Source organism: Sturnira hondurensis, unplaced genomic scaffold (genome assembly GCF_014824575.4).
Source record: "Sturnira hondurensis isolate 20B ecotype Veracruz unplaced genomic scaffold, ASM1482457v3 Scaffold0005563, whole genome shotgun sequence".
Lineage (NCBI taxonomy): Eukaryota > Metazoa > Chordata > Mammalia > Chiroptera > Phyllostomidae > Sturnira > Sturnira hondurensis.
In genome coordinates this window covers 1,663,915-1,792,821 of record NW_028078194.1, presented here as the reverse complement: position 1 = coordinate 1,792,821, position 128,907 = coordinate 1,663,915, and the positions used below count along the sequence as shown (strand labels likewise).

General features: G+C 42.4%; 2 protein-coding genes and 1 non-coding gene across 3 annotated transcripts; 1 reads left to right on the top strand and 2 right to left on the bottom strand.

Annotated features, from left to right (window-relative positions):
* The first annotated feature begins 32,115 nt into the window (after window positions 1–32,115).
* On the top strand, window positions 32,116–101,624 carry SLC16A12 (solute carrier family 16 member 12). The gene is made up of 7 exons (XM_037047308.1): window positions 32,116–32,633; window positions 85,580–85,831; window positions 89,504–89,607; window positions 92,627–92,770; window positions 94,343–94,922; window positions 96,947–97,206; window positions 100,027–101,624. Exons 2-7 carry the CDS (start codon window positions 85,722–85,724, stop codon window positions 100,287–100,289), a joined length of 1,461 nt encoding a protein of 486 aa, XP_036903203.1. The 5' UTR covers window positions 32,116–32,633; window positions 85,580–85,721; the 3' UTR covers window positions 100,290–101,624.
* On the bottom strand, window positions 86,717–86,820 carry LOC118988037 (U6 spliceosomal RNA). Its single transcript, XR_005066700.1, has one exon. It is a non-coding gene; the product is annotated as a U6 spliceosomal RNA (small nuclear RNA).
* Window positions 101,625–109,939: 8,315 nt separating the features above from the next.
* Window positions 109,940–124,370, bottom strand: IFIT5 (interferon induced protein with tetratricopeptide repeats 5). The gene is made up of 2 exons (XM_037047307.1): window positions 124,139–124,370; window positions 109,940–114,734 (listed from the first exon to the last, which is right to left on the bottom strand). The coding sequence occupies exons 1-2, from the start codon at window positions 124,141–124,143 to the stop codon at window positions 113,291–113,293; spliced, it is 1,449 nt and encodes a 482-aa protein (XP_036903202.1). The 5' UTR covers window positions 124,144–124,370; the 3' UTR covers window positions 109,940–113,290.
* Between the last annotated feature and the right edge of the window lie 4,537 nt (window positions 124,371–128,907).

Genomic DNA, 128,907 nt, shown 5'->3' with positions numbered 1-128,907 from the left:
TACAACTCCAGAGGAGTTAATCTCCATCATCCAAGTGATAGGTTGCAAAACTATGCTAAAAGGCTTGCCCAAAGCAAGGTTACCAAGTATGAGAAGTGGAAAATACACTTTTCACTATTATTCTAATTTTTAAATTACTGTATGAATGCTGAGCCACTGTTTAGTGAATAGCAACTAGGAAGGTGCCGAATTATGAGCCTGCTTTGAACTCTCTGAGGTTCTGACCTGGTGCTGGGTGAAGACAGAGAGCTTGGAATAGATACGGCCTCTGACACTCTTCCAAACCTGAGCCTCTGAAGCTCTAATAGTTAAGCGTTGAGCCTGCCCTTTACAAAGTGCCCCATGGGAATAAGTGGCATTTACACAAAAGAGAATTCATAACAATGACAGCCCTGATGGGTTAAGACTTCCATGTGCTTGGCACTCTGTGTACATAAGTAACCTTCTTTAATCTGCCAGGCAGTAAACCAGGCGGGGATTCCTGTCTTTGTCTGACAGGAGAAAAGGCTGAGGCTTGGAGAGAGAGGTAAAGGAACATGCTCCTGATCACCTACCTGAAATCCAGACACCTGAAGTGGCCCTCTGGGGAAAGTCGGAGCTTCTTCGGGTCCATCTGATCCACATGTTTGCTTCCACCACCCAAAAGGGATTGTGTAGAGAGGCAATATCTGCCTGGTTGACTGTCACTCCTAGTACTCATCTCATTGAAATTTCTTCATGCCCAGGCTTAAGCTTTCACACTGGCTGGTCTGAACTCCTAGCTCTAGTGCCTTCCCTCTTTGTTATCCTGGTAAATGTTAACATTCCCCCATCTGGCCTTTCCTCTTTTTACCTTCCTCATCTTCCACCACACTCTGCACAAACACTGATGCTAGACTTGTGCATTCCAGAGTAGTCATAAACAACAAACAGTTGTTTAAATTGATTGGCTAAAACCTGTGTTTTGGTTAAAATAATATTTCATCTTGTCCAGGAAAAAAACACTGGAGTCTATGAAACGCTGACCTGTCACTGCAAAGATACATGTGGAAATTATGTTTGAAAATTAGAATAATTATTGACTTCTGTATCAATTTTCTCTATTATGATTTGAGATAAATACTTTCTATTCTACTCAATAACTTCTGTGTCTTAGTTGTGATGTTACTTTGTAAATTGTATCATTCTTATGAAACCAGTTAATTTTGATTTTTTGCTTTTACTAATCTTTCATTTATTAAATTTTGGGAGAGAGATATTTGGAAATTGTGGAATTTGGCTTTCAGTGTTTCTCATATTTAAAAGTTTCAGTGGTGATGCAATTTTAATTTCATCAAGTAAAGCTCTTCTTAACAGCTAATTAAATTTTAAATGACCTATCATTTTGCTTGATTACAGCTTATATCATATTTTAGAAAAGTTTATCTTCTAAATCTATTGGTTAAAAAGGAATTTTTTTATTGAGTTATTTTGATGTCTGTTCAATTTGTTGTGCCTAGAAATGATGTAGAGCAAAGTTGTTCTTTTAAAAAAATGGAATTCTGTGTTCTCAGTAGCCAAGCCCAGTGCAAGTGCCTAAGTAATTGTAGCATTCCAGATGTCAGATGGCTTTAATGGACAAAGATGCTCACAATCCAGGTGTATTTTTTTAAAAAATAATTTTTATATTGACATACAGTGTTATATTCTTTTTGAGTATATAACATGGCAATTAGATAACTAGATCCCATATGAAATTTAACACAGATTATCTTTTTAAAAATAGTTCATTTTTAATTGTAATTTTTTCAATAATACAGGATATCTTAAAGTGTGGTGTAGGCTAACATGCCTCAGAATAAGTTTAAAATGGCTATGTTTGGACCCAGACCTCCAGAACCAGAATTTCTGGGAGTGGGATCCCAGAAGGCCTTTCACAATAGGCCCAGGTGATCCTTACACACTTATATTTGAGAACCACTGTCTTAAAGTCATATTACGATCAGCATTAAAACAATATCAATTTCTCAAAAATTTAAGACTGGAGCTACCATACTGCTCAGCAGTCCCTCTTCTGGGTATCTTGTTGAAAAATATGAAAACATTTATTCGTAAAGATATGTACCCCTATGTTCACTGCGGCATTATTCATAGTAGCCAAGACCCGATTATTGGGTAAAGGAGATGTGGAACATATACACAGTGGAATAAATTTCAGCTATCTAACAAAGGATGAAATACTACCATTTAAGACAACATGGATGGACCTTGAGAGTATCATGTAAAAAAAAAGGACAACAACTACATGATTTCACTCCTATGAGGGATATAAAACAGAGCAGCACATGAGCAAGCAATAACACACGAACTCATAGACAGAGAGAGATAACACTTGCAGTGGTTACCTCAGGGGAAGGGGTGGGGTGGTGGTGGAAGGAAGTGAGTGATGAAGGACACGAGACTTAGGTGATGGGCACACATGCAATATACGGGTGATGCACTATAGAGGTGTACACTTAAAAAAAAATCCATACTTAACATAAACCTTCCTGATTCTCTGGTAGTCATACTCATGTGCAGGCAAGTAGCCCTGTTTTATGATCAACTACTCATTAGACGAATTCTGTCTTTATGGTCAAAATGATGGCACCCCTCAGAAGACATCGCTGTGTGATGACCGGCAACCCCTTCAAACAACAGACAAAGGTGTTCTCCCTCCCCTTCTGTTGACTCTGGTTTTGCCAGTCCAGTTTTGGAGTCTAGTTTTCAGTTCCTGTTCCACTTCCGTGTTTTCCTACTCCCTTCTTTGGCATAAGAAGGGAATGTTCTGAGATTAGTTTGCAGGGGACAAGGAATCTCTTATCTGGGCAGTTACTGGGCTTCAGATTGTCTGAAGGTCATCTCGGGTGAGCCGCTACCCTCTCTCCAAGTATGGAAGTGGCAAAAGATATCTTCGTAAGGTCAGCCTGCACATACTTTTGCTGTCATCTCCAATTACTCAAACACTTGGCATTTTTTAAGTGCTCTGAAAACACACTAAAAACTTTACAGACAATTTGCATGGAAACTTAAAGTTTCCATTTCGTCCAAAAGACCATTACACTGAACGCCAGAGGCAGTGTTGTGGTAGAATTATTTTGCGCTACGGAAAAGAGCAATCGTACCTTACAACCACATAGTCCTTCTTCACCAACGGGTCTTCCAAATTTCCTCTGACAACAGCAACAAAAAAAATCTATGACCAAAAAACTCAGTTTCCTAACACAGAGCAGTTAAGCTAAACACTGTTTATAGTCTCCACTCCATAAAAGGCTCACTAAATTCAATAAGTATTTATTAATCACCTCTCATGAGCCTGGCACATTGTCTAGCCCCAAATTCCATCTCTGGATTGCCAGAGCCCTCTCATTATCTTGAAAGGTGTCTTTCTGTTTTCCTCAAATTTCAAAATAAAAGTAATTGAAAGTCATTACTACTTCCTCCTCCTCTCTCTTCCCTTCCTCGTTCTTCTTCAAATAAATAGTGTTCCCATGAATTGAGGAGAGGGATTGTTATAAATTCTTCAATTCTCTGGAATGTCAAAATTCCCAAATGATTGCAAATCACTTATTCATTTAGGTACGTAGGTATTTTAGCAGTCTATTAATCTCCAGTATATCCTGAAACAATGTTGCTTTGAAAAACCTGAATTATATTAGATTAAAAATCATTAAAATAAACATTTTATTTAACTCTTACTATACGATTGCTAAAATATTTCTTTCCAGGGTCATTTAATTTATATAGACCTAGAGACATGTTTTTCCCCCACTTAATGAAGTGATAATAAAGTGAAAACATAAAGAAAAAAAACCTACTTTTTTTTGCTCTGTATATACTATGTTATTTGGAAAATATAAGGTCATGTTGAAAACTTAAGCTACATGAATCATTTCACTGCAAAGATAGCTACATCTACATCCATACAGCTGCTTCGTGGACTTACAATGTGTGCTCACAGATTGCTATATCTTATCATTAATAAACATTCACAGTATGTTAAAAACTCTACTCAAAGTAAACTTATTTTTTTAATTTTTAAAAAAGACTTTATTTCTTTATTTTTAGATACGAGAGAGGGAGGGAGAAGGAGAGGGGGAGAAACATCAGTGTGTAGACGCTGTTCCCACACCCCCTACTTAGGAACTGGCCCACAACCCAGGCAGGTGCCCAGACTGGAAATTGAACCAGTGACCCTTCCCTTCACAGGCCGGCACTCATCCACCGAGCCACACCAGCCAGGGCTCAAAGTAAACTTATTAATTGTTACATTTTGTACAATTAAGACCTTCTAGAGCTTCCCTGTAGCACTTAAACAAAGAGTCAGTCCAGGGAATACAAATCCCCAAGTGATTGTGACATTTGAACCAATCACATTACTTGGACCAAGACTCATTGTTTTTGGACTCTGCTGGCTGTCCTCACAGCTGGCCACCCACCTGGCCCCCAGAGCAGGGGTGTTTGCTAAGAGTTGGGAGGCACATCTTCTGCTTCCAAAATCAACACTGACTGCAGAGCGGTCATTGCTTTCTCTCTCCCCCCCTTTCTCTCTTATCTGTTTGCCCCCCACACCCCATTACTTTATTTTCAACAACCTTCACTTTTATGAAGGTGCTAATATGGGGAATAGGGAAGTAGACAGAGACCACTTCTTTCCAAAAAAGTTAAAGTTCGTATTTTAATCAACCAAAGGCAGGGACTATAAAGAACCTTCTAATCATGTGACCACACCACATTTTTTGTGTTTAAATTAAGTCAGGGCTATAGGGGTGATTAACAACACAAATTGACTAAGAAAGTCAACTGGCGTGATTATGAAGGGCAAACTCGTCTGGTTTTAGTAGAGAAGCAAAATAAGCATATAATTGACCTTTACATTCCATTCTACTTGAGAAGGGCTCTCTGGTCTTTTAAAAACTCTTTATTCTTCTGTTACAAATCAAACTTGGAATTATATGATTCAAAAATGTGCTTTTAACAGAATTTCATTTTGGCAGCTGGCTCAAATATTTATTTCAGAATATGAAGCAGTTGTGGCACTTGTAATGTATAACAGATGGCAGGACTACAGAGGCACTCTGCATTAACAGCAAAGTAGTCCATCTGAGTTTTCTTAGTGTCAGGGCTTTGAAGTTTGAGGGGACATAATTGACCCTCTGTGACTCTGTCCTTCGGGAAGCACAAAGAAGGTTTGGAATGCGAACTCGGAAATACCGATCCTGAAGATGTGTTCAGCTGTTCAGGAGAGCGAGTGGGAGGGGCTGGTACCCCCAGGTTTCTCGCCCCCACCCCCTTCCAGCTCAGTTATTCTGTTCTCTTGATAGGGTGTTTACCTCATTTTCTGGTTCTTTGGAGTCTTAGTGCTGGAACCAAGTCAATTTATTTTCTTCATCAGAGAAGATTCAGAGTTTAGCAGAAGAGTGTGGGGAGGCAAAACGAATGTGGTCAGCATTTGTCTCCTCACCTCAGCTATTCAAGTCCCCAAAGTCCTCTTTTTGGTAGAATGTGACCGGGTTTAGTACAGAGTCTGGCTCATAGTGGGTACTCAGATAATCTTTAACAAATGAATGTTTGGGTAACGGTTGTTCTATAATTTAGTTGTGATTTTGATGTGGTTGTGTGAGGCGAGCCATATTTAGTATAATGTTGTCTTGACCAGAAGTCCTAAAGTTAACCATTTCAAAGCAAGCAATTCAGTGGCATTTAGTATATTCACAACCTTATGCAACAGCTATCTAGTTCCAAAACATTTGCATCACTGCCCCCCCACCCAAATCCCTTGCCTATTAAGCGGTCACTCCCTAGTTTCCTCTCACCCAGCCCCTGACAGTCCCTAATGTCGTTCCCTTCTCTGTGGATTTACCTGTTCCGGATATTTCATATAAATGAAATTATACAATATGTGACCTTATGTTGTTGACTTCTTCCACTTAGCATGTTTTCAGGATTCATCAGTAATGTAGTACGTACCAGTTTTTCATTCCTCTTTAGGGCTGAATAATTATTTTGTGTATTTTATTTGCAATTAATTGTGGGTACATGACATTGGCCCAATTTTACCACTAGATGGCGTTACTTTCCCAGACATTCTGTGGTCATCGCCCACTGTAATTAGTAAAATTGTGAAATTCTATCAGTTTGAGCGCAGTTTTCGGCGCACAGTCAACTGGTGCCTAATCAGTGAGCCAGTGTGCGCACTTTGCCACCAGGGCGTGCGGTGTGTCATGGACCTGGCCGTTGTGACAGGCAACAGTGGCTTCTGGGAAAGTTGGTAGTACTTTTCAGATGGTTTCGAAATAACTGTCTCGTGTTCAAAGAATTATTTTGATACAAAACATTTTAACAGCTGTCAATTAATGATAATGTCCTTGCCAAGACTGAAATAACAAAATGAGGGATTTTTTGTAATGTCATTGTGTAATCTACATGAGACTTGCTTTGGTGTGGAAACCAGATCTGACCTATTAGGGGGCGGACCGTGGGCAAGCGTCCCTGGGCCAGCTCCATCCCCTAGAAAGGGATGATAGCCACTAACACGTTTCTTCTGGGGTTTTATGAGTATAAAATGAACTATGTTTGTGGAAGTGCATTTCAGTCTGGCAATCACTGGGCTAATTGTTCTAATTTTGAGGATTTAAAAATTGGGACTCATAGATATTTATATCCTGCATTAAAATGTCATTCTGCTTAAGGTAGTCAGTGTAATTAAGCTCAGAGCTGATCAAGAGTTTGAATAATTTCAAAAGCAATTCCATTTTGATCATCTCTCTGAGACCATTATTGAAGAGAATAGTTGGAGAACTTTGTCCATGAAAAAACTGCAGCGGTTTTAAGTGACCTCTGTACCGGACATTCCTAGTTTATTTAGTTTAGTTCGATGAAATAACTTTGGCTTCACTGAAATATTAGTATATATTAGCAAAATATATGTTAGTATGAGAAACATTTGTCCTGTATGGTATTAACAGTTCAGAGCTTCTTTGTCCCGTTAGTGTATGTACCACACAGTTTGACATACACTTAGTCTGAAGTCTGTAATGATAACCAAATACATGAGTTCCATTTCCCATATTTTTCTCTTTTTTGACTAGGAGTTTCTTTAGGGTAATAATAGTTTCAGTGTTTACTTAATTCTCATTGTCTAATAATGGCTGTCCCTCAAAAACAAAACAAAACAAGAAGTATTTATTGGATATATACATTAATAAATAAACATATTACTACTAAAATGCAGAAAATATAGGTCTAGGGTGCTTTAAGTTATGTTTTTAAATTATTGACAGCCTATTTCAAAATTATGCATTCTCCCTTAGTTGACCTTATTGCTTCAAACTGCCCAAGCAGTTAATATCTGTAAGCATCTTTTAAAAGATGAAACCAAAACAAGGTGTTGGTGTTCAAAGGTAGGTTTATCCATAATTCATGTGACCTACATTTCTCAAGTACAGATAACACTTTACATGTGTAGGAGGCCCTGGGAACTTGAAAACAGAATAGGCAGAGGTGTGGGGACACCTAGATGAAATGAGATAATTCACACAAAGCTTTCAAAACAGTACCTGGCTCCCAGCACTTCTGTGCTATTCAGGTAAAGACTTTTGCAAGCAGATGCAGCCCTGTGAGCCCATCATTTGGCAAGCTGAGTGGGGACTGGATTTCTGTCCCCAGTTGCTGTTCCCCTAAGTGGCAATCTTGCCCAGTGAACAACCTGCAAATGACTTTTGGAGGCCCGGGGTCTGTTGTCATTGAGAGATGACAAGACAGAGTGGTCCCACTGCCCCCCAGCCTGTGCCCTGGTCCCTCACTCATAAAATTAGACAATTAATATTGACCTCAGTGGTTGTTACTCAGACTAAGTAAGTTGAGGCATGTAAAACACATAGAACAGTGCATGGCACATGGACCAGTCCACAAAATGTTAGGGCTTACTACCGATATTACTCAGCCCACTTCTCCATAACAATCAAACCAAAATTGCAGGTACCTTGCTCTGACGGGCTCTAGGCATGGAATTTTGAAGGTGAGGCTGTAAAGGGAGGCTCAGCCTCTGCACAAAGCTCCTGAATGCAAATCCTCCGGCAAAGTGGTCTTGAAGAGAAGCAGGAGGAGTTAAACCCTATGAGAAACGCCTAAACTTAGGGGAGTGTGGGATTCCTCCTGGCAACTCCATGATCTTATTCACCATCTCCATTCCAATGACTTCTGTTTAGACGTTCAGTACCTATTCGTTTAGTGAATTTACGAAGTAACTGGAAATACCCACAAACCCGTGCTCTCCATCCAGCCCTGAGTGCTGACTTGTTGAGTTGCTGGTTCGTTCCGAAGTCAGGTGAGGCAGTTTTCTCAATCTGTTCTGAGATTATTATTTACGGGTACTTTTTCCAACTTCTGCAGCACTCTGAAGCATATTCTCCTGTGTTTATTGAATTTTCTATTACTTGCGCTTTATTGTCATGAACAGTTCTGTTCCCTGAATAGCAAGGAATGCACACAAGGGCTGGAGTTCTTGGAATGCATTCTGATGGCCTTTGATCTGCGGCCCACTGCTCCGCCACCGAGCTAGACCCCCACCTTCCATTCTGATGGATTTTGAATAGCAAACTTTCTTGTCCTGGACTTAAAGAAATTAAATGACTTATATTTTTAGAGTACTTTATGGTTCAAAGCAAAATTGAGTAGAAAATACAGAGAATTCCCACGCATCCCTTCCTGGCAACAGCCTCCTGCACTGTCAACACCTGGGACCAGAGTGGCACACTCGTTACAGTCGATGAGCCAACACCGACACATCATCATCAACCGAAGTCCATAGTTTACCTTGGGTTCACCTTGGTGTTGAACCATGGATTTGGGAAGACGTGTATCTACCATTAGAGTGTCACACAGCACAGGTTTTTTTGCCCTAAAATCCCCTTGTGCTCCACCTGTTCATCCCTCCCCGCCTCGGGCTTCTGGAAGCCACTGATCTTTCTACTGACATTTCTTCCAGAACGTCATGTAGTTGGAATCATACACTATGTAGCCTTTTCAGATTGGCTTCTTTCACTTAGCAATATGCATTTAAGTTTCTTTGTTTGTGGATTTTTTCTAAAAAGATTTTATTTATTTATCTTTAGAGGGTAAGGAAAGGAGAGAGGGAGAGAAATATCAATGTATGGTTGCCTCTCATGCATCCCCCACTGGGAACTGGCATGCAACCCAGGCATGTGCCCTGACTGGGAATTGAACAGCCTATGATCCTTTGGTTCATAGGCCCGGGCTCAGTCCACTGAGCTACACCAGCTAGGGCTTAAGTTTCTTCCCATTGTTTTGTCATGGCTTGATATCTCATTTGTTTTTAGTGCTAAAATTATATTCCATTGTTTGGATGTATTACTATTGACATTTATTTATCCATTCACCTATTGAAGTGCATCTTGTTTGCTTCCAAGTTTTGGCAACTGTAAATAAAGCTGCTATGAGCGTTCACGTGCAGGCCTTGTGTGTGGACGAGTTTCAATTCCTTTGGATAAATATCAAGAAACGTGATTATTGGGTTGTATTACACAAACATGTTTAGTTTTGTAAGAAACCACCAAACCCTCTCTCAAAGTGGCTGGACCATTTTGTATCCCCCCCCACACCCTCGCCGCATTCCGAGTCAGTGTTCTGATTGCAGTCACTCTGACGGCTGTGTGGCGATGTCTCACCGCTGTCTCAGTTTGCAGTTCCGCAATGATATTAATGTTGGCCATCTTTTCTTAGGCTCATCTGACATTTGTATACCTTTTTTTGGTGACATAGCTGTTCAGGTCTTTTGCCCATTTTTTAATTGGGTTCATTTTTTAAATTCAGTTTCCTCATCATTTTTTAAGTTGTGGAGACTTCTGTAAGTGCAGAAGATCATGGTGGGGGAGTGGAGAAACAGAATATTTTGTAATTTAGAAAAAACCCAAACATTTTTTTATACCTTCTGAATCTTTTGTGTGTATATATATAAATAAAGTTCTATATAATGTATATGAAAATGAGGATGACATGCAACAATAGCAGAAATGCCAGGGTTTATAGCTGTCCCCTGTAGAGCTAACATTTCTGTTGGGTCTGTGGTCTTCATTTCCTCCTCCTCGTCTTACTTCAGTTCCAGGTGGTCCCCATGAATTCCTGGCCACACCCACCACTTCTCTGCGACTGAATGATTGACAGGCGAATTTCAACCTTTTTCCCTAGAAACCACAGTGATGTCGAGCAACATAAATACAGTAAAGAAAGGTTTCCTGTAAATCTCTTACAGATAATAGTTATTCATAGAAGAGTTTGGAAAAGTATAACAAAGCAGTGCCTAATTTATGTGTCCAATTCATAACTTGGCGTAGTTTTGGATTTAGATAAATCTGAATTTAAATCCTAGCTCTGGGTGGTAAAATTTAAGTTATTTAACCAGACTATGTTCATCTCTTTTACATTTAAAGATGGTAATGATGATATCTAATCTGTAGGGTTATTGGGAGATAATGAATAATGACGGATGATGATAAACCTGATTTAGTTCATTGTCTGGCACTTTGTGGCCCTTTGTGATTGATAGCAAGTGTTATGCACCAGCACACCATTCCAGTCTGGGTTATGAGCCATTACCTATGATATTGATTCACTCAACAAACATCAGCTGTCTTAATTTTCCATCTATCAGGACCATGCAGGTGTTTACACGTTGACGCTTATTTTCTAGCAGACAAAATGGATGAACAAGTCACCAACTAGAATGCAGCAATGCACATTAGGATGGAATCGTGCATGAGGTGTCAACGTTTTCTGAGGGGATGCTCGTCGGATCAGAGTGGGGGAGGTTCTCCAGACAAGGCCATGATTACGCTTGGCTTTAAGTGTGGAGGGGAGCCAGCTTAGACAGGCAGAGGAAGCACATGCAGTCTATTTGGAGGACTGAATGTATATGGATCTGTATGGAAAGAGTAATGGTGTCTCAGGCAGTGTAGGAGATCAGTCCAAAAGGTCATTTAGCAGACATCATTGTCTGACATACAATGAACCTTTACCCTGACCCCACCTTGTTTTCTACAGCTTCCTCCCTGATTCATTCTGCTCCAACCCCCCTGGCCTTCTTGCTTGCCCTCACACACTGTATACCAGGCACATTCCCAAAGCGGGCTCTCTGCTTTGCCCAGGCTCATTGGGGTGTTCTCTCTGGAGACAGTTACAGGCATGCTCCCCTACCTCCTTCGTGCTTCTGCCTCAACACGCTTCCCCTGACCATCTTGCCAGCATGACCATTCTTCCTGTTGTGTTTCTCTCCGCAGCACTTCTCAACAACTGATGCACTAGATCGGGGTACCAGACTCATTTTCACTGGGGGCCACATCAGCCTCACAGTTGCCTTCAGAGGGCTGGAGGTAATTTTAGGACTGTGTACATGTAACTACTCCTTAACAGTTAAGCAAGAGCTCGGTGCTGCCACTGGGTAGAAACAAGGTGCCAGGTTGGATAAAAGAAAGTGGAGGGCCGGATTCAGCCCACGGGCCTTGTGTTTGCCACCTGTGCACTAGATATTTTGTTAGTTATTTGTTTGTTGTTTGTCTCTGCCACCTTGCTCCCAAAGATGGGCGCAGTGCCTGACCTGTTGTAGGCAAATCATCTGTGTTTATTTTAAATGAGTGCCTCATCAGTGTTGTTAATCAGAAGTTACTACAATGTGCCTGTTGAGTGATAGTTTTGTTTGCATTTAATGTGTACATTTGCTTTTGTTTTATAGTCATAAAAGAGCTACAGACATTCCAAGTTCATACTTAATCTTTTTCTACAGACTAAAGCAGCAAGCATTATCATTTAAAAAGTTTATGTGAGCCAAATCTGCAGACATGCTTGAAAGCAAGATTTTAAGGGATTGAGAAAATACTTCTGAGCATGGCAATTTCGCTTTTTTTGTGTGTGTGTGTGAATTGAGAATCAAACTAGAGGCTGAACACATTACATGAAATCCACCGGTGGTAGGTTGGGGAGGCAGGAGAAAGCAGAATGGGGTAATATCTAGGACTGGGTAAATATGGAGAGATCCATGCTCCTTCTACATTTGTGGGTACAAGGTGGCTGATACTTAGCATTTATAAGATAATAATGAGGAATTTCATGGTCTTGGGCTTTGGTCCTGGCCTTTATGTCTCCAAAGGGTCTGGAAACAAAAATTACTTTAACATAGCAAAGCTCTGTTCTTTTAGATGCATGAAACAATGGGTAGGACTCACTTAATACAAAGATCGACCCTTGCTAAGGAAGCTATAGGCTTGGGAGACGACCAACCACCATGACCTGCCCAGTTAGGAATTTATGATCTGACTAGCCTGTGAGGTTAATTTTGATCACTTAGCTTATCAGGCCTTCCGTGTGGCCTCCTGAGCTTGTCAGGTCTACTCTGTTGTCCCCTTTATACTCACAAGTTGACCCTGGATGTAATGATGGCAAAATCAGTGAGAACATTATTTATTTTTAGATTTTATTTATTTATTTTTAAAGATGGGAAGGGAGAGAGAAAAAGAGAGAGAGAGAAACATCAATGTGTGGCTGTGTCTTGAGGGCCCCCTACTGGGGACCTGGCCTGCAACTCAGGCCCTGACTGGGAATTGACTCATGACCCTTTGGTTTGCAGGCCAGCACTCAACCCACTGAGCCACAACAGCCAGGGCTAAAATTGGTGAGAACTTTAAAAGGGTTTAGAACTCCTGTACCTCTCACTAAGTGGTTCATTCCTCATATTTAAGAAACAGTTATAGTATCTTGGGTTGCTTCCTTTTCTTTTCTAGTTAGTAAGGAATAAGGGAGTTAAAAATCGTGGTCTATGACTTCTGGCAAGATGGCAGCATAGGTAAAGACAGCCCACTACCTCCCACAAGCACACCGAAATTACAACTAAACTACAGAAAAACCATTATTTAGAACCACCAGAAATTGAGCTGGATGGAAGTCCTATAACTATGGAATTAAAGAAGAAATCACATTGAAACTGGTAGGAGGGGCGGAGATGTGGAATGGGCTGGTCCCACACTCACACGTGGAGCATAAAAATCAGGAGGGATATTTCAGAAGCAAGAGGTCCCAGCTCCACACCAGGCTCCTCAGCCCAGGGTTCCAGTGCCAGGAAGATAAGTCCCCATAACTTCTGGGTGTACAACCTAGTGGGGATTGAGGCTGTGGAACACAGAAATATCTGGACTCCCAAGCGGNAACTACAGAAAAACCATTATTTAGAACCACCAGAAATTGAGCTGGATGGAAGTCCTATAACTATGGAATTAAAGAAGAAATCACATTGAAACTGGTAGGAGGGGCGGAGATGTGGAATGGGCTGGTCCCACACTCACACGTGGAGCATAAAAATCAGGAGGGATATTTCAGAAGCAAGAGGTCCCAGCTCCACACCAGGCTCCCCAGCCCAGGGTTCCAGTGCCAGGAAGATAAGTCCCCATAACTTCTGGGTGTACAACCTAGTGGGGATTGAGGCTGTGGAACACAGAAATATCTGGAATCCCAAGCGGTTCCTCTTAAAGGGCCCCCACACAGACTTAGTCAGACTCACTCGCTCTGAGCTCCAGCGCTGGGGCAGCAGCTCGAAAGGCCAGGAACATATGGAGAGGAACTGAGTGTCTGCCATCAGGTCAAGAACTGGGGGGCAACTTTCTCTTAGACAGAAATGCTGGCAGAGAATATTGTTCCTTTCTTAGCCCTCTCTACACAGAACCGGCAGGCAGGCTTCACATCTGAGTCTCCATCAACCTGGCTTTCATCGTTTGCCCTACCCTGGTGATTCCTTGTGGCTCTGCCCCACCTAACTTGTGGGCCTACCCAAGCTGTTTCCAGTGACTTTTACACATAAATGGCTTGTCTTGGCTCATGCTTCAGACTTTCCTACATTCTCATAAGCAGCATCTGGCCTCAACAAGTCCTGTACCTCTCACTAAGTGGCTCAAGGCCCAGCACTAGCAGCAGCTAGCTTTGCTTTAGAGCTTGGCCTTGCCTGGTCACCTGTAAGCCCAGCACAACTAGCAGCCATCTGCAGATTGCTTTGTAGCTTATGCCAGGTGGCTGACCTTGGCCTGCACCTCCTAGGAGGTTTCAGAGCCTGTTCACCCAGTGGACAGCTACAGATCATGTCGGAACACCACCACCCAACCACCTTCATAAGCAACACAACCAAGGGGTGGACTCAGCAGTCACCAGAGCCTTGCTGATGTAAGTTCTTCTTTGTGGAGTAGACCCCTGCACAGCTGATCCTTCACAGTGGTTGGAGGTTTGTGGTCAGTGATCACGGCCAGTTATTGGCACTGATCAGCCTGCGTAAATCCCTCCCATTAACATGCCAACACCAATCAGACTCAACTACAAGAGGAGGGTGCACCTAGAGTTCCCAGCTTGGGTGATAGGGGAGGCTGTGTCACTGGACCCTACAGGACACCTACTATATTAGGCCACTCTACCAAGCCAGGGAGTCGTAGCAGAAACACATGTTTCTAACACATAGAAACAAACACAGAGAGACTTTCAAAATAGGAAGACAAAGAAACATGGTCCAAATGAAAGAACAGATCAAAACTTCAGAAAAAGAGCTAAACAGAATGGAGACAATCTACTAGATGCAGAGTTCAAAACACTGGTTATAAGGATGCTCGGTGAAGTTAGGGGAAGAATAGATGAATTCAGGGAGAACTTCAACTGCATAAAAAAAGACATGGAAACCATGAAAAGAACCAGTCAGAAATGATGGATACACTAACTGAAATAAACAACAAGTTACAGAGAATCAACAGTAGAGTGGATGAAGCTGAGACTCAAATCAGTGACTTGGAATATAAGGAAGAAAAAACATCCAATCACAACAGCCAAAAGAAAAAAAATTAAAAAATGAGGATAGTGTAAGGAGCCTCTTGGACAACTTCAAGCCTGCCAACATTTGGATTATGCAGGTGCCAGAACGAGAAGAGACAGAGTACATTGCAGCCAGTCCAGGCCTGGCAGGTCCACTCTAGATTTGGGCAGATGGAAGAAAATGCATGGAGCCGTGGGGATGCTTGACAGACCCGTGTTCACCTGTGGGTGAGCCACACACCCTGCAAGTTGCGTGTCTCCTTGCATGTCTCTGTGTGGCACACTGCATTTCAGCTGCCTCCTTGTGTGGCACATGCCGTGGCACCCAGCAGGGAGTCCCTAGTTGCTTAAGGACTGGAACACAGACAAGGCTGGCAGGGTGCCAACAGATCTTATGCAACAGGGCTTCATACTGTGCATGTGAGCCCACTCAAGCCTGTGGGAACAGTTCATAGGGCCCAGTCACAAGGCTATGGGAACACGACTTATCAGGCCCATTCTCAAGGTTATGAGAAACTGCTTCCCTTAGTTACCCAGACACCTGGATGAGGAAGCCGGACTGCCTTCATTTACCCTACAGAGAGCAAGAAATTGAAAACCTATTTGAAGAAATGATGACAGAAACGTTTTCTAACTTGGAGAAGGAAACAGACATACAAGTTCAGGAAGTGCAGAGAGTCCCAAACAAGATGAACTCAAAGAGCCCCATACCAAGACACATCATAATTAAAATGCCAAAAGGTTAAATACAAAGAGAAGATCTTAAAAGTAGCAAGAGAAAAGCAGTTAGTTACCTACAAGAAAACTCCTATAAGACTCAGCTGATTTCTCAAAAGAAATCTTGCAGGCGAGAAGGGACTGGAAATAAGTATTCCGAATGATGAAAAGCAAGGCCCTACAACCAAGATTACTCTACCCAGCAAAGTGATCATTTAGAATTGAAGGACAGATAAGGAGCTTCCCAGAAGAGAAAAAGTGAAAGGAACTTATTACCACTAAACTTTTATTATATGAAATATTTAAAGGTCTTTTTTAAGAAGAGGGTTAAACTATCAACAATAGAATGGCAATAAATACCTATCTATCAATAATTGAATCTAAAAAATAAAACAAACAAACAAACAGAACAGAAACAGAATCACAAACACAGACAACATTTGATGGTACCAGATGGGAGGGGGGTCAGAGGGATGGGTGAAAAAGGATTAAGAAGTACAAATTGCTTGTTACAGAAAAGTCATGAGGATGTAAAGGGAATATAGTAGCCAAAGAACATACATGCCTGACCCACGGACATGTACAATGATGTGGGGTTTGCCTGAGGGAGTGTCTGTGTGTGTGTGGGGGGCTAGGTGGAAGGGGCAAAGGGGGAAAAACTGGGACAACTGTAACAGCATAAACAATAAAATATAATTTAAATTAAAAAATCTTAGTCTGACAACTTTCTAGCTGTGTGACCTTGTACAAAATTATTTATCTACACATTACCTGCCTATAATTTTTGAGAGGATTGAATGAGATAATGCAAAAGAAATGCTTAGCATACTTACTGCTTGGGCATATAGGATTCTCAATAAATTAATCTATGTTATGCTAGTTATCTGAGAGGCAGAGAAAAAAGCTGAATCATTTTCAAAGCACCATATTCCTCCCTCCAAAACAGTTACTGCAATTTGAAATTTCACTTGTATTTGAATGATCACATCAATGATGAGCATTTCTTTCATGAGATCTCAGAAACTGCGTGTGTTTTGCTCAATGATTCCCCCTAGCGCCTAGCAAGATGCCTGGAGCATGTGTGGATTACTTTTCAGGGCTGTCTGCGAAGACGGGTGAAGTTCCAACAGTAAACACAAGGGGGTAGTGTTTTGCTACCTATCCTCACCCCGGCTCCCTTCAGTAATGATGTTCAGAAAAGTGCAATTTCTAAACATAATCTCAATCAAAAAAGTAAACTCTTTATTCCTTTAAGACTGAAGCTTACTGTTTTTGTTTCATTACTTCCCAGACTATATACCTATCCTTCAGTAAAAATAAAAATAAGAAATAAAACTGACTGCATTTATACCTAAGACATGTTGAACAACAACTTACTTAAACCAAACCAAAACAAAACATTTTAAGCTGGCGATCCCTCTCTATTTGGTAACATATAATACAATGATATTGCAATCAAGGTGACTCTGTGCCCTTTTAAGCACTCATTTGCTCCGTTAATCATTATGAACCCTTTCCAAAGGTAATTGCTAACCCTTGAATACTTCATTCCACAAATATTTATTGAGTGCCTTTTAGATGCCAGGGGTTTATATAGGTGCAGAAGGTTTAACTGAAGACAGACAGGTTTGTGTCTTTGTGTTTAGATGGCGATATTCTGTCAGGAGAGGGAGAAAATGCCTGCTTGTGGAGGCTCAGCCCCATTGAAATACTTGTTAAAATGTTGAAGTGTATTAAGATGAAAGGGGACTTAGAAATTTCCAGTGAAAACTCAGGTGACCAAAAGGACCAGAGAGATAATACAAACAAAAAAGGCCAGGCAGGGACTGCCATTAAGTAAAGGGCAGGTGTCTAGTTAAGATTACTTGCTCCCAAACGGCTCAGGTAGAATTTTCTTCTCTCCTTTGCTAATATTTTAACAAAGATTTTATTTATTTATTTGTTTGTTTGTTTGTTTATTTATTTTTAAAGAGAGGGGAAGGGAAGGAGAAAGAGAGGGAGAGAAACATCAATGTGTGGTTGTCTCTCATGTGGCCCCCAATGGGGACGTGGCCTGCAACCCAGGCATGCGCCGTGACTGGGAATCAAACTGGTGCCCCTCTGATTCACAGCCTGTGCTCAATCCACTGACCTATACCAGCCAGTGCTCTATGATATTTTTTAAGAATATATTTTATTGATTATGCTATTACAGTTGTCTCCATTTTTCCCCCGATGGCCCTCTCCACCGGGCATACCCATTTCCTCCAGCAGTAACCCCGCCTAGTTCGTGTCCATGGGTCATGTATATAAGCTCTTTGGCTACTCCATTTCCTATACTAGTCTTAGCCTCCCCTGTCTATTTCGTATCTACCAATTAAACTTCTTAATCTCTACACCTTTTTCCCCTTCTCCCTCTTCCCCCTCCCAGCTGATAATCCTCCAAGTAATCCCCATACCTATGAATTCTGTTCCTGTTCCAGTTGTTTGCTTCGTTTGTTATGTTTAGATTCAGTTGTTGATAGTTATTAATTTGTTGCCCTTTTAATGTTCATAGTTCTGATCCTTTTCTTAAATAAGTCCTTTTAACCTTTAATGTAATAATGGCTTGGTGGTGATGAACTTCTTTAGCTTTACCTTGTCTGGGAAGCACTTTATCTGCCTTTCCATTCTAAATGATAGCTTTGCTGGTTAGAGCAATCTTGGTTGTTGGTCCTTGCTTTCATCACTTTGAATACTTCTAGCCAGTTCCCTCTTGCCTGCTAAGTTTCTTTTGAGAAGTCAGCTGATAGTCTTATGGGAACTCTTTTGTAGGTAACTCTCTGCTTTTCTTTTGCTGCTTTTGAGATTCTTTGTTTATCGTTACCCTTTGGCATTTTAATTATGATGTGTCTTGGTGTGGTCCTCTTCGGGTTCATCTTGCTTGGGATTCTCTGAAATTCCCAGATTTGCTTCTTTTGCCAGATTAGGGAAGTTTTCTTTCATTATTTTTTCATATACATATTTTATTTCTTGCTCTTCCTCTTCTCTTTCTGGGACCCCTATGATTCAGGTGTTGGTATGTTTGGAGATGTCCCAGAGGCTACTTATACTATCCTCGTTTTTTGAATTCCTTTTTTCTTCTTGCTATTCTGGCTGAATGCCTATGTCGTTCGTATGTTCCAAATTGCTGATTTGAATCTCTGCTTCATCTCCTCCATTGTTAGTTCTCTGTAGATTTTTCTTTATTTCACTTAATGTGACCTTAATTTCACCCTCGACTTTTTTTATGCCGTTGCCATACTCAGTGAGTTCTTTGAGTATCCTGATAATCAATGTTTTGAATTCTGCATCTGATAGGTTGATTGTCTCCATTTTGTTTAGTTTTTTTTTTCCTGGGTTTTTTTGGGGGATCTGTTCTTTCATTTGGGCCTTATTCCTTTCTCTCTTCAGTTCAGCAGCCTTCCCTGTGTTTGTTTCTGTGTATTAGGTAGAGCAGCTTTGACTCCCTGTCTTAGTAGCATGGTCTATTGTAAAAAAGCCACCTGTAAATTGTGTGGGGCGGAGCCTCCGGTAATCACCAAGGCAGGGCAACCCACTTCACCTGCCCTCTTTGTGGTTCTTTGTTGGGGGAGAGCTCAGAGAGGAGAAAATGCTGCTACCTGCCTTTTGGAGGTTTGTCCAGCATTTGCCCTGTTTCCAGTCACTTTGCTTACTCCTCATATGCGGCCGGAGCCCTACCAGCTGTTGCTCTGGTGCTGAATCCCAGAAGGGGTGGGTCTGCATAAGTTCTAAGTCTGTGTGGGCCCTTTAAGTGGAGTCTTCCGGAAATTTGGCAGTTTCTTCCACTACCCCAGCTCCCACTATTTTTTTTTTAAGAGAGAGAAGAAGGGCCCTGGCTGGAGTGGCTCAGTGGACTGAGCACTTGCCCTCGAACCAAAGGGTCAAAGGTTCTATTCCCAGTCAGGGCAAATGCCCAGGTTACGAGCCAGGTCCCCAGTGGGCGGTGCTTGAGAGGCAATCACATACTGATGTTTCTCTCCCTCTCATTCTCCTTCCCTCCCCCTCTCTAAGAGTAAATAAATAAAATCTTTAAAGAGAAAGAGAGAGAGAGAGAGAGAGAGACAGAGAGGAGCGGGGAAGAGAGGGAGAAAGAGGGAGAGAAACATCAGTGCATGAGAGATACATTGATTGCTTGCTTCTTGCATCCCCCAACTGGGCACCTGGTCCACAACCCAGGCATATGCCCTTGTCTGGAATCGAACTGGTGACTCTTCAGTTCATATTTGGTGCTCAACCCACTGATCCTCACCAGCCAGGGCCCCCATTGGTTTTTATAGCCAGAAGTTATGAAGATTTATCTTCCTGGTGTTGGAACCCTGGGCTGTGTGGTCTGACCTAGGGCAGGATCCCTTGCTCCCGAGGTAGCCCTCCTGATTTTTATTCACCACATGTGAATGAGACTTCCCATTCCTCTGCCTCTGTGCCACACTGCGTCTCTGCACCTCCCCCCACTGTTTCCGCATCTCCGGCCCCCCACCTGTCTGGGTGAATGTGGCTTCTTTACATCCTTGGTTGTCAGACTTCCATATCGCTCAATTTTCTGATGGTTCTAGTTGTTATTTGTTTAGAGGTCTAGCTGTAATTTTTTCTGTAGTTTACAAGGGGGTGAAGCATGTTTACCTATGCCTCCGGCTTCTTGACTAGAAGTTCTCTCTTTTTTTATAACGCAGAAAAGACCCACTCCCTCAATACAAACATTCCTTTTACTAAGTCACCAAACAGAATGAGCGGCTCTAGATGGATTCAGAGAACTGTGAGGGGTGAAGGATTAAGATTAACTACCTTTTCTCTACCTCACCCCTCCCAATTATTTTTAAGAAGCAAACCTATTCAATCCAAACAATGACAAATATGGAACAAGGCAAGACCACAACATGCACCATGACCAAAAACTATAGGAGAGGTGAGGTTGCTATTTTCTTCTTTTTTTCAAAGAATTTTCCAGGCCATTTAGAGACCTTCCTTTTCCAATTTCTTCTAAGCCTCTTGTTGGATTTCACCAGGAAAAGGGCACATAACCATCTTCAGGTGCTATCAGAAGAGAAAAGGGGGGGTTAGTCACCTCCCTCCCTCATCATTTGTGAATGTGAGAAGAATGGCTGGCACTCTCTGAGACCAGACTTTTCAAAAGAATCCAGATTTTTATTTTTCAAGATAACCAGGAATCTGGAGTTCTATGGGAAACTCTCCAATTTTAGAATCTTACTGATGACTGAGAAGTTTCAATATGCTGTGAGGGTCAATCCAGGCTCACCTGAGAGCTAACTTTCCCTCATTACTCAGTAGCTTAACCTCTAACCTAATTTAATCCTTTAATTTTATGGACTAAACAACAGACTCAGAGAAGTTAATGACTTGCCCACATCACCACATAATCCATTCTCTCTCTATTTAGTCCTAAAATATCTAAAAAATGTGGGGAAAATGTCTGACAACCAGTGAGGCAACTGTTGTGCACTTTACACTTAGCCTTGACATGAGCCAGGCCACTTGGCGATGTTGGGGCTGAAGCAGAGTGATCTACACTAATGATGGCTGCGGTCCCTGACCTGAAGAGGGGTGATGACTGCAGAGGAACGAGCGAGAAAACAAAGAGGCGCTGCCCTGGCTGCCATCGGTTCCAAACAGGCCTCGGGACGGTGCTGTGAAATGTAGCTGCAGACACGACAGTGTTTTGGAAAACAGCTGCAGGGTAACATCTCAAGAGATTCTGGGCAAGTCAGACATTCTATTACTCCATAAATCTAATAAGAGCGGTACATATGGATTTTACTATTAAGCTGAGAAACAGCGACTCACTATCACACAGGAAAACACAATAAACATGTGGGTTTGGTGAAGGAGCTCAGAGAAACGAGGGGATGGAGGACCATTCAAGTGAACCGGTTGAGCCTTCTAATTCTGAGGTCGTTTCAAATACAGCCAATGGTCGTTTCATGGCACCGAGGACAAAAATGTTTCAGCACCATTGAAGAAAGTGCTATATCTTTGGTTGTTGACTGCATGGGCTAATTCTTGTGTCAAAGTGACGTCTTGAGAGGAGAACCAAGGGCTGATGTCACCATCTGATTTTGCTGTCCTCTTCACCTCCCATTTACTGTCTCCAGATTCTGTTAGCGCAGAGTGAGTGTCTAAAGTCTCAGCTCAGCTATGTCCTCAGTTCAGCTCTTGGCACTCAAGAGGCCCCGAGTATGTGTTTGTTCAGTTGTGTTGAATTGGCTGAGCTGGAATTGAGGAATCTGAAGCAATTGGAAGGACCCGGGTGCTAGTTCTCGTCATCTGCGCCCACTCCCACCCCTCAGAGGATGGCAGTGCTCCCTCCTCTCACACGTTCGTTAGTGATGGGAAATTCCATGTTGTGCCAGAGTTGGCACGTCACCAAATCTAATTCGGTCACACTGCTGCAACCTTCTCCAGATGAGATTATCATAATGCCCTTGGCCAAAAGCCCATATTGTAAAAGTTAGATTATACAAAATTAATATGATTTTAATACAGCTATAATAAGAATTAATAATGCGTGCTGTATACTCAACTGGCATTCTCTGCCAAAGAGCTCAAACTCTTATCTCTTACTGTGATATCTTTGTACTCACAGATGGAAATGAATAAATTTCTCTTCCAAATGGGCAAAACAACCTGTTAGCTTCACAGAATGTTCCCAAGGGCCACGTGATCTAGTCTCTCTGGGCTGGAAGAAAATGCGCTTGGGAATTTTAGGTCACCAGTCACGAAAATAACTCTGGAATGGGATTTAATTTCAGAAGGCACTCACTCTCACCCCACCCAGAATGGACATTTCTAACGGCGGTATCAGGGACTTCCACACCTTGATAACGGTGGGTCATTTCAGCCAGTAAGGGAGCCCCAAATACATGCCAGGCCCCATGCTAGGTACCACAGTGGTCACCATTTCTATGCTCACTGAGCTTTTAGTTTAGAGACAAACCAAATAAAAGCAAACAAAAAAAATTAATATTGTATTAAGTGTTATGAAGGAAACAAATATGTACTAAGAGAAAAAAGAGGGAAATTTTTTTCAGAGAAAAGATATTTTTATTTATTTTTAGAGAGAGGGGAAGGGAGGGAGACAAACATCCATGTGAGAGAGAAACATCAACTGGTTGCCTTCAGTACACGCTCTGACTGGGACAGAACCGGCCACGCAGGCATGTGCCCTAACCAGGAACTGAGCCAGCAACCTTTAGGTTTTGTGGGATGCTGCTCAACCAACGGAGCCGCATCAGCCATGGTGGAAATTGAGTTTAAAGACAATGGTCTTGAAACACCTTTGGGAAGTGACATCTTTGCAAAGATGATCAATGCAGTCTTCTGCCTCCTTGGCTTGATGTGGGGAAAAGATTCAGGGTGACTAGAATTGTGCTAAGACTTGGAGAATGAGACGCCGGATGATACAGAGAAAGGCAGGGGTGTGACCCACTTATGGTCCACAGTCGGAGGAGCCCAGGTCTTCTTTTAATGTTTTGGGAACCACAGAAAGGTTTTAAGTTGTGAGGCAACGTGACCTAATTTAAGTTTTGAAAAAAAAAACACTCTTGGTGTTCCAATGAGAATGGACTGAAGGAGGCTGAGAGCAGGAAGAAGGAGATGGCTTGGAAGGAGATTGCGGGAGCGGGCGAGAGAAGGTGGCAGGCGGGCGCGGGGTGTTGACAGTGCAGCTGGAAGACATGGAGGCAGATATGGAGATGTATTTTGATGAGATGATTGACAGGAGGACTTGCTGGTGGACTGATGGGGGAGGTCAGTTTCTCCGTAACTTCCGACTCCCAGATTTCTAATTTGGTGCATGGAAGGATGAAAGCCCAATATCATAAAATCCTAAAGCAAGCTTCTCTACTTAAAAAGAGAGAAAACAAAAAGGGAAGACTGGGCTGTGTTCACCAGGGCGCCTTCGCCCTTTCCAATACCCTTGGGTCTCCCTAGAATACCTAGGTCATGTTTCTCAAATTTTAGGTCCTGAACCACTTGAAAAGTTTATTAAAATACCGGTTGCTACACATAGTGTTACTGGAGCACAGCATTTGGAGCAGGCACGGACTAGAAGGGTTAATACAGATGTATCTGGTCACTAAGGACTTAGGGCTTCTTTTATAAACTTTAAAAAAAACCAAAAAGCAATATAGCTTTTTATAAAACTGTATCTTTCTATTCTTCATACTTACTTATTGAAATCAAATATAACCAATGGCTATTATTTATAGTGCTAGAAACTTTCTGAGGGGTTCTTCCAGTGGTTGGCATGGCTTGTACTTTCTTGCTGATGTTATCAAGACATCATCTGTAACGTGAGAACTAATTAATGTGAGCGTGTGACTATGTGTCTCTGCTGAGAGAAGCGAAGACAACAGTACCCTGCATGTGCAATTCGTATAACACCTGAGATGTACTTACCACATAAATAGTACAAGCAAGGGGATCAGGCCGTTGTTCATGTACCTTGATGCTCTATTTATTTGAGCTGGCTTTCAACTCATCAAATAGTTCCTTCAATTGGCACCTTCTGAATTTATCAAAATGAATAAAAGTGAAGTAGAACCTTGCTAATAAAGCCACTAAGGTCAATACAGAGAATCAGGGAGACTAAATTAGCCCCAAATAAAGCTGGCTGATTTTTCTCTTTGCAAACAAGGTGAACCAGTTTCTACCGTGTTTCTATTGTTAACAAGTAGGCTATCCAGCCAGAACCACACATCCCTTCGAATGACTTACAGAAGCCGTCGGGTCCGGCTGTGAGCCTGTCCTGCTCATTATCACCAATTTTCTCTTGAAAGAGAAGGTCTCCCTCCTGTCTCCCTCCCACCTCTCCCCCTTCTCTGAATGGCCATCACACTTATGTGACTCATGTGGCATCCTGCTTGGCAGTCAGCTGTGCGTCTTTCTCTCTCCTCCTGGACACTGTGGGCATTCCTCAAGGTCCAGTCCATGCTTCCGCTCTGGTTTCACCTTGGCTCTCTTGCACTGAATATTTTCAAGCCATAGTTCTACCTTCTATCGTTCCCCTTGGCCTCTGACTTGAATTTCTAACAGCCTGCTGGGTATTTCACTCCCACATCAAGCTCCATGTGTCCAATGGTGAAGAGTTCACCAGCTGCTACCTCTTCACTTTTTTTCTCTGTTAATGATCACCATCCTTCTGGCTGGAGACACACATGCTCATCAGTCCCTTCTACTCCCTATCTAATCAGTCACTTTGCCCTATTGATTTTCTCTGTTCTCATCAACACGACTTATTTACTCACTGTCAAATACACCTTGCACTTTCCCACTGCCAACCTGTGGTTTTACCCACCGAGAGAGCCTTCCTATTTGCTTATTGAAATGCTCTAAGAAGTTCCAGCATCACCTATAAAAATAGCCTTCACCTAGGCAGTTTCTCTCCCAAGAATTTTATTTTCCTCTGTATTCTCCTAGCAAATGTTAATCTCCTTTATAAAAATGTTCATGCATAGTTTCTTTTTGAAACATAGGTTGCAGTGGAATCTAATGAACAAACTGAACTAACAAGGAAAATGAGGACAGACTCAGATGGAGAGCAGGATGACAGCGAGTAGGGAGGGAGGTGAGGGGTGGAGGGACTGAGCAAAAAGGAAAAAGGACTCATGGACATGGACAACAGCGTGGGGATTGCTGGGTAGCAGGGAGTATAAGGGAACTAAGTGGTAATGGGAAAAGGACAATACAATTTTTAAAAAAATTTATTTATCTTTAGAGAGGAAGGGAAGGAGAGATGGAGAAAAATATCAATGTATGGTTGCCTCTCATGCATGTGTCCCCTGCTGGGAACTGGCCTGCAACCCAGGCATGTGCCCTGACTGGGAATCGAACTGCAATTCCTTGGTTCACAGGCCTGCGCTCAATCCACTGAGCCACACCCGTCGGGGCAAAATACAATACAAGTTAAATTTAAGAAAGAAATATAGGTTGTGGTGAAGGTGTTCTTAAAATATTTTATTGTTATTCAACTTCTGTTACTTGTATGGCTATTTGTATTTCAATTAGATTATAAATTCCTTGAAGATGGGAACCTTGTCTCAAACCACCATTGCACAGTAGCGTCGTGCCTGTGCAGACAAGACACTCAAAACTACTGGTTGATCTGTTTGTACTGAATTTGTCTGATGACAGAAACGAAGGAGAGACTTGCATTATAGTTCAATTGGCAATTTCGTTGCTTATGAAATTGGCTCATTAAATACAAATAATTTCTTTTCTAATAACTTGCTCATACCATGTTTTTTTCCTCTTGAGTAATTTAAAAGAATGTAATAGTATGATAACAACTGAAAAATAAGACTTTTCATAGATGTGTTTGCAATAACTTTTCTATATACCATCATAAGGAAAGATCTGCAAGCATTGTGAATTTGTATTAATTACCTCTTGCTTAAATAACGCCACATGACAAACAACCGCAACACCTCAACGGCTACAACAGCAAACCTTTATTTTTGCACATGAGTGTGTAGATTGTCTGGTCAGTTCTGCTGATCTGAGCTGGTCTTGGTGGGCGATCTTGGCTTGGCTCCCACTGTACCTGGGACCTCAACGGGGGTGGCTGAGCTGCCTGAGCTCCGCACACGTGCTCCCTCATCTTCCAGCAGGCTATCCCAGGCTTGTTCCTGGGGTAAGGTAGGGCTCTGAGGCAGAGAGCCCCTTAAGGTCTGGACTCAGAATTGGCCCACAATTATTTTTCTCTCCAATGGACAAAATAATCATTCGACTAGCCCTGATTCAAGAAGTGGGGGAACAGGTCCCACTTCTTGATGGAAGAAGCTACAAATTTACACAGCAAAGGACACAGAAACAGAGGCGAACAGAATCCTAGCTGCTTTTGTAACCAATCTACCCAGAGTGAGACAGATGGTAGTACTGTTTTACGGCTGAGCGATACTGGGCAATTCACTTGACCTCTCTGAGCCGCCTTCCTCTATTGGAAAGTAAGCACTGTGAGAATTGAGTAAATATAGACACAGTGCCTGGGACATCACGGGAACTCCACGAACATCAATACATTCTTTACAACACTCTCTCCAGCTGTTCAGAGAGGAGAAAGAGCCTGCTCTTTCGTTATATATACCAGCTCTTAATGTTATGAAAATTAAATAACTTTATTTCAATTTAATTCGGAGAACCCATAAGCAAACCGATACTTCAGAGAAGAAGACGTAAAAGTTTGAACAATAATTTGAAAATTTTTAAATAAATTAACTGGGAAGTGAAGCCCAGTGTTATGAAAATCAGTAGGGCCCGTGCGCCGATCCGAAGGGATCGAGAGAGGGCAGGACACCACGTCTGTGGATCGCACGGTGCGAACCTCTCCCTTTCTTTTCTCACTCTCTACACCTGGCTGGGCGAATCATCAGTAATTTTTCTTTCTTTCCCATTGTCCCTCGAACATGCATGTCCATCACAGAGATTTTCTGAGAAACCGTTGGCTTGGTTTTCTGAGAAACTCGCAAGCTGCACAGCCACCCTGGCCTGGGGAGACTGCTGATTTCGGGGATCATGTATTGCACTAGGCGTGGGGTTATCATGGTCCTGCCCAGGGGTGCTGGCTTTGTTCAGAGGAAATGCTTCATAAATACTAATTGAATGACTCTGAGGAGGAAGCGCAACAGTGGAGACCGACAAACGTAACGCAGAACTAACGGCTCACCCATTCTGCAAAACTTCACTGAAGTTTCGACTCCGTCAGCATTGGGGGAATAGTATACGAGACAGAGAAGGTTTCTGCTGTCAAATACGTTGTCAGGAGAAGGCTGTTCGGATTTGATTTATTTTCAGCTAACTTTTATTTATTTTTATCCACCCCACAGTGTATAACTGCCAAATAAAATGTGAAGACACTTCCAGTGTACAATACGATGGTTTGATTTACCTGTAAAATGATTAGTACAATCTAATGAAAATATCATCACCTCACAGTCATGTATGCGTGTGTCATGAGAACTACTATGATCTACTCACTTAGCAAGTGTCAGCACACGACACAGTGTAACAACAGTCAGCACGCTGTACGTTAGGTCTCCAGAACTTACTCATCTTACAGTTAACAGTTTATGGTCTTTGGCCAGTATCTCCCCACTTCTCCCCTCAGGCAGTCCCTGGCCACCATGTTCTCCTTGCTGTTTCTGTGAGCTTGAATTTTCCAGATTCCACAAATAGGTGAGGTCATACAGTATTTGTTTTTTTCTCTCTGGCTTCTCTTAGTGTAACATTTTCCAGGTTCCTCCATGATGTTGCAAATGGAGGAAATGTTGAAAATGTTGCAAATTTTCTTCTTTTTTATGATTGACTAATATTCCATGATAAATGCCTATATATAATGATATACATGTACATATTACATGCACATACTACATCTCTTTATCCATTCACCTGTCCATGGATACTTAGGTCATTTCCATATATTGGCTATTGTGACTGACTCCGCTAACATTTAGTAGGTACTCACTACAAGTCAGCTACCGTGCTAGGTACTTCAGAAGTATATGTCTTAGTTAACCTTCACAGTGGTCTTGCAAGGAAGGTGCTGTTACTAAGCTCATTTCACAAGTTAAGAAACTTAAGTTTTGAGTTATGTAACTTGCCCAGGGTTACTCAGCGAGCAAGAGGTGGAGACGTTGGGTAACAACTGAAGACAATTCTGACTGTCACAACTAGGAGGGTACTACCGGCATCCGATGGGTAAAGACTGGGGCTGCTGCTGCTAAACACTCCACAATGCACAGGTCAGCCCCGCCACAGAGAGTTACTGGGTCCTAGAAGTCACTAGTGTGGAGGGGGAGGGTCTAAGCGAATCAGCACAGAGGCTAGGATGAGCACTATTGGTCTTATTCTGTGGATGAGAAACTCAGAGCTTAAGAGGGTTAAGAAATTTCATTAGCTCATACTGCTAAGAAATGGCAAAAGTGGGATTTTTACTGAGGTCTTCTAATTCCAGATTCAATGCCTTTCAGTTATACCATGACTCCACCAAAGAAGAAAAATGGGTTCAAATAATCCCATGGCTTCAAGTCATATTAACCTTAAACAACAGAATTTTAGCACCCTAACCGAGGCAGCAATATCAGAGAAGGGAAACTGAGAAGTTTGGGGGGAGCTAAGAGCAGACTGTAATCACAACTTTAATTCCTGAAAGGTTAGCATTTAAAGTGATGGGCAGAGGAGAGTCTCAGGGACAGTATCCACTGGGGACCCAGGGACAAGAACCGGAGTTCAGAGCGAGGTTGGAACTGGCAATGCATTGCCTTCGACAGGCAGGTGTCGGCTGCACACAGTCACGAAAAGAGGGGATCAAGGCACAGGTTAACAAGGGGAGCAAAGAAATAGTGGTTGCGTTCTGCAAAAATGTTCGTAAAATAGGAAGTGAGGTGATAAAAAAGAGGGGGACCAAGAAAGACATTAAAGAAAATGGAATCTAGACGGTGCACACAGGATGTGGTCTTGTGTGAGAAATCAGAAGAATGGGAATTTGAGATTGTTCAGAAATCTGTGTTTCTTGGTGGGCAGGGAAAAATGTCACTGCTTCCATAAGAATTAGTTGGTGCTCTAATTTGTAACTGATGGCATAAAGTGCATCTTTATAATGCTGTTCGTACAATAGTCATCCTTACAATCTTTATTAAACTCTAGGTTTTGTTTAGGTTCTATTTAGGTAAAAGCCTTGTTTCTGTCCCCAACACTCAACCTTCTGGCGGCTCCCAATCAGACGCGGACCCCCCAGTCAGACGTGGTCACTTATTTGAAGCCGAAGTTCTTATTTCTCACTGCTGAGTCTACACATACTTGTTTGAGCAAATAACAGAAACAAACAATCCCTTCATAATAAAAGTACCCTGCGGTGTCATGCTTCTGAGAAGTGCATCTGAAAATGGATTCCTCTGTACCATGGTGTGACATGGTAAATAACTGCTTGTTATTTACTGGATAGAAATGGTAGGGATTCGACTGAGTCATGTTCTACCTCCAGGCTGGTCCAGGTAGTGCCCAGCTCTGAACGGGGAAAAGAGCTGAGGGGAGGCGGTCAGAGCACAGCTACCAATGGTCCTGGAGGCACCAGAGCAGCTGACCACATCAGAAAGAGGCTATTTGACTAATAATGACGTGTGGTAGTGCCATGTCTCCCAAACTTTTTAAATGTAAAATGACTATTGAAACTAATACTGGTTGAGATTTTTTGGTGCATTTATTATGTGCACAGTATTGTGTTCAGCACATTCTATGGAGGATCCCAGTTTGACTCCCAGAAGGACTTGAATGATGGAGGTTTAAGTATCAATTCCTCTACCTGCCTTAGGGCAGGTGAGACTGACTAGGATTTAGAAAAACTGGAATATCTGGGCTCACCTTCTTGCCCAAACCCTCACCTCTAAGCACAGCTGTTCAAGAGCACTTTCCGTGTTGAGGGGAACGTTTTTTATGCCATCTAATACGGCAGGTGCTGGCCACATGTTGGCATGGAGCCCTGGAAATGTGGTTAATTCCATGGACTGGCACTGGAAAACGAACAAAAACTGAATTTTCATTAAAATTTAAATGTAAATAGCCAATTTCATAGCCCTTTTGAATGTGGCAAATACTTTTTCTAAGGATAATTAATTACAAAGAGCATTGAAAAGACACAACGTTTCCACCATTGCAGCAAATCTATTGGATAGCACTGTTTAGGAGAAATTGTGCATTTCCCCCCACCCCCTCCCTGTTGGATTTTAGGACAAGCAGAGGGCTTCCTCCTCCTCTTTCCTGCTCCTTCAACCTTCTGACTTCAGAGAAAGGCGGTTCCTTTTATCTTTCCATCCTCCCTTCAACCAAAATGCCCACCCACCCCCAGGGTATCAGCTGGTCCAAGAGCCTTGAGGAGAAACCCCAAAGGTGAATGAATAGATGCAAGTGGCCTTTCTGTATCAGGTACAGGCTAAGCATTAGCTTCCTCCTCCTCCTCAACAATCCACAATTACTCAGTCCTCAGAATATGAGAATCATTCTGCCAGAGACAGAATCAGGTAAACTAAACCTGAACCCTCTAGGAGTAAAAACCAAACATGGCACGTATGGAGATAAAACATTTTCTTCGTGCTTTGCTAGAGCCCCTGTAAGTGGTGACGTGGAAGGAAGCCTGTGACATTTCTTCCTATTCTCCAAAATGTTTTTAACAAACTGGTTGTCCTATATTAGTTTAAGTGGAAAATGCAGCTTTTTTTTTTTTTTGCTGCCCCAAACAATGTTTAACTAAGAGGAGTATTTTCCTGAATCACAGAAGTATTCAAGCCCTTAACCTAAAGACCTTCACAGATGAGAACTCAGGGCTCAACCCTGCCTCTGCATTAATAATTCCATTTTCAATGCTAATGAATTCTTTTACAAGCTGCACGTGCTCACTCCTTTGCGTGTTTTAGACACAGATTCACTAATCGTTACTTGTATGTAACTCGGAGGGGTTTTTTAATGCAAGTGCAAAATAGGACTTAAATCTAGATTTGTAAAGAGTAGGAAATTGAGGAGAGGGAAAAATAGCCAGAGGGCAAAATTAGGACGGACTGTACTTATCTATTTTTAAAAATACCCCAAGGTATTTTGTGGCCACTGCACAGTAACTTTAGGCCCCTGGTCAAATTTTTCAGAAAGCCGAACTCATTTTGACACTTTGATGGAAAACCAACTGAATCACCTGGGGGTTCTTGTTAAAATGCAAATTATGATTTAGAGGTTCCAAGACTGGGCCTGAGATTTTGCATTTCCAGCAAGCCCCCAGATAATGCCAATGCGGCTGAGTAGCAAGGATGTGGACAGGTACAGGAAGATGAGCCTGGAACCCGCTTTTCATGGGGTACCAATCGGCAGACTCAGGCAGCTCCTCGGGACAGCCAACTTAAGGCAACTTTGGGCAGCTGGACCAGCCTTAGACACTCAACAGCAGTACATTTTACTGGAGGAGCGTTAAGTACCCGGTGCCTGTACCTCATTCATTTTGTCCTTCCAGCAAACACGTGAAGTGGACATTAGTATTATTTTCATTTTACAGGGGAAGAAACGGAAGCTCAGAGACTTAAGGAACTTGTCCAAGGTCTCGGGCTTTCTTCTCTCTCCCTCTCTCCCTCTCTCTCTCTCTCTCTCTCTCTCTCTCTCTCTCTCTCTCTCTCTCTTAATTTTAGAGAGAGAGAGGGGAGAGAGGGGAGAAAGAAAGGGAGAGAAACATGGATGCAAGAGAGAAACAGGCTGCCTTCCCTACACGCTTGGGGGACAAACCCGCAACCCAGGCAGGTGCCCCTGGCTGGAATCCAACCGCAACCTTTGGGTTTGCGGGCCGGCCCGACCAAGTGAGCCACACCGGGGGAGGCGCAAGCTTTTCAGGACCTGTTGAATCCAGGTCCATCTAACTCGGAGAGACAACGCTTTTAACTACCTGAGGCCTCAGTTTCCTGTGCAGGGAAAGGGAAAGGGCTGGCTGGGAGAGTCCAGACCCACGTACTTCCAAGGGAGTCCTTAATCTTTTTTTTTTTTCTGGAAACCTTGTTTTTTGACTCTGCAGGGAAATGTTCTTTCTGAGAACCCCGGGCCACGTCTGCTCGCCTAGGTCAGGGGCACCAACGGTTGCTCCTTAGGAAGGGTCGGGCGGTGCTGGAACAAGCTGGCTCGGGCCACCGAGTGCTCCGGCATTGCATAACCGCGAGGCGTCCCTCCCCCTCACACTCCCTCCAGCCCCTTCCCCCTCGTCCGGCCGCAGCACTTGGAGCGGATCCCAGGGATAAATCCCATTCGCCCGCTTCCCAGAGTCCACGGCAGAGCTGGGGGCGCTGAACACCGAGATTTCCCCCTCTACGCTCCTCTCCCCCAGCACTGCCCGTGGGGCCCCGGCCCAGGCACCCTCCCGCGCCTCCGCCCCTTGCGCTCCCCGCCCCTCGGAAGCGCGGGTCGCTGCGCGCGGGGCTCGGGAAGGGGCCACCACCTGAGGACGCGGCACGGCGGGTACTGCTGGAGGCATGTCCACGCGCCACCGCCGGGGCTGCAGTGGCCGACGCGAGGTGAGGGCGCAGCGGTGCCAGGCTAAAGGCCTGGGGTAGGGCGAAGGGGGAGAGGGCTCTGCGCGTTCCCGGAGGGGAGCTAGTGCCCGGCCCACAGGTTGCCCTGGACGCAGTCTCCCGAGGGCGACACCGGCCCCGGGATCCCCATTGCGTGGATCAGTGATCCGCCTGGTTTTAGCCGTTTCCCGCTACCCGGCTCACCTGTGCGGAGGGCGCGGTGGCTCAGGTGACCCCAAGCATCCTTCGTGGCTGGGCGGCGAGGCTCCAGGGCTGGCCTCGGCGGGCGCTGGCGGAGGGCATTCGTTCTGCTGCCCCAGCACCCAGCAGCGGCCAGGACCCCCCCACCCCAACCCGGGTTCCTCGGAGAGCCTGCTGGGTCCGGGAGAGACACGTGCCCGCTCGCCCGTCGGTTTTGGGCTGGCGCGCCTGCAGTTTCCGGGCAGGTGGCTGGGGAAGAAGCTGCTTTGATCCCTTGCCGCGAGGTTTTCAGGCGCGGATTTCTCCGTGCAGTAGAAACCGGATTTCTTCCAGATTCTGCTTCTAGTGTAATTTTAAAAATCCTCCTTCTGCCTCAGGTGATAATGTTTATTTCGTGTGTGGTGTACTAAAAGCAGCCTTCGTAACCTTCAATGGACTGAAATTAATTTTTCAGTTGCTTGTTGTCCTCGAAGAAAACCAATGACACCTATATCGTGGACCCCAGGGGCGGAGGTGGGGTGTTGTACAAAACTATACGACAAGACACTATTCGGGTCCTGCGGCTCTTTCGTTAGCCTGCCATTCTCACAACTCAGCATTCTGAATCTCTTATAACTTCTTTTTTTTTAACGGTGAGTAATATGGGACCTGCCAGCTTACTGGTTAAACCCTTCCATTCCAAGGGGCTCTCATTAGTTCATCCTACCTGTTTCCTGGCTGAGAGCTGGGCACAGCCAGCCTAACTGGGGAGACCGTCTTCAGGCCTGCCGAGTTTAGAAACGCACCATCTCCGCGGGTGTGCGAAGTCACTAGCTTTTAAAAATCACCAAGTGCTCCTGCGTAGTTCGTACCCGCCTTCCTCCCCCAAACGTTGTGCCAAAATACGCTAATGGGACCTGACCCTCCGCAAGGTGCCCAACCTGTGTCTTTGGAAGAAATAAAGGTTGGAAATTAGGAGCAGTAATTGAGTGACTGGATGTGGTCACTTATAATCACAGGATCTTTAAAACCAAAAAGAAGTTTAGAGATCATCTCTTCAAACGTTTACATTACAGCTCAGGGAGCTAGGACTCCCGTGGGCAAGGGTCGCTGAGCTCATACCGTCCACTGGTGTGGAACCCACACCAGAATCCAGGCCACCTCCTTCCCTTTTAGTTCAGTCTTCAATTGCTAGCAGGCATTTTGAACGAAAAAGTTATATGACTAGAATCACCTAATCACATCACTTGCCTGTTCTTATCCTTTATTTATTTATTTATCTTTTTTTAAAAACTGGTGGGCTTCTGAAATAGATGAGAGAGATTGATTTAGTCCAATCCCCTTTGTGGTACGGTTTTTAGAAACAGAAACCCTTAATTTTAAATAATATTTACATTCTTCTTATATGAAGATGAATGTGCTGATACATCTCAGGGGAACTTTCCAGAAAAAGAGAATTAATAAAGGCAGGTGAACTAAATTTACCCCATTCTCTCCCTGGTCCGATCCTTAGCTCCCAGTGGTGATGGCTGGTTAGTTAAAGATGTGACTGGACTCTGGAACTGACTGTAGAAAACTGGTTTGTATGAAGACCATTTGCAGGTTGTGATTAACACCATGATCCATAAGACAGCTGAGAAAGGGATTTTAAACAAGCTTATGTAGCATTCTAGCATCGTAGTGTACATTTTTTAATGTTTTTTCCATTTAGCTCAAATGGACAGATACTAGGTGCCTTCTGGGTGCCTGGTGCTGTTCTGGACACTTGGGGTATGTCAACAATCAAAACAAAGAACTTTGATTCTGTGGGGCTCCAGTTACAGTTCACCCCTTACAGTTTTTCCAGGATTTTGTTAGGCAGATAGAAGAGAATTTTAGAATTGCCTAAAGTAGGGAGATAAACATAAATGTTCCAAAGTATCTTCCTTCTAATCCAGTGATTCTGAATTTTATCATCACTGAAGATAAACAAAGAAGCAAATTCAGATGAAGTTACAATTGACTTTGATGAACTGACATTCTACTGTACAAGAATACGATTTCCCACATTTTGTTTTTTTATATACATTCATTCAGAGTCCCGGGAATTACATTTCCTTTAGTGCAAGGTCATCACCGTGGTGACATTAAACTTAGTGAGGCGTGGGAGAACGAGTTTTCTCAGTAGCGTTAGTGGCCTGTGATAGTGCTGCAGTCTGCAACTGTATCCATTTGTGAGATGTAGCTTCTTACCTGGTAAGGAGGATGGTGTTCTGTTTTTACTTTGTCTCACTTTACATTTTGTTCTCCCTTCCCCTCCATAATAAGTTGTAACTTATTGGTAAATCTGTTACCCCGGAAGTTTTTCTTTTTAATCAGACTTTGCAGTTTCAAGTATTTTCTAACTTTCTCAATTGCTTTTTCTTTTGGAATGGCGCGGTTCTCAAGCTCAGGCATGTTTATTGTTTTTAACAAAGGCTTATCAAAACGAACTTGGCTGTTTTTCGGTAGTATACAGCCAAAAAAAAGTATTTAGTGCAGATTGTGGGACTGTTTATGCATTCCTTACCTAACCAATTGCCTTGCTTTTTAAATTGCCTATTTGGAAGCTTTGTTCTTATGAGTACCTTTCTAGTATATCTAAAAACTCACTCATGAAAGTGGTATAATAATTCAATTGAGAAAAAAAACAAATCCACACTTGAAGACATAGGGAGATATTTTTAAAAGATTTTATTTATTTTTTTTTAGAGAGATGAAAAGGGAGGGAGAAAGAAAGAGAGGGAGAGAAATGTGGATATGTGAGAATTACATTAACTGGAGGCTCCCAACCGGGGACCTTGCCTACAACCCAGGCATGTGCCCTGGGCGGGAATTGAACTGGTGACCCTTTGGTTTGCAGGCCGGCACTCAATCCACTCAGCCACACCAGCCAGGGAAAGATTTTTAGTACAATGACTGTCTCTGTCTGTCTCTAATTTGTTCTACATCAAAGGGCATCAGGAATTGTCATCTTAACTGAAAGTGATCTCTGTTAGACTCTTGGAGGAGAGTCGTGATTTCTGATGGCTGCCAGGCACCCACAGTGATTGATTTTCTTCTTTTGCCCACCACTTTGCTCTTTCAGATCCTCCCCCCCTTCTTTTACTGCACGTTGATGAGTAGAGAGAGTCGCTTCCTAGCTGTAGCCAGGTAGGAAGTTATTCACCATTAATTAATTACTTAACTAATGTGCTCATTCATTAGTTACATAGTAAACGTTTATTGAACATTTATTAAAGATAAAGATTTGTGTAAAGATTGTGCTGTGAGCCCTGGCTGGTGTGGCTTGGGATTAAGCGCTGGACTTCAAGCCAAAGGGTTCCCAGTTCAGTTCCAGTCAGTGCACAGGCCTGGGCTGTGGGCCAGATCCCCATTAGGGGACGCTCAAGAGGCAATCACACATAGATGTTTCTCTCTCTTTCTCCCTCCCTTTCTCTCTCTAAAAATAAATAAAATCTTTAAAAAATCTTTTAAAAATCTTTAAAATCTTTAAACCCCTTTTCCTGTGCTGGTGGTTGTGGGAGAGATCAGGAAACAGAATCTCCCTCTCAATCAGCCTACACCCTGGTGTGGAAGAAAAGACATTTTGTGACCAGCTATACTACCAAGTATAACCACCATGGGGTAGATACGTATGTTGGACATTAAAAGCAAGGAGAGCCCTGGCTGGTGTAGCTCAGTGGATTGAGCACGGGCCTGCGAACCACAGGATCGCAGTTCGATTCCCAGTCAGGGCACATGCCTGGGTTGCAGGCCAGTTCCCAGCAGGGGACTCATGAGAAGCAACCATACATTGATATTTCTCTCCTTCTCTCCTTCCCTTCCCCTCTAAAGATAAATAAATAAAATCTTAAAAAAGCAAGGAGAGAGAACACATGGACACTATGAGGAGTCAAGGCTCAGGGAAGAGAGGGACACGTGTCTAGAGGACACGCCTGAGCTGCTCCCAGAAAGGGGGGTAGGATGGTAGAGCTTCTACAGGGGCAGAAGGGTACCCTGTCTTCATGGGAACACATCTTTGCTTCTTTTTGAAGATGTGTGGAGGACGTCCCTGTGGGCAGCAGATGAAGCTGTGTTGGGTTGTATAACAGAAATTTAACACCTCTATACCCTCTTCTCGAATACCCTTTCGTCCTGGGTAATGCAGTACCGACCAACACTAAAACAACTCATTGGGTGAACCAACCCTTTCTTTTTCCTCTGAAACACACTGGTTTTTGCTCAGAGCACAGACCTCTGTGGTGCATACCTATCATCACAGTGACATGGTGTACTTTGCCTTTATCAGTTCAGGTGCACACCGATGGTGGTGCTTGGTCATAGTCCTGTTCATTCCAGGACTGCTACTTGCTATTGTAACTTAGTTAAATACTGTGTGAGCTGATGTAATGTGCATGGCAAACAGAGAATGCTGTTTCTGTGAAAACTAAGTTAGTTGCCAGATAGGCCCCTCAAAGTAAGCCATGTTAAAAAACAATATCAACACATGCTACAATATAAACTGTGACAACGTTATTCTAAGTGAGGGAAGGAAGGCACAAAAAGCCACATATTGTATAATTCCATTTATATGAAATGTCCACAATCAGCAAATCCATAGAGACAAACAGTAGATTAGTGGTTGTCAGCTTCAGGGGCTGTTATGGGGACAATGTGACCTGTAACACAGGTGGGGGCAAGATGTCCGGCATCAAGCTTAGGGTTCCTTTTGGTGGTCTCTTCTGCAACTGAGCAGGTGTGCTATTGATTTCACATTTTGGGTTGCCAAATAAGATTTTATTTAAATGAAGGATTTCTTGAAAAAACAAGTTTATAAATGACTAGGCCACTAGGTCTCTAAGTTTCTGCTTCCCTTTCCCTGACAAATTAGTTCTGGTAGCTCCTAATTGTTCTTTAGCTACCACTGCGCATCTGTATTGAAAAAACAGGGAAAGACTTTGGCCTCATTAACTTTATATCCTCCAAGCTTGTAGGGAGAGAAAGCAGAATGAGCAGTTAGATATTCTGGGCAAGAAATGCAGGTTGGGAGCTATCGGCAGAGAGTGTCTGTTAAGTCATGGGTGTGGAACTAATTACCAAAGGAGAGTGTTTATAGAGCGACGTGAGATGCTGGGAGATGCGTCAAAGATAAAAGCGTGAGGAAGCAGTAACTTAATTTAAAAACACAGAAGCCTTCTTAGAAAAGGTCTAATACCAGGATAATGAATAAACACATCTTATAAATAAGATACTGTCAAAAATATTTCCTTAATTGGGTGTTCCAATGATAAAAGGATTGGTCATTGTATCAAAAATTAAGCCCCACACATTTTTCTTTTTTTACTTCTTTAGGTTGACTTTTTTGATTATCTTAGACATTCAGAGAAGATAAAATATAGGCAACCATATACTGATTTTATTAGAGATGAAGGTCTACCTAAACGATGAGCAGTTTATGCATGAAAATCATCATTGTAGAATCATCTTGGCACATTCTGCTTTCTCTATAAATTTTCACATGATAAGAAACCTAATTGGCTGCAAATACAAGCTATGTGAAGGTAAAGTTTCAGTTTAGTGTTTTAGAGTTTTAATAGTTTTAAGCTGGAGAAGGGGTATTTGAATTAGGTGAAATAGAATTAATTATTTTTGAAGTCCCTAATAAAAAATACTGTGATGAAATAGTGTTAAAATAACTCAGTGAGTTTGCCCCTGTGTCAGGCTGAGTACCCAGCATGTGTTGGGCACTGCAGGGGGCTGACGGCCCCCCAGGGATAGACAGGGCTTTGACGCAGAGGCTGCAATCCCCTGGGAGACACAGGTGTGGGGACAGACCGTCACAGCGTTGTGATGAGTCCCACAGATGACTGCTTTTATAGGAGTTGAGAGCAGAGACACTCTATGCTCTGTGCTGATCAGAGTATTAGCAAATCAGGAACTCATGGGGTGAATAACCCTGGGGAGGCCTTCCGGGCAGCAGGGGTAATTGGTACAAAGTGCTGACATGGAAACATGCACTGTGGGTGGGAAGAGCTGCTTGGTTCTTCAGGGGGATTCGATGTGGCTGGCATTCAGGAGCTGGGTCATTTGGGGTCCTGTGTATCACATGAAGGTAGGAGAAGTTGGATTTTGTTTTGGCTGTTGAGAGTGGTCCTCAAAGTCTTTTAACTAGGGAAGTTGGACAGGAGTGGGGTGTGCTGATAAAATTAGCTTGTGTTTCAAACTGATAACCCTGAATGGGCTTCAAGAACCAGCCCAAGAGGTTGATAAACCAGGGGTCTGTTGAAGTGATTCAGATGGGAAATAAGGCTAATGCCTCATAATAAGATGTTTGCTTTATTTGTATTTGTTATTTTTGGTGCTTGCTGCCCTATTATATAGATGTGGTAGAGATCTTTGGTCAGCAATTTGATATTCTGTGTGAGCAATACAAAATTTGAGCATCACTGGCTGGTAGGCCTGGTCGAAGTCACAATATTAGTTGTAATTACCTGGAGAATATGTGTAGAGTGAATTGTGAAATGGGTCAACAAATTGTGGAGAATAACTAATATGTGTTCACATTCTACCCAGAGCAGCCCTTGGTCTTCGTGTTACTGGGCCCTGAGTGGGTTTGTCTAGGGCCAGCTGTAAGTGTGGGTTCTTGGCAATGTGTAGGAAAGATTTCACAACATGAGTCCTGGTGACTATGAAGGTATGTTTATTAAAGCTGGGGACAATGCAACAAGGAAGGGCTTAGCAGAGAGCAGACACAATAAGAGTGCCTTGGCGGGGCTGCCTTAGCTCACTGAGAAGTCAGAGAAAAGGAGCTTTGGGGACAGGTTCAGGGGATCAGCCCAGGACAAGCTGCCAGCTGCCCATTGCCTTAGAGTTTAGGAGAAGCGTGCCTATGAAGAACAGAGTGGGGCGTGGTGGGGAGAAGAAGGAAAATGTAATGGTGCCGGCTGCTCCTCAGAGCGAGAGCCACTGGTACAGCATGCTGGGTCCTTCGTCCTGGGGCTTTTATCTCTTTCTTTCAGACGGGAACCTCAGGGGAGGGTTTCAGTAGAACACTCCTCAGTGCTCCAGGTGAGCCCTTTCAGGGTCATGGTCTCCACTGATTTGTCAGCAACAGGGCAGGGATTCTTAGTCATTGCAGTTGGTCCTGGCCTCACCCACCTGGTTTTGCTGCTTTTCTGGGCCTGGAGCTGAAACCCAACTGAGGCCTAGATGTTATCTCCATGGAGGAGAGGCCAGCGGAGACGAGGTTACCCTGGGGGTGAGATCCTTGTTTTTCCAGTTTTGATCCCTCCAGGTACTGGGGCCTTCGAGCCTCTGACTGTGTGTATCTGACATAACTTTCTTAGCCACTGTGTTCGGCTCTCTGTCTCAGTTTCTGTATTCTACTTGCCAAGGAATTTTCCTAGCTTCTCATCATCCTGTCTCATTTGTACCTTCCTTTTTCCACCCTAATTGTCTAGCATGTGTTGATCTTTTTCACTACACCAACTGTTAGGGCAGGGACTGAGTTTAATGTACAGTGTGTCACTGGCATTGGTCCTCTGCATTGCTCCTTGGTCCCAGCAGCTGTGTCTCACTGTGGGTAGTGCCCTCTGGAGCTGTGTTTCAGCTGTCCCTGCTTAACTGGTCCCAGCAGTGGTCATGGTGTCTGACATACGGTAAGTGGTTAGTATGTTTGCTGAATGAATGAATGAATAAATGAATGACATAATAAATAACGAGAGGTCAGAAGAAGAAGGATTTAACAAATGAAGTAAGAAGCACAGGTCTGGGTGGTGGGGGACAGAAAAATAAGCAGGAGAGGGTCCTGTCATGGAAATTCCAGGAAGAAAGAGTTCAGTAATGAGAGAGAGGTCAACAGGGCCAAATGTTACAGAGAGGCCAGTTAATTAAGAATGGCAGAGTCAGGACTCATTGTGCATTATCAACCATAGCTTGAGCTGGAGCTGTGTGTAAGGGAGGCAGGAGGTAAATCCCATTCCACTGAGGTGGTCATAAGAAAAGGGATGAGGAGATAGTGTGCACAGGTCAGTAAGAGGCTGGCTGTGTGGTGGGAAGAAAGTGACTGGTGGTACCTAGAGAGGCTGAAGGGGGTTTTCTTCCCTTGTCTTTCCTTGTCTTTCCTTTTCTACCTTCCTTCCTTCCTTCCTTTCTTCCTTCCTTCCTTCCTTCCTTCTTTCAAGATGACAGACACTTGAGTAGATTTCTAAGGTAAAGAAGACCCAGTGAAAAGGTCTAGGCTCAAAGGAGGAGAAAAGAGGACAAGGGATATTTATTGGAGAAATTAAATATAAAAGGACATGTCTTTCTTAGAGAAAGGCAAACAAAGAGATGAGGATGCCTGCAGGTGGGAATAAACTGGAGCAATTGCTGAAGGAAAGAAGTTGGAGGAAAACCCATGCAACAGCCCGTTCTCTCTGCAAAATATTAACTGCCATGTTTTGGATGCTTTCTATGTTGTAAGCATTATTAAAATTACTTTTATTTGTTAACTCATGAATTTCTTGCAACAACCCTGGGAAGATGAAATTATTATTCGAATTTTCCAAATGAGACGATGGGAGCACTGAGGGATTAGGTGCCTTGCCTGTGGTTATCTAGTGAGTAGGAGGCAAAACCAGGGTGCAGAGCTGTTGGACCATCACGCCATACTACCAGAAATGGTGGGTCTGCAGAGCACTTATGATTCTGAATGACCATTGTGTGCACAAAACAGGTACCACATACAGTTGCTGAGTCACTCCAAGAACTCGGTCTGTGTAGGAAATGATAATTATGTTGCATCATTAAACTGCAAGGTTGAGAGATCGCCTCTAGCAAAACTTGTCTTACCAGTTATAGGAATGAAAATGTTTGGATGTTTGCATTGAGGGGGAATTGGAGATTGGTGAGGCGGAAGGGGTGGGGGTGCAAGAGAAAGAGCAACTGATGTGCTGGATCATGAATTCTAGCCTCTAAAGAGGAAGAAACGAGAGCAGGACCAGCCAATGAAATGGGAGAAAATGCAAGAGCAAGGGCCTAAGGGCTCAAAAGGATTGAAAACAAAGCACATTAGTATTTGAGGAGTTGGAAACATGTGGAGGATAGAAAGTTGGGATCAGAAGGGATACTTAATTCTCTCAACAACCCTAGATTTCAGAAGTGAAAGGTGGCACCAGTGATGATAGGTTGGTGGTGTGGCTTTGGGAGTACATGACAAAGAGATTGGAGGTGAATCTTATGGAACATGACAAGGTCAAGGTTGAGGCTGTGATCTGCAGAGATGTTGGGTAGATGCTGACTAGACTGTGTCTCTCATCGGCGGATGGTGCCCAGAAGCCCGAAGGATGGGTCTGGGCTTTAGATGGCTGCAACCCAAATATGTGGTGGTCTTAGGGAAAAATAGGCAAGATTAGTTGATGTCTAGTATACAATAAAAATCACTCATGCCCTGGCTGGTGTAGCTCAGTGGATTGAGCACAGGCCTGCGAACCACATGATTACGGTTCAATTCCCAGTCAGGGCACATGCCTGGGTTGCAGGCCAGTTCCCAGCAGGGGACTCACGAGAGGCAACCACACACTGATATTTCTCTCCTTCCATTCCCCTCTAAAAAGAAATAAATAAAATCTTTAAAAAATGCCTTATTTAAAAAATCACTCATTGTCTTGTCAAAGGACAGTTGAATAGCTTATGTTTTGTGCTGTAGTTTTTGAGTAAAAGCACTTGAAGTATCAGCTGGCAAAGCCACACATTTCACAAGTAACTTTGGATGCTTTAACCAAATGGTCATTATTGCCCTGGAAAGAAAGGACTGCGTGCTCTGGTAAAATCTCGCCTTCCATCCCCTCCGCTTTCTTTTCTCCGGGTAGTACACAATGCAGCACTGTCTGGCAAAGGGAGAGGCAGCTGAAGGTCATCAGGCTTCCAGATGTAGTTTGTTGTCATTTGCGGGGGTGGGGGTCACGGGAGAGGGGCCGGAAACTGCAGTGGGAATCAGTGTGGTGTCTTTGCTTCTATAGTCAGCTGTGTGATGGGAACAAGCAGTGTGCTCCCTTTGTGCAGCTGTGCACACCAGCGTCTCCTTTTCTCTCCTGCCTATTTAGGACTTTCGGAAATCAAAATGAGAGCTGACATAAGCTTAGACAGACCCCTCTGTGAAGACATGGAGCTGCTACCTTGGGCCTAGGCTGTGTGTCTAGGTCTGATATGTAAGTGGCTTGTGTAGACAATGTGTCGTTGGGGTGTAAGGCACAGAAACTCCAGCCTGGGCTGGCATCACTAGTTAGGAGAAGAATTCTTTCATGCAGTAGGAAATTCAGGAGCAGAATGTCTGGGGTGTGACTTTGTTTCTCTGTGATTCTTTGGACTCTGTCCCTGCCATAAGTTGGTTTCATTCCCAACCTGATTCTAGTCGTGGTCCTAAAATGACTGCAGTGGTTTGAAGGGTCACATAGAGATAAGAAACACCCAGTGGAAGGGGAGAAGGCATGTCTTCATGTCTCCTCTGTAGTGAGGAAACATTTCCCAAAAGTTCCCGAAAGACTTCTTCTTAAGTCATTGGCAAGGAGTGAGTCACTGCCTTTTCCAACATTCAGTCCGTGACTGGAAGGGGGAATAGGCCTGCTGTAATTCTTGATTAAGAGGGACAGGATGTTTATTTCCAAGAGAAGGCTGAGGCCATTATCATGACATTTCAGCCTTGTCAAGGGAAAAGAGCCTTGGTTAGTGGTCAAGTCCCTGACGTCAGCTATTTGCTAGCAGTATGAACTTGGAAAAATTGCCAATTTCTGTGAGTCTCTGTTTTCTGTTCAAGGATCATTGTGGGACTTGAAAACACTTTATATAAACTTTAAGGAGCTATACAAATGCTAATTATTCATTTATTAATAATAACAGTGACTATAATAATAACTGCTTCCATTTACTGAGCATTTACCGGTTCTATGCACTTCCCTTGGGCTTAAATGCGTTCTCGTTATTGCCCACTAAACACACACCAAGCACCCAGCGTACTCAAGGGACTCTACTGAATGCTCTATTTCTGGTCTCAGGTGAGCTGAGATCTGGAACAGTAAGGCTCAAGGGTAGGTAGGGACAGAGCGGATTTGGGCTCAGTTTTGTCGGAGGCAAGAGCCAGGTTAAACCAGTTGAGTCAGACCAGACCTTGGTTCAGCAACCTTGGTACTGCGTTCTGACTAAGAAAGAATTCAGAGCCAAGACTCAAACTATAAAGGAAAGTTAATTTAGAAAGTCACAGAGGTAGGAGAAGTGAGCCGCAGAAGAAATGGGCTTAGGAGACAAGATACAGAGGCAAAAGGAAGGCCCTTGGAGGCCAGGAGAAAGAGACAAGGAAACTGTGCTTGGGGAAAGGGACTGGGGAGAGAGGCTGTGTGCTCCCCGGAGAGAGCCTCCCGGGTCCTCTGTCTGGGGAGTATTTATCTGGAGGTCTCAGGGGAGGATCCCCATAGCTTTCCAGGTGTGTCCTTTCTGATTGGGTGGTGGTCTCTTCTGATTGGTTGTTGCCAGGGCTGGGGGCATTAGTCGATGCAGCTGGTCCTGACATCAGCCATGGAGTCCCTTGTCTGGTTCTGCTGCTTTTCTGGGCCTGGAGCTGAAACATGACTGAGACCTAGATGTATTTGATGTGGGTCAGAACCTCATTGTCCTGGGGGCTTACTGCCTCCTCTAAGGGGATTTAACCCACATGACTAGCAACATGCCAGGGTAGGAAATGTCAGGGAAGGGTCTGAATTGCATGGCCAGCAATATGAAAGGTTGGGGGGTCTAAACCCCACGACCAGCAATAAGCTAGGGGCGGAAAGGCTATCCTCCAGTGAGGTCCTTGTTTTCCCAGTTTTGTCATTGCTAGGTGCCTGGGACTTTCCTCCTTGGTGACCTTCTGTACCTGGCCTATAGCCTTGCTCTGCTCGTGTGCATCTAACTGCCTACCACAGTTTCACCCAGAGGTTCCATATTTTTTTGGCCTGTGTGACCAAATAGTGGCCTCTGACAATTGCCTTGTTATTTGCCTCCGATTGTCTTTAGCCAACTAGTTCAGGGCTCAGTGCACAAGGGGTTTGCAAAACACAAGTTCATGTGCACTTTCAGGACACCTGATGCTTTTCTTTCTACTCTTCCCTTATTTTCTGAAATACAATGGTTTGGCCTGTTTGGGTTTTTTTTTTGTATTTGTGCTTTTGAAATCATAGATGAATTCACAGATATTTATTACGTTCTTGTATATATTGTTTTGCTTGTGCTTCATAAATCAGTAACATTTCAAACTTTCTTTCCTTTAAAGTAGGTTAAACAATGTGGAAGTACATAATATATTTTTTTGAAATTAAGTATTCATCATTAGGTTTGTTATTAATTATTAGTATATTACAGGTACAGGCTTGGATTTTTATTGCATTGAGGTTTAATGGTCAAGAGTCCTGTCAGGCAATGAAGTCAGTAAGTAGTGGGGATTTTTTTTTTGGTGTTATAAATTGCCCTGCTTCGAACATCATTGTGAAGTGAATTTCTTCCCTATTTTGCTTTATATCCTTATGATAGTTTCCCTGAAGGAGAATGGCTAGATCAAAGGCTTTGAACTTTGTATACTTACTGGCTGGTTGGTTCATGGAAGGTTTTGAGTGGTGAAAATGACACACTTGTGCAACTGTAACAGGGAATTATAACCTACCCACCATTCTTTTGACCTTGTTTCTATGAGTGGGGCCTCTGACTAATATATAGCTTGTAGATGAACAGCATGTTTGTGTAAGAGTCCTAGGAACTAACTTCAAAAGATACAGATCCAGACCTTCAGGCGTCCCAGTTCCAGAAGATTTGCTGACCTTCAGCAGCGAAGCCAGGATGACTAAACCAGGACGATGTATATGGGACCATCACTGTCCTTATCAGAGTGAACCATGCTCACCTGTACATGGAGAACTTCTCAGACCCTCCCTTGATCTCTTTGTTCTGTTCCCTTCCATCGCCTCATAAAAACCTCGGCTTCCACTGAGATGTGGAGATGGGCTTTGAGACGTGAGGCCCCTGTCTTCCAGGAGATGGGCATTGTGATGTGAGTACCCTATCTTCCTGGTGATCTGCACCCGAAAATAGTCCACTTTCCTTTACATCAGCACATGCCTCTCAGGTACTGGCTTTTGTAGCAGCCAGCAGCTGGACCTGTGTTCAGTTACACTTGTAGTGTTACTTAGAGATTATGTTCTTTCTTTCTTTCTTTCTTTCTTTCTTTCTTTCTTTCTTTCTTTCTTTCTTTCTTTCTTTCATTATCTAGACTGTTGCTTTATTTTTTTCTTTACTTTTATCGTTAATACTATTACAGATATCCTCATTTTCTCCCCTCTGCCTGCATGCATCCAGGCCCCATTCCCCTTCCCTCTGGCCATCAGCACACTCTTGTCTGAGACTATGTGTTATGCATATTATGTTCTCTGGCTAATCCTTCCCTTTCATTTCGGCCAACCCCTACCCTTGACAGCTGTCAGTCTGATCCATGTGTCCATGCCTCTGTTTCTATTTTGTTTGTCCATGTATTTTGTTCATTAGATCACATATAAGTGAGATCATTTGGCATTTGTCTCTCTCTGACTGGCTTATTTTACTTAGTAATAATCTCCAGGTCCATCCATGCTGTCCATGTTTTTGCATTCTATGGTGTTTCATATGCCTAGGGTCATAAAATATTTCCAGAAAAGCTGAACTGTTCTGATACCATGTAACTTACATTTCCCAGGCTCCTCCCCCCACAATTGTAATAAACACAGCATTTCTGTGGCTCAGCCTATACTGAATTTTGAGGCAATCCAGCCCGCATCAATTATTCCCCATTAGTTCCCAACATCCTGGGAAGACACAAAACTTGCGCGTTTGTATTCATCTTTCTCTGATGGTGAGGGACTGCCCCAGAGGCGTCCTGTTCTGCAGGCAGATAGACTCCCTGACCACCTGTCTTTCAGACACATCTGCTTTGTGTTCACAGTTCTGTTCCTCACACTGGGGCCTCTGCTATAGTCTTAAGACAATTTTTGCATAAATGGATGGGAAAAATGAAGTGGGAGAGACACGTCTTGCTGATGAAGGATCAGTCTGGAGTATTTCTTTTGGCAGTGTGGTGGAGGTAGGAAGACGTTCATGCATGCGACTCCACTTCCCATGTACTGTTTTCAACACCCCCTAAAATACTTCTCCCCATCTCTTTCCACCCGCCACACGATGTAGTGGTGAATGCAGGCCTGGAGCAATGGACACTCAGAGGAAGGGACTGCCCCTCTTTGTAAATAGATTTGTAAAGAAACCATAGTTGTGGCCATAGTGTGTATGATATAAATCATATTTCTGTTTTGTTCTCTGCCTGTACATTTCCCCACAGCATTTTAAACACTAACACGTCAGGTATAGTAATAAGCAAAAGGAAAAGACAGGGACCACCCCTGCCGTGGAGGGGCCCATGGACAGACTGACTGCACAGTGTGACCAGGGCTGTGAGGAAGGCAGGGAGAGTGCTGTGCCAGCAGCTAAGTCATTTGGGGAGGACCCCAGCACAACCCCGTGAAGTACGTGGGAAATGGAGGCCGAGGAGGCTCTGCAACTGCCTGGGTACACAGTCAGTCAAGGGGAAAGCCTGGGTTTCAAGCCAAATCTGTTGGCATTCAAATTACGTGTTCTTCATTTAGTTTCTTTTTTCCAGACTTCAATTTTCGAACTATGTCTAAAATAATTCAGACTTTACAGAAGGGAGTAAAAGGCGTTCGGCCTCCCCCACCTTCTCCCATAACTCACGCTCACATGGCTCAGAGTGTGGTGGGTGTGCTACCAGGCTGCCTTTTCTGTGTGTTCGGAGCACCTAGGGAAGCTTTGGGTATGACCGTCTCCACCCAGACGGAACAGCTGTGAGAGCAGAGGCTGAGCTCAGGAGTGAGCTGTCCTCCTCTCTCCAGGACCTGCCCGGGTGAGGGTCATGGCATGCTGGGCTCTGGGAACCAGGACACTCCCAGGTTTAGCAGCAACAGAGTGTTCCGGCAGCCAGCCCTTTGGGGGAAGGGAGAGCTGTTTGTGCTGGTCTGGCTTACCACCTGACGCTGACCTGCCTGGGAAAGCACAGCGCAGAGCCCCTCACCATGCAGAGGTTGGGAGGAGGGCCAGGCGAGGCCCCTCGCTCATCTCTGTTTCTTTAGCACCTGCACTCGTGGGGCCCGGCTACTGTTGCATGAAAGACACGAAGATGCCTGGGCTCCACCTCTGCAGGTCCAGCCATGGACTGGCTTTAGGGAAGTTGCTTCAAAGTGAGAAGAGTCCTATCTCAGTTTCTACAAATCTAAAGTGCACAATTTTCCTCCTCATTTTAATGTTTCTGAAATAAGATGTGAATGGCATTAGATGTGTGTAATTAAGATACTAGTGTTTCTTAACTTTTTCTTTTTCTTGGAAAGCTAGTATGTCAGTGGGGTGACTTATAATTTATGTTATTTTGGGATAAGCAGTCTTTTGGAGAGTTGTTTGGAGAACAGAAAATGCCTAAAAAGGTACTTTGTGGATGGTAAAGTGCTATATGAATATAAAAGGTCAGAAAATTGCCCAGCTGCCACTGGGTGGTTATTTCCTGACTAAAAATGTAGTGACAGTCTTCTGATCAATGAAGCTAGTGTTCTACATTACCAGAATGCACATTTCTGCAATCCCACCAACAGTGAACCACTATGGAAAACAGTATGGAACTTTCTAAGAAAACTAAAAATGAACATGCCTTTTGACCCAGCAATTCCACTATTAGGAGTATATCCTAAGAACCCTGAAACACCAATCCAAAAGAACCTATGCACCCTGATGTTCATAGCAGTACAATTTACGATAGCCAAGAGATGGAAGCAACCTAGATGCCCATTGGTAAATGACTGGATCAAAAAGCTATGGTACATTTACACAAATGCTGCAGAACGGAAGAAGGAGCTCCTACCTTTTGCAACATCATGGATGGAACTGGAGAGCATTATGTTGAGCGAAATCAGCCAGGCAGTGGAAGACAAATACCATATGATATCACTGTTAACAGAAATCTAAACAACAAAACAAACAAGCAAGCAAAATATGACCAATGACACTCAAATACGGAACAGGCTGACAGGATCCAGAGAGGGGAGGGGAGAGAATCATAAAAGAAAAGGGGAGAGACTCACATGAATAAGTATTAAGGACACATGGACAATAATTAAGGTGCGGGGTGGAAATGGGAGGGAGATGAGGAGCACTGAGGGGGGCAGGGCAGGGAATATAAAACAGAAAACTACTTGAAAAAGAATTTTAAAAAAAGAATGCACATTTCTGATCTCCCCTTTCCCCAATAAGACTCAATAAGCTATTTTCATTTTTTAATTAAAAAAAATAAAACATACCTCTTAAACATTTGAATTTTCTTTAATTTTTAGAATTAGGCCTTGGCAAGAATGGCTTGCCTGTCATGGATTTAGTGGCTTCCTGGCCCTTATTGGGAATATCAGATTGGCCATAAAACTGCTGTAACGTGAACAGAATGTTCATCCAAAAGAAGTGCTGTGGTTCCAATGAAAACAGGCAATGCCACTAGTTGCTATGACATGCCTGGTAGTATGAAGGGATTAAAGCAATTACTTAGACTCTATGCCTGTCCAGGTAGAATTAATTTGGAGAGCCTCCAAATAGTGAAGGCTAGGCAATGGGCTAAAATTTCCCTTTCAGCTGGGTTCAACCAATTTGCCCTAATAACAGGTCTGAAGGAGTTTGCAATGTAGTGAAAAACAAAACATTTATTTTGGCAGGGAAGTACAGGGTGCTGGCTAAGCATATACCCAGCGGATATAAGAGCATGAAGAGAATACTGATATTCCTACAAGAATCTTACCAATTATTTTTACAAGAAAATGGTCTCACCGCATTTAAACTGGGGGTTGCGAAGTCAAACATCTTTGGGGGCTCGAGTGGGGAGTAGCTGAGTTGTGACGTAAGAGCGGGTACAGGGCCACAGCCGAGACTAGAGGACGTGGAAAGGTTCCTGCTCTCGCCCTTCGACAGATACCTAAGGTCCGTCCCTGCTGCAGGGGCCTCAGCAATGTCCCTGTCCCCCGGAGTTCACATTTGTTGAAAAACAAATAACTAAGCCCCTTGGAAAGATCTCTAAAGTAAGCAAGTCAGACACATTGGTCTGTTCCTGTGAATCAATTGCACAAATTTCAATATTGTTAGCTAATATTTCTGGGTAAGTGAGATTACCGTATTTATAAAAACAGGGAGCTTATTTTTGGCTTTCTGTTTGGTCCATTGTCTTAATTTGCCAAATCACCACAAATTATAAACTACAGTTAGCTCTGCAAGGCAACATCTGGTTTATTTCATTCCAGTTGGTATTTAATGGAAAATACAGCATTGTAGAAAATCTTATCTGCCTTTGTACTGATTGTAAGGACTTTGTACAGTTAATCAATGATGACTCAATGCGGTGTACGACGGCCACGGTCAGGGAGTCAGTCCGACAAGGGACGCAGAGCCGACCCGGAGCTGGGAGCTCCCCAGGTAGCCCTCCGCAGGGAGCAGTACTCTCGCAGGCCGGGCTTTCTGCAGTGTGACTCTGGTGAGGTCACTAGAATAACAAGCTGGGAGCTTGGACCTGGGAGACCACGTGGGAAAATGGGGGTAAGAAGCATTTGTGGCTGCCCTTATTTCCAGTTTCAACAACTGGAGCTTCGCTGGGCCTGCGAAGTGAGGCAAAACTGATAATTTTGGAGAGAGAAAACGGAGGTCTTTGGCAGGGAATAGAGCCTTCCGATTCTCACTGTCCTGTTCAGTCTTCAGTGCCCTGGTGAGTGTTTTTAGTAAATTAGTGGCTATTAAGGAGGTGAATGTTTGTGGCTCAGACTCCTGGAGCCTCCTGCATGTGCCTTGCATGTGCCAGGAGCTCCGGCCTTCTGCGTGTGAGGTGCCTCGCTGAGCCAGGAGGCCGCGCCAAGCCGGGGTCTCAGCACTCTTAACCTGAGGGGTATTCCACCGGAAGGACCGGAAGTCCTCCCAGGCCATAGGAAGGGGCTCTGGGTTGTCATAATGAGTCTGTGCTCAGCCGTCCTCTCCTCTGAGTGAGGGGTGTCTCTCTTAGCCGCTTATTCAATATTTTGAATCTTGCCCGTGGTGTCAGGTTCAGTTTGACACCGTGAGCAACGTTGCTCATGTTCATGAGCAACATTTCTAAATTTGTTTCTTCCAAAGTAGGTATACCAGTGAAGTATTTAATACATACTTGATTTAAAATAGTAATCATTATGTTTATTATTAATTATTAATATATTAAAGGATAAGTAGTTAATAAATAATTTCCATGGTGGGGAAACAGAAGTTCTCTGACTGAAGTGCAAGATTTTCAGAATATCTGTGGATGTCCATATGAGTCCAGAAGAAGGATATCAGGAAGGTGGTCTGACCTTGCAGGTCACGTGGTTGAATCATGCAGTGTTGGCGGGTGCGGGGGGAATCAGAGGCGACCTCACTGTCCAACAATAGAGGATTTGTAAAATCAATTATAGTATTTCATACAATCAAATACTTTACAGCCATTAGAATGATCAAAGCATATTTATTAGCATTCATGATATCAAATTAAGTGAAAAGAACAAATTACAGATAGCATGATTAGAGTTTTGTTTTTTAAATTATGGTAAAGTATATATAATGTAAAATTTACCATCCTAACCATTTTTAAGAGCACAGCTCTGTGACATTAACTGTATTCATAGTGTTGTATAATCACCACCACCATCTGTATCCAAACCTTTTTAAATCTTCCTGGACTGGAATTCCATACCCATTAAACAATGAGTCCCCATTCCCCCTCCCCCAGCCCCTGGCAATCACCACTCTACTCTCAGTCTCAATGAATTTGGCTACTCCAGTTACTTCATATATGTGGAATCATACAATATTTGTCCCCTTGTGCCTGGAGTATTTCACTTAGCATAATGTCTTCAAGGTTCATCCACGATGTAACATGTCAGAATTTCCCCACTTTTTAAAGGCTGCATAGTACTCCATCACCCATATACCACATTTTGTTTATTCATTCATCCAGGCACTTGAATTGCATCTACCTTTTGGCCCTTCTGAATGATGTTGCTCTGTGCAAATGTCCATTCAAATTCAGGTTTTCTCTTCTTTTGGGTATAAGCCCAGTAGTGGGATTGCTGGATCGTACGGCAGTTCTGTTCTGGGGGAACTGTCATGCTGTACCCCATAGAGGCTGCCCCGTTTTACGTTCCCCCCAGCAATGTGCAGGTGATCCAGTTTCTTCCCATCCTTGTTAACACTTGTTATTTTCTGTTTTTGTTTTTTTTTTAAATAATAGCCATTGTAATGGGTATGAAGCCTTAGTCTTGTTTTTTTAAAAGATGCATTTCCATACACATATAATACAAAAATAATTGTTCAAAGGCTTTACTCCAAATAAAACAGTGCTTATTGGGTGGCGGGATGTAGATGATTTTTCTTATTGTTTTTTGCCTTATTCTCTCTTTTTTTTCTCTGCATGAAGCAGGTGTGACATAGGTAGTTAAAAAGGTTTGAAGCTCAAAATCAAGCTGTGTCAGGTCAGAGGTGAGGGTACCTCCCATTGGCCCCAGCAGCAGCCTTCACTGGACAGGGGTGGGGGTGGGGGATTCCTGCTTGTTGATTTTGGACTCGATGCTGCCCCTGTCATGTTGCCGCCCTCCATGCCCAGGCCGTCCACAGATGTTCCGTGTTTGAGGCCCAGCTGCCTCCTGCTCCTCTGTCCAGTGGAGCAGAACCAGAGGTTCTTGGCAGTGGTGAGACTGCAGGTACTTCTATAACCAGCGTGCAGCTGTTTGGTGTCTTAGTCCGCCTTCCTCCTCCATTTCAATTTTTAGCACAATGAAATCTCCTTTTGGGGTCTGTTTTCTCAATAAGGTTACAGCTGGTCATCTTAGTTGATTACAAATGGAAGGGAAGGGCACTTTCTTCCATTTCTGTGAAGTTATGTATTCTGTAATCTTCCATAGAGTTTTAAGGCTCATAACAAGTGCCCATGTCAGCTAAAAAGCAGTCAAGATTGCATACATACCAGTTTAGAAGGAAAAAAGGGTTGTGTGGTTTTACAATAATATAACTTATTCTTGGGGGTCTTTTTTTAGTTATTATATTTGGTCATGTGTAGGCTGAAAGGGTGGGTTACAAAACATGTTTGGTTTTTTAAGAATGAAGTGAGTGGTAGCCCAGGGGACAGGTGACAAGGAGAGGCATTAGTTACCGGCCTCTTTACACATGGTTGCCTCTTTTAATCACAGATTAGTGAGTGGCCTTTTGTGGGAGCCCTTTTCCTCCGTTTGCTTTGTTTGGGCATGATGATTCTGGCTGCCTCCATTGAAGGCCAAGAATTTGAAGCAAAGTCAAAGAGACGGTGGGAACAGTCTGAGCTTGAGCTGTTAGGACTTGTGCTGATTTTATGCAGATATGAGAAAGGCCAGTAAGATCTGATGACTATATCTGGGGCCTCCTAGAGATCGAAAGAGTTGAAGCAAGGACAAATTGTTATTGGGGAGGTGCAAGAATAATTCCATTTCTTAATCACATCACATCTGGATGAGACATTGCCATTCATTTTGTCTCAACATTTCTTCCTTGTGCTCAATTTTCTCATACCAGACTTCTTGCAAGAGCAGTCGATAACTCAGGGTTTTGGCTTCCTCCCTCGCTCCCAGTCTTGCAGCATGTCATCTCGTCATCCTCTACACCCTCTTCCGAGGTCTGCCGTCCTTCCCATCATGGTCGTCCCAGTCAGGGCGGTTTGTAGTAGCCTAAATTGTATGGAGACAATTGCAGACACCACTGCAAACACCTTTCCTTCCAGTCTCTTTTCAATGTGATCTTGGGCTTGCCTTCTCCAATCTTTCTGTATGCACCCACCTGCCCCTCCCGACCCATCTGGCCCTGTGGTCATTTTCAGGTCACTGTCCGTGATTCACCTGGTCGTGTCTTTTCTTTCTTTAGGCACATCTACAGACCCACGTGCTGCAGGCACTTACTGGACCATCTCTCTGTCCCCACAGTGCGAGCTCACCTCATGTTTCACCCACTTCATCATTCTGTATCCAGGGGCAGACAGCAAGCCATTGAGAGAGGTCCTTCACAGGTTAATGGGATTTCACAGAGACCTTACAGAATCTAAGTGGGGTTGGGATAGCAACTGTAGATTAGATAGCGTTACATTCGTTGTGAGTTGTTGTGGTTTTTGGCCTGAGCAAGTTACCACCTTATTTTTAAATCCTTTTCAAATCAAGTAAGTCTGTGTTTACATAATGAGGTGAATCAGGAACCTACCACTCTTGAATGGCGTGTTTCATGTCAAGGGGAAGTAATGCAGGCAAAAGTAAAAGCCAGTTATGTCAGAAATAGGTCATTTGATATATTTATAATTTAATTAGATTTGTTAGTATACTAAGAGCATGGTGCCTTATCCTCTTTGATGCCTGATGTTTTGAATGACACAGGCCTGCTTCTGAGAACATACACTAGAGAGAAATGAACTAAGTGCTTGTCTGTTTGATGAGGTACTTATTACCAAATAGGAGCCCCTGCCTTCGACATCAGATTGTAGTTTTGATTGTGGGTAGAACACACATTTCATATCAATCTTTGATAAAGAGATAGAGAAAGCTGTCTGCTGGCTTCTTTGGATAATTGGAGGCTTAGTTGATTGGAAGTCAGAAAATCCTTGACCCTGTGCCAAATTAGTATTTATATGCATTGGGTTGGCCTCAGTCTGTGGCAACCAATGTGCTTTGGTAGCTGGAAACTTAACTGCATGCTCCTGATGGAAGGGGTATTGACTCGATTGATGCCTGGTAAATGTTCAGCCAAGATGACTGATGTTTATTTGCTTCCATAATCCCAAGGGCTCGAGACTCTTGACACATTTTTGATGGCCTTCCAGAGCACGGCTCGGAAATGCTACAAACTCCTGGGCAAGTGGCTGAATTCTGCGCAGGAGGTGTGCCCGTCAGCTGGAGAATGCATACCAGATCCAGTCCTCAGGGGTAGGAGGGCTGTTTCTGTGGGCGTCCCTGTTGGCTGAATTCCAGCCTCCAGTGGTGGTCAGGCAAGCTGTCTGCTCCCTTGGCGGCCTGGACTGAGGCAGGGCTTTCAAGGAGTTGTGAGGCTGGGTTGTGTGAGTAGCTAACCTACATAACTCAAATTAAAAGCAACATGGTGAGGATCACATTGTCTTCAATTTATAAAGCAATTAATTTTTCAGTTTCAGTGAATGTTTATTGGGGACCTCCCTCATGTTTGAGGTGCTGGGAAATCAGCAGTAAAGAAGAGAGGCTAGACTTCCTCCCATGGAGCTGACAGTTTTGTAGTGAAGACAAAAATAAACAAATAATAAATGGGACAACTTCAAATGGCCATCAGTGTGCTATGAGGAAAATGAAACATTGTAGTTTAATAGAGAGTTACTACAGGTTGGGAGGACAGGGAATATCATAACTTATTATGATGGGGAAGGGGTATCTTGGAAAGAGTCGTTTGACCTAAAGTCTGAAAGACAAGGAGCTGGCTATGTGAAAATGGCGTTGAGGGTCGTTTCAAAGGACCAGTGCAAAGGCCCTGAGGCAGAAATGAGTTTGGCATGTTTGGAGAACAGAAAGGCGGCTTGGGAAGCTGCTACCATGGTGGCGGGAAGAGTGGTAAGAGGTTGATGTCTGAGGGGGTCAGGTCATTCAAGGAGGTGAGGCGGTATTCTCAGGGCAGTGAGGAAACCATCTGAGAGTTTTAAGCAGTGGTGTGATGTGGTCCAGCCAATAGTGCAACTGTCCACCTGACTTTACATTTATAGCCCAATTAAAAAAGCCCCTCACAATGTGTCACTGTGCCTGCTGGAAGAATGTTATTGAGGAGGTTAGTCTTATACCAGTTTTCTCTCCGATTAACTGAGGGGATTATGTACTGGTTACAAGTTGTTCTGTCTGCATTCCAGCTGCAAGCTGAATTTGTAGGGACTCTGGAGCCAGCCCTCCAGGTGAGGTTTAAGGGTGTTACCTTCTGTGAGTCATTGACTCCTGCGAGCCTTCGAGCCTGAGCCTTCGTGTCCCCATCTGTAAACAGGTGCTAACAGTTTTAGCACTCCCTTAGATCGTTGATGAGGGTGTATAATGAATGGTGAGGGCACTGTGTGTTTACTATTATTATTGCTAGAAAAAACTGTCTGGCTTTAGGCCCATTGGCTTGTCTTTACCTTAGACATTGCACATTATGTAATCAGCTGGGTTTCCCTTTTAGTCCTTGTGCTGGAAATCTTAGGGCCCAGTTTCCCGCCCCACCCTCCCCCCAGGAAGTGGATCCATTTTATCTGTTCACATCCTTTGTAGTTCCATTTTACACTTTGCCTTAGTCTTTCCTTTTTAAATCCTAACCTTAAAAATAATGTTCCAGATGTTTTGAAAAGACTTCATGTATGACATACATTTGATAAAAATCAGGTAGATCATATATAATTTTGCAACTTAATTTGTTCACATAACTATATATCTGGGACAACTTCCCTTGCCTGTAATTATACTTCAGCCAATTGTATATATAAATGAAAGACCACAGCTAATGTAATCAATTCAACTAGAAATGGTACTGTTGTTTTGTTTTTTACTGGTTATAATGCTAATACTTATTTCTCATTAAATTTTCAAATAATACCAAAGAAGAGAACACAAAAATTGTACCTACTTCTAACTTTATCTTTTGTAGTTTATGTGCCTTCATACACTTTTGGGGAAATAAATACTCAGTTAATGTGCATACACAAAATACAGTTCTGACCGCAATAGGATGATGTCAGTTTATATCTTTTCAGAAAGGGCCTTCTTTAATTAAGAGTAATGTGCTCTTCAGAAAACCTCTTTTCCTCCTCCCTTCCCAGCTCACAAAGACTCAGGACCTCCTGGGGATTCAGTGCTAGGGCTCCCTGACCTCCAGCTGCAGCTGTGGAAGGAGCTTCTTCCTATCCAGCAAATAGAAGGGGGTTGTAAGCTTAGAACTGTGAGGGACCCTTGGAGCTGTGGGTCCCCCACCACGCCAGACAGCTCTGAATGCCTGGGCTCCATGCAGGTGGGCTGGACTCCATGTCGGAGCATTGCTCTGTGGCTTGTGTGACTAGACTGCTCTGAGCATTGGGGATGAAGGTGTTGGCAAGTTGGACAACTTCTGAAGGGCCAAACTTTGTCTCTTCAGGGTTGTGTAGCAAAGGGCCCACTGGTCTCTGTTCTCGTCTCACGGCTGATTCAACTGACTGTGTCACCACTGTGAGTCACTTTGCTGAGGGTCTTGACCTATATTGGGGGCCAGTCAGGTAATGCGTGGAGGCCAACTGTTGTTGCCAGGCAGGATCATCAGAATCTGCAGATTTTTATTTTATTTTTAATTTCTAAATATATTTTATTGATTCTGCTACTATAGTTGTCCCATCTTTTCCTCCTCTATATTCCCCTCTGCCATGGACACCCCCTTCCACCAGCATTCCCTGTCCCCTGCCCACTTAGTTCATGTCCATGGGTCATATATATAAGTTCTTTGGCTTCTCCATTTCCTATACTATTCTTAACCTCCCCCTGGCTATATTGTACCTACCATTTATGCTTCTTATTCCTTGTACCTTTTCCCCTATTCTCCCTTCCTCCCACTCCCTGCCAATAACCCTTCATGTGATCTCTATTTCTTTTTTAAGATTTATTTATTTATTTTTAGAGAGAGGGGAAGGGAAGGAGAAAGAGAGGGAGAAAAACATATCAGTGTGTGGTTGCCTCCCACCTGCCCCCTACTGGGGACCTGGCCCACAACCCAGGCATGTGCCCTGTCTGGGAATCAAACCAGCGATCCTTTGTTTCACAGGCTGCAGCTCAATCCATTGAGCCACACCAGCCAGGGCCATGTGATCTCCATTTCTGTGATTCTGATCCTGTTCTAGTTGTTTGCTTAGTTTGTTTTGTTTCTGTATTTTTTTAGGCTCAGTTGTTGATAGTTGTGAGTTTGTTGTCATTTTACTATTCATATTTTTATCTTTTTCTTAGATAAGTCATGTTAACATTTCACGTAATAAGGGCTTGGTGGTGATGAACTCCTTTAACTTGACTTTATCTGAGAAGTGCTTTATCTGCCCTTCCATTCTAAATGAAAGCTTTGCTAGGTAAAGAAATCTTGGACGTAGGTCCTTGGCTTTCATGACCTTGAATACTGCTTTCCACCCTCTTCTTGCCTGTAAGGTTTCTTTTGAGAGATTAGCTGACAGTCTTATGGGAACTGCTTTGTAGGTAACTGTCTCCTTTTCTCTGGCTTCTTTTAAGATTCATTCCTTATCTTTATCTTGGGCAATTTAATTATGATGTGTCTTCATGTGTTCCTCCTTGGGTCCAAGTTCTTTGGGGCTCTCTAAGCTTCCTGGAAGTCCATTTCCTTTACCAGATTGGGGAAGTTTTCCTTCATTATTTGTTCAAATACGTTTTCCATTTCTTGCTCTTGTTCTTCTTCTGGCACCCCTATGATTTGGACATTGGAGCATTTAAAGTTGTCCCAGAGGTTTGTAAGCCTCTCCTTATTTTTTATTGAATTTTTTATTTCTTCATTCTGTTTCAGTTGGATGTTTATTTCTTCCTTCCATTCCAAATCATTGATTTGAATTCCAGTTTCCTTCACTTCACTGTTGGTTCCCCGTACATTTTCCTTTATTTCACTTTTCATAGCCTTCACTTCTTCCTCTATTTTATGTCCATACCCAGTCATTTCTGTGAGCATCCTGATCACAGTGTTTTGAACTCTGTATCTGATAGGTTGGCCATCTCCTCATCACTTAGTTCTTTTTCTGGTGTTTCTTAGATCTGTTCTTTCATTTGGGCTTTATTTCTTTGTCTCAGCACACCTGTTACATTATAAGGGATAGAGCCTTCGGCATTCGCCAGGGCGGGGCCACCCATGTTGCTTTGTTGTGGCGCAGTCCAGATGAATGTTAACTCCTTCTTTAACTCCTTGGTTGTCGGACTTCCATACAGTTCGTTTTTTTTGGCAGTTCTGGTTGTTTTTCGTTTTTTAAATTGGTTGTTATCCTTTGTTTGGTTGTGGGAGGAAGCAAAATGTATCTACCGTCCCCTCTATCTTGGCCAGAAGTCCTCCTGGTTTTTACATTTTGGAAACTGTTTCTAATTGTTAAAAATTCACCCTCAAGGGTCAAAAAAACATGGGGGTGAGCCGTATGTGGCTGCTGGGTGCCAGCTGAGCAGACCCTCATGACCTAGTTGATTCCTGGCGCCCATTCTAGTGCTCTATAAACCTGTGGTTCTTGTTTTATACATGTGTTTAATCAGCTTTACACTGACGGACCAGCTTCCCTTCCAGAATCCAGACTCCAGAAGGAGTAAGGAAGAGGTGGGATCAGAGAATGGGCCTACACGTGATTGTCCTGTACCCGGTGGCTTAAGAATGTGGGTAGTTGGGGCAGGGAGCCTCTATGTGGATTGCTCCGTGCAGCTGTGAACACAACTTTCTTAAGATAGCAACTCACTCTCTTGTTGAGTTGGGAAGGAGAGAAATAAAACATGCTCCTCTAAATTTTCTTAGCCCTGAGGACTGCGTGTTCACTATTAAAGAAGTACGCATCAATCAGAAGCATTCTTTTTAAAAACCTTTTTTTGGCAACACTGAATGATCAATTGAGATCAACTTTTCTTTCATGAAGTGAGACTAATTTCCTTGTGTGACTTTGTAATAGCATGTTTTCATAAAAGTTCTAGATATTCCTTCATGTAAATATTTTATCTGACATAATGAATGGAGATTAAATAAAAATGAGTATTTTTACACATAAAAATAAAAATGTTTCTATTACAGCTGAGATTCAACATTTTATATTAGTTTCAGGTGTACAGCATCGCAGTTAGACAATTATATAGTTTACACAGTGATGCCCATGATATTTCAAGTACTCTACTGGCACCATACATAGTTATTACGATATTATTGATTACATTTCCAATGCTGTACTTTACATCCCTGTGGCTGTTTTGTAACTGCCAATTTGTACTTCTTAATCCCTTCCCCTTTTCACCCAATCCCCTAACCTTCCTTCCCTCCGGCAACCGTCAATCTATTCTCTATATCTAGGGGTTTGTCAGAAGCATTCTTTAATGCTGTTGGGGGTAGTAGTTATGTGTTATAATTTTTGTTTTAGAACATGTTTTTCTTTGAATGCATTGATCATAACTCCTAGTTTCTGGTACATTATCAAAATAATCCTATGCACAGTTCTTCTTTTATTGTATTTTGTTATTTATTTACTTTATTATTTCTTTTGTTTACTCATTCTCAGCACCACTCTTTCCTGCATGTACATTTTTTCCTTCAAATATCTTAATATCACTGATCAGGTTAAGTACAGTTCTTAAACTTCTTGCTATACTTAACTCACTAAGAAAACTTCTGCTTAGAATTGATCGTACCCCTTTACTTTTAACAGAGGTTGTCAGTCTTGCTGCTGCCTTTCTATCACTGTTGCCAGCTACCTTCACTTTACAAGGTTGGTTCAGACTGAGGGCTCTCCTGTGGCCCTTTCTGAAGGTGGAGAGTGGAACATTTCACACGGTTCAGTGAAAGCGTGTGAGGGGACTGGTCCCTTCTGCCCCTGAGCTTTGCCTATGGAGATTCTAACTAGGCTGCAGTGAGAACGCCTGGTCTGAAGAGCGAAGATGATCAATAGTTAAAAATCCGGAGGGAATAGTTACATTTTCAAAGTGTTTGCTCTTTCTTCTACATGACTCCTGCCCAGATGAAGAAATGGAACATTACTAATATTGTAGAAAGCACCCCTCTTCCTGTGTGCCTCTCTCTGATCAGAACCCCCCACCCCAACCCAACTAGGTAACCACTGTCATGTTTTTTGGTCATCCAAAAACTTCCTTGTTTTTCTCTATATGTTTGCCATGTTTGTGTACATACACAAATCATACAGTTTAAACTCTTTTCTTCTCTATATACATTTGCCACGTTTGTGTACATACATAAATCATACAGTTTAAACTGTTTATTGAACGTATGAGCATGGAGCAGTACTGTTCCTATGATGTGGGGACTTGTTTCTTTCACTCATTGTCACGCTGCTGAGATTCTTTATGAGGGTGCATGTCGCTATAATTCTCTCATTTTGATGGCTACATTCTATTGATACTCCTTTGTTCAAATTACTAATATTGATAGACACTTAGGCTTTTCCTACTTAGGGTTTTTGCAAAGGATGCCTGCATAAACACTCTCACACATGTGCTTTGCTGCATTTGTGGATGCATTTCTGTTGGTGTGTAACTTAGGAGAGGTCATGTGGAATGCTTATCTTTAACTTTATCATATAACAAATGTCAAGTGGTTTTCCAAAATAATGTTCTCAATTTATGGCACACTTCCACCAACAATGTGTGACAGTTCTCATTGTTCTGCATCCTTGCTGACACTTGGTATAGCTAATCTTATAAAATCGTGTATCAGCCTGGTGTGTGTATAGTGTTATTGTGTGTATGCTCATGTGTGTTTCAGTCTTTACTTCTTAGAGCAGTTTTAGGTGTACAAAAACTTGAGTAGAAAGTACAGAGTTTCTCCGGCCCCCATAGTTCCCCCTAGTATTAACATCTTGCATTGGTATGGTACCTTTGTCACAATTGTTGAACCACTACTGGTACGTTATTATTACAATTAACTACAGTTCTTACATTAGGGATCATGCTTCTCTCACTATGTTTTTTTAAAGATTTTTTTTTTTTTTTTTTTTTTTTTTTTTTAGAGAGGAAGGGAGGAAGAAAGAGAGGGAGAGAAACATTAATTTGTGAGAGAAGCATCCATTGGTTGCCTCTTGCACATGCCCCAGTAAGGTACTTTGCAAGTGAGGTTGAGCACCTTTCATGTATTCACTGGCCGTTGGTTTATGTTTGTGTGGACCACTTGTCCAAGTCCTTCTTCTATAGGATTGTCCTGCTAATCACATTGATATCTCCAAATATACAATCTGGAGGTTAGCAACTGGGCCTTTAGTGTTCTGGGAGCCAGATGGAGCCAGGGTTTGGGGCCAGGGTTTCACCATCTGTATGATTTTCTTTGAATGTCCTGTATTCATAGGGTGCTTCTCCCTTTTGCTCTTTCCTTAGTTATGTCTCCTGTCCCTAATAACACAGTGTGTAGCATTTCCACAGAGGAAATGCTCATGTTTTTCTAGGAAGGAAAAACTTCTAAGGACTTTCCATCAGTTCTCCTGTTTTTAACCCCATCCACTTGCTGCCTTTCGAAGTCTTTTGTTCCTCCCTCCCCAAGTCTTCCTTGGCTTTTGCCCTTAGCTTATTCCTTGTATTCCTTCCTTCATTTGTAGGCTTCAGTGACCTCTCTTTTGCTAAGTCACAAACCATCTGTTCATTCACATCCCAGCTTCTAGAGTTTGGTTCACATCTTTATCCACTGTCATTATCTCTCCCTTCTCTTTATCTTTGTGGTTTATTTCCTTTTTTTATTTCCTCATCCTAAGTAGTGCTGTAAGAAAGAACAAAGGTAAGCATGTATGTTCAATCCGCTGTATTAAATTAGAAGCGGAATGTACCACAATTTATCCAGCTTATTCCTTACTCATGGGCACTTATTCCAATGTTTGCAGTTATAAATAATGCAGACACTCCCTAATACAAATGTGTATGAGCATTTGGAGGAAAGCTACTAGATGACAAATTCCTAAATGTAGAAACATTGGGTTAGAAGTTAGGTTCATTTAATCTTTTGATAGATATTACCAAATACCACTCCAAAAAAATTGAGCAAATTAATATTCCTATCAACAACATGAAATAGAAGATGTTTTTATTAGTAAACTAGCTACATGTCCTATTTGATCTTCGGCCGATAGGTTTCTTTGTTTGATTTAAAATATGCTCTATTCAATAATCTTGGCAGACTTTCATATTAGACAATGAAAAAGTCAGTAGTAAACATTCCTGTATTACAATTCTTAAACAAAAAAGTAGTCTGTGGGTGATTAACTTACCAATAAGAATGGAGCCAAAATGATTACTTGGGTTTTATTTCTACTGTGTTTGCATGACTCGCAATCCTTTAGTTTCATGGGCTTCCAGAGTGTTTAGCATTGGAAAAACTGATGATTGATTTGGTACCAGTGTACTTGGACAAAGTTACTTTAGAGAGGACACTTCATTTGTCTGCTTTATGTTACCAACACGTTGTCCTGACTCTTGTTTCTGACATGGCTGCTGGCCCATCCGATTATCTGAGTTTGTGCAAAAAGATAAAAATGACTCATTTAGGCCTGTAAACCACCAACAGCATACATGCATGGGGTGGAGGAAAGCCACTGATAGAAAGCTTGACAGTTTGGTGTTTGCGTGCTGACTCGGCCACTTATTATTTCATGATCTTAGAAACTCATATAAGCTCTGAGCCATGCTGATAAGAATAATGATGCTTTAAAAAATATTAGTCAGGATTTTTAGGTGCAAGGGATGGAAATCAAACTCAATGTGACTAAAAGCAAAAAAAAAAAAAAATTAGTTCATTTATTTACTTAACAGAGAACCCCAAGGGTAGAATTTAGATATAGTTGAATCCAGACACTTACACAATTTCAGAAATACATAGTTCTCTACCTCTTACTCCTTTTCTCTCCTGAGTTGGTAGCATTTTGGGTCGCATCTCTGCAAGTAGAGGTACAAAGGGCCACCCGCAGCTCTGCTTCACCTTTCTATGACTTGGGAACTTCTTCCCAATGGGTCCAGCAAATGTCCCAGGGTTGACTATTTTTGTCTAGCTTGGTTGATAAGTCTCTAAATGAGTGATTATGGCTCTTATTGACTCGGCCTCTCCGGGAGTGTGTAGGTTTCCAAGGCACATGAAGTGAGACTGGGTAAGATGCCCACAGAAAAACTGAGGTATTGCTGCCTAAAGGAAGGGCCACAGATGCTGGACAGAAAACAAACTCAAGAGATAATTGTCACCCTTCTCTCTTTTCCTGTCCTAAACTGCCCTGTCTCAGGCCATGTAGGATAAAGAACAACTTCAAGGGAAGATCGTATTGGCCACTGGGAGCTACTGAACACTATTGGCCAGGGAACCTCTGCCGGGGCGAGGTGGGCCTGGCACATTCTGACCAGGACAGTAGTGGCTGTCAAAGTCATGAATTGGCAGGGCTCTTCCACACCATTTCAGGAAGTCCACTGCACAAGGCCATGAATCATCCAAATATCACCAAGCTGTATGAAATAACTGATGCAGAGGAAACAGCATTCCTTGCTGTAGAGCATGTGAGCAAAGGGGACGTGTTTGATTATCTGCAGAACCACGGCAGCGTTACTGAGAATGAGGCCCTAGGCATTTTCTGGCAGCTGGTATCGGCTGTGTGGTACTGCCACCCGGGGGGCATTGTCCACAGGGACCTGAAGCCAGAGAACACACTTTTTGACAGTGAGAATAACATCAAATTTGCAGATTTTGGCCTTAGCACCAAGTTTACCAACCATAAACTGAGGATGCCTCCCTTATGCCTCCCCAGAGCTCTTCCTGGACCCCTAAGACAGCCCCATAGTGGATATGTGGAGCCTGGGAATGGTTCTGTATAGGAGGGCCCCTGACACCCCTGCTACTCATGGGGGAGAACTTTGGGGACTACACAAGCATATACTGAGTGGCCACTGCCGCGTCCTCTCTTTCAAGTCTGTTGAGTGTGAAGAACTGTTAAGGAAATGAATGACCTTTGACCTCAGTGACATAGGACCCTTTGACCTCAGTGACATAGGACCTTTGACCCCCAGTGGCCAATACTCTAGAAGAATTAATGAGGGACCCACAGCCAAACAAGGGCCAGGAGGAGGAACTCAGGTCTCAGGAGTCACCCTGTGACAACATGGACCCCGGGTGACTGAGGTAATGATGAACCTGGGGTTTGAGCAGGATGAGATCCAGGGATCAGTAATAAACAGGAGATATGACAGAGTGATGCCCACAAACTCAATTCTGAGAACTGAAAACCTGCAAGGTGCAGGGCCACACCATCACAGTAAGATCCTTCCCTTCCCTTCCCTTCCCCAGACTTCAACAGCCACAGTCCTTCCCTAACCCAGAGAGTATAGCCATCAGGCCAGAGAGCCAGCCAGTCCCCCAGTCATCCTGGAGTCGAGGACCGCCACTCCCAGCCCCACCTCCCACTGTGGCTCTGGGGGCTCCCCCTCCACACAGGGCACCAGCGGCAGCCGCAGTAGTGAAGTCCCAGAGCGAACCAACAAGGAAAACTCCCTCCACACTGGGCAGCCTAATGGTGGGAGCCCAGCCTCTCCCTCTGGCCACGGTCAAGTCTGGCAGGGGTGGCTAGGAGGGCCTCAGATTCTCTTCAGATTCGTATGCTGTAGCCTCTCCATCAAGAAGCAGCATGGCAAATGGACCCAAGTACAGCCGCTGTCATGTTTTAAATCGTAGATGGCTAAGGCCGGGCTACCAAGACTCTGGGAAGGTCAGTCCACATACTTCCTGTATTTCAAATGCTGAAGTCGAAGGTGCTGAGCTCCAGGAGGTTGGCAACATGATGCAGGGGACCGGCCAGGGGCTGGACGCAAACAGCTGTGGGTGGGAGCAGCACAAGAAGTACATGTTGTGTGTGGGAGAGAGGACCCGGTCCAGCTGGTCCTCTTCACCCCCCGGATGATGAAGGTGTGTGAACAGCCCCGGCATTCTCTGCACAGAATTCAAATCAGGAGTCTCCTTGGCATCTTGGAGTAGGGCCTGGAGCACCCTAGGGGACAAGAGGAGAGGCCACCCTTGCCACCAGTCCACCCCCTCAGCTCCTACATGGGTGAAACTTTAGAGACTTTTTTCCTGTGGCCCTACTGCCCACCCCTGCCCTTCTTTTCTCCCATATTTGTGGGGTAGAGGGACAGTCATTAAAGTACCCGGTTCTTCCGAATCTTGGAATCAACTGGATACTCCAGGAAGATATATCCAATACTCTTGTGTTGCATCCTCCCTGCGCAGAATTGGGGCTGTGTGTCCTCCAGTCTGAGAAGCACATAGTGATGTAGGACTTGGACTTAATCAGAACAACTACTGGAGAAACGTCAAGAGAACTTTCATGGGAACTTCCAACAGCAATGAGTGTGGTTCCCAAGGGAGAAGGCTGGGAACCATTAAGTTAACAGGGGGAGGGGCACACCATACCATGCTGGGCCACACAGGAAAGTGCTGGGATCCATCAGGAGGCAGGGAGAACTGCGAGAGTTTCCTTCCTGCTGCTCCACGAGGCCAGCAGGAATCATCTCTCCGTGGCTCTTGGCTTTGCTCACCTCGATCTGTGCTGGTGGCGGTCTCAGCTGAGCTTTCTCTTTATGAAGACAAGATGGCCACCAACGGCCACAGGCCGATGCCCTCAGGACCCCAACAGAAATAGAACTTCTCCTGCCCCAGGATTCTGACATAAAGGCTGTGCCCTGGGACCCACATGGGTGTGCTGTAGTTGTACTCAGAGAGCACACATTTTGTGTTCTCATTATGAGTTAACCTAATGAGTTCGGCATTTTCGGTGCTGCTCCAGTTTCCATACCTTCGTTTGTAAAGGCTTTGTAATAGCCCACAGAGTGAACATGCCAACTGTGTACAATTTAGGAAAAATCATGGAAGAGAGAAGAGAAAATAGACACAGATATTTGGTATATGGATAGTTGCCTGTAGAGAATTTCGGTGCCTACTTCAGAAGAAAGAAACAGCTAAATACTGCCAAGAAGTAAAAGTTAGTTTAAATGTTTAAGGAGCATGGCATTCTTGGATTGTTTTTCCCATCATTTTCTCTCTGCCATTCTTCCCATGATTTGACACTTTGGTGTTGTCTTCCTATCATGAGGGGGAACTGACACAGAAAGATGAAGTCGCTGGGTCTCTCCTGCACTCTTTTTTTTTTTTTTTTTGATACTCTGAAAAAATAAGTATGGGTATGTTCAGCTATGATGAAGATATTTATTTACCAATAATTTCCAGTATTCCAATGATCTGAGCTAGGAACTGGTATAAGTTTAACTTAGTTAAGCATTTTTTGAGTGCTTAGTGTACAGCTATCAAAATGTGTAATCACTTTACTTTTTAATTTCGAAAAGTATTGAAACAAACAAATGAAGATGAAAATATTAGAAGACAGGAAATTAATATCTGTTCATATGAATATTTTAATAGGTATCAGCAGCTCTATGAACCCCAATGTACATAGCAGGAGGCTGAGATGCAGCCAACTAAGTTGTGGTCAAGGTCACACAGCTCCTAATTGTCTGAGCTGGATTTCAAAGCCGGATGTGTCTGACCCCATGCCCAGGACACTGTTCTATGTGCTTAAAAAGGTAACGCAGTGCCCATATTCATCGCACAGTTTCAGAAGCCTTAAAGAGCAGTGGTGTAACTGAGGGGTGGTGGGCAACCCTGAGGATTCTTTAGAGCGGAATAGCCTGTCAGAGAAATGTGGGTTTCTTTTTTATTTTTAACAGTTTTTGTCTCAGCTGTGTTATGTTACGGTTTAGACCCGCATCACGGCCTAGGGGCCTCCTGTCTGCCTCCTCCCCAGAGAAACGCTCTTTCAGCGCATGGTTCACACCCGGTTCAGAGCGAATGTAAACACCTCTGTGTGAAGTCCTCGGAGAGGAAATGGTGGTAGACCTTGTTTTGCAGTGTCTGAAGTTCCACTTGGTGTAACTGTTACTCTCCTGCACTATCCTGATGTGAAATATTACAACAATCCTAAGGTATTGAAATTTTCAACACCTTATCTCTTTTCTAAGGCTCCTGGAGGCAGTCTGTAACAGCAACAGCAGTAGCAATAACAGCTAACATTTACTGTATTGGAGTGCTTAATAGGGGCAAATTTTATGCTTTGTGGACTAAAATGGATGACTTTATTTTATTTTCTTAAGTTCATGAGGGTAGGAATTGAGATTTGAAAAGATCAATAAAAACACTTGTTTTCTCCCTCAGTCCAAAACCAACATAGAGGTAGAAACAAGTATCAAACAGATGATGATCAGAATGCCACCTTAAGTGCCAATAATATTGATAATTGGGGGATGGGCCTTAGAACTACCAGCCAAGCAGGAACACAGTAGTGTCCCATAAAAGAGACAGACTTAGCCAGCCACAGCTTCTCACAGCCCCCAAACAACCCCCCCCCCAACAACTCCAGGCCCACTTGCAAGGACTCCTGCCCCTATTTCATTTACAGTGTGAAATAGCTGAGAAGGATGAGCGCTCTCTAACACACAGATCTCAAGTGAAAAAAAAGTAAGAGAAAAAGTCTAAGCTGAGCTTGTACAGGTGTCACTCCCAAACCTGTGAATCAGAAAACTACCTCGCCTCCTGTGGAGAAAAGTGAGGAGGTAGAGAGAGGCCGGGGATGCCCACACTGCTGGAGCTCCTGCCACAGGGAAGCAGTGGGAAGGTCTTTGTCTCCAATTGTAGGTGCTATACATGGATCTATCCAACCGCTAAGGAAACCACTGAGACTCTAAGGAAGAACTCACGATTAGTGAGTGGTGACGAAGTCTAAACAGGGTCACTGCATATGTGGCAGAGTCAGGATTGAACCAGGCCAGCTAGGACAGGCTCTGACTTAGCTCAGGTACAAGACAATGGGAAGTGTAAAGGGGAGGACAGATGTGAGAGGGATATAAATGGCAGTGTTGAGTGCTGGACTCATTATGAAAGTTGGGAAGCTGTCAAAGAACTCAGGGTTCTAGCATGCTTAGTGGGAAAATGGAGAAATCATCAAAAAAATTGTTTGCAGGAGAGAATAGCCAGTGTGCTCTTTTGGGCCTGTGAGTATGAGACACCTTAAAGGCTGCTGGAAATCTGAGTGTGTAACTTAGGAAGAAGGTGGGAAGCAGAGGCGCAGATTTGGGAGTGGTCTATCTAAAGGTGAGAGTGCAGAAAGAGGGGGCTGGTTTCACAGTTGAGTTTTGTATCTGAGATATGCCAACAGATTTGAGTTGGTAACCTCGAGCAACCAGATCCAGTTTAAAGGCAAAGCCCAGCACTGGCTCAGAACTTTACCTCATCTTCAAACTACAGCCATAAAACAACACATGGCAAGCTTACAGGTTACACTGGTGTGCAAGACAGTTCCTATTTGCCTCTCCAAGTCCACTGTCCAGCCCATTTCTGCCCTGTTCTCTGCCCTGGGTTGTTGACATGTATGGGCTATGTGAACTGGATCGACTTGGCTTCAGACTTGATGGGACTTGAAATGTAGGAAGAGTGTGAGGCTGATGCAGTTATTGCCTTGCTTCTTCTACTGGCAGAGCCTTGTGGATCCTTGCTTTACCCAAGACTCTCTGTAGTGACTATGTAGAAAGTTCCGGTAGCTGCTCTCTCCCTTGGTGCCTCGGACCTAGAGATGGTAGTGACTTCCAACTGTTACTAGCTTTAGAAACTCTACTGACCTGATTAGATTTTGTGAACACAGTTCACAGCTTTATAAATAATGTATTTGTTGAAGTGTCTCCAATTTTCCAGTTCTTACTGGGATCTTGAATAACTAACATACTTAGTAGACCAGAAGGACATTTATGTTTGCCAAGGCACTACCCCTACCCTTGATAAACAGTGAGGTCTTCTAATCTGGGAGTCTCACACCTGGGAGGAGAAAACAGGGTTAGTACAGGGTGTGCAAATTCACAAACACATGCAGAATTGTCAGTGGCCAGAATAACATCATACACAGTTATGATTTCAAATATTTGTAAGTATCTTACTAATTCATAAAACAAAAAAATGTATTTGAAAATAGTATGGAATTCATTTTAACTTTTGGCTTTATATATTAATCAACAGATGGCATATTAAAAATATAACTACTCCTGTGTTTGGCTAACGAAGTATTTCAATATGTGTAGAGTGAGCTCACATGCAAAAGAAAAGTAAGGCAGAATTCTGGATCAAGATGATGGAATAGGCAAATGTGGGACTTGCCTCCTCCTGTGACCACATAGAAATTACAATTAAATTACGGAACAGTCAACCTGGAGAATCATCTGAGGACTAGCAAACAGAGTCCTCTAATTAAGGATGTAAAAAAGAGGCCACATGAAAACTGGTGGGAGACGTGAAACAGGCTGGTCCCACATCCGTGTGTGGCAGTTGAGAACCGTCAGCTGCAGAGGTCTCCCTGAGAAGAAAGGACCCCAAGCCCACACAGAGCTTCACAGCCTAGAGCACTAGTGCCAGGAAGAGGAGCCCTGCAACATCTGGCTGTGAAAGTCTGGGTTTTTTTCACCTGGGTAAGATGGAGGGCTTCTGGAAATCTAAGTGATCTCTGAAAGGGACAGGCACAGACTCACTGGCTTAAAAGCACTCACCCTAGGTTCTGGTGTGGGACAGAGGCTTCAGAGGCACCAGGAACACAAGGGAGAAACTCAGGGTACAGCTTCAGGGTGAGGGCCGGAGGGACAGCTGCCATTGTCCCTGTGTTGAATCCTCTTCCCACACAGCCAGTTCTGAATCTGTGTGAGTCTAGTAAACTCTACTCGCCCCACCCTTGTGACTGACTCCCCGAGCAGCTGCCTAACCCACCTGTGCACCGCCCGAGGCTCTTTCAGCAGTTGAACCTTAGGGCAGTGTGCAGGCACTTGCAGGGCTCTGGATGCTTGGTCCCAGTAGCTGAGCTGCCCCAGGCCTGGTACTGGTGGCAGCTGACCTTGGTTTGCAGTGTAGCCTCTGCCATACAAATCTAGGTCCTGCACAGGCAACAAACAACTGTAGACCACTTTGTAGCTCCTACCAGGTGGCCCTGTGTTCACGGTCATCCAAACTGGAAGAGATAGTAAAACTGTCATTTTTTGCAGATAACTTGATGCTATATATATAGTAGAGAACCCAAAAGATCCTTCAGGAAAATTATTAGAGCTGATAAATGAATTCAGTAAAGTAGCAGGGTGCAAAGTTAATATTCAGAAATCAGTTGCATTTTTATATGCCAACAATTAACTATCACAAAGAAAAACAAAGAAAACAATCCCATTTACAATTGCATCAAAAAACTAAATACTCAGGAATATATTAAACTAAAGAGACAAAAGACCTGTGCCCAAGAAATTATAAGCCACTGAAAAAATAAATTGAAGAAGATACAAATGAATGGAAGTGTATATTGTACTCATGGATAGAAAAAATTACATCATTAAAATGTCCATACTACCCAAAGTAATTTATAATTTAGTGCATTCCCTATCAAACAATGGTATATTTCACAGAACTTGAACAAATAATTTAATAATTTATATGAACTGACAAAGGACCCCGAATAGCCTCAGCAATTGTGAAAAAGAATAATAAAATTGGAGGTATCAATGCTACCAGATATCAAACTATACTACAAGGTTATAGTAATCAAAACAGGATGGCACTGGCATAAAACAGACACATATATTAATGGAACAGAATAGAAAGCCCAGAAATAAACCCATACCTATATGATCAATTAAAATATGACAGAGGAGGCAAGGATATACAGTGGAGCAAAGGCAATCCATTCAATAAATGGTAACAGGAAAATTGGACAGATACATGTGAAGAAAATGAAACTAGAACACCTTCTTACAATGTATATAAGAAAACACGCAAATTGAATTAATGACTCAAAACCATAAGAACTCCAGAAGAAAACAAATGTAGTAAAATATTCTCTTAGTAGTATTCTTTTTCTGATGTATCTCCTTGGGCAAGGGAAAACAGAAGAAAAAATAAACAAATGGAACTACATCAGACTAAAAAGTCTTGCACAGCAAAGGAAACTGTCAACAAAATGAAAGGCAACCCACTGAATGGGAGAAGATATTTGCTAGTGATACATTCAATAATGGGTTAATAATCCAAATTTTTAAAGAACTCAGGCAACTCCACCCTTCCCCCTAATAAAAAAACCTAAGAATCCAGTTAAAAAATGGGCAGAGGGTCTGAATAGACACTTCCCCAAAGAGGACATACAGGTGGGCAACAGACATATGAAAAGATGCTCAACGTCACTAATCGTCAGAGCAATCCAAATTAAAACCACACTGAGATATTAGCTCACACCTAAAAAAATGGGTATCATCAATGAATCAACAAAACAGCAAGTGTTGGCGAGGGTGCAGAGAAAAGGCAACCCTCGTGCACTCTTGGCAGAAACGCAGATCGGTGCAGCCACTGTGGAAGACAGTATGGAGGTTCCTCAAAAAACTAAAAATGGATCTGCCTTATGACCCAGCAATTCCACTTCTGTGTATATATCCAAAGAAATCCAAAACCCTAATTTGAAAAGATATATGCACCCCGTGTTCACTGCAGTATAATTTACAACAGTCAAGATACAGAAACGACCCAAGTGCCCATTAATAAATGGTTGATAAGGAAGATGTGGTTCATATACACACACTAGAATATTGCTTAGCTGTAAAAAGAATTATTAAATCTTATCATTTGTGATAACATGGATGGACCTAAAAGGTATTATGCTGTGTAAAATAAACCAGACAGAGAAAGAGAAGTACTGTATGATTTCACTTATATGTGGAATCTAAATAACAAAGTAAATGAACAAACAAAACAGAAACAGACTCATGGATGCAGAGAACAGACTAGTGGTTGCCGGAAGGCTGGGAGATTGTGAGACGGGGTGAAAAAGGTGAAGAGATCAAGCATAAATTGGCAGTTATAATATAGTGATGTGGATGTAAAGTACAGCACAGGGGATGTAGTAAATACATCGTGGTCACTGTGCATGGTGTCAGGTGGGAATTAGGGGGGGATCACTTTGTAAATCATATAGTTGTCTCATCACGATGCTAAACTAAATAACTATTAGGAAATAACCTTGAATGCTAACTGTAATTGAAATAAATAATAAGAGCTCTACAAAAATGATATTGTTGAAGGTCAACTATAACAGAAAAAAAAATTAGAAACTATTTTCAAGGCCTTTAAAGTTCACCACCCCTTTCCTTGGTCCAAAACCAGAAGGACGTGGAGAGGACTGGTTCAGACGTAACTGCTGCAACTATCAGGATACAGACAAAGATGACCACCGGGATGCTGAAAGAGTTTTTATGAAATTGTGTCTAATGTTTTCATTTGCAGGGAGAAATCGAGGTCCTCGGTCTTGCGCAAAAGAGTCTGCCACGTTCTCAGCCTTGGCAACCCCTTGTCCTTTCTGTGACCTGCTGTGTGGCTCCAGCAGTGAGCAGTGTCCACAGAGCGCAAAAACAAACATCTCTCGGGGCCTGTGGAATTTGATGGCCTGTGCAGTGTGGGGCAGACAGCGGGCTGGGTGCCAGGCTCTGTGGGTGAGCCCTCCAGCAGTCCACACTCCTTTTTGGCCACTCTGCAAACACAAGGAGAGAGGGCCAAGCTGGCAGTGAAGTTCCGTTTCTAGGTTTGGCCTGGTCTCGGGTCAGGGCCTGGCCACGTAGTGAGATATATTCACTTAGGGCGCTCTTACTCAGATACTGGGAATGCTGCTTAATCTGGTTTGACAGTGGATAAAAGGAACAAAGATAGGCTGGGTAACTTCCTGCCCCCATTTCCTCAAGATCTCCGTACCCCTTCCCGTGTGTTTTGGGAAATGTCCAGACCTTGAGTACTGGAGGAGTGCGTTCACGAAATATTTATCGCATACATCTTGTCTTTCAGGGACTCTCCTAGGTACTGGGGACAGAGTGGCAACTGGCAGCATCAGGGGTGCCCTGCCTTAGGGCACTCCCACTCTCCTGCCTGCACTCTCTCCCTCCAGTACCAGTCTCCACAACACTCCGGGACGTGCGGGGTTAACTTGAAATACCTGACTGAGGTATTTGACTCGTTACCCCTCCCATCTCCACGGCACAGCGGGCATGAGGGAGATGTTGCGGGAGATGTTGCGGTGTACACAGGCAGCGCTGTTCCTCAATAAAAGGCTCTCTCTTGACTAATGGAAAGACTCTCTGGGACAAGCGTTGCAAACCCCAGGTGTCTCCTCTGCAGCCCAGGAGCCTGGAACGTAACACGGTCTGATCTAGTAATTCCATATGCTGTGAAAGTGCAAGAGTAGAAATAGAGTTGTGCGAGGCCACGGGGTTAGACACAAAAATGTATTTGCCGAACCGCACACGTTTTTAAGCACCAGCTTTGTAGCAGACATTGTGCTAGGCTCTGAGATATTTGATTACGTGTTGTGTTTTCTTCAAAGAGGGCTACAGCGCAGGCCTGTCACTTCTTTCACATGTACTTCCAACTCAGAGAGAAAAGAATTCTGTTACCGCAGGGAATGGTAGCAGGTGGCAAGCTCCTGGCTATGAGTTGTACTGTCAACAAACTCTTAGACTCAGAAGTAAGCATTTTTCTGATGTTGCCTAGAATCAGTGGCTCTGTGGATGAGGAGCTGACAGGGTGGGAAATAATCTTGCTTTCTATTCTCTCTGCCAGTTCTGTGTATCATGAGTGGTACCTTTTTCTCCCTTTCTGTAGACCAAATACCATATAAGTCACTCTGCTGTTTATTCTAGGTCTTATGTAAAGTATTCCTGTCCCAGAGTCTCATACACAATGTAGAAACTTTGGCAGCTCCAATAGCAAAGGTCAGTGTTTCCGTTTAGTGCCCAAAGGTCCCTGAAAAACATCCAAAAATTTCCGGTTGAAGTCAGTAATTATTTACTCTCCTGTTCAAGATCCATTTGAGGACTAAATAGAGAGAAGCAGAGTGTTTTAAAAAAAGCAAATCCCTAGTCTTTCTTCATTTCAGAATAATATTTTTTCATACCACAGGCATAATGTCTTGGAACAACAAAATAAATAAACCCATAACGTTAGAAGGCGTCCCCAAGACCCAGTGGAAATAACAGTGGGTCCCTAGGCCAGGAAACTGCACACCTGAGCAGAGAGAAGGGGTCTCTTCACCCTCCCTCCCCTGTTCAGTCCTTCTCGGAGTGTGTCCCCAGGAGAGAAGCCTGTAAGGCCACCTGCAGGAGCACTTGGCTCCACTGCTGTAAAGGCCGTGTAGGAAAGTGACGGAACTCTCTCACCCCCTACTTGGAAGGTTGTCCTTCAGTGTACGTGGGGATTCCAAGCACAGGCCAAGGACGTTAATCAGGGCCTGGAGTCCTGGGTTGGGGTAGAACCAGCAATAAATACACCGGGAGATATTTCAAACATATTATCTGTATTACAGGAATGTTTTAGAAATGCATTAAAAAAAAAGAGACTGGCCAATTCCACGATTTTTAAGTGAAAACAAAGAGGAGTTGTCTCCTCCTTAAAAGAGGGAGTAGGTAATTAATGAAGAGTAAAGTCAGAGTATACTGAGCATGCCCAGTCTATCCGGTAACTTACATATTGGGTAAGAGACACTTACTAATCAATCCCCTGGTTTAAAGGATGGATGTCAGTGATTCGATGCCCTGGTTTTGTAGATTAGGAAACAGTGACACAGAGAAAGTGACTTACATAGGGTCGTACAACTAAATAGTGTCACTTGTACCAGTGTTCTTGATACACACTCTTTTTTTAAAGATTTCATTTATTTATCTTTAGAGGGGAAGGGAAGGAGAGAGGGAGAGAAACATCAATGTACGGTTGCCTCCCGTGTGTCCCCTGCTGGGAACTGGCCCGAAACCCAGGCATGTGCCCCAACTGGGAATTGAACCGCGACCGTCTGGTTCGCAGGCCCGCGCTCAATCCACCGAGCCACACCAGCCAGGGCTTGATACACACTCTTGATATCTTTCTGCCACATGCCTTTGCTTCTTTTGGGGATGCCAACAAATATACAAAGTTTGGAGGTACTGCTAAAGCTGAAGGCAGTACCTTTTGAAATAGATGGATGCATGGAGGAATGACGAGTGGGAAGAGAGTTGGGAGCCTACCAATACGAGTGGTTCCAGGACCACTGTTGCCTTCTCTCTAGCTGTATATTGATGGTAAGAAATGTGTGGGATTTCTACCAGGAAAAAAATGTGTAGGCTTTCTACCAGAAGCAGGGATCACTTCAGAAAACTCTATTGAGGGCAATGTGAAAGTTTTGCCCCACACATGGAATGATTTACTGGAAGGGCATTGGCTATTAGCAAGAACTGTTTGCAAATGATTAGATTTCTAAATCTTCCTTGGTTTTTATTAGCATGTATTAAAATCATATTATCCAAAAAGACCCCAAAGAACATGCATAGTCCTGCATAAAGTGCTCAAGGAAAAAAATGTAACTTAAATTGGACATTCTTTTCTAGTTCATAAATTTTGGGTTACAATCAGGGCACAAAAGGAGAAACAGAATGCAGTATTAGAAAGAGCAAGAAGCTTTGTTAAGAACTTGGGGATACAGTGATATTGAGCATATACCCCAACTTGTACTGTTAAGAGTAACCTTAGAGGGATGTTATAATATAGCAACTCTTTTGTTTCAAAAGAATGTTTCTGAATCCAGAATGAGATACAGAATTCAGTTACATACTTTAGTGGCTGGATGTCAAAGTCAAATAAATTGGAGGCTGGTTAGTAAAATGAAGAATTGCATGATGGTAACATGCTTGCTTTACTTATGGTTTTAGGTATAATATCAACTCAAAAGAATACTTTACCGTATTTGTGATCTGTGAGGTGAATTAATCATTCACAAGGATGCTCAGGCTGTTATTCTAGGGGAACTGCAAGCTGCTGCAAAGTCTCTAGGAAATGAGGTTAGCCTGTCTGACCTGTGCATTTCTTCTGAATACATAGAAATCTGCTGAATGACCTGATTTGAAAGAAACCCTCGGGAGTTGTTTTGTGAGCAGTTATATCCCTGTGCTAATCTTGGGGGACCCCTGCTTCCTTGTGATTTGGTCACTCACAAGAATAGGTGCTTAAGCTTTGGCATTGCTCGCACGGCTTGTTGAGTTGACCCATAACAGTTTTGAAACCTGGAGGGCAGGTGGGCAGGTGCACTGGATAAATCAGCCGGAGCCGCTTGTCTCCATTTGGATCCACATGCAGCAATGGGTCCTTTCCCTTCTCTGAGCTTTAGCTTTGTCATGGTCAAGGGGGGACAGTAGTGCCCATCTCTGAGGCTTCTGAGGCTCCCGGCAACTACTCACGAGGAATTATTTATAATGGCATTGCATACCGATGCTTTCAGAGAAGTCGTGGGGATCCTCTGAGGATACTCCCTGTTCTGCAGTTTTACCCAGGGTGACCCTAGCTGACCACAAACCTTTGTTCATTTTGCTGTCACCACAGCCAGGCGTGAGGGGGTTACATTTCTTAATGGGATTTATGTCATTGCATTTTTTGAGAGATCCTCACAAATCAGTCCTTCACTTATATAACGTGGGGATGCTGAAGAGAGATTGCTCAACTAAAACAAATGGAAATGGAATAATCTGAGGACAGCAGAGGCAAAGTAAAAACTAATGGTGCTTAATATCTTTGTGAAAAAACAGAGCGTTTTATTCTTCCAGGGGCTTTTTCTCAATGTATCCTGTGTGGTTCGTCTGCCATTCATTGTGCTGTATTAATTAAGTGCCTCGATGTGGTCATACAAAGAGAGTGTTGTGCTCAGACTTATGCTGCAGAAGTAGACCTGGAGTATCTCATAAAATTATATGTAAAGGGGATTGAATACAATTTTGAAAATGAATCATAAGTTAATTATACCAGCCTAGGAATATTCCTTTTGGCATATTCTGTGTATTCTTTGTGACTGTTACAAGTATACAACCTTTACATGGTTTTACATAGCTTCTCTTACAAGATACATATAATTTTAGAGACTTCTTTTTTGCTTTAACATTGCATCATAAATATTTTTCCATATTACAATGTTATCTTCTTGTGTATAATTTAAAAACAGTGGTATACTATTCCATTTGTTTAATGCATCATAATTCTCCACACACTTCCCAGGGGTTGAGCACTGAGGTTTTTTTCTGTTTTATATATTATTCATAGTGCAGCTATTTTTATTTTTCCCTATAGCACTGAACTTCTCTTAAATTGTTTCCTTAGGAAAACTTCTCAGAAATGAGATCACTGTTCAGAGAACATGAATAACTTTCTAATTCCTGTTTCACTGCACTGTATCGCTTCTCAAAGGGCGTCTGCACAGTGCTGCCTGCTCTGGTGTTCTTCAACAGCCCTGGGAAGCACTAAGCGAGGGTGGTTCCGTATTGAACATTTGTGGGTAGGTGGATTCAGAGTCTTAAGTTGGAAAATAGCTTAACCTCAGGGGTCATTTTAATGGAAAAATTTGTGAAGAGGATGCAACTACCCCAAGGGGGAGGTTTCTGAGCTTTGGCTTTTTTTACTTACATAATAGATTCTGTCATTTCCTGACACCTGGCACCTGGTTGTGCCCCACTGATGAGATTCCAGTGTGTGTTTGTGTGCAGGTGTAGGTAGAAACGTGAATGCTAGTCTTGTTGAATTGAGAGTGCTAGGTATGAGGCATACAGCATAAACATAAAGCATGTGATCTGTGCCAGAAACTTTGATATACAGAGATGTGATATAGGCAGAAGTTGGCAACCTCGCGGCCTCCGGGAGCCCAGCAGACATCTATAGGAGACACGGCAGCACTCGTGGGGGCTGGGCAGTGCAGGATGTCGGGGACAGGACGGAGTGGGCAGTCCGGGCCTTACCCTGAGGAAGGTGCTGCTACTTGACTGTAGCCAATGGCTGTCACTAAAGAATACCAGCCCCGTACCTTCAGTGCTTTCAGTTTTTTTAGGAGAATTTGGAGTTCTGGATTTGTAGGTGATTTGTAGGTGCCTCAGTTCATTTGGGTCCCATAACAAAACTACCACAGACTGGAGGGCTGGAACAACAGACCTTTCTTTCTCACTGTTCTGCGAAGTCAGGATCAAGGCACCAGTAGATGCACTGTGTGGTAAGAGCCCACCTCCTGTTGCCTAGACAGTGGTCTTTTCACTAGGTCCTCATATGGCATAAGGGGCAAGGGAGCTCTCTGTGGTCTCTTTAGAAGGGCACTAATCAGCTTCCAAAGGCCCCACCTCAAAATACCATCACATGCAGATTAGGCTTCCACATATGGATTTTGGAGGGTCATTAACATTTAGGCCATAGCATTAAGTAAATCTCATATTTACATGTAGCAGCTAATATAAACATCCAAACAACAACAACAACAACAACAACCCACAGCTGGCCTAACAAAAGTGTCTTGAAGTTAGATTTGTTCCTTGCTGCCAGTTTGTAACTACTTGTATCTGCCTCTAACTCCAACCCAGTGAAGTTAGCAGAGAGATTTTTTTTTCACAAATGAGACTGAGGCTGAGAAATAATTGGTCAAGAGTTTATTGACTGCATGCCTGCCCCACAGGATGTAAGCTCTATCGAAGCAGGGCCACTATCTGTTTTCCTCACTGCTCCAAGCCCTGCTCCTTGAATAGTTCCTCGTGCATGGTGGACACACACTAAATATTTATTGAATTAGTGAGCAATGAATAAATGAAAAGAGGTTAAGTCACATGGCAAATAATACCTATGTTTTTGTACCAGGTAATCCTCATGTTTTTATTTCATTTTAATCCGTACAACATTCCGTGAGAATAAGATGACCCCCATTTTATAGATGAGTAAAGTGAGACTCAGGCAGGTAAAGTAATTTTCCTGAGTTCATGTAACTCATGAGAGGGAGAGTCAGGACCAGGACCCAGATCTTTCTTTGATTGCCAGTCTTTTCACTATTTTGAACTGCTACTCCACCACCGAAGTCATAAATGCGAACTAGGTCCCCCCACCTGCTCCCAAATATTGGTATTTTATTCTGCAGACCAATGAATTAGATCTCCGGAGAACAAGGGTCTGCACATTTCCTGAAAAGATAAATATTTTAGCTTCTGCTAGCCGTATGTTCCCTTTTACAACTATTCAGTTGCCATAGTACCTGAAAGCAAAGACAAAATGCAAAGGAAAGACTGTGGTTGTCTTTCAGTTGGAATTGTACTTACTGACAGAGGCAGCAGGCCAAATTTTGCTGGAGGGCTGTAGTTTGCCCACCCCTGCTTAATAACGCAAACAAATAGCCTTCTTAAAAAGGTGATAAGCTACCTAGGTTGCTGGCTCACCATATAGATGTTTAAATTTTTCCTTTTTTCTCCATCTTTACTTCACGTATCATAGAATTGTTTACTGCATACATCTTAAATTACTCCGAGATTGTGGTGTGCTAGTAAATGTGTAATAAATGGCGTTCTCGGAGGATGTAAAAAGCTTTATATTTGCCAGTGTATGATTTCTGTGGGGTAGACACTCCCACAGGGCCAATTACAAGCCATCGGTATGTCACTGAACATAACGTCACCGACCATGGCATGGGGCTGATGAGATGCCATAGGAGCTGGCTCCAGCCCACCAATGGCTGAAGGCATGTATCCATGTGGACTATTTTGGCAGACGTCACAGAAATCTCAACCGGGTCCAACAATAAGTAGAGTGTATTATGTTACCTAACAAATAGATAGGGTAGCTCCAGAACTGGCTAATTCAGTGGCTTAGTGACATCATTAAAGTCCCAGGTTCTTTAACATCCTGGCCAGCACTTGTTTGTTGATTTATTGATGATAGCTATTCAGATAGGTGTTATGTGATATCTCATTGTGGTGTTAATTTGCATCTCTCTGATGATTAATGATGTTGAGCATCTTTTTGTATGTCTATTGGCCACCTGTATGTCCTCTTTGGAGAAGTGTCTATTCAGGTCCTTTGTCCATTTTTAATTGGGTTGTTTATGGTTTTTTTTTATTTTTTGGTGTTGAGTTGTTTTTTAAGTTCTTTATAAATTTTGGATATTAACCCCTTAGTAGACGTATTGGCTGATATGTTCTTCCATTCTGTGGAGTGTCTTTATTTTGTTTGTTTCCATTGGTGTACACATTTTTTAGTTTGATATAGTCCCATTTGTTTATTTTTTCTTTTGTTTCTTTTGCCCGAGGAGATATATTAGATAAAATATTGCTATGAACAATGTCCAAGATTTTACTGCCTATATTTTCTTCTAGGATTTTTATGGTTCTGGGTCTAACATTTAAGTCTTTAATCCATTTTGAATGTATTCTTATGTGGCATAAGCCAGTGGTCTAATTTCATCTTTCCCAACACCATTTATTGAATAAACTATCTTTAGCCCGTTGTATGTTTTTGCCTCCTCTGTCATATATTAATTGACTGTAAAGGTTTGGGCTCTCTATTTTGTTCCGTTGATCTATGTGTCTTTTCTTAAGTCAGTACCATGATGTTTTGATCATGGCCTCATAGTATAGTTTGAAATTAGGTAGCAGGCTTCCTCCAACTTTTTTCTTTTTTCTCAAGATTGCTGCTGTTTTCTAGGTCTTTTGTGGTTTCATGTAAATTTTTGGAATATTTGTTCTAGTCCTGTGGAATATATCATTAGTATCTCGATAGGAGTTGCATTGAATTTATAGATGGCTTTGGGTGATATGGATATTTTAATGATGTTAATTCTTCCTATCCATGAACATGGTATATATTTGCACTTATTTGTATCTTCTTCAGTTTCTTTCTTCAGTGTCTTATAATTTTCCAAGTACAGATCTTTTACATACTTGGTTAAATTTATTCCTAGGTCTTTTATTCTTCTTGAAGCAATTGTGAGTGGGACTGCTTCTTAATTTTCCTTCCTGATAGTTCATTATTGGTGTATAAAATACAACCAAATTTTGGATATTAATTTTGTACCCTACTACTTTGCTGAATTCATTTATCAGTTCTAGTAGTTTCTTTGTGGAATTTTTGGGTTTTCTATGTCCAGTATCATGTGATCTGCAAATAATAATAGTTTAATGACTTTCTTTCCAATTTAGGTACCTTTTATTTCTTCTTCTTATCTGATTGCTGTGGCTACAACTCCTAGTACTATGTTGAATAAGAGAGGTGAGAGCAGACATTGTTTTCTTGTTCTCAGTCTTAAGAGGACACTGCAGTTTTTGCACATTGAGTATGGTGCTGGCAGGGGATTTGTCATATATGGTCTTTAATATGTTCCTTATGTTCCCTTTATTCCCACTTTGCAATGAGTTTTTATCATAAATGGGTGCTGGATTTTATTAAATGCTTTTACTGCATCTGTTGATATGATCATGTGGTTTTTATTCTTCATTCTGTTTATATTGGTGTATCACATTTATTGTTGTGAATATAGTACCAACCTTGCATGCTGGGAATAAACCCTACCTAATCATGATGTATGGTCTTTCTGAGGTTGCTATATTCAGTTTGGTAATATTTTTTAAAGATTTTATTGATTTTATTTATTTATCTTTAGAGGTGAAGGGAAGGAGAGAGGGAGAGAAATATCAATGTATGGTTGCCTCTTGTGCATCCCCTGCTGGGAACCAGCTTGCAACCCAGGCATGTTGCCTGGGAATCGAACCGCGATCCTTTGGTTCGCAGGCCCGCGCTCAATCCACTGAGCTACACCAGCCAGGGCCAGTTTGGTAATATTTTTTTGAGGATTTTAGCATCTATGTTTGTCAGGGATAGTGGCCTATAATTTTCTTTTTTTGTAGTTCCTTTATCTGGTTTTGGAATTAAGATAATGCTGGTGTCATAAAATGAGGTCTTCCCTCCTCTTGGTTTTTTTGGACTACTTTGAGAAGGAGAGGTGTTAGTTTTCAGAATGTTTGGTAAAATTCAAAAGCAATTTTTGGTAAAATTGTGAAGCAATTTGGTCCAAGGCTTTTGTGTTTTTTGGAGTTTTTTGGCCACTGCTTAAGTTTCAATAGTTGTAACCTATATATTCTCTTCTCTGATTCTTCTTGGTTTAGTTTTGGAAGATTGTATGTTTCTAGGCTTTTATCTATTTAATTCAAGTTGTCCAATTTGTTGGCATAGTTGTTTGTAATATTTTCTTACCACCCTTTGTATTTCTTAAGTGTCAGTTGTTACTTCTCTTTATTTCTGATTTTATTTATTTTGATCCTCTCTCTTTTTTTGGTTGATGAGTCTGGTTAAAGGTTTGTCTATCTTGTTTATCTTTACAAAGGACCACGTTTGGATTCATTGATCTTTTTTACTTTTTTTAGCCTCAATTTCATTCATTTCTGCTCTGATCTTCATTATTTTCTTCCTTCTACTTAGTTTTCACTTTGTGTGTTATTCTTTTTCAATTTCCTGTAAGTGTAGAGTTAGATTCTTTATTTGAGCTTTTTCTTGTTTCTTGAGATTGGCCTGTAATGCTATTAATTTCCCTCTTAGATTTGCTATCCCTGTGTCCCACAGATTTTGGGGTTTTGTCCTCACATTTTCATTTGTTTCAAGGTATCTTTTGATTTCTTCCTTGATCACATTGTTAACCCATTCATTTTTAACACCATGTTATATAGCTCCATGGCTTTGTATGTTTTTCAGTTTTCTTTTTGTGGTCGTTTTCTAGTTTCATAGCATATGGTCAGAGATGTGTGATATGATTTTAATCTTCTTGAGTTTATTGAAACTGTTTTTGTGTGCTAACATGTGATCTATCCTAGAAAACATTCCACATACATTTGAAAAGAATATACATACTGCTGCTTTGGGATGAAATGCTCTGAAGATATCAATTAAATCCACTTGATCTGATGTATATCATTTAAGGCTACTGTCTCCTTGTTGACTTTATGTCTAGTAGGTCTAGCTATTGAAGTCAATTAGATGTTAAAAATCCCCTATTGTAACTGTATTTCTGTCAACTCTCTCTGTATGTCCATCAGAATTTGCTTTACATATTTAGGTGCTCCTATGTTGCGTGCATAAACGTTTACTAGAATTATATCTTCTTGTTGAATTGTTCCCTTTATCATTATGTCGTGTCCTTCTTTTTCTCTTATTATAACCTTGGTTTTAAAGTCTATTTTGTTCGACATAAGTATTGCAACACCAGGTTTTTGTTCTTCCCATTGCATAAAGTATTGCTGAGTAATGTCATAGTAATTGGGCAAAGAACTTCATCTCTCTAGCCTGAGGGATAATAATACCTACCTATGTGGTTGTTGTGAGGTTTAACTGACCATTACTGTCTATATGCTGCTTAATAGCAGTGTGGTCTGTGAGAATTGCTCTGTAAAAGGTAGCTCTGTGTTATTTTCACTTAGTGCGGACACCAGTGTTTTGGCTATTACTCAGTCCTTAGGCCAGTGATTAGCAATAATATCATTTAAAATGATCATTTTGATTTTCTCTAAATCAGTAGGTTAATATTTATACCAATACTGCTCTTCTAATAGTTTCAATGGATTTATACCCCAGCTGTTCATTCCATTGCCTTTGTCAGTCCCCCACATTCACAGGATGGCTAATAAATGAAGAGGGAGGCAAACATAAGTGGTCGACGTGGGAATCCCCACGAAATCCCCAATGCCCTGAAATGTGGCCTAACACATATTAAACACTCCATAAATGTTGGTAGTTGGATGAATTAATGTCGCTAATGTTTTTTCAAAGTCTATGGTTTACTTTTTAGTTTTACTTATTACATGGGTTTTTTAAAAAGATTTTATTTATTTATCTTTAGAAGGGAAGGGAAGGAGAGAGGGAGAGAAATATCAATGTATGTTTGCTTCTCGTGCATCCTGTGCTGGGAACTGGCCTGCAATCCAGGCATGTGCCCTGACTGGGAATCGAACCACGATTCGTTTGTTAGCAGGCCTGCGCTCAATCCACTGAGCTACACCAGCCAGGGCTTATTACATGTTTTGATGTATAGAAATTAAAAATTTTAATTTAGACAAATCAACACAAATTTCCCTTGTCTTGTTACATTAATTTGCTTCTCAAGGAGTCCTTTTCTTTCTAGAGTAAGATAAATATTTGCCTATATTTCCACATGTATTTTTAATGATTTTTTTCACACTTAACTCTCAACTCTCTAGAAGGTCAAGAGTGAAATGGAGAGTTGTAACATAATGTAGGGAGAAATTCTTTATTCTTCACACATCTTTGGGGCCTTATTTAATTATATTGAATTTCATGTAGTAGCATTTGAGCTCTCCTGTTTCCTTTATTTGTTGTTTTCTTCTTGCTTCAGTTACACACCTTAAAAGTGATAGCATTCTTAGTCAGAAATGCCAAGGAAATTTCAGTCAGATTCATTAGTACAATAATTAGGACATGGCCTAAGCTGTTGTAACAGCGCCTCCAAAATGCAGAGACTCAAATACAAATTTTATCTTTCTTCTAACAGTGAGGGGTATGTGAAGTCCAGAGCTGGAGAGGCAGCCCTCTCCAAAGAGTCTTTCAGGGACCCAGGCTCCTCCTGTCCTGCAGTTCTGCCATCCCTACAGCAATGTCCTGGTCTGTGTGGTTGGGGCGCTCCTGTTTCTGGGTCTACGTTCCAGTCTGGGAAAGGGAGTGAGGGCAGTCCTGGGGAAGAGCCTTGGTCTTTGATCTCATGAACCTGAAGGGCACATATTACTTTTTCTCACATTTCTGTCATCAAGACCAAACAATGTTGCCACACTTACCTTCAGAAAAGGCTAGGGACAATGGCATCAAACTGGGTGCATGTGGATTTGGCTAAAATTTGAGAGGATCTATTATGAAAAAGGAAGATGGGCACCAGAGACAACTAATGGTCTTTGTTCCATTCCAGGATTCATGGTTACAAAGAATCATATGTAACAGGAGAGTATTCATCACTGTTGCCCTGTGAAATATCAACCTTTTACGATGTCAATAAAATACAAATGTGTCCTGATTTTTGGTTTTAGATGGTCTACAGTAACCCATGTGCCAGGTAGCATTGTATGCCAATCTTGAATGCCAACAGGAAGTCACTGGACAGCAAACTTTTCCAAGATCATAACTGGGCTGTTGGAATAACTTTGAAAAGAAGAAACAAGAATTGAAAGCATGACAAAAGTTACTAGAACTCGGTCCACCTCCCCTCCAGATGGAGGGTGGGGCTGGATGATTGTGGCTGGCTGTTTCCTTGTCACCATCTGTACCCGAGCAGTAACCAGGTAGGTGGGGTTTTCTTCTTGATTTATTAAGAAGATCTGGCTTTGCCCTGACTGGTGGGCTTCATCAATTGGGTGTCAGCCTGTGAACTGAAAAGTTGCTGGTTCGATTCCCAGTCAATGCACATGCCTGGGTTGTAGGCAGGTCCCGGTTGGAGGTGTGCAAGGGGCAACCAGTCAGTATTTCTCTCCCACATCAATGTTTCTCTCCTTCTCATTCTCCCTCCCTTCCCTCCTTCTTGCCCTCCCTCACCTCTATAAATAAATAAATAAATAAATAAATAAATAAATAAAATCTTTATAAAAATGATTCGGTTTTTCTTTTTTTTCTAAGTCTGCTTCATTCTATTTCTGAACCTGTCATTATGAAAATATGTATGTATTTGTATGCTGTGCGTGTGTGTATTTTCTTTGACAACTCATATCTTTTTCTTTGTAAGGAACGTAATTTTCTGACGCTTAAAAGTCCTGGGTTGTGGTCTCTTCTCTGATATCTGGTGTATAAACCTGAAGTGATAGGACATTTTTAGACCAAATATTGTGGCCATTCCAGCCATTTGTTTTCATAAGCAGCTCATCCCAGAAAGGAAAAACATACAAGGTTAAAATAGTCCCTGAAGACCTCTTGGCTCACTGGATAGGGAGCCCTTGGAAGCTTAAAAATTTGAATTTAAATTCTTTCGCTTCATTTTGCAGTTGGCTGTGTTGGAGGAGCTGAGTTCTAAGTTGGAGGAGAGAGCAACAGCCTGAAGACAGGGATTCTCCTCATTTGCTTACATCTTTTTCTTTTTGATATGTTTATATGTTGAGAAAGTTTCTTTTTTTAAATTTCGTTTTAAATTACATTTACATCAATATTATTTTGTGTAGTTATGCATGTGCGGCATAAAAAATATGGAACGCTTCACAGATTTGTGTGTCACCCTTGCACAGGGGCCATGCTGATCTCTGTGTTGTTCCAGTGCTAGTATACGTGCCACCAAAGTGAGCACATCCCTCTTTCTTTTATCCAGCGGCATACTGTTGAAAGTGCTTAAGTTAAACGACTATACATTGAGACTCATTGGAACAAATACATACCTGCAATCTGCACGTGCCAGCCCCTTCCTCTACAGGGGCTCCTGTTCAAACTGAACTCTGTGTTCTTCTCTGGCTGCTCACACTTGGCGGCAAAAGAAAGCAATTTGCATTAAAAAGTGTTATTTGATGGTATCCTCAGTAAAAGCATTGACCTTACCTTCATAACAAATACATAACGCAGGAAGGAAGCAGGATGTTTGTTTTTGCTACACTCAAGTTTGGTTAATTATGCATCATAATAAGCTGGAGATTGGTTTAGAATTATACGATTGGTGTGGAGTGTGAGTTTGATTTTGCTCCCGTATGATGGAGCTTGTGTTCTGGGGATGAGGAGGTCATAGAGTGTGAAGGAATCTCTTTCATCTTGGTTTTTCCATGTGGAGTTTCCATCAGTCCCTGATGGAAAAGTTCGGGAAATGAGTTCAGTGCTTCAAAAGGAAGGGCAGCTGGAAACCAGAAAAGAGGATTGTGTGAGCCTGTTATCAGCGGTTGCTGGGAGAGGCTGAGAGGAAGACACCTGAGCAGAATGAGCTTAGAGGAAGAAAAGTGTGGAGACACAGCCTGCATGAGGATTTAAATGTCATAAACCAAGAGGCAGCCAAGAACACCAGAGACAGACAAGGAAAGCAGCCTTCAGGGTGATTTGTCAATTCAGAAAATCAGTGCCTTTTGGGCATTTCTTCCTCCTCACCCTGCCCCCCACCCCAGTTTCATTGAGAAATAATTGACACACATCACTGTATAAGTTTAAGGCATATAGCATGATGGTTTGATGTGCGTACATTGTGAAATGATTAAAATAGGTTCAGCTAACACCCATTTCTCATATAGATACAATGAAGAAAAGAAATAAGAAAAAAGGAAAAACAGATTTTCTCCTTGTGATAAGAACTCTTAGGATTTACTCTCTTGCCTTCCCTACGTATCATACAGCAGTGCCATCTGTAGTCCTGTTGTACGTCATATTTCTAGCACGTATTCATCTTACACTGAAGCTGTACCTTTTAACCACCAGAACCACTTACCCCTCCTCTCCCCTCTACCTCTGGTAACCACAAGGCTAATCTCTTTTTCTTTTAGTTTGGCTTTTCTTTGTCTTTAAGATTCCACATATAAGTGAGGTCATGCAGGATTTGCCTTTTTCTTTCTGACTTATTTTACTTAGTATAATACCTTCACGTTGTTACAAATGACAGGAATTCTCATTTTAATGGCTGAATAACATTCCATTGTATATACACCACACTTTTCATTCATCTGTGGATGAATGAAACTTGGGTTGGTTCCATGTGTTGGCTATTGTAAATAATGCTGCTATGAACATGGGCTGCAGATAGCTCTTCAAGTTAGTGTTTTCATTAAATTATTGTGATAAATCCTATTGACTGGTTCACATATATTCAACAATTCTTGTATCCCAGGGATAAATCCCACTTGAACATGGTGAAGGATCCCTTTAATATGTTGTTGAATTCACATCTAGCAGTAACTAGAGAGGAGGTGGAGAGTGAAATGAGTAGTTACTATGGGCTACTGAAGCATAATGAGCTGGAATGTAGCTCTATCCAAAGAGCCTCATAACCTCCCATCTCATCCCCAAGTAACAAGGCTTTATTCCTTCTCCTGAGCTCCAAAAGCTTCCTGTGCTGAATCAGGACAGCATGCTAGTCTGCATTAGGTTTATTCCGAGTTGTATTGTATGGTGACATAAACTATTGCTTCTGGATTACTTATGTCTTGCCTTTCCTAAATGATTAACTATTTTTGACATAAAAATGTCTCTGTCTCTTCATTTCTCTTTCTGTCTCTGTGTGCACCCCCCCATATATATGTATATATACATGGTCTGTCTAGAAGGTATCCAGCCATATAATATAAAAAATAGAGACATTTATTGAACAAGATACAAGATACAAGAAACATTGTACATAGGACAGTGATACCTCGGCCCCCTTCAAAGTAGGTACCTTGGAGCCTCACACAGTTCTCCCAATTGCCATCAGCTGCCCTATCGTATTTTCCTGAATTTCATTAACAGTCTGAAACCTCTTCCCTTTCAAAGGTGATTTTAGTGTTGGGAAAATCCAGACATCTCAGAGTGCCAAATCTGGGTGTTAGGGGAGCTGAATCACCTGGGTGATTTGATATTTTGCCAAAAACCTTTGCATGAGACGTGACACCTTAGCGGGCATGCTGTCATGATGAAGCTGCCAATCACCAGTTGCCCATAGCTGTAGCCTTCTGGATCATTGAAATAGTTTCCATAGAAGAATGTTAAGCATAATGCAAAATTTGATGCAGATTTGTTGCTCTACTAGCTCAGTCATTTGAATGCGATGGCCACACAGTACACATCTTCACATCCACTTGGTTTCAATAGCCACTCTGGTGCATGAACACTTGTTCTTATCCTTTAAAATTGCCCAATGGCCAGGTTCTCATTTCCCACTTGCTATGGACCAGCAAAATTCCCCTGAAAACAAATTTAAACCCATGGAAGCCAGAACAGTTGATTGAACCAAAACTTTAAGCTCTGATTCACATTCATGTTTTTTCTTTCCTTTTTGTATAACATGCTTTCATTATATTTTTCAGATGTATTTCAATTTTTTTTGTGGAGTTCCAGACATACTTCACTCAGGACTATGCACAAACAGCATGGATCCATTCCATTGTAGACTGTGTGACCATGCTCTGTGGTACGTATAGCTTAACCAGGGATAGATGACTACTGGCTACTCTCGAACTGTACATGACAATGACCTTCTACTGCCCTTGATTACCAATTTTTTTTTAAGTAGAAAGACTATGGTAAAATTGGCTAAGAGTAGAAGAAAAGGTTGATCCTATCTTCAGCCAAACCCAATCAGACATGCTCCTGGAATTAATAATTGTGGCTGATTTCAGATGGAACAGGTATTTAATAACTCAGAAAGACACATGCCATTTGATTCTTCTATGTAAAGACAGGATGCTGAGCATCAGAGGGCTTGTCTTGGTTTGGAAGCAGCTAACCATACAGTGTAGACTGGGCTCCCTTCTTCTAACTGCTGTGATCCCCTCCTCCAGTCATGTAAACAGTTCTTGGATAGCACTGAGCTCTTTCTATACAATCTACTGAAATTAGCACAAACACTATTGCATCGCATCTCACATCTTGTTTTCATTCTGTTCTCTTTCTAGAGGTCCTAAACTTTGTCTCATAGATTTCATCATTTTTCATGCGTAAGTCTTTATTCTTAGAGAAGGGTTACAGAGTAGGATGATGCAGTCCTGAGATGCATACATTCACCATGGCTATAATTTCACTCAAGAAACCCCAGAGGTGCCATGTGTAGGGTAAATAGAGTGTCCTCAGAAGAAATGGAATCTGCCATTCCATATGTGTAGCAGAGGAAAACAAACCTTAAAGTTTGGGGTTTTTTTACAATTTACAATTTTCAAACCAGAGTTATTACATTAGTGACTTAGACAGTTTCTGAGATGGAGTCAAATTGATATGATCTGTTTGCAGGCTACACTCATTCATTCAATCCTTTCATTGAGATGAATCCTGAGTATTTTAGAAAATTCTCTCTTCAGGCCATGTGTTTGTGGGAAAGGGTAATACTGTATTGTTCAACAGTTAGTAACTTATAAATAATGTCATCTGATCCCATTCCAGGTACTAATTCATATTTATTTTTAGAAAAAAATGTACATTGGGTTACACTGAGATTAATTTCTCTGCTGGGAGCAACTCTAGGGCTAAAAGCAGGTTTCGTGAGAAGGCTGAATTGACTCTGTCTGCTGCTGACACTGGAAGGTCTTAAGGGATCAAAAAATAATATCTTTGGGGTTTCCAGCACATGGGAAACCAGTAAGGCAATCACTGGGTTTTCAGGGTAACAGGATCCGTCACAACCTTTGTATGATCAAGTCAAGAGAGCCGTGTTTGCCTTTCTCTAAGGATATAGGTGACTCATTTCTCCCACTGCTATCTTTTGGAGAATATTTACAATTTCCAAGAGAGGAATAAATGACCTTCAGTGACAAATATGGTCACAATGACCGTGTGAGACACTGGGCCAGAGCAGGGTCATGTTAGCATAGCTTTAAATATGCAGCATATTTCAGTTCCATGCAAGGACTTGAGGCCTGTTGTACCCAATTACCATATACTCACTTGCTTACCTGGCAAGACCAGTTTAGTACAGAGTGTGAACAAGAAGCTATGGAATCACATCTATGACACTTGTTGGGAACATATCTATCCCATGATGAACAGAGAAGTGAACATTTTTCACTGAATTTGGTGAATATTTTGTCACTTTTCCAATAACCATAGCAGTAACAGCCTGGAAAATTAGACATTTTCAGGAGATTTGCTCATTCCTCTTTTTTTAAAAAGATTTTATTTATATATCTTTAGAGGCGAAGGGAAGGAAAAAGGGAGAGAAATATCAATGTATGGTTGCCTCTCGTGAGTCCCCTGCCAGGAACTGGCCTGCAACCCAGGCGTGTGCCCTGGCTGGGAATTGAACCGCAATCGTGTGGTTCGCAGGCCCATGCTTAATCCACTGAGCTACACCAGCCAGGGCAATTTGCTCATTCTTATCCCCAGAGGTTATATGTACAGCCAGCACCATTTTAACTAGACAGCAGACATCAGGCTGATGACAGATTCTACCATGTACATTTGAATCAGGCCCAAGTATCAGCTTGATCAACACAGAAATTATACTCCATGAAAACCCAGAGAACTGGCTCCTCTAATCTTGTTACTAGGATTACTGGTGTCAGCATGAATTGTTCCTTAGAAAGAAATTCACATACTTTTCTTACCCACCCTCCCTGCCATCAGTTTGAGAGACTGATGAAACAGGTGGAAATAACCCTGAACTTGGTATCAGGTGCCCTGAGCTATTCTTAGTGATCTTGGGCATGTCATGTTCCCTTGAATTTCAGTTTCTTGTTGGCCTCCTCCAGCTTTAATTAATATTCTAACAAACCTGAAAATTGGCACAACTCTGATGCATTGTTAAGCCACAAAGAACGAGGCTGACCAAAATGTTACGATGGGTGTGAGCATTTTCTTAGATTTTTCTGGGTTTCGATTCCTCATCTATAGGGTTTCCTAAAGCCTGAAAACCGTGTCAGATTGTGATATTTATTCATTACTTCTCTCCCTGGCCTTTTGCTGTGTAACACTGCTGGCCTCCTAGTATTGCCCACTTTCCTTCTTCACAGTTAGTTGACGGTTGTAATGATATCTGATGGTGTACGATCAATGCTGCATGAGAAATGCAAGGCATATCCCTGTGCAAGTGATGTGTAGTTTAAACAAGAAACTGATTCACTAAAAAAAAAAAACATTAAAAAATAAGAAAGCTATTGGTTTTGCAAACCAACGTCACACCAATAAATTCAATTAAAAATTTGTAAAAATTTAAAAAAACACTCCACAGTCCTGAGATTGTGACTGTAATAGAATGGAGAAGTGGAATGAGCACTGAAATGGAAGTCAGGACACTTGATCCTAATTCTAGCTTTGCTAATTACTCTCTATGTGACCATGGATGAGGCCTGTCTTCTCTCCTCAGTTTCCAAATCTGTAGGATGAATGTGTGGGGGAAGGGGTGAGGGCTCGATGCTCTAAAAGTCAGTCATTCTCTACTCTGCCTTTTCACAGTGCCCTCAAGGTCTTTCTGCTGAACCTATTTATTATTGTTTTTGAAGCTCCACTTGGGAGTGTCGTCAGCAACCATTTATCCTGTCAAGTGGGAATCATGCTGGGTGGCTTGCTTGCATCTACTGGTCTGATCCTGGGCTCCTTTGCCACCAGTCTGAAGCATCTCTACCTCACTGTGGGAGTTCTTACAGGTAAGGGCACATCGTACCACTTGTCTCGCCCTGCCGCACTCAGGGGTTGGTCAGCACATCAACAGAGCAATAATTCATAAAGTATTCACTTTGTTAGATGTGCAATTTAGCTGACCTAGCTTATGAAACAGAAGAACTGGAATTGCCATCGATTGTATGACTATCCTAAAAATGCACCACTACTTTAATTCAGCCACATGATAAAAGTAGCTGCTGGCTTTCCCTTTGGCAGCAGCATATGGACGAGATTCTGTACTAAGAAGCACAAGATATTAGCCAGGGCAACATAAATCTTCGACAATGATCATTCTCCCAGTATCTTTGACAAGACATTACAATACTACCTGCCGTTGACTCGCGTAGCCTCTTCTTCATAGTGACTATGATTGTCCAGTAAATGCGGGTTTCCAACTTTTAAAAAAAGCCCCCTTTTGTGAAGATTCTCATATTACACACTCTCTCTCTCAATGTTATAGAAGTATACTTTAGAGAATCATAATGAAGCCCAGAGAAAGAGAAATAGCATATGTGTATTTCATAAGGGGACCGGGTAGGTTCAGGATGGGGTTGGCTGGTGGGACTGGAGTGGCAGTTTGTCCCCCCACTCTGAGGGGTGTGGAGGGCAGCACTGACCCATGTCCAGACATGGTGCCACAGGGGTAGTGTGATCAGGCCAATGAATGATACAACTCATAGAGAGGCTGTACATCGAGCTCTGTCAGCACAAAAAGGTCCCATGTAACCCGTAGGGCCTGCCTGCTAGGGTGTTCAGTCTCCCCAGTTTCCCAGGGACTGTCCTGGTCGCAGCACTGAGTCTCACACCTGGGCCACCCTTCAGGTGAGGCCAGTGGGGACCACTGGTCCCCCTACACTGCAGATGGCCACAGGAGCTGGAGGGGGTGTTCTGTTTTTCCCTTGACATCAGATGCCATGAATTCCAGGTTTAAGGCCCTTCAGATTTTCTTGACTTAAAAGGAATAGACACTGAAAGTCTTTAAGAGGCTTTCTGCTGACTTTAAGGGATATTTTCAGGTTATTATGTGCGCGCATGATGTTCATGTATAAAATTGGTACAGTGTTTCCCCATGATGTGAAAATACTCTGGGACTTTCATGGGGTAATACGTGCTATTACATCCCAACTCCAGAATGATACAGCTTAGCAGACTTGTGTCTTCACAGGGAGCCGAGATTTGAGGCAATTCTCTGGATAATTTTAAGTTAAAAGGAGGTGTTGTTGGGGTGAATGAGTTTCTTAGGTCAGCATTATCCTAATTTTTTTGTTAATTCAAATTTAGATTGTATGATACTTTTTAAGTTCTTCATTTCATTTGTTTTAAGAAGTCATGGTTTTTTTTTCTTCCCAAGAAGAAAGTCATATATTCGCTATACTTCCCAAATTGTGAAATGACTGGTGAGGGGAGAGTCTTTTATAGATTGGTGTAGAAAGCAATTTTAAGAGGGCCAACAGAAGGTCAGGTTGTCTTTAACACAAATAACTTCATTCTGAGATATTTTCTTTCACTGGCTGTTCTGGGTGTACCAGCACTCACAGAGTTCTCTTTATCCCCAGGCCTTGGATTTGCACTTTGCTACTCTCCAGCCATTGCCATGGTTGGCAAGTATTTCAGCAGACGGAAAGCCCTTGCTTACGGGATCGCTATGTCGGGGAGTGGCATTGGCACCTTCATCCTGGCCCCTGTGGTTCAGCTCCTTATTGAACAGTTTTCCTGGCGGGGAGCACTGCTCATTCTTGGGGGCTTTGTATTGAATCTCTGTGTCTGCGGTGCCTTGATGCGGCCGATTACTCTTAGAGAGGACCCCAGGACTCCAGAGCAGAACCATGTCTGTAGAACTCAGAAACAAGACTTCAAGCGCGCATCTCCCTGTTCAGTTTTGACTAAAGAACGGATGCAAACCTGCCTCTGTTGCTCTTTGCAGCAAGAATACAGTTTCCTACTGATGTCGGATTTTGCTGTATTAGCCATCTCTGTTCTGTTTATGGCGTACGGCTGCAGCCCTCTCTTTGTGTACTTGGTGCCGTACGCTCTGAGTGTTGGAGTGAGTCCCCAGCAAGCTGCTTTCCTTATGTCCGTACTTGGGGTGATTGACATCGTTGGCAATATCACGTTTGGATGGCTAACCGACAGAAGGTAAAATTTATGACACCACAGTTGGTTCCCCATCAGGGAACAGTTCACCCCCTTTCCCTGTAGAATACCTAGGTCTGCATAATGTTAACAAGTTTTCAGTGTCTGAAGGCCACACCCCTGCTGGTTCGTGTAGTCAGAGGGTAGCAAACTTTTTCTGTAAAGGCACAAAAATAGTAAACAGTTTTGGATTTGTGGGTCATCTGAGCACAGCTACCCAACTCTGGGGGCGTGGCCCCAAAGCAGCTGTAGACAGTATGTGTACAAATGGAAGTGGCTATGTTTCAATAAGGCTTTATTTTTAGACTCTGAAATTTGAATTTTTCATATAATTTCGACAAGTTACAAAATATTGTTCTTTAGATATTTTTCCCTACAACTGTTCAAAATGGAAAAGCCATTTTTAGTGCACAGATAGTGCAGAGCAGGTCGGGGCTGGATTTGGCCGTAGTTTGCTGACCCCAGCTCCAGACGGTTTAGGATGGTGGGGATCTCTGAATTTCCAAACAGTAGGGCAATTGGAAGTTCCGGTAACAGACTAAATTGCATCCTAAGTCAAGTCAGTCCTCAGGTAAGACCACTTCCGGCTGGATGTCTCAGTTTTAGTTTCTTTTGATCCACAGCAGAGAGGGCCTGGCAGCAGAGGGAGGAGCCGAATCCAGTCTAGGAGGGAGGATCCGGGTCAGTAATACCACCTTATCTGAGGCCGCACATCTGTGTTTGACAGTGCAAATAGCAAATCCTTACGTTACAGTTTTTGGATTGGAACACCAAAGTTATAAGAAATCTACTGAGTAGTTTTTTCAGCTAATGCTTATCAGTTTGAACTGAAGACGGCACGCTACTCTTCTTCTCCTAAATGATGGACTCTTCACCTTTGGGTTATGACCCGCGAGAGCTATTATCCTGTAGCTTCTCACACATTATGTCTTTGGTAATTAATCAGGACGCAACTGCCATTCTGCAGTGTTATGATATAATACATAGGGTTAATTCCACATTTTTAATGGTTAAGGAAGATGGGGAGAGCAAGCAGTATTTGTTTTTACAATCAAATAACTCAACGAGAAGCAGCCTGGTGTGGGTCTGATAGAGGGATCTCTGGTCTGATATGTACAGCACCCAAGTTCCTGTGCTGGCTCTGCCCCTCATTATCTCTGGGTCCTGGAAAAATCACCCAACCCTCATGTCCTCAAGGGTCTTCATCTGTAAAATGGGCCAGTGCAATATTTGCCTGTAAGCCTCACAGCATTTTGTGAGGCTCACGTGAGGCTCTCGGTGGAAAAACATCTGCGAAGCATAAACCGCTAGTGCTGATATTATACAGAGTCTTTGAAATAATGTGTATCATAGATGTGTGTGGAGCTACAGAGAGAAAATACTAAGGGAAGTACCACTGGGGAGGTCTTGAAATAAGACTTAGTCCTAGTACAAGACCATCATAGTCTCTGGCAAATCATTTTGATGTCTTCATATTACATCTTTGTGTAACCACTTAGGTTATTTATTAAGCATATATGTTATGCCAGATGTCCATGGATGACATATCTGAAAGCATCTAATATGGTAGACTGCTAGAAAATATTAGTGTCTTGAAACTCTACACGTCATTTTATGACTATCTTTGGGGTAATCCTATGAGATAGGTAACTTCTCCCTCTTATAGCTAAAGAAATTGAGGATAGAGCTAGGCAGTTAGTAGGTGATGGAACTGGATTCAAACTTCTTTCTAATTTTAAAGCATATATTATTTTCGACCACACCAACTTTCCTGGGGAAATAAATTCTTACATTTGCATATGCCAAGAGAAAGACAGGAATATACCTGGAACTAATAAGACATAATACTGAATGTCAACTGTAATTGAGAAGTAAAATAAGAAAGCTAGAAAGACAACACAGATCATGCATGATGGGGAAGCCATCTTTATGAATGACTGCACTGTTTGCAGCCGTGTGGCCGGGCCCTAAAGCTCTTTGGTACAATCCGTGCGCACTGCACTCATTCTTGTTCTTCACGTCCACAGGTGTCTAAAGAATTACCGATATGTTTGCTACCTCTTTGCCGTGGGACTAGATGGACTCTGTTATCTCTGCCTCCCACTGCTTCAAACTCTGCCCCTGCTCGTGCCTTTTTCTTGTACCTTTGGCTACTTTGATGGTGCCTATGTGACTCTGATCCCAGTAGTGACTGCAGAAATAGTGGGGACCTCCTCTCTGTCGTCAGCCCTCGGTGTGGTGTACTTTCTCCATGCAGTGCCCTATTTGGTGAGCCCACCCATTGCAGGTAAGTTCCCGGAGAGAACCCCCAACTGCCTCTTGTCTTTGTTGTATTTGATGTATTGTTGTATTAACTCAGACACAGAAAATGAGGATGGGAAGTAAGTTGGGGAACAGTGCAAGAGGAAGGGATGCAGGAGCCACCAAAACATCACTTCAACCCTTGTTTTGTAACCTAACCAAGTAGGGACCGTAGCTTCCTTGGAAAGAAAGTGTCCCATATTAGGGTCTTGGTTTCACTCCACACCGATGATAAGAGCAATGGAATTTAGCAGCTGTTCAGACTTATGTATCAAGTTGGACACACGTCTGACAGGAGTACAGTGTTCTAACAGGAGACAGGTGGTACAGCTGAAACAAGTTGCAGTGAAGGGTCGTGAGTGCCAGCCAAAGGGTCTAGAGCCCTGTGTTCTTTAGAGACTGTGGATAGGTTTATGGTGTTTGTGCAGGGGGTAAGTATTGTAGAAAATGTAATGGAACCACTGATCTGGTCATTCAGGGAGAAGCAGTTAGGATTCCATTCTCACAGTTTGGGGGCAAACTGATAAAGGCCTAAACTGGGGCTGCCACAGCACAAAAATGAGCTCTGGGGGCAAGGAGGAAGTTTTGTAAACAACAATAACAACAAATCAACTGAATTTAGCATATGAAGGTGAAGCAGAGAAAAAAGTCTAAAATTACCTAGAAAATAATTGCAAGGTTAAAAGAAATAAGGAAGTTGAAGAAAGTGACCTTGCCAGAAAAAATAAATTTATTAATGTTAGGCATTTTGAAATATATGAAATACCCAATAAAATGACTGATAAAGCTTTTTAAGGATGAAATCTAAGCTTTTAGAGGGAGGCCAGATTTGACATACAGATTAGGGAGTCATCGGATAAAGCATCTAGAATGTTTTGCAAACTGTAAAGTGCTATAAAGATTTACAGGGTGATGAAACAAGTGATTCAATAAATATGTACTGCTTGTGGACACCTCACTGTGCTTGGTGTTATTGCTATAGTAACAAACAAGTCAGAACCTGTTCCTCCTTCCTGGAGTATGTGGTCTAGACCAGGGTCTCTCAGATTGAGGTCCTGGGGCCACCTGCAGTAGAATCCCCTGGCGCCATGGTGAAAAATGCAGATTCCTTGATTCTCCCTTTGTGATCTGCATCTTTGGGGGTGAGTTTCAGGAATCTGAAGTCTCAAGCAGCTTTCTTGCGATGCTCAGTCTTACTCAATTGAGACTAATTGGTCCAGCTTATGACCTGCCTAAAATTAAAACCAAAGGTCTCTGAAGACAGGCAAAAAAGAAATCAGCCAAACATTTGCCTAGAAGGAAAGAAGGGATGTTTAAAAGAAGGCAGCATCTCACTGCTGTTGTGTATAGATAGTTTAGGGTTACTTCCAAACCCCTGCAATTGCTAAAGCAGCAAACAGGGGAACTCTGGCTGTTTGATGGCCGCAGATGAAAATTCCTGGTCGGTTTAAACTCCATGATACAGGACTGTATGTTTAGTGCTTCTATGGAAACTGCCCCCAAATGTTACTGCCTCCTCCCTTCATAGCCAGTTTCTGTGTGCTAACCCTTAGGAGCAGTGTGATTCTGTTAAAAAGCCATGGGAGGTGAGATGGAATTGGGATTCCTAGATCTTTTTTGCAATCCAGGGTGTTTATTTGGCCAATCGGGCGTTGTACCTCATTGCCAGCCACTAGAGGGTTGGCATGTGAGTTATTGTGATACTCCTCTTACTTAATTACCTTTAAAAGGACAACTGTCTACTCAGTCACTCTCTTGTTTGGTGCTACAGAAATGAGGAACTAAATCACGAGATAACTAGAATATGTGAGAGTACTTTGGATTGCAGAGACGTTTGTGAGGCTTCTAACAATTTCTACGTGTCCTTTTGACTAATGGGTTTGAAGTGGGTGAGAGGAGACACCACATATATATATACATATGTATATGTACGCGTACATATATGTGTGTATATATATATATATATATATATACATACACTTCTTAGGTGGATTTACTTGGCATATATGTAAAGTCTAGAGAGATTTAACTCTTTTAATCAAAATACTTGCCTGTCAAAGTCTCATTTTACCCCATCGATTCCCTGATCATTGCAGCCCATATGTTGCATAGCACATGCCCTGGTTCCCCTCAAAATATACAGCTGGAATAGATGTTGAGATTTACCTGTTATAACAAGAGATTTTTTAAAAAAGCTGTGATAGTGGAATTATGCTTTCTGAAATTTGTATTTGCAACTTCTAAAATGGCCCAAAGTCCTATTTTTCAAACTGGATGGGGTACGATGATCAGAACCAATTGAAAATTTGGATTCTGCTTCATCCAGAAGCATGTATTAAAGACAGATGTAGTATGGGTGCTGGGAGTACTATTAGCATTTTGTATGACTATTTTCTCCTAGCACCCTAGATAATTGATCCCAACATCAATAATTTGAATGATGCTACTTTTATCTTTCTACTACATCTTATGGGATTAATAATAATAAATGATATTTATTTTGTGATTACTAAGAATGTAACGCTGTTCCAGGCACTTTACATAATAACAACAATCTATTTTAGAAGTTTCCCTAGAAAATAGAAAGCATTTTTTCAGTTGTTACACAGTGTTTTTAGGATATCTGCTTTTCGTGTCAAGATTATAATGGTGGCAACTAGCAATCCATTGTTATTATCCTTACATTAAATTTATTAATGCAAATTTACTTTACATTAAATTTTAAATTGTTAAATTATTATTAAATTTCAGAGTGGGTAACTGAATTTTCAACTCGGTGATGTGATTCTGCTGTTGCTTGTTACAGGGTGGCTGGTTGATGTGACGGGCAGCTACGCTGCAGCATTTCTCCTCTGTGGATTTTCAATGATATTTAGTTCTCTGTTGCTTGGATTTGCTAGACTTGCGAAGAAGATGAAAAAAACCCAGCTGCGGCTCCTTGCCAAAGAATCTGATCCCAAGCTGCAGCTGTGGACCAATGGATCGGTGGCTTATTCTGTAGCAAGTGAATTAGATCAGAAAGACGGGGAATCTGTGGCTCTTGCGGTGCCTGGTTACAACCCCACGTGACCAATGGCCTTGAGCCTGGAATCTGTGCAGCTGAGAGAGATGGGACCACTGGACTGTCTGTACTGCTAAAGCGTTTTATTTTGGCAGAAGCATTGCCTTCCAAGGAAATGGTTATTGTTGTTTTGTTAACATATTTATACAGGGAAATAGCAAATAACCAAGCAAGCTGGCCTGGCTCGGAGTTTCCTCTTTCAGGATTTGTATTCACAGTGGAACTCACATCTTTCAGGCAGTGAGCACCACTCCACAGAGAACTTTACGACATAGCTGATATAATTAGCTGCAAGGTATGACCAAAGCAGATGACACTGGGCAGCCACTTTGTCTCAAACACTCTGTCTCTCCATCTTTCCCCTTTAGTTAGAAAGGTAAAGGGAAGCATTGATTGATATGTAAGTTTGCTTACTTTCTGCTGTTTGGAGAAGGGGGTCAGCTTAGGTGTGGTAGTGGAAGGTGAAGATACCAAACTTTTTCACAGTGGAGCTTCTCATTAGGGTTATAAACAGGGTTGTTGAAGAATAGATTCTTCAAAAGGCAGTGATGAATACAGAATGGAATGGCTGTCTCCCCTCTGCTCCCCCGCCCCTCCTCCTTTGCTTCCCCTTGCTTTTGGCAATGGGTAGGCACCCCTTTGAGAATCCCAAGAATCATGGAACGCCATGGTTGGAAATGATCCTAAGGGTGGCTGGTAAGATCTTCTTTTTGGAATTACGAACTGGAAACTGAGAGCTTTTCCCTGTTATTATCATATACAATACTTTGTTTGAATTGGCATAACATACCAACTTGCAAGGGTAATTTCTACCTGAAATGTTAGACCAACACTTTCCTTTTTTTCTCCTTGGGAAAAAGCTCTTATTTAAATTGCAGGCACATTTCTGTTAAGGAATGGAAAAATGTTGGCAGTATTCCAATGGCCAGGAACTGAATTCCTGAATCAGCAGGTCTCTGGTGAGAGTTTTCTTTTCAGAGCAGACATTTAGGTTCATCATTACCCAAAACAAGACTTGGGGGTTTTGCTTGAATATATTATTCTTGAGATATTTTAAAGGTGAGATTCCTTTCTCGCTGTGTTACTTCCTGCTCGATTATCCACTATTCATCTCTTTGTGGATAATTATTAGAAACTTGGTGGACCTTTCCAGCAGAGTGATAAGGCATCTGGGGTCAACCTCAGTATCATAGCACTTTCCTAAATTATAGCTATGGTCAGGGGAGAGAGAGGAGAAAATTAAGAAGGCTAGTGGTGTGATATTTTACTGGCCCTGGCCAGGTAGCTCAGTTAGTTAGAGCACTGTCCTGATACACCAAGGGTGTGGGTTCGATCCCTGGTCATAGCACATAAGAATCAACCAATGAATACATAAATAAAGTGAAACAACAAATCAACATTTCTCTCTCTCTAAAAAAATCAATAAAAAATTTAAAAAGAAAGCTAGTGGTATACTATTTTACAGTTTATAGAACGTTTTCACATATATTAACAGATTGGATTAGGACAGTTTACTAATCCAATCCAATTAGTTTACTAATCCAAAGTACGCGACTTTCCTGTGGCCTGGGATAATTTCTGTCTTCAGATTAAATGAAAGGGGAAGGCACGGGTGGGGAAGAGAGGGCCGGGGCGGCTCCCTTAGTCTGTCTCTAACCATTGTAAATACACAGAACGGTAATCTGGAATGCCCAATTATGTTTCACTTGTACCTAGGGGCACCTTATACAGTTGAACAGGGATTTTAATTATTTAACGCATTTAAATCTGAATTCCGAGGAAATATTTTGACCCTGGTGGCCATTTAGTTCACTGTCCCCCCAGAGATCTCACAAATCCTCTGCCAGAGGTACTGAGAGGAAAAACCCAGCAATGAGGGGGATGCTAAGCTGACTAAGCATGTGCAGCAAGAGTCTTTGTCTATACTGGGTTATTTCATAAAATTATATATCATTACATTGCTTTCCGAATAAAATATTGACTTGATTTTTAAAAAGATTTTACTTTTATTTACTTTTAGAAAAAGGGTTAGTGAGGGAGAAAGAGAAGGAGAGAAACATCAATGTGTGGTTGCGTCTTGAGCACCCCACACTGGGGAACTGGCCCCCAACCCAGGCATGTGCCCCAACTGGGAATTGAACCACTGACCCCCTGGTTCACAGGCCCACACTCAATGCACTGAGCCACAGCAGCCAGGGCCTGACTTGATTCGATGGGAGAAAACTAATATTTCTTAGTTGTTTTCCAAAGAAATTTGAATGGTTACTTTTTATCTTTTTACTTGGTTTGAAAATTTAGTTTTGTACTTTGTCATTTGTAATTTTAAAACAATATTGGAAAATAGCTGTAAAAAGTCAAAATTAAAAATGAAGTTATGTATGTTTAGAATAGCACTTTACACTAAATGTCATTTCTTAAACCTTCAAGTCTAAAGATTTTTGAAATAAACTGTTATTAACATGATTATATATATTTTTCCTAGTAATGATCATAGTTACATTTTATCTGGTCCTGAAATGTAATTTCTCTAAAGTATTATAAATATTTATGAAAAATGAGAGATCAGAGCGTTTAAAAATTACATAAAATGTTTGGTTTTTTTTACTTTGTACATGTATAAATTTGTATTTCATTTTCCTTTTGGGGGCAGCATTTTTAAAGAAGCAGTAGAAAAATATAGATCTTAGAGACTATCATTGTCATCTACACAAAATGTTTCTATTAAGGTTACATGTTATTTTCAAATGGAGGGATTCATGAAAATGATGTGTTTTGTGGAATCAAAAAGAAAATTGTGGTGGGGTAATTAATCCTAGATCTTAAATGTTTCTTTATATTACTGCAAGTTCTACTCTGACATTGACGGAATAGGAAAGCAAAGGAAACTAAGTACTATAGATACACTGTACTGTTCAGCCTCTTTTACCCATTGTGATTTCTCTAATAGATCTGAAATTTGTACTAATATTTTCTTATTTAAAAGCTTAATAAAATGAGTTTTACAGTTATATTTGGAAATCTTTTCCCCCTGTGCCAGGGGCTTGGGTGGGAGGGTGAGTGGGCCTGTCTGCATCACACTAAGAGGTGGCCGCCGTGTACAGATGTGATAGCAATCAAATGGAGGGTCCAGCACAAAGAACGCCCCCTTTTATTACAAAGCTTTTACTGCCAAGTCATACGCATGTAATTCTGTGACATAACTATCACACTCAAGCACAGCACGTGACATTTTAGGTGAAAGCCTCAAATTAAAACGGTAAATTATTATACCCGTATCACCACTCTACCAACCACACTCAAGTGGGCCTTACTTCCGCCAGACTCTGTATTTTGCAAAAATCAGAACCATTTATGGGGCATTTCCAGGGTGTTAGCTACTGCGCCAAGCACTTCCTATGCACTGCAGTATTATTCAGTCCCCGTAATGATCTACACCATCACCGTTCTATTCTGGAGGTGCGGAGACGGGGCACCAGGTCCCACACAGTGACTCCGTAGCCACTGCACTCCCGGACCTCTAGGGAAATCCTGTAAAATTAGGAGGCTGTGTGATGCCGAAGGCTGCCTCTTTCCCTCCAGACCACTCAGATCGTCTTCTTATGTGGGTTTAGGAAGCCATTTGGAAATCGGGCCCTCCCTTGGGCAGATAAAATCATTTGGATTAAGCTTCAGTTTTCCAATTAGCATAGAGGGGAAGATTCCAGGTTGGAAATTTCCAAGCGTTTTCTCAAGAGTCTGGTTCTATGTATAAAGAGCCCACAGACAAAGACAATGGGGGCAGGGGAAAGATCGAATATGGGAGGTGGGGATGTTGAGTAGGGCAGGGGAGAGTAATGGGGGGGGGGGGTGGGGACAACTGTAATTGAACAGCAATAAAAGAGTCTGTCTGGTTCTATCAAGACCACTACTTCCAGGATAAGTGATTAACTCACTGTCTGTTGATCCAGCTCTCTCTTTGGGAACATTTGTGTCGGGGGAGCAGGGAAACATTTGGGGAGCACACTCTGTCCCAAAAGGAAGTTCCGCTTTCTGCAGCCTTCTCAGTCAGGAGCTGAGTTCTTTCTGAAGTGCCTGTGGCATTGCCCAGTGACGATGAAGATGGCAAAGTCAACTTGGTACTCACCTTAGTGGTCCCAATAGGTATTCTGAAATTGCTTATTGAAATAAAATAGAGTGAATTCAGTGTAGATATCTCAGTTTCCTTTCTCATACTTCAAAGTAGAAGTCTTAAAAAAAACTACCAAACAATAGATTTTTATCCCTGTTGCTAAAGCTGCTACCCGATGGAGACCTGATGTAAAAATGATACAATTGTGTTCAACCCAGACAAACAGGCTTAATTAACTAGCTCTGCTGTGCTCCAGTGGAGTGGACGGCCAGGGATGGGGTACTGCTCACACAAGGAGCCCTGCACACTGGGAAGAGTTGGGATATGTGTGCATCTCGCATGGAAAGATGCAGTTTCAGGTATAGGCGGGCACCACAAGCGCTGTTTTTATTGCACACGAAAACTTCATGCTAGCATTTGGCGAGGAGCAGGAGTCACTGACTAGAGTCTTTCGCCCAGACTATGCTGGCCTCTGCCATACGGGGCATTACTGATAATCAGACAACATGCTAACAACCAACAAGTACTTATTAAGCACCTCATCAGAATCCTCCACCATTTTGTACGTGGTGGGGAATTCAAACTACACGTAGTGCCCCCTCCACCATCTCAATTTACTGCCTAATTGGTACATTGAAACTAACACAGGTGAGAGCAACACCAAGCATTATTAAACACTGAGGCTAAGAGCAGTGAATGCTCTGGGGGTTAGGAGAGGAAGGACTCATCATGCGCTGAAGAAATGTGAGGAAGTTCTGAGGAACCCAGGCCAGGTACGGAAATCAGACCCTACTCTTCTTAGGGGAAGAAGCTGGGAAGAAGGCAAAAGGATGTGGGGTTGCTCCTTCATGTGGCTTCCTGAGGTCCCAGCAGATGCCTAAGTTCAGTGCAGAGCCAAACACAAGTTGACACCGATGCATGTTCTGGTGAGGGGAGCCCAGAGGGTGTCTGGGACTTTGGGGATGGCTGGGATTTGGGGGTTGCACTTGGCTTCTCTAAATTGAAAACAGGACGTTTCAGGACATGGTGTTGTACTTCAATACTCACCTTTCAACTCTAAAAAGGGACCACATAGGTTTTCTATTTTTGGTGTACTTGTCCTTTTTTTTTTAAAGATTTTATTTATTTACTCTTTAGAGAGGCGGGAAGGAGGGAGAGAGGGAGGAAGAGAGGGAGTGAAACTTCAATGTGCGGGAGATACAAAAAGAGAGATACATAGGTCAGTTGCCTCGTGCACACCCCCAACTGAGGACCTGGCCCGCAACCCAGGCATGTGTCCTGACTGGGAATCAAACCGGCGGCCTTTTGGTTCGCAGGTCGGCACTCAATGCACTGAGCCACATCAGCCATGGTTGTTCTTTATTTTTTATTTTAGTTGGTATATGGGCTTACATTGGTTATATTAGTTTCAGGTGTACAATATAGTAATTTGACAGTTCTGTACCTTACAATGGATCACCCCACTAATTCTAGTAATCATCTATCATCATGTGAACTTATCACAATATCACTATATTCCTCTTCCCCTTTCCACCCATCCCCCCAACTCCTTCCTTCTGGTAACCACCTCTTTGGTCTCTGTTTCTCCGCCTTTTTTGTTTGGTTGGTGGGTTGTTTATTAAGATTCCCCATATAAGTGAAACCACACGGTATTTGCCTTCCTCTGCCTGATTTATTTCTCTCAGCATAATACCCTCTAGATCCATCCATGTTGTTGCAAATGGCAAGATTTCATTCTTTTTTATTGCTAGGTAATATTTCATTGATTTTACATTGTGTGTATCACATCTTTATCCATTTACTTATCAATGGACACCTAGGTTGCTTCCATATCTTGGCTATTGTAAATAATGTAACATACAAGGGTGCATATATTTTTTCAAATCAGTTTTTTTGTTTTTCTGTGAATACCCAGAAGTGGAATTGCTGGGCCATACGGTATATCTGTGTTTAGTTTTTTTAGGAATCTCCATACTGTGTTCCATAGTGGCTGTACCAGTCTGCAATCCCACCAACAGTGCACAAGGGTTTACTTTCCTCTCCATCCTCACCAACACTTGTTCACTTTTTGATAATAGCCATTCAGACTGGCGGCATTTCATTGTGGTTTTGATTTCTATTTCTCTGATGATTTGTGGTACTGAGCAAGTTTTCTCTTGGTAAAAGGTCTAGAACTTCAGGAAAGTGTCTTCTGTCCTTTCCTTGGACATGTTGCGCAGCACTGCCATCTGCTGGAACTAGTGAGACCACTTCCCAACAGGTGGTGATGCCTCCAATTACAGTTCAACCGGACAGGGCAAGCCTCACAACAAACATTAAAATTTGCTCTTGTTTCCTATCCTTCTTGTCCCCGGTCTGGCTCATGACCCAGCCCACATTTATCCTCTTCCTCTTGCAAGTAGAAACATGGGAATAAAGATGTAGTAGCTTACCCAGCTCATTTCTTTACATGGAGTATCAAAGTCAGTATAATGATGATTTTGGTAGACTTGTCTATGAATAACCATTAGTAAAATTTAACGAAAAAATTTTGAGGCTTCTCTCTTCCTTGGGAACCCACATTGCCATTTTGGGTCACATTCTTGGCCTCCTACTAATGTGTTTATTGATTTGAGTTGATAAAGGATTCAGTTAAAGTGTAACACACAGAATCTCAAACACATGTCAGAATTCAAATTTTGAGAACTGTTGAAACAATGATATAGGGGAATATATTCTGAGTCAATTTGGAAGCATAAGACATCATTCTTATACTGTACACAAATTATGACCTATTTAGTGATTGGATTTACTTTAAAATGTGTAATTCCTGTGAAATTGTGAGATGCTATTTATTTATAACAATTCTGTTCAAAGGATAGTATACTGTGTTAAAATAAAAGACCTTTTTTTGAACTAAGCAATTTGATGAATTTGGTTATGTATAGGGGGGTCTGTGGCTGAGTATAAGAGTTAGAACTGAATCGCTCTGTTGAAGGAAAATGGAGGAACTATTTTTTATTTCAGAAGAAGAGTACAGATATGAAAAGCAGTGAGGCCTAGAATCATGGAAAGAGGCAGGAACATCCAAAGTGTTTAAGGGTCTTACCCTTCCTCTCTCTCTCCTTCCTTCCCTCCTACCTTTCCTTTCCTTCCTCCTCCCCTCTCCTCTCCCTCTGTCCTTCTATGCACACTGTTTCAAAAGAAAAATAAGCATTATCTAATAAGTTTTAAGTTGTGGATCCTTCTCTCCTGAAATCTCAGTAAAGGGTTTTTATAGACACAGTACCTATGAATTTTATTTGGCAGTTTATGTTGTTTGTTTTGGTGTGACTGAAGCATGAGGTTGCTGGAGTTAACGTGGTATGGAAGAGGAAAAGCATGTCGAGAAGGTGAAGTTACTCTTTAACTAAATTAACATTCAGTGCAGTTAGGGGCTCAGAGGCACTTTCCCAAGTCCCTGACCTGGAAGCTCAAGGCAAACCCAGGGGATGTGAAGAGGCAGGTGATCTCCGCCTACTTCTGACTGTCGCATGTGGCACTCTCTCTCCTCGCCTGTGCTGCTCTCCTCGCCTGTGCTGCTCTCCAGCCGAGGAGACAGTTCGGATTCTGGATGGTGTGCGTGTGGGAGATGTATCCTTCCCCCTACAGAAAACGGACTGGGTGTCCTGGTCCTTAATTGTTCACTGATTCCTCAGCCTTCCAAGGTAGGTTCTCAAACCTATATTCCAAATCTCTGATTTCTAACATGCAACTCTGGAGACGGGCCTCTTCCTTAGATTGAGTCCCCTGATTTCTTAGGCCAGTCTCTCCAGGGGTTGCAAAGCAGCTTTAATCCCAGCGTCAAGGGTCAGCTGGTGTGGACAGCTCCCTAACTCCCTTTCATGTTTCTTCCCAGGGAATTTTAGGACTCTATGTGAAAGTGTTGGGTGACCTAGGATTGTAGCGTGTCTGAGCTCCGTGTGATCCTTTGTAGCATTCTCCTAAAGCCCTATAAAGATTGGTCCTATCTCTCCACATCCTTCATCCAAAATTTTAAGACTATTTAGAAAATATTGTATAGAGCCTAAATGCTAGGTTTCAGCACCAGACTCCAGGGTTTAAATACTTTCCCTACTTCTTATAAGCTGTGTGTCTTAATCTAAAATCCAGTTTACTGATATGCAAAAAGTAATAATAAAAATGCGTATCTATAGGACTTTTGTAAGAATTTTGTTTACTACATGTCATGCAGCTAGTACACCTGGTACATATAATATATACCATGTAAGAATTAGCTATGCGTATTCGTGTGTCACTAGCATCTATGGATGTGGCTGAACTAGCATTTCCTCTCTCTGAGGGCTCTGCTTCAGCCTGGTGGTGAGACAGAGGGAACTGGTCTACAAAACTCCTTCCGAACTATTATGTGTGTGTCTCTTTCTTTGTCCTCTGCCTCTTGCCCTCTGATGTAGGAAGAGCTCTTTCTGAAGGACAAAAGGCCAGTGAGTTTGGTGTTCAATCTAAGTGCCAGCAATCCAGGCTTGTCCTTCAGAGCTTACCCATGAGGCACCTGTGTGCTCCCAGGAACACACATCTCGCCTTCATTATTTGGTTGCTTACTCTGCCTACATGCCACCGTGAAAGGAGATGTTGGGAATTCTAGTTCACCACCTACAGGGGAACCCTAGGTTTAGAGCAGACATGGGAATGCTCGCAATTCTGTGTGTTTTTTGCGTAATTAGATGCTGTTTTTAAAATTCACTTGAAGTGAAGCACAACAAAATGCTTAATGAACAAATTTTCCTCTGAAACTGCTGGAGAAGGTAAAAGTTTTGTTTGGGGAAGGAGAAGGTACATGGGGATAGCTTGTTCACAGAGAAAAAAAAAAACTAATGAGAAGAACTCACATCTCACTAATCCAGAGAAGCTTGGCTACAAAGAGAATGGGAAAGGAACGAGATTATGGTCCTGGGAGAGAAGCAGGAGAGACTGGGGAGGGCTACAGCTGAAAGTTAAGTGATAAAAGGCTGTGGCCATTAAATATAAACTAGCTGTTGTTCTGTGGGGAAGGAAAGAGGAAGCAAGGTTGGGTTTGGGGAGGATGCTATCCCAACCTACTGTGGGTGCGCTTGTGATGCTTTCTTCATCTATTTAAGGCAGACTTTATTACTTCCTGCTAAGTGAGGATTCATTATTGAATTTAAAGGACTCACCCCGATTCCTCCCATTTTTTACTGTCATGGTTCAACTTTTACTTTATAAGTAATAGAATTCATTAATAACACATAAAACTTTATTTTACCAAGTTTTAACGATATCTCGACTTCCCTTTTTGTAAGATGATGAATTTTTCAGTCTCTAGCCTCTCTCCTTAGTCTCTTTCTCCCTTTTCTTTTCCAGCTCAAACATTATCAAAGTTGGAAAGATTTATGTTCTGTTCTTTAACCATAATTACTGATTCAAAACGCTGAAAAATAATAAATGGCATTTATAATATGTAAAGATTATTTAACCTACATGCAATGAATCATCTAATTACATTTCTTTCCCTAGGTAAGTTCACTGGACCTCCGAAAGCAGACACCAACATAGTGTTAATTGTCAGATTTATTAGGGCAACACCTGTGAGAGAAAATGGAAGGGGGCAGGGAGAAGTTCAGGGAGCCATCAGATTGTGATGCAGGAGAGCGAGAAGAAAAGTTGGGTGGAAGCATCTTAGACCACAGCGTCATTGTTCGGAAAATAGGGCAAGCTTGGTGGGGAATCCTTGAGCCTAAGTCAGACAGAGGAGTTCTGCCTGTCCTGCCTAAGGGCCTGAATTCATGTTCCTGCCATGCTGGGAGGCCTGGCCTCAGAGCAAATGCAATGAGGGGTGTCAGCACGGAGCAGACAGGACCCTCAGTCAGTTATAGTCCTTGTTGCTGGAGATCTGAGAGGTGCTTCTCACGACCACCCACGTGAGGGTTACAAATCACTATCCTTGGACTACTCTGATTTTCCAGGCCCGTGGGTTCTCATTTCTTACAGCCTACCAATTATAAAAGAACATGCTACATTTGTTTTATATTTCTGTCACGTTCTTTAGTCTCAATAAGCACATTCGGTAAAAGAACCACCCTTGGGCCTGCTGTGTCACGGCTGATGTCATGCAGGCACAATCACACCATGACCAGATAAACCATCAAACAGGGAAGAGGGATGCTGGACCAGGGGAAGAAAGTAGTTAGTTGTGAAATCTTAAGCCACATCACCAACCTGGTCCCAACTTTTTTATCAAAGTTGGCTGGAGCCAGCATTCGCTCGGGCTTCTCCTGGTTCTAAAGTTCCGTGGGTCTACGCAGTTTTTCTTAAACTGAGATCATCTTCACGGACTCGATATAGAGAGGTGCGGTGACTGCTTATATGGCCCTGGAAACTCTGGCAGACGGTGCATGATCAACGGCCAAGACTAGGTCCGCACCCAGAGAGGACAGACACTACGTGTAAGGGCTCCTTCACTCTGAAGTCAGTTTTCCTGCCAGCTGATTCACTTGTTGAAGGGTTTCTGTTAGCTTTTGTGGGGCTGGTAGCATGGTTTTCCTGTTCAACAAAAACAGTTTCCAAGATGACCTCGGGGAAAGAGGCACCCCTCTCTAACAGAAGGGGGAAATTACCCCGAAGGGCAGCTACAACCACTTCCTGGGGCATATTTTTGGTTTGTCTAAAATAGATGAGATCTCTGAGGTCCCTAAAGACAGACTAAAATGTATCAACTTCAGGCCATAAGTCTTCAGTTAAATGGAGGAAATACATTTCTAAGACTAAGGACTATCTAAAGATAAAATTATCATTTATGAAGATAATTCACAACTTCAAGTTTTGATGGTTATTTGATAAAGGTGAACTCTGAGGTCTTTTTAACGCCCCCCCCCCCCCCCCCGTCTATGAAATTATTTCTAAATAATTATAAATTTTTGGAAGGTAAGTAAAATTATGGACAAAGTTTAAAGTTATTATAAACATTACTCTTAGTTCAGTATTTATAGTTGTCATAGGCTAATTTTATACTTTCTTAGCATGTTATGACTTCTTATATATTTAATTATTTTAATACCTAGTACATTTTAAAACCATTTCATAGATTTCAAAGTCTCATATTTAGATATTGAGGCTTATAGTTATATCTTTGTTTTGATACCATAACTGTATTTTACTGTAAGCCAAATGTCTACTTGGGAACATAACCTTGATTAGAACATTACACCCAATGAAGGAAAATGATTTCTGCAAAATAAAATATTCTAGTCCTGAATTTCTAAAAGACTTAAGTAAAGATCATTCCCTTCCCTGTTTTTCCTTCTCGAATAAACAAATAAAATGAGCAAAATAAACAAAACAGGGACTTAAGTAAAACAAACATTAAAAAAATTTAATTCATGAGCTACATTGCAGGATATATGTATGTATGAATGTGCATAGAAAAGCTATCTGCAAAGGTACAAACCAAATTGGTAACAGCTTACCTCGGGGGTGTAGAACCGGGGTAGGGTGAGGGGGGTGCGCTTATTGTTAAATTCATACACTTCTGCATTGGTTGAAATTTTACAATGATAATTCACTACTTTTATAATAATCAAAACCATAATAGAAATAAAAAAATAAAAATAGCAACAAAAATGAAAACACACACTAGTTTTAAGAGCTACATTGGAGGTATAGAGAATTAAATAACATGGCACACTTTTCCACTAATACTGGTGGTAAACACTGGAGAAGCCACTTGTAACAACATCCCAATTTAAAAAGTCCCTTGGGATTAAAAGCCCTTCAACGGTGACCCTGCAAGGTGGGTATGGAAACTGAAAGCTGGGCTTACCTCTTCCTGGAGCATCTCTAGGGAAACATGTCAATCTGAAAACTTCAGACAAAAGGAAAAGCTTCACAGAAGTGAGCTGGAATTCTAAAACAGTTAGCCAAAGGCCAGAAATTAGGGGTATGAGAACTCTACCCAGTCCAGACCCAAAACTAAATCACTAGACTAGGGACTTCTACTGTACACATTTGCTTATCGTCCCAATTTCTTAATTGGTCTGCTTTCTATCTCAATGATTGTAACCTAAAAATACTGCAGTTCTAATTGGGAAAATTAAAATTCCATCTTGATGCAGTTTAAGTTTATTCTTCCATTTAAAGAACCAGAGAAACTCGAGACTAATTATTTTTCATTCTTCATTTTTTCCTTGTAACTGTTTCTAGCTACTTACTGAACATTTTGGGAGATAATGCTGCTGATTTTTCACGGCTCCCTAAAGTCCTGTATTTGAGGAAATCTTTTTTTTTTCTCATGTTCTAGTCTTTCTTTTTACTGCAGTCATCAGAGATGGCAAACTTTTTATCATGAACTTTGTTCTTCCAACAAAGAAGTTTCTTTAGGCTAATGGTTAAATATCCTCGTCAAAGTTGGAACATCTGTAGCTAGAAGATTCCATCTTTTGGATGCTACATAATTAAGAGCATCTGTAGCTGGAAGATCACATCTTTCGGATGCTACATCATTTTGCACCCCTGAAACTGTGTTCCTGACCCAGGGGTCAAAAGATGCATGCAGGATTGTTCTCACTGCATGAGCGAGTAATATGGGAAATTTGACAAGACTTAACCAGAACATTATTATAAATAGCAGAGATAAAGGCTATACAGTCATAATGGCCATGCCGTTTTTAAAAGTCACAACAGCTGGAATGTTGCTGTTTCTTAATGAACTACGGTATTTTAATTAAAAAAGTACAAAACAGAAAATGGTTCATCATAATGTATATAAAGTGTTTGACGTGATGCCTGGTACACAATGACCGTTCTCTAAAAATTGACCCTGTAATGAATGGATTAAAATAATAAACAAAAATGTAAGAACCCCAAATAGAGGGAAGAGCTTTCAAACTGATTTCCTGGAGTATGTAGTTAAATGGAAAGCCGAAGCTCACAGAGAGCAGCAAGGAATTCTGCATTTTCTGGATCTAGCTTTTGGGCCTGCTCGTAATACTCAGCAGCTTGCCTCTTTTCTCCCTCCAGCTTGTACACGAACCCCAGGGCACTTAAACTCTGCACATCTGAAGCATTGTGACTAAGTCTCTTGGTAGCCAATTTCTTCAGAGCACTTGTCAGTTTGGTACGTAGGGATGACCTGTCTTTGACCTTTAAGGCTTCTAAGTAATGGCGGATGGCAGTACTTTCTGATTTACAGTGAAACTCCTGAAAACGGCCATAGTGGTAGTGGATCTGATGTTTGTGATCATCGGTTATGTTCTCCAGCCGGAGGGCTTTCTGGAAAATGTCCTCGGCGTTGCTGTACTGGCCGCCCTCAGCATACATGTTGGCCAGGTCTGTGTAGGCAAATGCAAACATAGAGTCTCGTTCCACAGCTGCCTTGAAGTGAACTATAGCCGACGCAATCAGCCCATCGACTTTCAGTTTGTCTTTTCCTTTAGGTCTGTTGCGCGTGGCCTTCTTGATTTGGATCATTTGTGCCCTATAGCAAAGTCCCATTTGGTGATGCAGGAAGGAAGAGGTTGGTGTCACCTCCAAGGCCTTTTTCAAAAGCTCCAGAGCTTTGTCCCAGGAATTTTTTCTCCTGTAGAATTTGGCCGCGTAACGGAGGACATAAGGTTCAGAAGATATCTGGTCCAGGATTTCTTCAATATACTTTTCCCCTTCAGCTTCTGCATGTACATCCTGAAGCTTCAGTGCCAGAAAAACCTTAATGTAGGTGTTATCTGGATTCAGCGTCACAGCCTTCCTCAGAGGGCCCAGAGAAAAGCTCTTTACGGACCCTTCTCTGTCGGAATCGTCCAGCCGATACACTGTAATGGCATAGCCAATGTTAAACTCTGGGTTGTCTGGTTCCACTTCCAGAGCCTTCTCAAAAGCGGCTTTAGCCTTTTGGTAATACTTTCCCCCAAACTTCAGAAGTGCCCACCCTTTCTCACAGTCAATCTCAGGACACTCCAATTTGTAGTTAAAAGGGCTGGACATTTTCTTACAGACGTCCCCTACCTTGTCTGTATACTTCTGCGCTTCTGTAAGCTGGTCCATGTGATAATACACCCAGGCATAATTTCCCCACGTGACCAGACTTCGTACTTCTTCTTTGTCTGAGTGTTCCCGCTGGATTATTTCTTCTGCTTGCTCCAAGCACTCTAGGGCATCTTTATTTTGGCCTTTTAGGTGTTTCACATAGGCCAGCAAATTATAAAGAGTGAGTCTGGATTTTGTGGTAAGAAATTCAAGCTGTTGCCCAATTGTGTCTTCCACTTCAAACAGATCAATGTCTTCCTTGAGTAAATTCCATGTGAAGTGACATTCTAGCTCCAACAGAATGGCCTTCAAGGAGTCCTTAGGAATCTCGCTGTCAAAGATAAAATCCTTTTTAATGTTTGAATAAAGGAAACAACCCATTTTAAAACATTAAGCACTGTTCTTTGCTTAATAACCAATTTTATCTTTGATTTGATCTTATAGTTAAACACAGGCTCCTAAAACTCCACACTAGTTTCTTCTGTGTACAGTTCTGCCCTAGAATATTTCACTAAATTCTCAGTACTTATTGCAAATTTCTGGAGATGACGGCGTTTTCTGTGCTGCAGGATATCTATTTCCATTGGGCAGTCACTATCCCACAGGGACCACCTGTTTCTAGAGAAGGGAACTTAAATGCTTGATTTACTAGCCTTGAACATTAAGAACAATAAATATACGCATAGTCAATAACTACAAACACTTCATTTCTGTGTTACGAGTAGTGAAGGGAGAGAAAAAGAAAGGGTGAGAAATAAGAAAAAGAAGTACACTGAAGGAGACAGAGAAACTACACAAATACATCATTTATGAAGAAGAAAGAAAGGAAAAGAGAGGGAGGGAAGCCTACAGAGAGAAAAGGCACAGAAAGAGAAAGGAACAGGAATGCCAGGAGATGGGGGAAAGAATATGTGAGAAACTGAGAAAGACAGTAACAGATTCAGAGAAAAATGCAGAAAATGCGTAAGAAAACTTAGTAGGTTTTTACGTGAGTGCCACATCCTTCTTATCTCTTAGGGAAAAGGCAACAATAAAGGCTGACACCTATTATTTACTTATCATTTTCTTCAATATTCAAACACCCATTGAGTGCCCCTTGTGAAAGGCACAGTGTAAACAGTCAATTACAACTCAGTACCCCCATACAGTTCCATGGAAGTGATCCACAAAGGGTCTGCAGTCTAGTGGTGTGGCCACCTGTGGCTGGTACTTGGGGAGGGTCCCTTCTTTTGGTTTCCCTTTGTGGAACAACCTCTCACCCTACTCTGAATCCATGTGACTGGAGACAGGTATCCCCCCTTCACTCTGGTCTGTGCGAAGGCACAGATATTCCAGACATTTCTTGATCCTGGTGATTTATTTGAAGAATGAAAAATAGAATTTTGCTAAAATGGGACTTTGTCGAAACAATCCCTCTTGGAAAAATTTTAAACCAATAGAAGCTTAGAGTAGCCATCTTTCCAAACTCTTGGGAAGAGCCTGCCTGGGAAAGAATCTAACATAGAGGAGAGCGGAGCTTAGACAGGAAAAAAGACAGATGGCTAACGACTGAATAGTCAGATTTGGTCTTGCCTGGATCCCCTTATCTACCCATGGGCTTCTATTTACTTAGGAAGCATGTAATCTCTCTCTCTCTCTCTCTTCTTGCTTAAGCCACTTTGAATTGGGTTTCTGCTGTGTGCAACCAACAAAGGCCTCATTAATACCTAGTTTTATTTGTTTGTTTCTTTGCCTGATGGTGAAGCAATCAAGAAATAAAGCTACTATTGGCCATAATTAAAGGTCACAAGAAATGTACAAAAATTACTTAGGGTTTCTCTCAAAGAGGAAAATGCTCTCATTATGGGATGAACAGTGGGTGGTGTGCATTTCCTTTTCTTCTGCACACAGGAACCCCCTTGTATGTACAGTGTGAATATGTGTTTGTATAAATGCTTATGGGAGCTATAGTCGTATTTCATGAACGACCATTTATTGATCAACTCTTATCATACATGCAAGGCAGCATTCTAGTTGTAGTGGATATAGTAGTGAGCAAGACAGAAAAAGGCCCTTCATGGGACCTCCATTCTGGGGCAGAAAGGAATAGAAGGTATTTGCAGAAAATAAACATGTACACAAATCAATGGACAATGTAATTCCAGATAGTAGTCAGTGTTAAAACAGAAAAAAATTGAGAGAAATGGGATTTCCTGCTGGTGCTGACGGGGGTACTTTAGTTCCGATTGTCAAGGAACAGCCCGTGTAGAAAGGGGGGTAACTAAGGAAGCCCTCAACAATGGAAAGGAGGCAGTCATGAGAGATCTGAGGGCAGAACGGTCTACGCCAGTGCTTCTCCGCCAGGTGGTCTTGCCTCCCAGGGGGCTTTTGGTCATGTGTGGAGACAATTTTGATTGTCACCACAGAAGGAATGGCTACTACCACCTACAGCACAGGTGGCAAACACCAGACCTGCAGGCCGAATCCGGGCCCCCACCTTGTTTTATCTGGCCCGGCACCTTGTTTCTACCTGGCAGCAGCGCCAAGCCCCTCGCCCCTAATTACTTTTACACAGCCCTAAAATTACATTCGGCCCTTTGAAGGCAACCGTGAGGCTGATATGGCCCCCAGTGAAAATGAGTTTGACATCCCTGATCTACAGGCTCAAGGCCAGAGATAGCTCTAAATACCCTGTAATGGACAGGTCAGCCCCAGCAACCAAGAATGACCCAGTCCAAAATGTCAGTAATGCTGAGGTTAGAAACCTCGGTTTGGGCTGAGGTATCTCAGCAAGTGCAGAGGCCGAGGCAGGAACAAATCTGGAGTCTTCAGGGGAATGGAAGAAAGTGCAGCTAAAGCATAAATACAGAGGAGAAGAGCAGGAGATGAGGAGGAAGCAGTGGGGAGGGGCAGATCCTTTCAATTTCCCTCTAATTGTAATGGGAAACCATTGGGGAAAAATTTTAAGTAGGGAAATGAAAATGTTTGATTTAGGCTTTAAAAAATCCTTCTGATGCTCTTTGGAGACTGGATGATAAAGGGTCAAGAGGGGAAGTCAGGAAACTAATAAGAAAGCTACTTATTCAACAAATTTTTTATCGGGAGCCTGCTCTGTGCAGGGCATTATTCTAAGTGTTGGGGATACAGCAGTGAACAAAACAGGAAAAAAAATCTTGATTTTGTAAAGTTCACATTTTCTAACAGGGGGTGGGGTGTCCCATCAAAAGACCAAAAAATAAATGATAATACAGAGTATGTGAGATGGTAATAAGTGTGAAGGAGAAAAATAAAGCAGGAGAAGGAAATGGCTGGCTGGCAGAGTGTCTGGGTGGTAGTTCAAATTTAGGCAGCATGGCCAGAGGAAATCTCCCTGAGACACAAAGGTAGCTGTTGAAGGACTCCAAGGAGAGGTGATACAAGCTTACACTTGGGTTGTAGCAGTGAGTTAGTGAGGACTGGATGGTCACAGATTTGAGGCAGAGCTGACCGGTCTTTCTGATGGACTGGGTGTGGCGACGGCCATGAGGGGAAGAGGGAAGCAAGGGTGATTCCTATGCTTTTGACTTCAGGGACTGAGTGGGTAAATCAAGAGGATGATTGGAAAGGTTAATTCTGAGATGTCTGTTAGATAGTCAAGTGAAAAACATCAAGTATGAAGCTGGATACTAATAAGGAAAATTCTGGAGATGAGGAAGAGTGAAGTTAGAACTAGGGACATAAAACTTCACCATGGGCATCAGACAAACTTTGAAACCACGAGATCTAGAATGACATTACATTAGGAATGAGCATAAACAGAGAAGAAGGTCAAAAACTCAGCTGTCAAGCGGAGCAGAAGGACAGGAAAGAATAATCAGCGAGGGAGCAGAAACTTCAAGAAACCTGGTGTCATGAAAGCCTGAGGAAGAAAAGGTTTATTTCAAGAAAGAGAAATGAATATTCAATATGTAAAATGACTCTATCGAAGAGGTTAGAACAGAAGAGATCACCTTTTTGGCAGGAGTAAAGTTGTGGGGGACCTAGCTAAGTGTTTTTCTGGAATGGTAGGGATGAAAACATTACCAGGGTTGGGTGAGGGGATAATGAGAGGTGACCAAGTGGGTATGGGGAATACAGGCCCCTCTTAACAAGGAATTGTACTACGAAGGGAGTAGAGAAATACAGCTGCAGCTGGGGGGAGGCTGGGAGAACTGTAAAAAAATTTAATTATGATATTTTTAAAGACTTAATCATACCAGTGGGAATGATCTAGTATTGATGGAGAAAATAATGCCTCCGGAAGCAAGGGGGGATAATGACAAGAAAGGTGGAATAGAAAGCAGAAGTGAAGCTGCTTACTGTTTATACTCAAATCTTTATCTCCAGACCCAACCCCCAACCACGGCTGCTCTGCCCTTCACCATCCTGCTCGTGTCACAACCCTCTCCTCCCACCCACTGCACTCCAGCCGCGCCAGCCTTTAAAAAGTCTTTATGGTTTACTATTTCCTATGCCAAGTATGTACCTACCTCAGCACAACTGTATCTTCTTTTCATTCCCTTATTCTGTGGACTTTTCCGAAGAGAACTCTAGGCCTTACTTGTTCTCATAATTCTGGTCTTTGGCTCACGTCTCAGCTCTCTGAAGAGGCCTGCCCCTGCCTATCTCGGATAAAGCTGCACCGCCACCTTGCCAGTCACCCGAAAGTCTAGCCTACTGCGTTTTTCTGCTCTTCATAGCACTTATTTAAATATTTGCTGGGGGTTGAAAAGGAGGAGAGTGCTCTGAATCAAATAAGAAATTAAGTTGACCTGAACAAGAATTAAATAAAAAAATTATTTAAAAAAAAAAAGAACTTGAGACATGTGGTCATAAACTAAGGAGGGGAGAATGGTGGGGGAGGGGGTGTGCGGGGGGAGGGGAATGAAGGGGGGGAATAGAACAACTGTAATGGTATAATCAATAAAATATATATATTAAAAAATAAAAATAAAAAAATAAAAGGCATCTGAATTGGAAAGAAAAAAAATAAAGTTCTCAATTTGTATTTAAAAAAAAGAAATTAAGTTGAATTGGACTGACTGAGTCTTTAGGAATTGGAAAGGGGCTATCCTAGTAGCCAAAAGTGACAAAAATGAGAGAACTAGACTAATTGTATAATTATTAGTAGTTGTTAGAAAAATAAAACCATTTCATATTTATAATCTAATGTACTACTGTGCAAAATGTTTTCCAATTTTTATACTCAACGTGAACATTAATAGTTGACTTAATATATTATATTTAGTAGACATTTCGTTTATTGTTAATTTCAATGTTTAAAATTTTTTCATATTTATTCTTTTTCTCTCTGTTTGTGTATGTAGATACACACATACCATATATACAGGCCCCACATTTTGGTGATTGCAGGCTCTAGACTGGAGCTTTCCAATATAACTTCCGCCAGGATGGCAATGTTCTTGTCTGTGTCGTACAATACGGTAGACACTAGTCACGCAGGGCCACTGGTGGCTTGAAATGCAGCCAGTACAATGCAGAAACCAAAGGTTTAGGTTTATTTACTTGAATTAACTTTAACAGTCACACAGCACTGGTGGCTACTGTATGAGACAAGCAACACTGGGCCTTAGGGCTTAATGGATAAAAAGGCCTCACGCCCATCAGGTCAGAGTTCTCATCTAATTTAAAAATTCTGCTATTTTATGCAAGGGGAAGAGGTAAATTAAATGGTAAACAAGGATATATTTGAAAACAACTTTATGCCTATGACCTGGGTTCACTGCCAATTCAATTCAATAGTATAAAAATATACCATTTATATATAATACAAGGTCTGGCAGAAGGAACACCTGCTTGAGTGCAGCTGTAGGGTAATAACATGGGAGTAGTAATTTATAGTTTTAATTTGAACATTTCACCTCAAATGTCACATGGTGTACTTGAGTGTGATACTGCTATGTTACAGAATTATATGCTTGTGATTTTATAATAAAAGAGTCTGTGATAAAAAAGGGGCGTTATTTATGCTGGATCTTAAGATACTGTCTAGAATCATATGAGTACTCAAAAAATATAAATAACTAAAGCCACCATTCACTGGTTTGCTACATGTCAGGCAGTGTGCCAGCACTTTACATAAATTACAGTTTATTTTTATAAAAATCCTTTATTATTTTCACAATTTTATGGATGAGGACTGGCAGACAGTTTAAATAACATGTCCAGGGGGAACAGGAAGGGATAATGGGGGGGAAAGGGGAAGGGTCGTCAATGAACATGTATAAAGCACATGGACAAAACCAAAGCGGGGCAGGATCGAGGGTGGGAGGTGGAATGGGTGGGGCGGGGGGCGTAGAAGGGGGAAAACCAAGACAACTGTACCTGAACAGTTGAAAGTGAAAAGTGAGAAAAAAACCCCTTAAAACTTGTGAGAAATAATAAATGATTGTTATCTGAAAATAAATAACATGTGTAAGGTTTCATAGTTACAAAGTGGTTGATTCAAAGGCTATGCCTTTCAACCATTATAGTACGCTACCTCTAATATACAAACTGGAGGCTTGGTTTTTATTGTTTTTGTTTTCAAGAGCAGTCGGCTTCAAGACACAGAACATATCTCCTGTGTGTAAAACGTGCTTTGCCTCAGGAAGACCCAAAGAGAAAACAGGAAGGGTTTCCGAGCAGCTTAAAAGAGCAGGTGGAAGGTCTGTGTGACTGAGCACCGGGAAAAACATACCGAATATTTAAGGCATCAGACTAAGAAGACAATTTCACACATGAGCCCTAAAAGTCGTAACATTAAACTTTGTCAGAGGTGTTTTGAGATGGAGCTACCTCTCACCAGGACGTGCTCCACAGAGTGTTTCAGACAGAGCCTGGCAGAGAGATTTATTCAGGGATAATTAGTGATTCTCTCAAACAAGAGAGCTGGGTAATAATATGTTAAAAGTGACCCAAAGGAAGTATAAGAATCTTAGTTAACAAACATACAATTATCATTATTAAAATAAGTGAATTAAAATATTTCCCCCACAATCCAATTAAAGACTTTCTATAGTATACCCTAATATCCTTCCAAAGTAGCTGTTCTACCTCTAACCTATTCCCTGAATTCTAGATTTACCTAATTTTTTAGTTCACATATTCAATTAGAAGTCCAACTGGCATGTCAAATAAAATATCCAATACAGAAATTTGGGTCCCTTGAGTCTGTCCCCCTCTCAGCCTTCCCACCTTGTTTGGTATCTCTTCATTCCACAAGTCAAATAACATGAGTAATCTTTGATTCCTCTTCTCCCACCCCTTCATCCAAATCCAGTAGGAAGTCCTGTTCATTCTTCCACGCATATACACCTCAAATCCACCCACTTTCCCCCATTTCCACTGCTATTTACCATCTAATCCACAGTTACCTTTCCTTTGCACTGGGGTGAGCATCTGGTCTCCCTGCTTCCACTCTTCATCCCCATATAGTATTTGTAAACTTTTCAAAATATGAATCAGATGATGTCTTAAAACCTCCAAATGGCTTCCTAGCACCCTTAGATACTCATGTAGGTACATCCTGCAAGTCCCCAAAGGAGCTAGCCCTGTCTACCCACCCAACCTTCTCTCCTACCAATCTCCCTCCTCATTTACCATTTTAAACGTACTGACCTTCCTCCTATCCTGAGCATATCAAATTCAAGGACTTTTATACCTATTGTTTTTATTCTGTTTAGAGTGCTGTGGTCCTAAAGCTCTGAGCAACTCCCTCTTTCCTGTTACTCAGCTCCAATATTTCCTATTTAAGAGTCTGTCCGAGGCAAAGCTATCTAAAATAGCCTTCTCCATCCTAGATACCTCTCTTAGGCCATTACACTGTTTTATTCTCCTTATATAGCCATTGCTATTCTCTGAGTTATGTTGACTATTTACTCACTCACCTGTTTGTCTACTTCCTCCATTTAAATGTAAGTAAGCCCCATGAGAACAGAGACCTTATTCTGATTTTTTTACCTGTGTCCCTACCATCTATTATTCCAGGCATATGATAGAAGCTCTATAAATAAATATTTGTTGAATGACTGAATGAAGTTACATACTGGCAGCTTCGGCGTGTCCAGTCCAGAGGTGTAGGCTTAGCACAAAAAGCACCTGAATTTCCCATGAAGGAATTTCTGCCATTTCTTCCCTTCCTGCTAATGGCTCCAAACCTTTCCCCACTTCAGTCTTCCCTCTCCTGCCCGTCTTTTTATCTTGGCGTGCTCTCTGTCTGGCTCCATGTGTGGGTTTTGAGAGTAGGTTTTGAACTGTTGCCTATGGTTCTCATTGGGAAACAAGGCATGATTTGCCTTGGTGTTTGGTCCTTTTTCTGGTGTAATTGCACCAAAATCTTGGGTAAGACTTACCATGTCCTTACCAGCCTGCCTAGACCCCCCACAGAGTAAAATGAACATTGGCCTCCGTTCTGAGGGTGTCTACCAGCACGGCCCAGAGATGATGCGGGGGGCTGCCTGGGGTATTATGAACGTGGATGTGAGACCCGAAACGGGCATTCAGTCAGCCACTGAAGTGCTCTGCCCACTGGCTGGCCATAAGTTTTACTTTTTAAACTTTGTCTACTTAATTTTTTAACTTTGGAAAGCCAGCGGAGACAGGCTATTATATCTAAAGAAGCTACATTTCTCTTTCAGTATTTTTCCAGGAAGATACAGTCCTTCTTTCATCATTCTTGGGAGACACTTCCCAGGGGGGCCCACCCCTGTACCACCAACCCCCTGCATGTATACATACACGGTGTGCCCCCTTTCCTCTTCGTTTCTTCAGGCCCTTCCTGATACCTCCCTCCCTTCTTACAAATGTTACAGGTTAGGGACTTATTATTATTATTATTACTTCTAATAAGAGTCAAATACTATTTTCTAAGCAGTCAATGAACCCTTTCCACAGTCCTAAGAGATGGATGGCATTAATTTTTTTTTACGGATAAGAAACAGATACACAGATTTTTAAAAACTTTGCTTTGCGTCACCCAACTAGTGGAACAAAGGGTTATTTATTATCTGCTTCAGGAGCTCGAGATCTTAACCTCTCAACTCCTCAGTTTATTAAATGCAAATGGCTCATTAACCATGTACAGAGCGGGATGCTGGCCCTGGGGATCGCAAAAAGGGTGAGAAAAAGGCACCATCGCTATAACTTAGTACAGGAGGCAGACAGAGCAATCCTCATAAAAAAAGCGGATTGTGTGGAACAATAAAAATCTGTACGCGAATCAAAGGTAGCTCAAGGAAGGGAAGAATTAAGACCCAGAAATCAGAAAGGCAAAATGGCAGTACCAGACAAATATGCTGCCTGGAGCTGCGGCCAAACTGCGTGCGCCAAAAATGAGGGAACGGCAGCTGCAGAGTTGGGATGCGGAGCAAGGCGACGGGCCTACCGGAGACCTGTGCCACGTAGACACCCCACGGCAGCCGCAGGGACAGGACAAGCTTCCGAAGCGCGTCGCCTGGACACACAGCCCAAAGCCCTGACGGCAGACGCCTAGGATGAACGGGACTCCAGGAAAGGGTCCGTTCGGACACCCTCCCCGATAGGCCCGATTTCAGGAGCCCGGGACCTGGACAGGGCTCCCGTGGAGCGTCCCAACCCGGCTGCCTGGCTGCGCTCCATGGGGCTTGGCCTGGTGACTGGCCGTAGCGGCGCAGCGTTGGAAACGGAATAAAAGCAGCACACTGGTTTGAAACAAAGGCCTGCGCACAGTTTGGGTGGAAAAGCGGGAAAAGCCCTTACCTCATGGTGGCTGAGCTCCCAGGGTCTTCCTGGCAGGCGGCAGTCCGCTTTCCCCTCGGGCTTTCTCCTCGGCCGGGATGCTGCGCGGCAGAGCCGGGGGCGCCGAGCTGCAGACCTTGTGCGGGTGCGCAGTGGGGCTGATGGGCGGGGCCGCGATTCCCACTGGGTCCGCTGCGCTGGGCTGGGGCCTGGGCGTTTGTCTTTGTTAAAGGCAGGACTGCAGCGAGGGAAAAAGAAACTCATACAGGAATCTGACCCCTACTAGGCGGAGTCCAGCTCCAGGAAACGGAAACTTGCTGGAAGGGATGAGTGGGAATGTCCCCACCCCCGTTCTGGAGCTGGACTTAGGGCCCACAGGGAGATCTTTGCAGACCACTGGGTGGTTTAGAGTTGGATTTGCTGCTGGGCCTCTGGACCTTGGTTTCCCCAGGCCCCGTGCCACTCAATTAGCCTTTTTAAAAAAAAATTATTTGAATGCAATGAGAGCAGATGGTTCACTGTTATTTTTGTCCTAAGAGTGGCAGTGATACTCTTTCCAACTTTAAGCGTCCTAAGCTGATACTGAAGTGTCTGCTTCCAGTCTTCATTCAATAAACAACATTGCAATGATGTGCATCTGTGCCATTATTTCCACTGGGTAAATTTAGATAAATTTGGGAGTCAAAATGTATATGTATTTTAAGCATTGGTAGGTACTGCCGAATAGCGTTGTAGAGAGGTTTATACACCCTCACTCAGGACTGTGTAGTATTTGCCTTTCGTGTCCCTTTTGACTTCAATCACTCATCTGATAAGTGTTATTTAAAAACTGCTAAGAGCCACACATTGCTCAGGCACTGTTGAGAATGGCAACAAATAGAACAGACAAGGGATCTACCTTCATGTAATTAGACTTCATCTAGTATGTGAAATGAAGATAAAGAACAAAGAGCATTATATGTCAGATGGTTCTACGGCAAAACAAAACAAAACAAAACCCCCAACCCAAAGAGCATAGAGAGTGTAGGAGTTCAGGATATTTTGCCGCTATTCGTATGTGGGTGAGGGAAAGTTTCACTGAGAAAGTGCGATTGAGCAAATGAGTGGTAAATGAGTGGATGTGGGGTAGGGGAGTGTGTGTCAGGCAGGGAAACAGTAAGCATAAAAGCCTGGAGGTAGGAGCAAAGCTGGCCAGCCCAGATGGTGTGCCTCAAGTGGAGGAAGCAGGGAAATGTTATAAGATATGAGGCCAGAGAGGCAATGTGTGTGTGGTGGCTTGTAGGCTACTGTAATATCTGTCCTAAGTAGGAAACCACATTTTAGAAAAAAGATACTGAATGGTTTCAGTAGAAAAATAAACCTAGAGTTTTCTTCTTACCAAGAATGTAGGAAAATTTAATGAAGCCCCAATGTTTGAAACAATCTCCATGGTCTGGATCATGTTTTTTCTCCCTTGCTCCTGTTTCTTTCCCTTCCTTTCTCTCAGCTGTATGCGGGACAAGAGAAGGTCTCTGCTTATTAAGGTTTAAATGGGTAACAAGTAACAATCAATGGTAAAAATCAAAGGAAAGAAAACCTCCTAGTTTTCTACTTATATGCTTTAAAAATTCAAATTCAGAAAGGCAAAAGCCATCTAAAGATTTTATTTTAAAGAACATAAATTTTAAAGAAATACGCATTTTCAATATTGAAAAGAAGCAAGACTTGACTGTTGAGTGGGTGTTGAACATGCTGAAATCACTAGCTGGAATTTTACTATCAATCTTTGTTTTGTCTTTTCACAGACTTTTGGATTGAGTGGGTTCTTGGGCAAACCAATAGTGTATTGTCGTTTGAATTTCTTCTTATGAACATTTAAAAACCAGCAATTAGAGAAAAAGGGAAATAAAAAGTGAAATATGGCAACTGATCTAAATCTGTTTGGGAAACTGAAACTTAAGTAACAAGTAGTTACTCTTTGAGTTTCAGAATAAACACTGTTTCAATAACTCTTCCAGGAGATGGATGGCAGTCAGAGTTTCTCAGCCTTGGTACTACTGACATTTGGGTTGGATAACTCTGTTGGAGCAAACAGTCCCGTGCATTGAAGATGTTTATGCAGTGTCCTTGCATACCCACTAGATGTCAGTAGATCCCTGCAGTATGAGAATCAAAATTGTCTCCAGCTGTTGCCAAAAGCAATTTCTTTCTATCCTGAGGGGCCGAATCCTACCCTTCCTTCTTACAAGGCAAGTTGAAAATCACCCTCACCCACATGCTTCGTTTAAAAAAAAATTACTGCTTCACAGCACAGCCTGCAAGAGATAGGAGGTGGACTTAGGTAAGAGAGGAAAATTGAATAGAGGTGATGTTGGAAGTGGTACTGGAATTCAGGAAAAGGCCTGGATGAAAGAGAGGATGGACGTCAAAGAAAATGTCAGAGAAGGCATACTTGCTTCTACATGGGACTCCAGAGTGGAGGTGTCTGTATCCCATTTGGTCTGGCTGGGGACAAGATACACAGCTGTGGACACACACCAAGGGTGGGGAATCCAAGCTGCAGTATATAGGGTAGAGGTCCGGAGTTCCAATACAGTTTCACCTCCAGCAGCATCATGAGATTGGAGACATTGGTGGGCAGGGTGATGATTGCCAAGGAGCTGGAGCCTGCGATAGCGTGTGGATAGCAATAATAGCAAAGACCTTGGCTGGGATAACTATCACAGTAGTGAGTGGCAGGAGCTGTGGCAAGCCCCGATCCCTCGGCACTTGGAGAAATTCTTGTGTGGCAGGAACTCTATAAATAAGGACAACTGAAATGGTCAGTCATTTACATGGGAGTGACAAGTGCCTAAAATTCGGTTATCCATCTAAAGAAGCCTCTTGGGTATAATGCCTGGATCTCCTCATGTGTAAATATGGCAATAGTATTTTCAATACCAAAGAGCATCTATTTTTCTGGATTTGCTGCTTGTTGTTGCTCTCTGTGAGCATCCAGGCTATCCCACACTTTAATTTTACTGAGCTCTGGGAAGTGTGGAGATGTATTGCAGAGTTGGGAAGGATGGGAGAAAGAGATGGTATTGAGTGATGAAACACACTAAGTAACCGTGATCTCTGGAGATTGTCAAATACATATCACACGAATATATCACATAATCTAGAGACTCACTTTGCATTAACGAGCTCAGCTTTCTGGGGGCAAAAGGATGCACAGCGATACCTAGGAAGAGTTGCCTAGTAGTGAAGAGAATCAACCAATTCAACAATTATTTACTTTTAATATTTCTGACTCTGGGAGAGTTGACAGTGGTTAGACTTAGCACCACACAGCCTCCTTTCCCAAGCACAAGCACTTCAAGGTATTGTTTTGGTGAAATCTAATAGATGTCTTGTTTTAGTGATAAGAAAGTTGGGAATATTATTTCTAGGTAACTATACCTCCCCTCAGCAGTATAGATTTTGCTCACTCCAATTCCTATAAAATTTCAGTAGTAATCCAAAAGCCAGCCCAGCATTCCTGAAAATTCCTCGGGGAGTTGTATTCTCATGGATTTAGGGGTCCCCATCAAGGAAACAAAGAGCCTAGAAGCTGGTTAAAGTGCAAAAGGATTATCCCCTAAAGCAGGGGTATTCGACTAGGATAGCTAGGAATACAGCCCAACACAAAATCATAAATGTACTTAAAAGATTACTTTGTTTTATTACTAAGTTTTATACTAACATTTATTACTTAGATGGGTACATTTTCTATATGAGTGATCACAAACTTGGGACCTGCTCAATTTTAAAAGATTGTCAAAAGGGCCACTGAACAATTAGGGTTATTATGTGAAGGTTTTCTTGCTTATCCGTGGTGGCGGATATCATGAAAATTATGTATGGACCTTTTATTTTGCTCATCAGTTTTCATTAGTGTTTGTGTACTTAACGTGTGGCCCCAGACAACTCTTCCAGTGTGGCCCAGAGACACCAAAAGGTTGGACACCCCTGCCCAGGGGTCTCTGGAGGAAGTGTGGCTGTGTCAGCGCTGATTTTGTGATAGGATGCATCTGGGAAACTTGGCTGGCGTTTTAATAATATTAAATCACCTGCCTGCTTGGAGCCAGGGAGATGGGCGTGACTCTAACCCGTGATGTAGCCAGAGGGGCTTCTAGCGCTTGTGAGAGCAGCTTGGAGGTGCCTGCTGTGAGTAACAATGGTAGGGGGGAAAGGCAGAAGAGACCGGACTACTGGTAGGCATAGCCCAGTGTGGGAGGAGTCAGAAATGGGGTTGTGGAGGAGGTTCCAGGCTGGGATTTGAACAAGCAGGCAGGCCACCATGGGGATGGGGAAAATGTGGGACTACACGGGACCCTTGGGGGACCCTGGCGGTGAACAGGGCGTGAAAGGACTCTTGCCTGGTGGGTCATGAGGAGGTGCCACATGGTTTTAGATTAAGAACTGGAGATCAGGGTGGCACAGCTGATAATGCTGTGCATTAGAACAGGAGACCTACACAACAGTACAGGAACAGGAGACCTACACAACCAAGCACACCTTTCTGAGAAGAACTGGGGGAAGTGAGCTGCAGATTTCCTTCTGAGAGGTGGTACTTCCGACTGGCATGCTCCGAGACTGGCCTGACTGGGCAAATAAGGGGAGGGTAGGACTGTGTTTGTGGGTGTATCTTTGTTTCTAAAGGGAGTGAGATGTATGGGCAGAATTGCACCATTAATCTAAACCTGTATAACTTTTAATTTAAAAATTCCTTTCCTTTTTACCAAACTCTGGCATTGAGAACCACAGTTCCTAGTATGGCGGTGGGCATA

What these genes read in the sequence shown, in the direction of transcription:
- SLC16A12 (XM_037047308.1), top strand. Translation starts at nt 85,722, where the DNA reads ATGACAAAAGTTACTAGAACTCGGTCCACCTCCCCTCCAGATGGAGGG. An exon ending in TGTACCCGAGCAGTAACCAG is followed by an intron (nt 85,832 to 89,503) that starts GTAGGTGGGGTT and finishes TATATTTTTCAG; the next exon opens with ATGTATTTCAATTTTTTTTG. An exon ending in CACTGTGGGAGTTCTTACAG is followed by an intron (nt 92,771 to 94,342) that starts GTAAGGGCACAT and finishes CTTTATCCCCAG; the next exon opens with GCCTTGGATTTGCACTTTGC.